The sequence below is a fragment of the Cavia porcellus genome, unplaced genomic scaffold (genome assembly GCF_034190915.1).
Source record: "Cavia porcellus strain 051 isolate PalLab524CR breed Dunkin Hartley unplaced genomic scaffold, mCavPor4.1 scaffold_6, whole genome shotgun sequence".
Classification (NCBI taxonomy): domain Eukaryota; kingdom Metazoa; phylum Chordata; class Mammalia; order Rodentia; family Caviidae; genus Cavia; species Cavia porcellus.
This window is the reverse complement of record NW_026947489.1, coordinates 11,363,334-11,501,177: the sequence shown is the minus strand read 5'-3', so window position 1 is coordinate 11,501,177 and position 137,844 is coordinate 11,363,334. Positions and strand designations below refer to the sequence as shown.

The 137,844-nt window shown below is 40.7% G+C and overlaps 1 long non-coding RNA gene across 2 annotated transcripts; it reads right to left on the bottom strand.

Moving 5' to 3' along the window:
* Positions 1 to 34,396: 34,396 nt before the first annotated feature.
* LOC134476237 (uncharacterized) lies at positions 34,397 to 108,856 on the bottom strand. Of its 2 annotated transcripts, XR_010047810.1 has the most exons (4): positions 108,762 to 108,856; positions 104,273 to 104,383; positions 62,193 to 62,288; positions 34,397 to 35,666 (listed from the first exon to the last, which is right to left on the bottom strand). It is a non-coding gene; the product is annotated as an uncharacterized LOC134476237 (long non-coding RNA). The 2 variants fall into 2 exon arrangements; XR_010047809.1 differs by lacking the exon at positions 62,193 to 62,288.
* Between the last annotated feature and the right edge of the window lie 28,988 nt (positions 108,857 to 137,844).

Below are 137,844 nucleotides of genomic sequence, written 5' to 3'. Positions count from 1 at the left end.
CTTCACTCGTGTATGAATGACAGTGGTCATTCCAAGTTCTCCTAAGTCTTAGTGATTGGCTCAGTAGAGTCTTCTCAGGACTGAGACAGCAGGTCTGCTGGGCTGTTAAGGTCTTTCACTGGGAAGCGCTGACCCATGTAACCCTCCCTGTGCTATGTAAATAGTGGTGGTTACCAGCACGATATTATGTACAAAGAAGACATTATGGTAAATCATCCAAATCCTGAAAAGTCATAACCTTCACTACGTGTTCTCAACAGCTCCATTAGTTTGCTTTCCAGTTGTTTTTAATATACGACCTAGTGTTATGTAACAAATAGTTTCTTTTTGCATATACCTACCTACATTTGTACTCAACATGCATTTGAATATTTATAATAAATACCAAGGCACAACTTAGAGGTTTGCCACTAAATGTTCTGCAGTTTGTATTGGAAAGGTGTGGATTCTAAATTGTAGAAGTAGGCCAAACACTAGGAAGAAATTAGAATAAAGTTCTCACTTTACCCGGGAGGATACCAAAGCCCAGGGAGTTGTAACCTGAGATCTTGGCCCACAAGCTCTGTGAGGTCCCTGCTTGCTCTAAAATGTCCTGATTCTGCAGCTTTCCAGCAGAAATGAAAACACTCATTGCTTCCAATTACACAGCTTAGGCGTTGCAAACCTGGATACCAAGGGCATGCTAAATGGAGTCCTCGGTGCTTACATCTAAAATCCCTGCCCCCAGAAAAGACAGCAGTCTTGCACTAAATTGCTTCCTAAGTACGTTTAATTAGTAACTGAAATCCTTTCTTCAACAGATCTAAGATCTTTATATTTTGAAATAATTATAGGCTCACAAGAAGTTGCAAAAATTGAACGCAAAGTCCCGTACTCACCCCACAGAGGCCTTACCCTCCGTCTCCTCTGTGGCTGTATCTTACGTAAGTGCAGTATACTGGAAAACCAGGACTTCTCATATACAGACTCCTGTGGTTGCAGGCGCTCATTTCTCTTGCATGTGTGTGTGTAGACCTGTGACGTCGTCACGTATAGATTCATATAATTACCCCAGGCCAGTCACAGAACTCCTCCATTAGCCCAGAGAAAACCCCTGGGGAGGTTCCTTTGCAGTGGCATCCCTTCCTCCCTCTCTCCCCTCGCACTAATCTGTTTACCATCTATCTCTATAATTTTGTCATCTCCCGAATGCCAGATAAGTGCAATCATTTGGTCTGCACTTTTTGAGGTTGGAATTTTTTTTACTCCACATAACAGATTAAGATCCATGCAAGCTGCTGTATGTATCAATGTTTTGTTTCATTATATTTCAACTGAGGCTTCTTAAAAGAAACAGATTACTACTTAAAAAACTTCATCCTGCCCTTTGCAAAGAAAATATATGATAATTTTACGCACACCATGCCTGCCTGAAGATTTTGGTTTTCACTTTGAAAACTACCTTTTATGTAGAAAACGCATAAATGCAGATTTATAAACTTTCAGAGGTGCATTTTCAGCTCATCAGAGTCCTGGAAATATTTTGCCTCTAAATAGCAATGTATCACATTATAAATAAACGACAAACCTCAGTGATGAAAACTGCAGACAGAGAAACTATATTGGGCTCTTTGCTTCTGCATAACATTAATTACGCAGGAAAAAAGATGTGTTTGCCTTACGTGTGTACATTACATTTTATGAGTTTTGAGGGTTTTTTCCCTGTCTCTTTAATTTCCTTCATTCACAGCCCCACTTCTTAGTACCCAGTAAAATAAAAAAAGAAATCCACTTGCAAAGAAAATTTTCAACTATGCAATATATTCTTATTCTTAAGAAAGTGTTATAAAATATGGGCTTCCTATAAGACTATTATTCCTTTCTAACAGATTTTTCATCTCATAGACAACACTCATAGACTCATAGACGACCTCATAGACTAAGGTACTTTTCTCTAAAATCAGACCTGAGTTCACTGAGGATGAAACCCCTCACCTCACACTGATGAAGGTGAGGGGTAAGTAAAAGCATTGGCTACGTGCCTGTTTCCAGAATGTCACAATGACTGAACTCATGATCCACTGTGTCTTTGGGGGAGCTATTTTTGCATTCATTAGTGGAGATTTTACACCCGCACAGTTTTTCAGAGAACCAAGAAATCTTGCATGGTCAGGAAGAGAACTGCTTTAGGCACTGTGGCCCACTTGAAACAAATAAAACAGGTGTTTTCCTCATGCTTGTAAAATTCCCCATACATACACACACACCCATGCATGTACCACATACACTGAGATGCGTCTGTACATATACAGACCCACATTCACACACACACACGCATTCACAGTTTTGTCCTTTCACCTGCAGCCTTTACCTCTAGGTCTTGGTTTATATCAGGTAAGAATATAAACTTGTTACAAAAGAAGAAACGGTCTCTCACTGCCATAGGAACCCGTGGAGTATTTTCCATCAGCTTTTTTTTTTTTTTTTTTTTTTTTGACCAATCGACCTCCAGCCAGCAAAACACTAGTAAACAGACATCAGTGATTTACAAAATGCGTAAACCCAGGGCAGCTGACAACAGCAATTTCTCCTTTTTTTTTTTTTTTTTTTTTTGAAAAAAATTACTGCGTCAGATCTCTTCACAAGCCAAGCTCCGTATCTTCCATGACAAATGGACCTAAGAGTTCAGACCAAAATAATAACCACACTTTGTAGTGCCTATCACTGTAAGCTTTACATATGTGAACAATTTCACCTTAACATGAAGAGTTCCTTTATTACAATTTGTCTTTAAAATAAATAAATACATTTGTCTTTTCATTTTGTTTTCCAGACTCCATCTAATTGTTCATATTTTAAGTGACTTACACGTGAGCAATATCTTTCTTAGCTATCACTGCAGATATTTAGACTTCCACGATCTGGTTTATTGAGTTGATTCAATAAAGTATAAAGGCAGTAGTTACCTTTGAAACACAGCACATGTGAATGTGCCCGTACATTCACACATGCAGACATGTACAGATATACACTCAGATGTTTTGTTCCTTGGCTACAGATTTCTCCCTCAAGGAAAGACAGCTCATCAAAGGGGTCATTGTTTCTGTATCTGGACTCTAAAGGGAACATTTTAACATCAGTTGAACCCACTACTAGAATAACACACAGCACAGACTTTTTTCATAGCTAGGATGTTGCTGGTGGGCAGTAACAGGTAAGGGGTATAGACTTGTTCAGCAATGTGATTTCATATTTCACTCACAACCTAGATCACTGCAGTACAGGAAGCCAAAATCAAAATCATGATGGCCCAAGGCATAGCTGAGACAGGTAAAGGAGCACATTGCCAAAAACTACACTGAGTGTTCACTATTGGAGGCTTTGCTATGGACACACTTCAGGGAAACAGCTCAGCAAAAGCAGTTTAGGAACCAAGCACTGTTATAATTTTTTTCTTTCATCTAAATTAAAATAAGCTGAGACATATGTGGTTATATATATGCATACCAAAGTCTTCCTTTATCCTCCTTGGAAGAGGATAAAGCCAGTCTTGTAAACCTCTTAAGAAAACCTACGTCTACAGAGGTGATTTAAAAGCAAATCTCAATGGTCGGGATTTCATCCACAATTCCACCATCTGGCTCTCTTACATAAAGGCAGGATGCTGGGTACCAGGGAAAAACACAGCAGCAAATACAGACTTTTATCTGATATAACAAGTACAAGTATCAATCTTGATGTCAAAATGTAATGTACCACCAATGTTCATGGACGTGAACACCAATAGCTAAGTCTCTAAGACTGGTAGGACTGTATCACATAGTAGCATGTTTCTCAGAAGATTACTTTCACTGGATTGAAGCTTTTAAAAAAATAACCAGCCTCACAATCGACCTCCCCCAGCACAAAACAAATGTAATTCTCTCTGCCAGTGGAAAGATATTTTATACAGTGTCTACACAGCATAGGAGGTTTCTGAGAGTCTCAGACCTGTTCCCAAGCACAACCTAGAAGGAAAGAACTGGGTGGGTGGGAGCCAGGAAGTTTACATGTCAACCTTCTCCGTCCACCCTCTGTCAACTGGAAACATCAGCTCTTTGAACCTTCATCCTCAGCCTGACTGGTTCCAAGACAAAACAGTGGCTCTGAAGGCTGTGAGACGGTTGCTAGGGAGAGCGGGGAGCATCTGCTGCCTAAGTTGGGCCTTGGCCTGAGCACCTGAACACAGGCCTCCCTCAACCATCACCTCACAGCGGCTGTGAGAAGTTCTGGGCACACCAAGCGGTAAAGCTCCTCCTCAGACAGCAGCCTGCTTACTCCACACCCAGGACCACAAGGCCAACACCAGGAAACCCAGGGAGAAGAAAGTACAAGAAATTCCTTAAGCCATGGAATGAATCAAAAATGGCTGTCAGCAGAGTTCTGTATATCAGAAAACTCCACTCAGAGTATGCTGTTTTCTTTGTAGGTTTGGGGGGGGTATGTATGTATGTACTTTGTTTTTGTTTTCAATTTGCTCCTGCCTTTTATAAAGGAAGTCTTTAGGACCTAAAGGATCCCAGTTTGGAGTCTCTCAATTCCCTGCTCATTCTCAGGGGACTACCTTGTCCCAGTTTGCCTCCTTTTTGCCTCATCTGGGCACTGAAAGTCTCAAGGATTCCCTAAATTCAGACAAAGTGACACACCTGGTCTCTCATCACACGTCTCCCATCAGGGACAATGCTGTTCCCCACATCCACAGCAACCAGCTGTGGTTTTCATAGAGAAGCTATCACCTCCCTCTGAGACTTTACTACTAAATTCCTCCTGTCACCCAACAAGCCGGAGTGAAATGTCTGCCTGGAAATGAACAGAAACACTTAGAAACTGAATGTTCAGACCCTTTTGGTCATTTGCTTTGGACTGTGACCTTACAAAGGCCAGCTCTACTACTGATTCAGTCTCTACCTCCTCCCTCCAGTGCCTCCCCTGTCCCACTGAGTCATAAAAAGCCTGATTCTGGTCATAGATCACACGTGTGCATACATTTCCTTCCAAGATTTGAATACTATGACATATGTACTTAGTCAGAAACCATAGAAATGCTTTCTCTTTGTGTGTGTATGGGTGTTTTCTCTCTCTCCTCTCCCTCTTGTCCACAATGAAGAACAAATTTCCCAAGTGTTGCTACAGTTAGGCTCCAACATGTCCCTGAAAACTTCAATATGTTGAAGGTATGGTTGCCAGTTTATAGATCATGAGACTTGAACTTTATCCAGTGGAGTAATCTATTGATGATTCCATTGCTTATTGGAAGATGAGGCCTGAGTGGGTCACTGCAGTCCTGCCTTTGAAGGGTACTCTTTGTCCCTGGCCCTTTTCCCTTTGCCTCACCTTTGCTCTGCCTACTTCCTGGCTGCCATGAGATGACCAGCATTCCTGTGCCACACCCTTCTGCCATGACGACTCTCCCACAACATGAGCCTAAACAATGGAACTTGCTAACCATTGAATGAAGCATGTGAAACTCCCAGCAAAATAAATCAGTTCTCCTCTGTGTTGCTCATGTTAGGTATTTTGTCCCAACAACAGAAACCTGGTTAATATATGTCGGTTCCCTTTCTTCCTCTTGAAGCTCTTTGCATCACAACTGGGGTCCAGTCAGAGCTAGAATCCAATCAGATCTCCTCTCCCTGCATAATCACTATCCTGGGTCATTACCAGGACCACGTAAGACGCCCATGTGCCCGAAGAGGATGGTGACCCAGCAATGAACAAAGGAGAACTAGAGTTCTCATTTCTGTCTTTTGTGTGCCAGGGATAGAACCTAAGGCCCCATTGCGTGCTCTACCACTGAGCTACAGCCCAGCCTTGCACTGCTTCTCTTCACGGCATCCTCAGAATCTGCAGCTTGGTCTTCTTAGTATCGTTCCTGGTGAAAAGTCTTTACCCCTTGAGAGTGAAACTGATCCTGTGATAATGCCTCAAGTTCCTTTAGAAAGAAGCCTGAGGAGTGAAGCACGATGCTGGACTGAAGGTGGCCCTGGTGTAATCAGAAAGGTGGCCATAAAGAACAGCGGCGAGGTGAACAGGATGTTAGGATATAAAGAAAATTTCTGCGTTGCTGATATGTGATGCTTATTCATACTATAGCCTTCCTTGGGTGTTCCATCACCAGTCTGCAGCCTAAGAGCACTTGCTTAACAAGAGCAAATCCTTCGGCTCCACCCCCAGCCCTGGAAGTAAATAAATAAATAGCTAGCAATAATATTCCCAAGTTGCAGATTTTTACCCCAACTTATTTTTCAAAAATCTCAGCTTCTTACCAATTTCCTCTTCTATTCCCAAAAACTTCCTGGCAGGCCCAGGAATGCCCAAGAATCAGACCCCACTTGTGCTGGCATCACTACTAATGCCCTGTCTCAGCAAAATCAGGCTGCTACTGATTTTGTTTATTCTTTCAACGTAGAGAAAAAAGGATTCCTTTCTGTAGCTGGCTTTTGGGGAGGTCACCGCTCTCCCAGTGAGCTCTCTGAGAGACTGGACAGAGCAGCGCCCCAGGCTATCAAGGTGTTTCCACACCAGAACCTGTGGGCTTGGGACAGAAGGCTGCTGTGTCATGCTGAATAGGAGAAAACCATCTTAGATGAGAGTCACATCTTAGCAGCTTGTCCACGAGAAGTCATAATGGGGCCCTAAATCATCAAGGGAAAGCCATGGGCTTCTTACCTGGATGCCTACAGGAAGGAACTGGACACGGATATTCCCACCATGCTGATTTTGAACTTGACGCTGCTCCTAGCTGCCCGTTCCCTAGCTATCTGTACTCAATTGGGAAGCATCCATTCACAGCCCATCCCTCCTCCCCACCTTGTCCAGGGCAGGGTTAGAAGTATAGCAAGCACATGTACAGCTTTTGGAGAGATGGAAGTTTTGCTGTGCTGACCAGAGAGGTCTAGAAGTCCTGTGCTTTCACCCTTCTCTTGCTTCAGCTTTCTGAGTAGCTAAGACTACATGTGTGGGCTGTAGCATCCAGATGATAAAGAGTTACCTTTTCCTTTTTCACCTCTCTGGCAGAAGTGGAGGGACTCAGTCTCTCAGAATGAGCTTTTCCTGTAAAAAGCTCCATGTGTGCTCAGCATAGAGATCCCAAAGCTCAGGGATTTTTTTTATATTTATTATAGAGCGGGAGAAATGTGTGCATCTATTCTGTGTGGGTCCATTAACACAGAGTGGCAATTAATGCTTTTGGTTCAAAAGCCTTCAAACATTTGTACATCCATTTACACATTTAAATGGCTCTGTATAACAGTCAAGCAGGTGGTTAACTATATGTATATTAAATTCATAGAGAAACTGGTAATTTTCAATTATAATTGTCAGTTCACAGTTTACATGATAAGAATTTTTTGAATAGACTCATTAGCTGATTTAGTTAGCCAGGGTTTTTATAAATCATGGTTTATTTGCTTATTCTACTTATAAAAGAGGAATTTTTAGTATTCTCACATGAATCAATAAATATTTACTTTAGTCTTTATTCTGCTCAAATGCCAAATTTGACAATGGATGAAATATCATTGACTTTTCTTAAACAGCTGTTTGAATGCGGCTGCTTTATTAGTTGTTTTGTTTAGTATTATTACTCAGATAATGGTTTTAAAGTTTTATTCATTTGCTATTAATTTGTTTTTTTATAAATAAAGTCAAAATAGGGCTGAAGCATCATTCCTGGTAATTTTACAATGTATCATACTTTCCTGGTAATATTTTCTGACAATAGAAACTTTTAAACCAATCAAAAACTATCCCATTTTTCTAAATGATGCTCTTTAAAGCAAAACTCTGAAGTATATAGCACTAACTTGTGCCTAATAAAATTTGATGATTTTGTTACTGTGGATAATATTTCTCTTTTGTAGGCAGCAGAGATAATTTAAAAGCCTCCCATTTGGCTTTTACAGCACACAAGGCAATGCAAGGCCCTAGATCTGAGGAGGAGAATATTGAGCTGGTGCTCAGAGCAGCATTGCTGTTTTGAGAACTGTCCTTGGGTGTGGGAAACCCTGTAATTGGCTGCCACCTTATATCTGCAGGCCGCACCACCTTAACTCCCTCTAGGAGTTAAGTTTGGTAGTTAAGCAGCACCTTGCCTACCTAGCTTGTTTGATCTATTTAGGGATTATGTTAATCAGCCCCCCTTATGAGCCCATGGGAGAAATTTGAATTGACCTATAACCCTTGGTCTTGCCACTGTCGCTAAGTTACCTGCTGAGCATCTCAGAACCCAAATCTCTCCTCCTCAATACCCTATATATTTGATACTCCTTCCTTGAATAAACAAGACTAGATTGGACTTCGTCTTGTTTCTGTCCTTTGTGTCTCTTGTTTCCTTTTCATCCCCACTCTCCCTCTAGGGTCTCTGTGGACTTACCCTCAGGCCAAGACACTTGGGATTCTCCTTTTAAAAAATGATCAAGCAGGAACTTTCCATCACCAAGGCATGCAAATTCCGGCAAGTGGAGGAAGTTGCAGGTAGTTTCCACAAGCTGGGAGCCCCAAGTAATCTCCTTTAGTCCACTATATCTGTAACTGAACATTCCGTAGTGATACGTCTCTGTGCCGGTCACCGGGATGTGAAGTCTTTAACCAACATAACAAGTAGTGTAAGAAACAATTTTCTTTAGTCCTTCAATCTGTTTTCTGTGGGTCCAGTCAGATTTTTTTCCCACTAATTGGAAGGTTTATGTGAATGAATATGACCACCCTCAAAGGTGAGTACTGACACCCTTGAGATGGTCCCTCAAATGCCAGACTTGAAGAAGAATCTGAGTTCTCAGCTCCAGATAACAAGGGAAACCATTTACGTTAGGCAGTTTTTCATTGCTGTGACAAATATCTTAGATGAACAACTTACAAAAAGAAAGATTGATTTTAGCTCATGGTTTCAGAGCTCTCAGTTCATAGTTGTTGGTTCCTGTTGCTTTGGGGCCTATAAGTGTACAGTGCATCGTGGAAGGAATGCAAGAGAGAGAGAGAGGAGGCCTGTTCAGCACATGGCAGCTAGGAAGCAAGATAGAAGGGCAAGAGCTGGAGGTCCATAAACCCCTTCTAGGCCATGTCTGCTGTGGCCTGACCTCTTTCTACTAGGCCCCACCTCCTAAAGGTTCACCACATCCCATAGGACCACAAACACTGTGGCAATACCTGGTCCTGCTCCATAGGGTTCCAGCATCACTTGCTGCCTTGGTACCCAGGGACCTACAGCTGCAAGGAGGGAAGCAGGTGACCAAGCTTGAATATATGGTCCCTTTGAGGATACGCAATATTTGATACAACAATGTTAAAGTTAAGTGTTCTATGTCAGCTTTCTGAATACAACAAATCATTTTCCACTCCATAATGAATTGCTTCATATTTGGAAAAACAGAAACCTATTATCATTCTTAGAGATAATCTTAAAATGGTGCTCTCCTTCTAAGCCTTCAGTAAAACATTCATTGAGAATGACCTGAAGTTCCAAAGGTGGCTTTCGGTCCATTGCTGACCCCACTTGCAAAGGTCTATGAAGTGATCAGAATGGATTCTCTTTTCCTTTGAGTCCCCTGATGCTGTTAAATAGGGAATTTCAGGGGAAATCAGAGAGCTATTCTCAAAACATGTATTTAAAAGCAGCTAAAGAACTTTTCTTACAAAGAGAGGTAAATATTTATTCTTCACTTGAGCAAAACCAGTAACGCAGGCAATACAAACAGAAGGAGACTTCAGTGTACTTCCTAGCTAGCCAGTTAATCAGCCTCAACTATTCTGAGCTTCAGGTTCCAGGTCTAAAAACTGGAACTAATCTATTCTCAGTGGTTGAGCAGAAAAATAGTGGGGAAGCATCCACCAAGCCTAGATCCCCTCAAGCATGAAGCCAGAATGAGCATTTGAGAAATGGTAGATAAATGTTTTTACCCTTTACTTTTATTCATAATTCATTTTAATACTTATCTATGTAATTCTTTGTATATCCTGGATCCTTGTCCTCATCAGTTGTATGTGCTCCAATAACTTAATATCAGACTGAAATATCACACTGAAATATCACACTGAAAGTGTTATGCTTTAACCTGTATTGTTATGTTGTTATGCCTCCTTTTATCTCATCCTCTCCCTTATTCATTAAAAAATCATTTAATTTAAAAAAAATATCAACCAATAAAAAATGCTCCTGGTTCTGTAGGGAAAAAGAAACCCTTTACAACTGTTGGTTAGAGAGTAGATTAGTACAAACACTGTGGAAATCAGTGTGGAGATTCCTCAAAAAATTAGGATTAGAGGTCCCATTCAACCCAGGTATTCCCCTTCTGTGTATCTTCCCAGAAGGATTGAAAAACATCACACCACAGTGACATATGTGAAACCATAAGGTTCAAAGTATACAATAGTCACTGTGAAATGGAAGGAAACTGTTTAATAAAGAGAAGAAACTAAGATAGGGGAAAAGAGATAGGATAGAAGGGAAAAGAAAAAAATGCAAGTTAGTTATACCATTAGTGTCACTTAGTTCACTGAATAGGAAAGGTTGTGCTAATATTGATTGAAGTAATTTTTATGCCCATATTTTGTACTTGAGTGACTAAAGATAATGTTGTGTAATTTATCAACAATTGTTACTTTTTCATTATTTTGTTGTGAAAATTTGTTTTACCTTTTCTTCTTAATATTAACAAATAAAGTAATAAATTTTAAAAAAATATCAGACTATTTCCAATATTTATCAGCTAACATGCCCTTGGTATATGTAGACATTTCTATTACTAGCATATTTATTTATTACTTCATTGTATATTCTCTCACTAATTCATTTTGCAAGTTGTTTGTTTATTTATTTGTTGGGTACTATAGAACATGGACATTCAATTGGGAAATATAATAATATAGCTGCTTAAATACACAATAAACTGTAACGATGGTGGGCAAAGCAAGTCTCATGAAAGTCTAACTTTGAAAGTTAAGTACAAATTGGACATGCAAGAACAGGGTTAATGATATTCATCTAGAGGAAAGTTCATGAGTAAATACTTATTCTTTTGGGGGGCAAACTATGTCATTTGTCTCTTTAGACTTTATGATAATTCTGCAAATTATGTTATCATCTTTTGTATGTTGGGGAACTAAGAAACTTGAGAAAATTCTCAAAATTTGTTAACATTGGAATTTTGATAAAACATGTTTCACTAGCTTCTGAGTTCTGTGCTTAACGTCTCACAACATCTCTCTTTGGGGTTGAAGGCTGAGCCAGGAGACCACAGCAATACCTGGTCCTGCTCCATAGGGGTAGAGCATCACTTGCTACCTTGGTACCCAGGAGGGTAGAAAGTCAGAAGATGAGGAGTGCAAGGTTAGTCCAAAGTAGAGACCTCTTCTGGGGACATGGAGAGCTACTCTTCAGGCCTTTGCAAGAAACACGAACTGGCTGTTTGTAGGAGCAGTCATGGGCCATGAGAGTTTTAATAATCTGAGAAACTAGTGAGAAACTAAGCTGCATGTCTAGAATAAGTGTTTTTTGCTGAAGATGCAAGTGTAGCCACAAGAAAACATGAATACCAGATACATGATTGCAAACAAGACAGAGCCAGTTGAATTCTGTATCTGCTGAAAAAATATTTATTGAATGACTATGTGAATGCAGGAGAAAAAAATATTAATACATGTGCAACACTGGTAAGTTGCCCAGAAGATGCAGACACAAAAAGGCTGCTTTAAAGGTCCTTTCTTTCTCACGACTGTTTACCTTCCCATATCTGCACTGTGGAAAAAGTGAAAAAGGCCATGACCTACATTTCCTCTTCTTACACATGTGAGTGCTTTCCAAGTTATCTTCAGTGCACTGAGTAGAGGGACCATTTATTGTCTGTGAAGGTATGAACAGCTATTTTGAAGAAAACAAGACATCATAATAGCTAGTGCTGATTTAATATCATCTTGTTTGAATTCCCATCAAGCTTTTGTTCTTCTGTCTCCATTGGTTTTATCATATTGTATCTTATTGGATTTTATTATATGTGATAGTACAAACAAAATTTTTATAGACAAGGAGATAATATAGAAACCATTGTTCATTTTCTGTTAGTTGGTTCTAAATACCCTGTAATACTTTCACCCTCTTGAATGTTTTCACACTGTCTTGATATGTTTGATGCGATAGTATACGAAGTTATACTCAAATATTTCAAGGAAAGAGACACTATGATAACTACTATTATGTCAGGCTGTCTTGTGGTGAAACACTATGCTGCTTAAATTGTTCTGTTCTGACCTGTGTTGTTATGTTGCTATGTCCTCTTTCATCTTAATCTCCTTTATTTTATTTTTTTAATAAAGAAAAAACTCATTTACCTCCTGCAGAGGTCTCGCAGGCTGACCTAGAAGAGACTTAAGAGATGATAGAAACAGATTTACTCATATACAGGAAGAAACCAAAATCTAGGTGTGGAGGGATTTTCCAAGGTAACTCAGCATGGTTCTCTTCTCTGGCCATTTTCTCCTGTTCATTTTAGAGTTTCCTGTTAGCCTCTTAGAGAAGAGATTACTGACCATGCATATATTAAAAAGAACTAGCAAATACACACAAGTGTCAGAGCTGGGCCCTGCCTATTCCCAACAAAATGAAAAGCACTAAGAAGTCGTAGCTGTGACACACAAGGCACAAAATTGTACTTCTAAGTAGAGAAGAGATGCACCCTAATCCCTTCTGTCTACCCAGCCCTCGGGAAGCGGTACAGCCCCTCAAGCCCATTTTCCCAACCAGCTCTCAAATGTTGTGTGATTGGAGGATATCCCCCCTTACAGATGCCCTACAGATAAGTAGTGCTCTTCAGAGAGAAAATAATCTTTACCGAAAATAAATATCCAGCCAAAATTATCATCCAGCTCTTGTGATCTCAGTTAAGGGAGAGGAGAGGAAAGGATGTGTCTTTCCCCCCTCCCTGAATCCAATGTTCATTCATCCATTTATTCATTAAATTGTTTTATTGAGCTCTTACTATAAGCCAGGCATCTACCGAATAAGTAAAGGTCTCTATCCTCATAAATATCTCAGTGCACTCCAGACTGTGTTTTTATGTAAACCTTGACCACCAAAAGCCTCTTCGCTATCTTTCAAGGTAACTAAATTGACACCATGGAAAATGTATCCTCCTTGCTCTAAGAGCACCAATGGGTGTTTTATAAGACCTAATTAAATCTGGGTGGGGTTATGGAAGGTTTCAATGCCCATGCGCAGCAATTTACAACACTCTGAAGGCCATGACCTTACCAGACAAACTATGAAGAACCAATCTTTCAGCAATATTGTCACTCTGCTATAAGAGAATGCAAATTTACAAGACTATAATTCTAGCAAATTTTACCACTCCAATGCAGGAACTTTCGTTACTTCTCTAACTGGTTTGATCATGAGAATCCCCTGGGATGTATGCTAAGAGTAGCAATTCATGGAAACTACATTACTCTTCTGATTCAGACCTGTCAGAGCATCTGGGAAGTCAGAAATTCTGAGATTCTCTGCCTAGACATCTCTGCCACTGTGGAACGCAGAAAGAATTCTCCAGGTGTCGAATTCAGTCTTCTCAGTTCTAAGGGATACTTGAAATTAGGAAACATAAACAGATGTTTAAAGTATACAGGCAGAAGGATGGGCTTTGAAGAGTCATTAAGGAAAGGCTGGATGGGAGTTGAGAACCAGTAATCAACAAAGGGCCGGGAGTAGGAAGGATGAGGAAGCTCCCAGAGGAGGATGCAGGGAACAGGAAAGTCAACATCTCTGGGGACAGGCAGCACAGCTTGGCCCTCAGCCAGCCTTGCCCACACATCCGTGTTTACCGGCATTCTGCAGAGCCAGTTAGACAAAGCCTGCCTGGCTTTGGGCAGCTCATAAACAGAAGGACTTGCTTCATGCCCACTGTGGGCACCACCAGGAACTGAGTCAGCTCCGTGGTACTCAGGACACTGTTCAGAAACTGTAGAGAAACTTAGACTGCTCTGTGATTCTTACCAGGTGGCTCCTGCTGTGACGGCGAGAACAAAACTGATCAGCCGTGTTCACAAAAGCTCCTGTCAACAACCCTGAGGCTCGCTTGCGTGCTCCCAGCACCAATGAACTTATCAAAAATCCCAATTGTCTCGATATGGGAGCAGCCTTTCAGGTGAGAGGAACGTGCAGTGCTTTCTAAAGTCCGAGAGCCACAAGCGATTCTACAGTCCCCGAGCTTTATAACCTTGAAGCATCACTGATAATGGGACATGTCTCATTTTAGAAATAAAAAGAGAAAAAGGGAATATGTCTAATCCAAAAAACAAAAGCAGGCACCAAATTTAATTGGCCAACTTTTTAAAAAATGTACATGCATTTGAGTGAGTTGCTGAGTAAAATCTGGGAAGCTGGACGGAAGAGAGAAATCTGTTCATGGAGCCCCAAAACAAATCCAATGTATTCATTATCCTGTTCATTAAATCATCTGAAAATTACATTTCTATGAGGAATAGCAATCCTGGGAATGACATGGTGCTGTACAAGTGATATTTGATTTACCAGAGAGAAAACAGAATTTTAGAATTGTAGTGTGCCTCAAATAGGCAAGAAAGATTTGTAATTTAGTTCATGAATGAATGGTTTTAATGATTTTTGTTCCTGGTCAATCTCTAGGAATTATTTCTTTACTTTAAGGTTTTTGTTTGCTCCATCTAGAATATCTATTCTCAAAGCTGCATTTCTTCCAAATCATTGACATCAGGCTGTGACCCTGAGCCCTCACCTCCCGCTGTGACTCTCCAGCTCAGCAGCAGCCAATCTCTGAAGTTTTGCATCTCATGGACCTGTTCCTTCAGACTACAGCAGATGCCTTGCTCGAGTCACCAGAGTCTTCTAATGCTGTGGCCCCCAAAGCTACTCAATTAGATGAGTCACTGGGTGACCAGGAGGTGTCTGGCCTCCTGTCAGAGCACCAGATCTTGAGTGGGTGGCAGTTACGTATGGTTGAAACACAGCTACAAGGTAATGCCTCAGATCTTCTGCAAGGAATCCCTTCCTGCAAAACAGGTCCACAAAGATGCTTCTACCCATGAAAGCCAGGAGGGAGAGCTGCTCGGCTCAGGCCTCACAGAGACCCTGGGTGGAGACAGGAGGCAGGCTGCTCCTGAGAAGCTGGCCCTCTTGAGGAGCATTTGCACAGCCCGAAGGGACGCCTGGACTCACTCCTGCCAGTTTTCAGCTTTATCTCTTTTGGCAAGTAGTGACATTTTCCTGAGCCTCAGTTTTCCACATTGATTTAAAAAGAAAAGAGGCGCTAAGGGGCTTATAATGTTGCTTCTTCCATTGGGTTTTCATGAAATTTAAAGGAAATGTTCCACCAGGAAAGGTTTATGGCCCAGTGCCTGAAACATTTCACACTTTTGACAAATGTCAGTTGTTATCATTATGGTATTTTTCAGATTTGAAACTTTGTTTTAATTATTAGATGATCCATTATACATCAGCAGTTTATTATTTATGCCCCATCTAACAGTGTTTGCAAGACATTTTTGTTATTCACAGGTTCTTAAAAATCTAGGCTCCAGGGATGCTGCCCCAGATAAACCTCCAGATAAAACATCTCTCTTTAGATAATAGGATGTAGAAGACCAGAGACTTGGCACAGTCCAATATCACATGGGAGGATTTGAACTCAGATCTCCTTGTGCCTCATCCCTGCTTGTCCTATAATGGCACTGTCTCCTCTCATGGTCACATGTTCTCTTTAGTGTCTGAATAAATATCCCTTGCAAATCTTAAACTTTATTGGTAGCCGTAGGGACTGTCAAAGTGTCATTTACGTGGCTCTTCAATCTTTTCATTTAAAAATGTTCTTTCTCGTGTCAATCTAGGATGTAAACTCTAGAAATCTCAGCATAAATCTCTGACAGACAAAGTATGAGAAATCACACACAAGGAGCCGCTTCATTAATGTCTGCAGAGAATCTTCACGTCTCCTCTTTCCATGGAGAGATTTTGTTTGCTGAGATCTCTGTTCAGTATTTTGGATGAGAGAGGTTTCATGAATGATGACAGTATCAGTCATCAGGTCAGGAGAGATTCCTCTGTATCGATTTTTCACTGAGTGTTAAAAATTTTGGATGCTTTGATTTCTTCTGTCTTGTTGCATTTTGCTACTGCATTTCCACAGCTGGAAGCAGGCTGGTGAAATCCAGCAAGCCATCTCCTGTTTTCCTATGTGAAGTCCAGTTCAGCAATACCTGATTTCTCAGCCCGTCTTATGACGCATCCCTGAGGCATGTCCCCGAGCGTGAGCAGACAGCTAAGTCAAGCCACCAGAATGTTCTGATGCCGTGGCACTGACAGGTAGACAATTAGATGAGGTCAGCTTCAGTTTGGAAGTCTATTGGTAGGTGACCAAATGCAGCTGCTACTGCTACAGGAAAACAAAGCATAGAATGAAGCCTATATTCAAGTTTTTATCACTTGTAGAATTTAACAGGTCAGCAGGAACAGGGACAGCAATCACAAAACAAACTAAATATGTGACCACCCCAGGGTAGTTTCTGTCCTCTGTCCAAGGCTGGACATGTCACTGCATTTGTTTTTCTGCCTGTTGCAATGTCTATATCGTCATTGTTTGGGGGAGCCCTTCCAGCCCATTTCTCAGTGCCGCTTTATCTTCTAGGAATTCACATAATAAGCAGGTTTTGGAAGAACGCCAGCTTGTTTTTAGACTTCCTTCTGTCCTGTTGATATTCAGAATTCAGGTCAGCTCCTATCTCCAGATCTTCGTATCAGTGGTTACGGGATTTCAGCTTTGGTGTTTTTCTCTAGGACAGAACACAAACATTGTAACTGGGTCACTCTCTGATTCAATGCCTTCTCGTCTCATCACGGAAGGTGACAGCCTGATTTTCATAAGAGAAGGCATCAGTATCAAGTCAGGAAGCCTGAGAGAAGTCCCCCTTGCAAAAACGTTGAAAAGTTTTTTATCAAGGCAAAAACCCACACACACACCCAAGGCTGGCGATAACGTTGTGCTTATGTGAGACGGGGCTTCCAGTTTTTAAAACACTGTTGCTTCCACCGGGATTTTGTCTGTCTGTTCACAGAGAAGGTGGATTCCGCGATCAAGATGTTTGAGAGAAGTCTCAGATTCAGACCTCAGGATGGGAGTCAAGGGGGAGAAATGAGTAAAGGGGTGACCTCGTGTCCAAACTTCTGACAATGATGCTTTGTTCCATCATCTCTCATCTCACTGCCCAAACCCACCCCTTTCGGGTAGTATGTGTTGGAACAAACTTATCTCAGGGCTTCCGAGGCCAGTTCCGCATTCTTGTATATTTACTGTGTGCTTTATGCATGCCAGGTTCTGTTCTAGTTCCTACAAAGGTCTAAGCAATGTCCGCAGGAATTAGGGTTTGTGGAAGAAGGAAGACTATCCACAAATGAACAAATATGTAATAAGATAATCAGGAGTGTTGGCTGAGAAAATGGAAAAATACATAGAATAAAAGAAGAATGTATTTGCTTGGGGATGGCCTTTAGATGGGGTGTAGGAAACCCCATCACCCAAGGGCAGCTCTCGAGCTGTAGAGGGAGGGATGAACCCAGCCCAAGTGAGCCAGCCCACTGAGCTGTGCCCTCAGTAAAGAGCAGGGAGAAAGTTTTGAGAGAAGAGTTTGAAAGAGTGCACTGGGCAAAAGGAAATGAGGAGCTCAGAGGAACACAGAGAGAAACAAGACGCCATCCATCAACAGCTATGCCTTGGCAAGGAAGGTGTTCTAATTTCAGATCAGCTCACAGAATTTCTCTATGAAGGTGATCACTGATATGCTATAAAACATGAATGGCAGACTTTCTTACTGGTATTTGGTTGTCTGTGAAAATTTTAAAAATTTTAAACCAAGAATGGCAATAACCCACCCTAGATCTGAAGGATCTAAAAATTCTGAAGAGTTCCTGAGTCTAGATGTATTATTAAAGCTAAGGAAATACAACACTAGGTCTGCAATGAAAGAACTTGACTTCTTGTGTGTGTGTGATACTGGAGATTGACTCCTTTCTATTTTATTTTTTATTTTGAGACAGAGCTGTGTTGAGTTGCCCATGCTGGGCTGAATTTGAAGTCTTCCTGCCTAAGCTTCCCAGAGTGTTGGGGTGACAGCTGTGCACCATGACACCCAGCTGAACTTGACCTCTTCTTTCTTCTTTGCAGGAAAGCATCTTAGGAAAAGCATGGACTCATTCATACTCTGCCTCTCTGGCTTTAACTAAGTTATCCAGCCTGCTACACTTTGGATAACAAATATCCCCTGAAGGTTCATGTGTTAAAGTAGTAGTCCCCAGAATGGGGACTTTGGAAGAGGAGAGAAGCAGGAGGAGGTGGGGCCGCTGGACAGGTCTTTAGATCACTGGGGCCAAGCCCTTGAAGACGTGTGGGAACACAGTCTCTTCCTCCTTCACTTCTGCTTCCTGGCAATGCTGTAAGCAGTTTTTTGTCAGTCACAAGGTAGCCTTCCCTGCCATCTGGTGCCACCTCCAGGGCCCTGAAACCCAGTCTGATAATTTACTGGAAGCCCTAAACTGGGAGCCAAAATAAACCTTTCATCTCTCTAAGTTACTAACTCAAATCTGTGGATAGCGAGGGAAAGCTTCCTAACATCCTCTAATCTGGTCTCTTTTTTTGTGCCATCTCCGCACAGTGACTGGGATTCTGTGAGGTAAAGTGGAGCCCAGCTCACTCCTTCCACTTCTGCCCTTTAAGCAGTGAGAGAAGGAACTTGCTATACAGCACAGAGAAGACAAGGTAAGCATGAGGGCAGAGATTTTGTCTGTGCACAAATCTGTGCCTGGAATACAGTGTTTGCTCAGTACAGATTCCTTGAGTGAATAAGTTCTTGCTTGAACCCTCTACAGGAAGGGCTCTGACATCATAAACGGGCCGTAGACAACTTCAGTGTTGGTGTGTGTTCTTATTCTCTGTTGACGTGGTTCTGGACTTGTAGCTCTTCCTGTGGTTTAATGTCTGGTCAGGGAGCAATGAGAGGACAGCGGGGGAGGAGGAAAGACCCAAAAGGGACCAGAAATGATCAAACTATGTTATATGTATGTATCAGTCCTTCAAAATGAGCATAGCTGTTATGTATTAGGAATGGACACTTCTTTTAAATATACCAATCTTTGCTCTATAGGGCACAAAAATGATCAGCAAAGTCAGACAACCAGTGGATGCTAGGGTTGGTGGAACTGTCATTTTTTTAAATAACTAAACATTTTTTGTTGCTCATATAGAAATTCAGAAAACACACAAGAATTTAAACTCAGTACCCTTCCCTCGGAAAGAAATTGACAGTTCATATTTTGTTTGTTTCAACAACATATTCAGACATCATTGAGATCTAATGCAGCCTCAGGCATAAAGCCTGCCTTTTGCCATCATGATCCTGAAAGGGTGCCCCATCAACATCACTATGGTATGATAACAATCCAGAGTAGAGTACACAGTGATTTATTTAGCCAGCTCCCTCCTGTTGGACATTCAGATTTTTCATACCATATACCTTGTTCTTCACTTTGTGTGATGACCCTGATGACAAAATATGGACCAAAGCAGATGTACATGTTATGGGATATATGTTTTAAGTTACCTAAAAGGCACAGAATCTGCCTTACCAATTGGCACATAGAAGCCATCTCGCCACCTTGAAAGCTGCCTTCATAGAGACCTTCTTTGAGGCCAAGTGTATGGCCATTGTCCGACTAGCGCTGAAATTCCTACACTCCTCATGAGATGTAAGCCAGTGCGGTAACAGGGAGCCCAATGGGACACCTTTGGCTCAAAGCCTGCACAGACCGAGTTATGCAACCTGATTGGGGAAGACTGGGATGTGCAAAAAACTCTGTCTGCATATTTGGACTTGCAGTACTGGACAGTTCTCCCTCTTTTGACATCAGAATGTACTCCTTATATTTGGACATGGTTTGAGTGTGGTCCTGGAGAATTCCTGGACTGGAAGCTTGGTCTCCAGTGTTGTGGGTTGGGAGGTGGTGAGGTTCTTAATACATGAGGCAGAGTGGAAGACCATAAAGGAAACTGCCACTGGAAGAGACTGATGTACTTTTCATGGGACACTATCTAGTTCCCAAAGAAGGATTATTACAGCAAAGCAAGACTGGCTTTCTCCCATTTGGCTTCCTACTTCACTACCTGACCTCTCCATCACCTGGATGTTCCATCTGTTATGAAGCTCTCAACAAAGCCCACACCATGCCATTTGGACTCTTCAAATCTGTGAATTAATAAACATTTTCTTTCATTGATAATATACCAAGCTTCAGATATTTGGTTAAAGCACTGCAAACCAGACTAAGACAGAACTCAAACTTAATTCTACAAACTTGGAGTTTCACAAGAGCAAAAAGTAAATTCTGTCTAATTCTGAAATGGCTGTTGTTGAGATTGGACAGGTGGTTGAATTGTTGGGTAACAAATTCTCTTCCCTTGCATCTTCTCCTGACTCTTTGTGCACTCCAGGAGAAGAAAGCAGAACTATAGGCTCCCTTCTCTCCCTCTTAGCTCCAGTCCAGAGACCTAGATAATACTGTTTGCCCTGTACACATGGGTCTATGGTTTGGAGGACTGATACATACATATAACATAGTTTGATCATTTCTGGTCCCTTTTGTAACTAGTACATAGAAACTAGGACATGTATATTCTTCTTCTCTTCTCTAGTGTCTATCAGATTTCCAGACCCAGAACATGTAGTCAGAAAATGTTTATTTACTAGAAGAAATGGAATTAAGGCCAACTTTTAAAAACTGACCACCACATAAACATACTGAGTGCTGTGACCTTCAGAGATCATGCAATTTCTTCAGGCCAATTGTTCAGAAGCTCTTTTGCAAACCATCTCTTGGAATTATCTTCTGAAGCAGATTCCAAACTGTGCATGTAAATAAACATGATGACTCTCTCAGAAGAGCCCCCTTTTGTAGATTGCAGTACCACTTGGTTTGATTCCTCATTATTCATCTGATTTGGCTCTACACAGCAACTGGAGGTTTCTAAAAGCTAAAGTTTGAGACTAGGCTGGCAGGGAAATTATTCTGCTGCAGGGCTTTCTGGGAATTCCCAAAGTGATCTGAGCACTGGCAGCAGGGCTGGATTAATGAGAAATTTCCCATCCAATCTGCTGGGAAGGAGTCCAGGGCCATATGCTTGGAACAGGTTGGAAGGCTTGGTGATCACGTCAGCCCCCAGTCACACACAATTTGCCTGCAACTTAAAAACCAATTTCTACCATCCCCAAAATAATTTGCCACTGATTTCCACCTAACCTATTCACTCTAGGATGCATAATACAATTTAATGTGAAACTTGTCTGTCATTGTTGGACTAAACAAGACAGCATAGTTACATTCAACCCCAGGCCATATTGTGAAAAGTAGAGACACAGAATTGATTGCATTTAATGAAATCCCGAGGGATGTGTTAGAAAATTCCCTTAGGTAAAAGTAATTTCAGCAGGATCTAAATTCTTGGTATTATATAGCAAAGAATGTCTCTCTAATTTAAATCTTCTTTCCTTTCATTAAAAAAAAAAACAGTCTTTAACAAAACCATAGGAGAAAGATTTTAAGAACTACCAGTTGGTATGGTCTGAGTTTGTCTCCCCCCAACCTTCAAATTCTTATGTTAAAATCTTCACTCCCAGGACATCAGACTGTGACTGTATTTGGAAATAGAATCTGTAAAGAGTTAAAGGTAAAATGAGGTCACAAGGGAGGGTCCTAATGCAGTGTGACAGGGATATTTATAAGAAAAGATTTGGACCCAGACACTTGCAGGAAGAAGATTGCAATTTATGAGCCAGAGAGGTGACAGGGTCCCTGCCAGCACCTTGATCTCAGCCCCTGCCTCCACAGCCCAGACACCTAGATGTCTGTAGTTTAAGCCAGCCACTCAGTGGGACTTTGTTATGTCAACTCAAGAAAGCAATACCCCAGCTATAGTAAATGGAATATTTGGTGATAAAAATTCAGAAGTTCTTCCTTCCTCGGTGGAGTTCTAATGGAAGAAAGCCACATTTTCCAGGTTGAGTCCAATTTGCTCTCCCAATATGAAGGGCACATCATGTTGTGGCCACACGACACACATCATGTGTATCAGGCACAGAGCAAGGCCGTGGGCACCCACCCATGTGTGGGTGTGGCTGAACTGGTTCAAGAGTTGCATGCATATTGGATTGTGAACTCTGAAAGCTAAGCTGGGTCCAGTCCACTCCTGAGTACAGGTGGGCCAGCAGCATGTTCCTTTGGCCACTTCCTGGAGAATCCACATTAACAAGAAGAGCCTCTCAAGACAAATGGTCCAAACAAGTACTAAACACCCTCCTATGCTACAGCAGAAGGTTATCAACTAGTACTCCTGGAACTCAACCAAGTGATAAATCCAGTAAGCAGCTTCCCTCCTGCTGGAATGTCAACTTCCTCATCTCCTCTCATTCTGTGATTTCAGCTTCTACCTCTACTCAAAGCAAAAACAAATAAACAAACAAAAAACTTTGATAGTGTCCAACCACATACACAAAAGCCAATCCCAGTTGTTCCAGACTTATGACAGGTTCCACATCTCCCTGACCTATAGCAAAAGTATAGACGGAAATAATTTTGCTTATGTAAGAGGCCAGACATGGGAAAGCATCCTAAGCCCCCCATCATTTGTCCCTAGGACAAGTCCTGACTTGGTAGTTGTGTTGCAAAAGACGTAAAAATGTGTGTGGCTTGTGTGCCTGCGGTGCGTGCACCAGCAGGGGTGAGGGATATTGCTCATACCCAGGGCTTCCCACTGAATCCTTCTCACCAGAGCTGCACACCTGGTGCTCTGGGCAGCTCTCAGGTGCCCTGCTGTCCCCACGCTCCCCATTAGAAGGAAGCAGAAGATAGAAGGGGTGGGGGGAGGTGAAGCAGATCAGAGGAACACAGGGTCTTCCCGGCCTGTCCCTTTCTCAAGTGCCATCTCTGGACGTTCATATGGCTCGCACTAGCAGGCCATTTGCCAAGGGTTGGTGGAGCCTCCGAAAGTCCCTGAGTATGCAGTAGCCAGCTCGTATCAAGTGTCAGGGACAGGCACAAGGCACAAGATACCACACAGCATGGGAAGAGGGCAGCAGACGCCATCTGTTAACCTGGACACACGTGGAGGAAACCATTCAAAGGTTTTGCTCATGCCTTCACAGGCCAAGGGGTCAGTGTCTCTCAGCAGAGCTCAGGACTGGCTCTGCCAGGAGGCTGTCAGTCACTCTGAGCCCCAGCACCAGACCTTGCCCACTCAGCCTCAGGAGAAGGTCCAGGACTGTGCAAGCGGAAAGAACAGACTTGTTGACTTAGATCTCATCACACTGCATCACCATGAAAACCAACAAGCCTATCAGTGTCTACTCTGTGCCAGGCACTGTGTTAGGTACTGGGTGCTCAGAAACAAACAGCAAGGACCTTGCCAAAGGGGCTATCATGGATTCCTCTGCAAGAGGAGCACATAATCTTGAGTTAAGTGTTAATGAAGAACAGTGCCCAGGGCTCCCACAGAATCACCCAGAAATCTAAGTGAAACTTCCTGGAGAGATTTGCAGCTGAGTCCATACCTCAAAGATGACTAATAACATTCCTGGTAATGACAGGTCAAAGGAGTATTCCAAGCAGGATTATAAATAAAGCTTCAATCACAGCGCTGTGACATGGAGATACCATCCAGAAACACGATGGACAGGTCAGAGCAGGGAGAAGTGTGGTCACATTTGTAATTACTGAGAGCAAACTGGGGCAGGGAAGAAGGCCAGCTAGAGAACTCCGGGAACAGTCTAGATGACACAGATACATAGCAAATCTACTCAGTGTCCCACAGACAATGAAGCTTCTGACTACAAAAATTGTGTATTGGTTTGGATGTTTCTGGAACAAAGGATCCAGTGAGTGATTGTCCCCCTCTACCTTGGGGAAGAAATCCCTTGAGCAGTGTGATGGGTGCCATCCCATAACCCATGACTATACAGAATCCAGATACCACCACCGTCACTGCAAAGGTGGTCCCATGAGTGTGCAGGAGAGAAAGCTCTGCCCAATGCTGGTGTAATTAGTCAAGAGAGGCCTTGTTCACATTCAGCACAGACAGGAAGGAGAGCTGCTTTCATACCCAGAGCGAGGTTGGCCCAGGCAGAGCAAAGAGGAGACTCACATGCATAATAGCATCTATGTAAGGTGAGAAAGAGTCTAAGAACTCCCGGAGAGGATAATTCCTAGTCATTGCAAGCATCCTGCCGGAAAACCTAAACTGGAGGTTTTCTCTCCTCTTTCTCCATGGCTCTACCCTCCCCTCAATGCCAGATGCCTGAGCAGAGACCTTGATGTGTACTGAGTGGTAGACAATGAAACTTCTCATGAGCCCACGCAGTGTGGTTGCTCGGATCACTTCTCTTTGACGGGCTTTTTTCTTTTTTCATGTTCCTGCATCTGCTTTGGAATCTCCTGTCATGGCTCCCTGTAGCCCAGGGCATACTGATCATCTTGCCCATCTTTATTTCCACCACTCTTGGTGACCAATTTTTCTGCTTTTCACTTGGTTTTCAGACTGTTCCGGTTAGAAATGAGAGTGTTTGCAGCCATGTCAGCCAGGTCAGCAGAGTGAAGACACAGAGAGGGGTCCACAGCACTTTACCAAGGCACCCCCTTCACACAGTATCACGACAGCACCTCAACTGTCTACTTGAACCAAAAAGTGGTTTAGGAACAGGCATAGCTTAATCAGCCAGTGCCACCTACATGTGGTCTAAACCGCCCTCTCTTAGTAAGAATATTTCTCTTTGTCATTGGACTCCTTAGTGACATCAAAAGAAAACTGAGAGACCTTGACTCTGGAAGACAAGAAGAAGAGAAATGAACAGTACCAGGAATTAAATCCTTGGCACAGTAGGGAAGAACCAGATTAGTCACAGAGCTGTCTTTCTAAATCCTCAGGGAGCTCCATGGCATCTTGGCGAGACTGTCATTCCTGTTTGCCAGCAACCTCCCTCCAGGGAGGGACCTAGAAGACGGGCTTTGCTGTCCACCATCCAGCTATCAGTGCTGTGGACTCGTAAGGAGGAACAGTGTTTCCCTGTCACATCTTGGATTTACAGCCTCTCCTAATTTTATAAAGAAACATAGAATTAGAAAAATCAATCAGATTTGCTCAGGTTTTTTTGGTAGCGTGACATGTAACATGGAAAAGACTGAGCAGTGCAGACTCCGTGAAGTCTCAATCATGACAGTAACATTTGGACGTGGACAGTGAAGGTTTGGGGGTTCCTGCATAGGCCACACCTGAATACTGTGACTCAATGAAACTTCATCACAGCTCTGCCACCAGGACACAACCAGTTTCCCATTTTATAGACAGGGAAGCTGTGCAGGAGGGTCAGGCACTGGCTCAGGCCACTCCCAGAGTCAGTAGTGGAACAGGAACTCATCACTGTGTGCCAGGCCTGGTTTGTCAGATCCATGCCATTCTCCAGGAGACTGTGGGGAAAGCGTGCCATTGCTCAGGGTCTATCTGGGGTGATGGGGACCTCTAGTTTCTCAACGATCAGTTGTCAGGGTTGCAGGAACTCACAGCACCTCCTTGCTAAGCATATAAGCTATTATTGTTGCTGGTTCTACCCAGCGTTCGCAGTGCACTCACTGGGGAATCACTGATTTCAACATTCTGTGAGTCAGTAAGTCAGTGATGAGTCCCTGCCCAGGTGCATCGCTGAGCGGATCATCCTGACCTCTGCGTGGCAGAATTGGCCCTGAGACCTCCCATCATTCCATTCCACGCACCATGTGGTACTCATTTGGGGGCTCATTAAAACATCTAAAAGACGTTTTCATTCAGTTCCAAAAGGTATAATTTAAGACGATTGTTTCAAAACGGAACCTCCAAGTTTAATAATCCTTGTCTTGAGTTCCAGCCGCTCTGAAATGACTCCCATGCCTCCTGATGTGATTTCTAGTGCGCTGGGTAGCCTACCATACAAGTAAATCTAGACCCCAAATATGTGCCAAATTTCCTGAAAACCCATCCAGTCATTTTAATATGTGATGAAATATTTATTTACATAAATAAGTTATTTTTATAGTACAGCTTTTCTCAAGAGGATTTACAGGAGGACCAGAGAGAGTTTGTGGCAGTGCTTTGAATAACATCCTACAATGATGCTTACAAAGATCTGACATTAGTTCCTTCAAATACAATAATTTAAAATTCACTTTTCCTCCCTCTGGGTATATTTCCTTTCCCCTTTTGCTTCATTATCATTACTGAATTACCTGTACTATGCTTTTGTTTTTCTTTTGAGAAAAGGTCTTGTCCTGTAGTTCAACCAGATCTTGAACTAACATTGTAGCCTAAACTCTCATCAAACCTTAGGCAATTCTCCTGTCTCAGCCTCCTGAGGGCTGTGATTACAGGCATGCACCACCATACTTGGCGATGCTGTCTTTAAAAACAGTGGCTGTCTTGTTGGTGGACTCCAGGGCCTTTAAGAAACATCAGGTACGGGTGTACAATGGACTTGGGACATGAGAATGGACGTGAGAAATTCATATGAAAGGGGTCAAGTACCTGCATGTAAAAATTACATGAAAATTAAACCCAGAGAGAAACAGCAATCTGGCTTGCTTGTTGAAAATAGTCTCATTTTGAATAAAATAGCTCCTTTTCCTTCAGTATTTTAAAAAATAAAAATATGAGATATACACCAATTCAAAGAAGCAAAATAATCTCCATTTCTACCTCCTATTTTGTATATCACCCTATTTTAAGTTTCTTCCACTCATTTTCAAAAATTGTAAGGAAAAGTTATTCTCTTTTATTTAAATTCATACATACTATTAAAAGCTGAGATGTTAACAGAGGGTTCCTTTTTCTGGAGTAATGGTTGGGAGAGAGGTAACAGCACAGAGCAGGAGGAGGCAGGACCAGCTGCCTCCCGACCCCACCTGGTTCATCTGTGCCTGCCCTTGGGCTGGTACCACCGCACTTCAGTCTCCCCAGGGGCGGTGGAGAGGTGGTGACAGGACCCGCCATGCAGGGCTGAGCATGCCTGCAGGAACCCAGGTACAACACATGCGATGTGCTTCCCGAACAGTGAATGTTAACCGTCATTTCTGCTATCATTGTTACTTTCCATGCATTCACACAGATGAAAGGACAAATAGTTGATTATAATAAATGGAAGAAGCAGTTGCCATCATAAACACTGGACCACTCTTACTCCGTGTTTATTAAAATTATTGGAATATCTATTTGAACTTGAAAATGAACGAACTAAGAAAACACTTCACCCCAAGTGAAGCGATACACCCTAAAAAGAGCTATTTTCAGCAAGGAGAGGTCATGGTACCCACCTGCCATCTCAGTACACTGGGAGGCTGAGGCAGAAGGATTCTGGGCAACTTAGAGACTTAGCAAACCTTGTCTCGAAAACATAATGAAAAGGGATTGGGAGGTAATTCTGGGTGAAGACTCAGGGTTCAAGCCCCAGAAACAAAAGAAGAAAAAATAAGATACTATTCCTAAAAACATCTCTCTAAAGCATAAAGTGGGTAGTAAGGGGGGAAAAGAGCCATTCAAAGAATAAAAATCTTTATTCCTCATTTTACACAGAATTATTAGCTCTTCAAAATCTTCCCTGCTACTTAGAAATTGTTATTTTAGAAACTAGTTTTTGTTTTGTTGTTTGTTTGTTGGTCTTGTTTTTTGTTTTGTTTTATTTTGTTTTGCGAGCACTGAGATTGAGCCCAGGGCTTCTGCACGAAGCTAAATCCCCAGCCTTTTTATTTCTCATGCTGAGACACAGTCTCGCTAAGTCTCCCAGGCTGCTTCAACTTTCAGTCCTCCTGCCCCAGTTTGCCAGTGCTGGGATTACAGATGCGCACCACCACACTTGTCTTGTTTTAGAATATTTTAAGTGGCTCTCTCAGATATTTGCAATAAGATCAGTAACCACAGTTTTTAGAATTAGTAATCAAAACTTTCTTATATAAATTAATCCGGTGCTCTCCATGGGATCACTGTATTTTTCTTTAATTCTGTTTTCTTTACTTATTTTAACACATTAGATGGATGTCACTGCTTAAGTTGTTTATTTTCTAATTTATGAAGCTGTTCACAGTCCCTCAATCCTTTCATGGTTGACAGTGTCAGCTATGGGTAACATTTGGGGGTAACTCTTTCTTGCTTTAGGACCATGTATTTTTTTGGTACAGAATAGCACTATAGGAAATCTGAGGCCAGCTGACATTCTTCCTTTGTAGAAGGAACTTTCGCATTTCTGCCTGGATTCATGAAAAAACAATGTTGATAAAACTCAGTAGCTGAATATCACTGTATGAGTCCTGGAACAGTATTTTGAAACATGGTACCTTTTCAAGAAAAATTTTCTTATGAAGCATTAAAAGCAGTTTTCCCAGTTGTAGGTGGTTTTTCCTTTGTTTCAGAGACACAGTTAAAACCATGATGAAGTGTTTGCATGCAAATATATCAGTTGCTTTCTTATTTTAATCTTTTTTGCCATTATCATTTACCTTTTCTTGTGATTAGTTTTTTCTCTGCACATTGCTAATTGGATTTCAAAATCTTCTCTGTTCTTTGACATTTCTAGTTTATGTTTTTGTTTTTTGTTTTTTGTCTTTTTTGTTTTTATCGGTACCAGGGATCGAACTCACGACTGCCTGCTTGCAAGGCAGGCGCTTATGCCACTGAGCTAAATCCCCAGCCACCTAGTTTATGTTTTTAAAAAATCTTTTCCATTTTCTCCTTAAGGTATTGCCAACACGCCATGATTCAGCCAGTTAGGGTAGGGCTCTACAGACAGATTATCAGTCACATGGACACCACCAGAGTAAAGAATAGTCCATCAGATCCAAAATAGTCACTGTGCAGATTGCCCTGCACAAGCGGGTTCAGGCAACTACTCACCTGTCTTATGTATCTATAGCCTTGCTTTTTCCAGAATGTTATACAAGTGGAATCTACAGTGTGTAGATTATCACTCCTTCCACCGAGTGCAGCACACTTGAAATTAATTAATGTTGTCACTTCGTCCTTTGTATTGCTGAAGACAAGTGTATTTCAGAGTACTATGGGGGGTATGCATTTCCCACTTGAAGGATGGATTCTAGGTGACTACAGATTGGGGAGATTACAAATAAAGCTTTTATAGCTGTACAGTTTTGTGTAAATCCAGGTCTCATTTCATCTTGACCTATTTAAATTAGGATTGTTGGTTATCTTATTGAATTTTCTGTATTCTTTACACATTTTAGGCATGAATTCCTTATTGAATACATTATTCTATAAATTCGATCTCCAAATATGTAGTGCATGTTTTCATTATTAAAATCTAACTTATAGTTGAGTTCTTAATGACTACTTTAGCTTATGTCTTGAGATCTGGAAATTCTATTTTTAATTTAAAGGTCTTTAATCACATCCTCATCAGCTAACTAGAATTACTTTTCTTACTAAATTACTCTATCACACCTAATTACTGTTTTACTCTGTTGTATACGGCAATTGCTACCAATTTTCCCCCACCCCCTGCTTAGTCCCAGTTGGCCCTCTTATTTTCAAGCCCTGTTCTTTTAGCACCCACCCTGTGAACCTGAAGCAGGTGACTCAGTCACGTTGCCTTTCCATCTGGCTCATGTTTGCCCAGCTCTGATCAAGCATTCTGTTTGCTCTGATAAAAATCTGGGCTGCTGTTTTCCCAGCCATGATTTTCCGATGAACGGGCAACTCATATTCCGTCCACCTCCCTCCACCCTGAGCTAGTGCTAGAGGCTGACACAATGCCTGCTGGATGCTTTTTGTTTTGTTGTGTTTTCCTCTTTGTTTCTAACAGAATGGCTGCGCACTCTGCCTTTTCTGTATCGTTTGTTAGAGTGAGACTTGTGTAATCCGACTAGGGAGAGAATACGGATGACTTTCACCCAGGTGAGAAAGTTCCGTCCTATCCCTGTGAGCACTCCAAAGCAAAGAGCCCTAACCCTGGCTTACAGCCAAGACAGACACCTGCTCTGGCCTCTCCGAAAACGGACAACTAAAACAGCTTTCTCATCACCTTTCCATTGATTACTTAGGTAAGCTCTCCTCTTCCCCGTGGCCTCCCAACATCTAAGAGTGAATTATTTGTGAATGGGTCAGAGATTCCTTGCTGTTCCCATCTGCAGGTAGGGTTAACCTCTTCCTTCCAGCATGGCTGCACATTAATCTCTGTTCCTGTGTTGCCTCTGTGACCACAAAGGACCATGATACGACTGTTTTGCATCCTTTGCTAAAATCAGCTATGTCTTCTAACAAAGTATATTAGAGCTCTAACTAGATAAAAGCTGACATATGTTTCATTTTGCTTTTTTTGTTTTGTTCGTTTGCTTTCTGGTACTAAGGATTTCACCCAGCTCATATCGCCAGATCTTTTTATTCTTTACTTTGAGGCAAGGGAGTCACTAAGTCACTAAATTGTCCAGGGTCTGCTTGAACTCATCATCACTTTCTGCTGCTTTTTAATAACTACATGGTATTTCTTTGTCTGGCTACACCATAATTTGTTACATCAGTCTCTACTCTAATGATTTGCTATTGCACACAATCCTTAAATGAATATTCGTGAATAAGCACCATTTCACATATCTAGGAGTGTATTTACAGGAAAAATATCTTTCATAGAATTTCTAGGAAAAGTCATACGCTTTTTTAATTTAGAAAGACGCTATCAGATATCTCCTGCAGCCTCCAATTTATAATGCCTGTCTGTTTCTTCCCTACGAATGTTAGTCTTTCTATTATTTTTAAAAGCTATCGTTTTTTGAGATTAGCAATTTATTGATCTTATGAGTTACATACAACTATTTCTTTCCATGTGTTTTTTTTCCCAACATTTTGGTCATTTTCAGCTATGTGGAATTTTGTATGTATGAGAATGAATTTATCAACATTTTTGTTATGGAGTACTTATTTTTGATTGTCATACTATAAAAGATCTTCCTTTCTTTAAGATCATTTTTAATTTTAATTTTTCTGTAGTTTCTTTTTAATGCCTTTATAATTTTACTTTTTAGCACTTAAAATGTATTATTCTTTGAATCCATTGCAATGTGAAGCACAAAGCATGAATCCAACATTTTTCTACCCTAATTACCCCAAGATTTTGTACATTTATAAGCCACTCTACCAGCCCCTCCACATCCTGGAGCTCTCCAATGGGACATTCTTAGTCTACCCATCACTCATCCTGAGTCTATGCAGGACCCACATGGGTGCCCAGCATGGTCTGCAGTATCTCATTGCATGTCCTTCTCTGCAGAAGAGATCCATCAGCAGACAACACAGAGAATACCACCCATTAAAATGGGCAGATCTAAAATAACCAGGTACTTCTCTATCTCCTCACATTTATAATGAGATTCCTTATAAGAACCACCCACACTTTCAGTCTTCAGTTTCTCTCCTCCAATTCGGTCTCCTCACTACTCCAAACCTGTGCTTGTCCAAGTCATCAGTGACCTTCACATTGACCTTTATCCATCAACCTCACTTGGCCCATTGATTAGCAGCATCTTCGCCTCTAGCGGGACTGCTTCTTTGCTTGACTCTGGGGCTGAGTCCTTCTTGCTCTCTTCTTCTCGCCTAGGAGCCTGCCTCGCTCTCTTTTCTCAGAGTCTCCTTGTCACCCATGGTCATCACAGCTTAGCTGTACACAGGGCACAGTCCTCAGGCCTCGTCCCTCTATCTGTGCTCTCTCCCACACCCAGCCTCCTGAGATAAGTGGCGATAACCCTTAGGGTTCTCTCTCCATCCTAGACCTCAACACACAACACCACATTTACATTGCTCAGCAGCTCCACTTGGCTATTTAGCTGGACATTGGAAACTAACAAATCCAGAAATAAATATTCCCTCTAGCTGCCAGGTCTGCACTTTCATCCTTTCCTCACGCCAATAAATGCCAAATTCATTCTCACAGTTGTTTAGCAAAAAATATCAATGCGTCTTGATTTTTGTCTTTGTCTTGCATCATGCACTCAGTCAGCAAGCCTGCCATGTCTTCTGAACCTGATTCCTTCTTACCATGCTGGTTGTCGAGTCCTCCTGCAGCCTCCAACCTAGTCTCTAAACCCTGCTCTTCCCCCACAGCCAGGATGGGATCCTGTAAAAGCCAGGTCATGCACCTACTTAGTCTGCAAAGAGCTCCCTCCAGCGGCCCCTTTGAACTTGCGGGAAAGCCTCTGCAGGACCTGCTGGCCCATTTCTCTGCTCTCACATCTCCCGTTCTCTCTTTGCTTCCCATGCTTACACAATGCTGGCCTCTGCAGACCCTTGTAGAAGGAAAGGACCCTTCCTAGAGCAGTGCGTTTCCACTCGCAGTTCCCTTCACCTGGCATCCTGTGCTCAGGTACCCACATGGCTGGCTCCTCTGTGTCCTTCATGTGAACATCCTGATTCTCTATCCAACATCCTATCCAAGTGGCCCTCCTTCACGGCTGTCATACACCCAACATTGTCACCCTCGCTGCTTCACCTCCCTCCGCAGCACCTGGCTGCATCTTTCTGATTCTTAGGTCATGGTTGTCACAGACCACGCTCCAAAGCCAAGCCTCATGACATCAGGGCTTCCACCGCCAAATTCCCAGTGCCTAAGGGACAGCTGATCCAGGGTAGGCTCCAGAAATATGAGATGAGGAAGTGAAGAAATTTACCCTGAAGTGTATTTGGTACTGAAGCTGCTTTCTGTAGCATAAGTAGATGTAGAATCAAGGGGTCATGACTGACAGCTCAGTTCAAGGAACAGATAAGACTTGGTCCTTCTCTCAATCAGGCATTAACCAGGGATAAAACGTGGAGAAGTCCATTCAATGTGAGTGTCTAGGATCTTCGCCAGAAGATAAATTTGTCTGTATTACTATGTCTGCTTCACTGCAATTTGGTTAGAAAGTATGAAAGACTTTATATTTTACAGATCAGTACTATCAATCCTCCATGACCCTTATCATCCTCCAGGTTTTCTCTGCCTGGTAGATAGCAATTCTGCCTACGCAGGCATCAAAACCAGCACTCAGGACACCTTCTGCACCTCTCCAGTACCCAGCAAGTCACAGTACAGCACACTTCCTTAACTTTTATCAGTGTCACTCACCTCTCTCTCCTCATAGAATCTGTATTTTAGAGTAAGTTTCCTTCCTTATATTACTGAGAATTACTGGCTTCTCGAATGTCACATCCTCAAACTAATTCTTCACTCTGCAATGCAGATATGTTGAAGTTTTCCCTTTGCCTCGAATTTATCAAATATTCTTCCTGACTTCGAGTTAGGGTCAGGCCCCAAGGTCAAGCACAAGAGATGTTCCATGTGGATGTACTTCACTATACCCACATACTGCCCTTCATTACTAATGTTCCTCAGAAATATGCAGGTACTTATGTCTGGGCCCTTGCATATGCCATTCACTCTTCCCAAAGCACCCAGCTGTCCCTTGTCGCTCCTAACTCCTGACTTGTGTCCTTCCCCAGTCCTCCGTGGCACTTGCCAGGGTGTATTGTTGGTTTAAGTGTCTGCATCTCCAAATTAGACTCTAACAGGAAATGGTTCTTGCTAATCCCAGCCTTGGGACTAGTAATTGTGGATGCTCAATGGGTGTAAATATGTTTCTAAATGGACAGAGAAGCACTTTGAATGTTTACCAAGCACTAAACAAGTGCTATTAAGCCAGTGTCACTGCAGGGTGGGAAACCGCTCAGAGGAGAGGTGTCTGGGGAAGGTCGGGGCTCTTGCTTTTCCTGCTGTGTCCTGTTTTGTGCTTTTCCAGTCAGAGTCACATTGCACATTTAGCATTAATCACCTGTTCACTGCATATCTGCCCCTCTGCCAACGCAGCCCCAGATTGCTGTGTACAAATGAGAAGGCTGATTATTCAGCTTATTTTGGGATGCCAAACAGAGGCCCACTTTGACTCACCATTCAAATAAACATCCTACCTACAGGACTTTGATTCCAGCTGGAAATGAACCAGGCAGCTATGCATTCTCTCATATTTACAGGAGAGGAACTCTTGGCCTTGAAATTCATCCCTTTAGGTTGGCCCAGGGCCAGCAAGTGAAAGCAGCAGGGCAAATGTCCGCTGCACATTGAGTGCATATCTAGAAAAAACAAATATCAAGGGGCACACGCTGTGAGCCCAAGAGCCATCAAAAGCACAGAGCCCTGAACAGCGCCTCACAATTTGGTTTTCTTCCAACACATTAAATTGGGCCATTAACGTAAATGAAAGGTTTCAGATTTATTTCATTGACAGATGGAAATTAATTCACAGGAACCCAACCAGCACAGGCTAGAGGATATTTAATTTCATTTATTTTTAATTACACAAGTAGCACATGAATCTATTGTGATGATAAAAAATTCAAACAATACAGATAAGTTTACAATCCCTCTTGACCACTCACCATTCGTGATTTCCTCTCCTTAGGAGACAGGGCTGAGGTCAGCTGGAAGTGTCACAGGGCATGCACACGAGTACACGTGCACACACGCTAACATATCAGAATGAAATAAGATTACAGACCCTGCATTCCACAGTGAGACCAAAGACCCTCACCAAGGAGACATCACGGAAAGCGACTGAAGAATTCATGACTCTTTTCTGATTTCCAAATGGAATGAAATACATTCCATTTTTCTTTTAATACTTTTAGGAAGTTTTAATTGTGTAGGCATTTAGTTTGTCTAGAATTTTGCTTTCACAGTATGAGGGACTAAATTCGATTTACTTTTTCTCCAATAGATAATAGGTTATTTTAACACCCTTCACTGAGTAGTTACCAAACTCTGGTGTGAAAGGTCGCTTTATACTAACACTCTAAATAACCCCTGGTCACTTGCTGAGTTGTTTTCTGAATCGTCAGTCTATTTGTAGATTTATCTATGGACGTATTTATTAGAATTTAATTGTACCTTCTTTTCTAGAAGTTGAGGACATTACATGAGGAATATGCTTCCTAGGATTGTAGATTTTCCAGGATCACAATGATGGTATTAGCAGCACCAGGTGCCTAACTCAAGCCCCACTTGCTAAGGCAGGCTCTAGTCTTACCCTCACTCCAGGTCCTTCTGCTCAGAGCTCCAGCATCTCTGGAATGCTCTTGCCTTCTGCCTCTGAGCATCTTCTAGGCTAAGAAAGACCCCTTCTGCTTTCCACTCCCCCATTACCACCCCTAGAGGAGGCCTTGTGAAGGGCCCCAACTCCTGCACCACTGCCCGACCCTCCATGGTACACGGCTGCTTATCCCGAGGGCTCCTCCTCACTGTCTTCTGCAAGGCACAGGGACCTTGCCTTTTCCACTGATTCCCACTTCTTTCTGTAGCACTGTCCTTGGAATCCGGCCTAAGGTAGCGGGATGCCATTATCCTCTTAGAGGGAGGATTAGGAACAATGTGATGGTCCTGTAACACTGGCCCACCGTCCAGAAGACAGGTGCTCCAGGGCCTGTGCACCCCACTGTCCAGAAGGACCGGGGATCTGAGTCAGCTTCTCCTTAGTTCTCCCAGCAGAGGCCTCTGCTCTGGTCCACAACCTTAGGTGGATGTCAGCATCCTTCGACTCATCTCTGCAACAGGGAGAATGGGGATTTTATGAGGCTTTTGTGAGAATTTATGAGATTATATTTGTTTAGTTCATTGCAAGTGAGCCACTTACCTGCCACTTACCTTTCCACCTTCCTTAAATTAAGGAATCAGAGGAAGCATCACACCCCTCTAAAGCTCCACAACTGCAGTTACTTTTGTGCTCAAAAAGTGCTCCATATTTCTGGGCATGTAGCTCAGTGGTTTAGCATTTGCCTAGCAAGCAGGAGGCCCTGGATTCAATCCCCAGCACCGTGAAGAAAAAAAAAACATAGCAAAGGATGTCTCCATATTGACTTACTGGTGTCAAGCTTTTTATTTTTCCTTTAGGAAAACATTTGTATTTTCAGAAGATAGATATTTAAATGCTTGTATCCGGATTCTGGCTTAGCTAGCTCCATCATCTTTTGATTGGTTTGTTGAAACAAATCAGGAGTGCCCAGGGGACTGGCCCAGAGTATAAGGCACAGCTTCATTTAATTATAATCATCAAAGTTAATGAGGGCCATAAACTGTCTCATAACATACCGACAGGCAGAATGAGCGGAGGTCAACCTAGATACAGTGCTATCAAAGCTGGCCCATCAGAAACGGCCCATCTGAACAACATCCTCTTCATACATCGGAAAAGATAATGGGAACTTAGGCTGTTTATTCGTGATCATTCTGTTTTCCTGATATGCGAATTCACTCCTATATATTTCCCACTTAGGACCACTTTCATTGTGTCCCACAGGTTCAGGTATGTTGTATCTGTATTTTCATTTAATTATAAATATTGTTTCACTTCTTCTGTAATTTCATCTCTTACCCATGGGTTGTTCAGGAGAGTTTTGTTTAATTTCCAGTGTTTATGTATTTTTTGCAGTTTCTTTTGCATTAATGTCCAATGTCAGTGCACTATAGTCAGATAATATGCATGGGATAATTTGAATTACTTTGCATTTAGTTAAGCATGCTCTATGGGCTAATATATAGTCTATTTTAGAGAACATTCTACATGCAGTTGAAAAGAATGTATACTCAGATGTTGGGTGGAATACTCTGTGTCTTAAGTCCATTTGTTCATAGGTTTGCTTCAGTTCTGGGTTTTTTTGCTGACTTTTTTCTAATTAGTTTATCTCTTTTTGACAGGTATTTCCCAGAAGATCTGAAAGCATCATGAGACAGTGATACATGTGCACCCATGTTTAGAACACCACAATTTTTAATAACTAAACCTTGGAACCAACTCAAATGCCCATCAACCATGAAACAGATTTTTAAAAATGTGGTATGTTATATAATGAAGTATTACTCAACTATAAAGAATAAACATGAGGGAGGCTTCTATATGTAAATGGTTGCAACTTGAGACCACTCTCATACACGAAATAAATCAGGTTCACATATGTAAATATTGTATTCTCTCCCTAGTGTAAAAAACTGAAAGAGTAGATAAGAGCCAAACTGTACAATAAATATTGTGAAAATGAAAGGGAAAGAAAGTGCTCAAAAGGAAAGAACAACTGGGACAGAGGAAAGGAGAAAAGAAAGAAGGGAAAATATAGATAGATAAATATAGTACTAATTTCTGTTAGTTTATCAAAAAGAATAGTTTTCCCTTTTATTGTTTGATTGATCATTATTATGCCTAAATCTTGTAATCTGAACAACTACTTTGAAGATAACAATATATAACATATTAATTAGTGTTAATTTCCTATTATTTTGTTTTGAACCTCTGTATCATCAATTTTATTTTTTTTAATTTGTTATTTTGTTTTTAAAATAAAAAAGGTAATGAAACCATGGGTAATTTTGTGAAATTTGGAGAAAGTCAATTGTAGGTTAAAACAACAACAGAGTTTCAGTTTTATATTCTGGTAAATTTTTGATCCCATATCAGGCAAGTGATTTTGTCTGTCAGTGAGTTTAAAGAGAAATTGTAGTATTTTTAGTCAAAACTTTATCTCACTAACTTCAAAATAACATGGAAACTTTTGGGAACAGAGCCATATATGAAAAGGTAAAAAAAAAAAAAAAGTAAGATTTTCCTGTATCTATCTGAATGGGCCTATTTGTGTGTGTGTGTGTGTGTGTGTGTGTGTGTGTGCGCGTGTGTGAGTGTGTACAGTACTCAATAAATGTATTTATTTTACCTGCTTCTAAAGTTTTACACTTGAGTTCTTGTAATACTATCACAGATTTTTTAAATGAGGTCATATTCCTATAATAAAAAATTAACAATTGTAAACTATGCAATTTAGTGGCATTTAGTACATTCACAATGCTGTGTGGCAATCACATCTTCCTAACTCCAGAACATCATCATCACCCCGAGAGTAAACCTCGTATCCATGAGGTCAGCCCCCACGCCCACCCTGCCTAGCCCCTGCCAATCACTACACTTTCTTCCTCTATGGAGATGCCTGCTCTATACGCTTCCTATAAAAGACACCACAACTCTGTGACCTTTGCATCTAGCTTCTAGCTTCTTCCATTTAGCATGTTTTCCAAGTTCATTCATTTCTCAGGGTTGGTATCAGGACTTCATTCCACTTTAACAATGCATAATATTCTACTGTATTTATATATCACATTGTTATGCACATACCCATGAAGCCTTTGGTTTGTTTCCGCCCTCGTCTATTGTTAATAATCCTGCTATGATCATGAGTCTACAAGTACCTGTTTGAGATTTTGTTTTCAATTTCCAGGGGTGTATATCGAGGAGTGGAATTCCTAGATGAAATGATAATTCTATGTGTGACTTTTTAAGAAAATAGTGAGGCAAGCATTCATGAAGCAAATGCACAGAAAAAGGGGAAGACATAAGTCAGCTTACACACACACAGACCCACACAGAGGCACACAGTGTGTCACCCTCCATTCTGATCGCCTATTGTGATGATGAGGGCACCTGGTGAAAGAAAAGTTCTACAGCGATTCTGTTGATCCCTTTCTCCTCTCCCAAGCACATGATGTCTAATTTGAGATTCTCCTGACAGAGGTCTAGTGCAGCACCGACTTGCCCTGCTCCCTGAGGTTCTGCCAAGAGCAGATGACAACACCTTTCCTTGCTTTTTATGGGGTACAACTGTGTAACATGCCAGTATGAGACAGATAGGGTTTTCTGGCACCATTCTGAACAGCAGCCTTCGACCTCTGCAGAAACAGGATGGCAGAGGTCAGAGGCTGTAGACTATCAGCACAAAGCTAAGTTTCCTGTTCCGGCTGCGCTCCAGGAGTCAGACAGAGTTCACAATGAAACAAGAAGAGGAGCATGTTGGGGAGTCCCAGAAAGTCTGCAGCAGCCCAGACAATCAGGACTCTGACTTTGCTGAGTCAAGGAGAATCTCACTCTCAATAAGCATGCTTTCAGTTAATACATTTCAGGCAGCTTCTTTCAGCAAACCTGTTAGAGACAAAATGGAAATCACACCGAGAATAGTACTGGTTGTACACAAAATGTTACTCCTCATTCTTAAGTTGCCAGAACAGAGTTGGAGAAAGTTTCATAGGCTGCATGGGCCATGATACAGCTACTGAGTGTCAGAAACCACTAGCACATCCCTACCCGTAGCTCCCCTCTCTATTTCTTATACAACATCTTAAAATCCCTGCCCTACAGGCATCGTAGAAAACACTTTAAAAGATTAGTCATCCTTCACTGAGAAAGGCCAAGGGAAGTTGAGTCATCTTAGATCTCATTAGAATAGGCAATGTTGTAAAAAAAAAAAAGTGAAAAACATTAACCTTAGTTCCACAAATATTTTTAGAAGGTAAATTTACCCTGCTGTTTTTAAAAAATAAGTGCATGGATGCATGCATGTTCTCAAAAAATCCAGAACAATATATCTGACCTTAGCATATAACACCCTAGAGAAACAGTAAGAATTAGAACTCATGAATAAAGAGCTATCTGAATATCAGGTACTAAGTACAGTGAAGAAGCTGGTTTTATAGCAGTTACAACATCAACCAGCTCCCTTCACAAGAAGTGGCCTAGTATTTAAAAAGAGCAATGCAGATAAATGATACTGCCCAGCAGGCAAAGCCCCACTGCTCTCTCTGCTGTTGGGCAAATCCCTGCAGCGCAGTTTAACAGTGTGCAAAGTGAAATTTGTGAGTCATTGCTTCATTAAATCCAGGAAATAAAGATGCCGTCATTCTTTGTTGTAAACATGTACTAGCGCGCCACATATCAGGAAGCTGGGACTTTGCTGATAAATGTAACTGATATCTAAACCCCATGATAAGGACGCACAATGCAGAAGGAGAAGCTATTCAGTAAATGCAGGGTAGCAGACATGCGCTAGTATTGGTCCCTCGTGACCTCAGAGATACCCCTCAGGGAACAGAGGATGGAGAATCTAACCAGGGTGCCCGAGTTATCACACAGAGAGGTAACTTCATCTCGGGTCTCTAGTCACGCAACCCAGACTTCCTGCTTCGCCACATTTACCTCTGCATGCGGTGCTGATGCTGGGGTGAGTGGGTAAAGGGCCTTGTGCATTGCTGTCTGCATTCTTTCCCTCTTCCCACAGCCCAGTGAAACCTCGCAGTGAAAGCCTCCAATGCAGAGCGCTAGCATTTCAATGTGGAGGTCTACCCCAAAAGCATATTAGAGAAGAGAACACTAATAACAACAACCCGATCTATTGGGAACTTACTATGTGCCAATCTAAATGTTAACGATGCATTCTATACCAGACAAACACAAAGTCAGGTAAGAACCAAATAATTAAATTAATTTAATTAATCGTACAAAACTATACCACTGAAAATCTCTTCATGAACCACGGGCTCACTGCACATTGGAATATTTGAATGCAGTTGAGGCCTCCCATTCATGGGTTACCGTGTTTTCCAGGAATGTTGTGTTGAATCTAGCAATGTGGGGAATGCTTTAAGGATTGAATGTTAAAAAATAAAATCATTTTTGCAATTCTCAAAGGAGATTCGGAAACTTATTTCAGTGAGTCTGACAGCATCTTCATCTGGCTGGTGATACCAGTAGCATCTTTTGCATATGTTGGATACACTCCACTTATTTAATTTAATCTTCAAAACACAATATTTTTCAGAGGCTCCAATAGACTAAGCCATCCCAGATTGCATCGATAATAGATGGAGTCAGCCTTTGAGTGCACATACTCAGGAGTGCTGTCTTTGTCCTAAGAATGGTTGAGTGTTCATTCTCAGTAAAGTTGGGTCCAACTCTCTGTGACTCACCCAGTCAGCCCTGAAGCTATCCCTTCACAGCCTACTGGAAATAAAACCCTGAGGTTGAGCAAACTTTGACACTGGAGTCCTGCTGAAGTTTGACCTGCAAAAGAGAGCTCTCAGCTTTCTGAACCAACGGCATCTCATTTTCCAAAGTTACCTATTTATGCTAGGTTGCAAAGAACAGGTAGGACTAAAACAAAGCAACACATACCTCACTATCAAATATGGTTAGATTGTTCAGGAAACTTGCCAAATAAGGAAAGGTCTTAATGTGTAACAGTTAGCAGTAGCCTCGGGGGAACTTTGGAGGATTTCCTAATACCTCCAATAAAAAATTGGTGACTCATGACATGAGGAGAAATAGCATCTTTCTTGGAAAAGTATTTCAGGCTTTGTTTTTAAAATGCTTTTACTCCAATACCAGCACTCTGGGAGGCTGAGGCAGTACTGTAAGTTTGAGCCCAGTCTGGCAATTTAGCCACTTAGCAAAACCTTGTCGCAAAATAAAATATATAAAAATAGATGGAGATGGAGATCATTTTGAAATTGAAAAAGAAGAAGGAGAAGGAGGTGGGAGGAAGAGGAGAAGGAAGCAGAAGAGGAGAAAAAGCAGAAACAGAAGTGCTCTAAATAACATAACTCAAATAACTTGCAAATATAAAGATCAGCCTTTGGCTCTGTAATAGATACTTCACACAGCACAGGAATTAGACTGCTGCTTTCTTTTTAAGGTCCTGAGAAAACTTTCTGTGTTAGTTACTTTTCCTCATTGCTGAGACAAAATCCAAAGTAAAAGAAGAACGGTTTATTTTGCTCAGCGTTTATAGAGGTTTCAATCCATAAGTGACTGACTCTATGGCAAGAAGACATGGCAGAGGGACTCACAGAGGAGAAATTGTTCATGGCAATTAGAAGGTAGCAAGCAGCAAGGGATAAACAAGGTCAAGGAACAAGCAGCAATAATAGCTTTTTCTGTACTTTTGTGTTCTATTTGAGCTGCTCATCCTAAAGGTAAGGTAGCACTCATACCCAGAACTAAACCAAATCAGTCAGTGGACTAATTTAATAATCACACACCCTTAATCACAAAGATCATGCACTTTTACAAACAAAGATAATATGAATATTCCTATGTATATCTTTTCAGACTTACTGTGTGAGATTTTCCTCTAGAACATATTTTTTAGAAGACTCGTGTCAAGCGGGGATGCTCCTTTTCATCCTTATAATATATCATGTGGCTAAATGTTTAAAGTAGTTGTACAAATTTTCCTTTCCAACCAAACGTTGTAAGATCTTGTGTTTCTATTTCCTCACCAACATTAAGCATTTTTGGAATTTTCAATTTCTACCAACATGACGAGTATTCAATATATCATTTTTTTTTCCTTTTCCTTTGCCTGATAATAATGAATCTGAGTATTCTATTCATATCTTGATGGAACATTTAGGTATTTTCTTCTATAGATAACCTGGTTATGAAATTTGGCCATTTTTCTAGTGGAATTATTTATCTTTCTATTAACAATTTTAAATGTACTTTATACAGTACAAAGAACTATATTAGTTATCTGTAAATATGCAAATATTTTATCCAAGGGTTTTTATCTCTTTTCCTCTACTGTTTTAAAGTACTATATTTTTTTTAAAAAAAATGTTTTGATCAAGTTGAATTTCTCATATCCTTTGTGTTTGTTCTGAGTCTTTACAAATCTAAAATATCCTATTCCAGTATTACAAAGATATCTCCTTATATGTTTTTTATAGAAGAATGCAAGTTTATACATTTTAGTTCCTTGTTCTATGCAGGGGTGATTGTTGTATAGAATGTGAAAAAAGAATACATTTCATTTTTGTATGATAGATAACCAAATGTTCCGAAGCAATTGATTAAGCAGACCGTACTTTTGACAGCAACTTACAATATAACCTGTTCATACTTCAAGTGTCTGTGTAACCATGAGCACATTTCTGGTGTCACATACTTATTCCATTGGTTTGTATCCCTGGCATGTGACAATGTCACACTGGCCACATTGCTCTACTTTTAAAATAATTCTTGATTTCTGGTTTCACTTACCCTATGTCCTTCAAAAAAAAAAGCTCCAATGATCTGTTTTTTATGATTTAGAATCACTTAATCAATTTCCACCCAATCTGCCAATATATTAGTATTTGATCTCTAGATTAACAAGAATCAAAACTTTTGTCATTTTTAAGTCCTCCTATCCATAAGTTCAGATTATCTGTCTTACCAGTGTTGATGTGTTAAAGTAAATTTCAGTGACAGTTTATATATTTTCCATAAATATGAAAGACAACTCTTATTAAATTTATTTGTAGAAATCACGTGTATTTTCTTGCTAGGATAGTCTTTTCTAAGTAGCCTTCATATTTGTTACTGGTGACTACCAATACGATTGATAATGCTAAAAAATAATCTTATCTCCATAAAATTTCTAAACCCTCATTAATAAGACTAGTTTTTCTGGGTGTTACAAGATAACCACTATTTCCATTATTTAATCCCTCACACTATTAGCAAAGACATATGCTCAGGATGGAGGGATAAGTTCAAAACTCATGTCATGAACTAGGTCGACAATGGGTCAACAAACTAATTATTAAAGGGCTTAGAGTTTGGAACCCACCTCTACTTTATAGGTCCAAAGATTTTTGTAGTAACTGGTTTCAGAGAACACATAGAGCTTGAAGTACATAAAATACACTTACTTTATATCACAAAAATAGCAATGTTTAGTATCTACAATATTTATATCCGTGTTTTATCCTACAGAGAGACCTATAAAGGAAGCTAAATCTCTACCTGAGGGTACTTTAATGCATAATAAAGTCACACAAGGATATTATATTAAGGTAGGCTGAAGGACACATTGCAGAATAGCTACTGGATCTGAATCTCATCACTATAGGGTAAGATGTGACAGTTATGGCTGGAGATCATACAAACAGCTGATGTTGTGGTAAAAGTCTTTTTACACCTAGGTTTAGCTCTGTTTTTATATTACTTCACTACAGGGTATTTAAAGACCAATTAAAACAAGACCTAAGTTAATGTATCTCTCTGATTACATATCTATTTGTGTGTTCATTAAGGTCAGTTAAGGTTATTCAGGGATTATTTTGGGGTCTCTATGAGGAGAGGTCTTTTCACTCCGCTAGTTTTCTCCTCTACCAGTTGTGTCAACTTCCAGAATGGGTCACAGTCTTGTCTAACTGTATCTAACTGTATCTGCCTTCAAAAGGACATTCTCTTCTTCAGTGATCCTCCTTTTTGCCAAATGAATATTGCTTGCTACCTTCTTATTATAGACAGCTAAGTTAGGTAGAAATATTTTAGGCAGTCAGACAGGGCTGGACCCTCAGAGAGCCAGTGTAGAAGATGGGATACCTTGCAACTGTCGGGGAGACAGACACATCCACTGAGGGCCAGACCTCAGGCAAAAGATGAAATGAAGGAACCCACATACTTCCCCCAGAGATAAACAACAGTGATTGATAATCTAAATAGATATCCATCACTCTGGGAAATTTAGGAAGAGGCACTGACCTACCTCTCCAGGGAAAGCGTCCATTCTGTTTCTTATCTCCTCATGTGATTTGATTCCCCATCTGGTCCCCATTTAATCAGTATTACCTGAGCAATTACGCTCACAATATTATTGGTTGACCATAGTTTTGTCTCACTTCATGCTCATCTTGGAATTTCCCATTTTTCCCTACCTTGGACCTAACTCACCTCAAGGTTTTGATCTATAAAAATCCCTTGCAAACCACTCAGGACACCTTCTATGTCTTTCAGACAAAGAAGCTTTTTTTTTTTTCAATAAGTATATTCTTCTCCTTATCCCTATTGTTCATAAAATTCATTCTTCAGTTTTAGAGAACATGAACTCATACCAGACACCTAGCAGGTGGGCAGGTTTTTCCTGTGTATCATTTGGAGGTCTTCCATGAAGATCATTGGACGGGGTAAGAGTTCGGATTTGTTTCATAGATTCTAGATCATGACTCATATAGGTAACCAAAACTTACCATGCTTCAAATTTGGTTATGTCTTTGCCTATTGCTTATATTTGTTTATGATTTGTCTCTTTTATAGTTTTGTTAAAATGATGATAAATGTAACTTAAAAACATGGCAGGGTTATAAGGTTACAATACATCTTTAATGGGACATTTTTTATTCCAGTTTTGTTTTGGCACATGCTTAGTTTGAACTAGATGCTGAATTTACTGGTATTCCTTGCTTGATTTTACACAACAGCACTAGAAAGAGTAACGCTAGAATGCCCCCTAGTGGATTTTAATATAAAATTCTGTAAAATGGGTCTCTTAAAAATGAAATCTAGCTCTCATACTTAGAAAGTACACACACCTATTAATAAATCACAGGACTCCTATCAGTTAAAAGATGCTCGATCCAGGGACATTCTTAAGACTTGAAGGACAGGTTTCACTGAGACAGACTGGCTCTGTTCCTCCTCTGCACTCTTGAGGAAATGTCAAGTCTGTTCTGCCTTGGTTTCTTTTCTGATGTGACCTTCTGTGAGAAGACAATGTGAGCTCTTGAGATCCCCCATTTCTCCTTTCCAGGCTGAGAATGATAACTCACAGCCGTGTTGCCTCAATAACTCACTGTGACCATAAGAAAGACTTCCTTTCTCTGATCTGAGTTTGCTCTTTTCCAGATACTTTGTACTTTCCTTTTTAGAAGCATGTAAGGTTAGACAAAATAGAACTCTAAAGTATTCCAACATTTCCCCCTTATCCAATAACTAAGTTAAGATGATCGAAAATGAGTGTTTGCTAATGCCAAAGACAAGGGGGTCCTTTTAGATGAGGGACCCATACACATCTCCGGGTCAGATGAGACATCAGAATCTTGCCCACCCAGGAGAACACACAAAGCTCTGCCCCAGCTGAGTGTTCTGGGCAGTAGGCTTCCTCAGGAGACTGAACCTGAGACACTGAAGGAAGAACTGACTTGGGTTAAACCAGAAGGAGCAATTTTTCCAAAGTACCACATTTAAGGGACCAAAATACATTTAACTTAAGGAAGGATGTCCTATGTTTTCTCTCTCCTCCTAGGTCCAATTATCAGGTATGTGTATAGGAGAAAAATACCTTGATAATAAGTCATGGACCTTAAAATCTTTGCTTTAAATTTATAAACTGCTAAGTAACAATTTTGCTTAGGCTTTTACCTATCCCATAGAGAACTTTGAAAATAGTGGCTAATTCAACATTCTTAGAGAAGCGGATGGAAAGATTTCCCCAGAACCTTCTAGGGAATCCCCATTGAAGCTAATGGCCAATGGAATGTTAACCAGAGAAACAGCTAGATTCCTTTCTGGAGACAGATCTCTGATGGCACAGACCATTAAAACTGACAGCAACTGAGTGCCATCGCCAGGGGTATTCTCTAATGAACACCCAAAAGTTCCTTAGTGGAAACCAGCTCTCAATTACAAAAGGTCCCCACTTATCTATCATACTTATTTCTCTCTTCTAGTAAACTAGAAATTCCTTTTATAGCGGCTATCAGGAGATTGATTTACGTGTGTGCCTTACACATGCTAAGAGTTAAAGAGATTTTAGTCAGTGTTTTCCTCTCATGTGTGCAGAAAAGACTAATAATTAAATATGCCTTTACTAACATGTAAAATGTGATTGCTAGGTAATATATATAGATAGATATATAACCTGTAAGCTTCAAAGATATAAACATTTAAATAAAGCCTAACCTCTTACTGCTAGGAAAGTTGCCTAGATGACTAATTAGATAGATCACACAAGTGTCATGGGAACTTCTTTGTCTTGGAGTCCAGGACAGAATTCCTCAAGTCCATTGTTGATTCTATCTGTCTCTACAGGTGATTTCCATACAGGCTGAGAAGCTCTCCAACTCTCTTTAGCTTACTTTTTGGTATGTGCCCTCTTTCATAGAACAAAAACAATAATTTAATAGAAAGTAATGCTGTCTTCTCTACACATTACTGTCACAGTTGAGACCAATTGTAACGTGCTTATAAAAGCAACCACAGGAGTAAGTACATGAGCTCCCCAGGGAGATGAGATTGTGCACCAATGGAAAGGTGGGTAAACTGATCAGATTTTGTCTTCTGGTCTCTTTACAGATAACATCCACCTGCCTTGGAGTGGAACAAACTTAAGGAACATCATGAGGGTATAGAAATCAAATAGAAATGAATGGAGGTGCCCATATTTTCTTTTTGAATTTCAGACATGAGGAATTCAATGTCAGAATCACTTACTCCTTTGAATGTATTCATGAGCACTGCTGAAGGTCTGACCCTCACATATTACACATCACGGTTTACCCTCTAGAGCCAAAACTAAATGAAAAGGGAAGTATTAATTAGGATGCTGAATCATACTGTAGGAAAGAAGGAAAATAACCACAATTTTCTGACGTTCAAATGTTTTTTATAGTAAGAACATTTGTTATTTATGCTCAAAGTATAATTATAATCCATAAGAGACTACCCACATTCACATCTTTTTCTCTCAGGGTGATCTAAAACAGATCAAGTTAGTTCTAAAAAAAATTTCAGACCACTTTGATAAGTACATTGAGGTCTTTAGAGGCCTTACTCAGACCACTAAGTTAGACTAGAAAGATGTAATGTTAATCTTCAGTGAAACTTTGACTTCTAATAAGAGACAAGCAGCATTACAAGCTGCTATTACATTTAGGAGTGAATATCAAATTGTTAATTTTAACCGGCCAGAAGACTAGCAGCCAGAAGAACAAGCAGTTCCTGCTGGAGTCCAATCAGTTTCTACTCAAGACCCCCCTTACACCCAGATGTCATATTGGATTCCTGAAGGTCTAAAAGGACAAAAAACAGGCTTTCTAACTATTTTAATTGTCAACTGTTTATCAAGCAAAAGATGAAAGCCCCGAGCCTTCCTTGATCATTTATAAGACATTCATTAAACATATGTCCATAGTGTCTGATGTGATAGAAAGACAGATTATCCTTAAAGACAAATTTATTACCCAGGCAACCCCAGATATTAAGAAAAAATTACAAAGAGTAGCTCCAGAAAGCTCTCTTGACGCTCTAGTAAAAACTGCCTCCTTAGTATTCTATAACTGAGACTGGGAAGAAGCCAAGGAAAGAAAATAAAGAAACCAAACCTCAGTTACCTTTGTTGCAGCCTTAAAAAGAACAGACCCTAAATCTGCTACTGGGAGCTCCAAAAAGAACTCAGCACCTGCCACTCCTGTGGAAAGCCAGGCCACCTTCAGCGGGATTGCTTTAGAGGCTCAGTGACCTGACTGAGAAGGTGGCCCCTGGAGGCAAGACTGCACTCCTGCACCCAGAGGCAGAGGCTCCAGCTCTCAGATTCATCCTCCCAGCTGGTCTAGCAAGACTGAAGAACCACAGGGCGCTCTTTCTCCCTCTGGCCAGACTGTCATCTTCACAGAGAAGCCCCAGGTAATCACGGTTATTGAGGGCAAATAAATCAGCCCATTGTGGACACCGCAGTCCTTCTCTCTAATCCTGGCCTTCCTTCCAGCCACTGTACCTCAGTTGAAGGAGTTACTGGAGAAGAGATAACTCGCTATTTTTTCATAACCCTTAGGATGCAACTGGGATGGTTTTCTTTTTACATATTCCTTTTCGATTATGCCTGGAAGTTCAGTTTCCCTCCTGGGGAGAGATTTCTTGTTTAATACTGTAATCTACACGAATCCAGGACAGGTATGCTGCCTTCCTCTCATGGAGACAGAAATAAATCCTGAATAATGGAAACGAAAGGTAGAGGAAACAAGAGCTGTACTAGCACAGACACATCTCAAAGGTCCTGTTTCTCCTCACCAGAGACAACATCCTTTAAGATCTGAAGTTACGAGAGGTTTATTGCATAGAATCAATAACCTAAGGGCTCAAGGTTGACTTGTAATATTCTGATCTTTGGAATTCAAAAACCCAATGGGGAATGGAGGTTGGTACAGGACCTATGATTTGCTAAATGAAGCAGAAATATCAATTCACCCAGGAGTGCCTGAGCTGCACACTCTCCTTTCTCAGGTCTCAGAAGATGCCAGTTGGGTTTTCAGTGTTAAATTTAAAAGAGTCTAAAGCACAACTTTGCAGCCTTGAGGTGAAATATTTATGCCTCATCATATTCAAGGGACTCCAAAGGCTAGGGGAAGAAAGAATTAAATGTGATCTTTTATTACCTGCCTAGATGCCCTTCAAAGTGGTGGTAATTCACTGAAGAGAATCCAAAAGGGAGTTGATAAAGGATCTCAAGGTAATCAGCTGGCTCATGCAGTGGCAAAAAGGCTGCTCATGGGTCCCACCCTTCAGGCTCCCCTGACCTATGAAAGGTCCTGTGATCATGTGTGCCCCAAATATTCTAAATCAGAAATTGAATGGGCTCTCCATGGGTGTCAGTTCCTCCCATCAGGATGGTTATAGTCAGACAATGGTAAATCACTCCTCCTTAGTGATAGTCAACAGAAAATTATTAAGTATTTATATTAGACCTTTCACTTGGGGAGAGACAAACCCAATAGATGGCCTCAAAGTTATTCATAGGAAAGGGGCTTTAAAATATAGGTAAGGTCATTAAAACAAGTGAACTCTCTCTCCATGAGTTTTTTGTTTGTTTGTTTGTTTGTTTGTATATAGGAATGCTATTGATTTTTGGGCGTTGACTTTGTATCCAGCTACACTGCTGAATATGTTTATTACCTCTAGTTGTCTTTTAATGGAGTTTTTGGGTCTTCTATAGAGAGTATCATATCATCTGAAAATAGTGATAATTTAACTTCTTCCTCTCCTATCTTTATTTCTTTCATTTCTCTCTTTTGTCTTATTGCCCTGGCTAGTATTTCTAGAACTATATTGAATAGAAGTGGTGATAGTGAACATCTTTGTCTTGTTCCTGATTTTAAAGTGAAAGCTTTCAGTTTTTGTCCATTTAGTATAAGGTTGGCTGTTGGTTTGTCATACATGGCCTTTATAAGATTGAGGTAGACACCGTGTATTCCAAGTTTTTGAAGGTTTTTTTTCATGAACATGTGTTGGACTTTATCAAAAGCTTTTTCTGCACCTATTGAGATGACCATGTGGTTTTTGTTTTTGACTCTGTTGATGTGGTGTATTACATTTATTGATTTGCATATGTTAAACCACCCCTGCATTCCTGGAATGAATCCCACTTGGTCATGATATATAATCTTCTCGATGACATGCTGCATTTTATTTGCCAGTATTTTATTGAGAATCTTTGCATGAATTTTCATTAGTGAGATTGTCCTATAGTTTTCCTTTTTGGTTGAGTCTTTCTCTGATTTTGGTATGAGAGTAATACTTGCCTCCAGGAATGATTTAGGGAAGATTGCTTCTTTTTCAATTTCATTGAAGAGTTTAAGTAGTATTGGCATTAAATCTTCTCTAAATTTCTTGTGGAATTCAGCCATGAATCCATCAGGACCTGGGCTTTTCTTTGTTGGTAAGTTTCTAATTATGTTTTCAATTTCAATAGCTGATATAGGGTTATTCAAAATTAATATATCTTCTTGGGTGAGCTTTGGTAGTTCATATGTTTCCAGAAATCTGTCCATTTCCTATGTTTTCCACCCTATGTGAGTAGAGATTTTCAAAGTAGCATTCATGATCTTTTGAATTTTCATGGAATCTGTAGAAATTTCCCCCTTTTCAGTCCTTATTATGTGAATTTGAATTTTTTCTCTTCTTCTTTATACTGTTAGCTAGAGGTTTGTCAATTTTGTTCATCTCTCAAAAAACCAGCTTTTTGATTCATTAATTCTTTGTATTTTTTTAGTTTCAGTTGCACTGATTTCTACTCTAATCATTCCTCTCTTCTATGAGCTTTGGGTTTAACTTGCTCTTCTTTTTCTAGAAGCTTGAGGTGAAGCATTAGGTTATTTGTGCTTATTCTTTTGATATGACAATTTATTACTATATATTTCCCTCTTAAAACCCCTTTCATTGCATCCCATAGGCTACAGTATGTTATTTCTGCATTTTCAATGAATTGTAGGTATTGCTTTATTTTTTCTTTAATTTCATCTGTAGCCCACTGGTTGTTCAAAAGGTTGTTATTTAATCTTTCCATGTATTTATGCAGGTTTTCTAATTTCCTTTGCCATTAATTTCCAATTTCAGTGCACTATGGTCAGATATTACCCATGGGATAATTTCAGTACCTTTGCAGTTACTTAAGAATGTTTTATGGGATAATATATGGTCTATTTTGGAGAATGTCCCATGTGCAGCTAAGAAGGATGTTTATTCTGATGTGGTTGGGGGAACACTCTGTAAACATCCACTAAGTCCAATTGCTCACAGGTATGATTCAGTTCTATTATTTCTTTGCTGACTTTTTGTGTAGTTGATCTATCTCTTTGTGACAATGGGCTATTAAGGTCCCCATTATAATTGTGTTCTTGTGTATTTGGTTTTTCATATCCATCAGTATTTGTCTTATATAGTTGGGTACTCCTGTATTTGGTGCATATATATTTATAATTGTTAGTTCTTCCTCTTGAATTTTTCTGCAAACAAGTATGCAATGACCTTCTTTATCTCTTTTAATCATTTTAGGTTTGAAGTTCACATTATCTGCAAATAGGATAGCTACCCTGCTTTTTCCTGGGTTCCTGTAGCATGGAATACTGTTTTCCATCATTTGACTTTTAATCTTGAGTTTCCTTTTGGGTCAGATGTGTTTCTTGTATACAACATACTGTGGGATCTCTTTCTTGATCCATGCTGTCAACCTATTTCTTTTAATAAGTGAGTTGAAGCTATTTACATTCATGGATAAATTTGATATGTACTGGATCAATTTTCCCATGTGTTGTTTGCCTTCTGCTTTACCTCTTGTTTAATTGCTTGTCCTACCTGGTGGTTTCTTTCTGTTGTCGTACTGAGGATTCTGGTCATTTTTATCTCTGTCAAGTATGTTTTTCCATACTCTTTCTAGGGTTGGTTTGGTAGAAGTGAATTTCTTCAGTTGTTCATATCATGGAAGTATCTTGTTTCTCCATTGAATTTGAAGGAAAGTTTTTCTGGGTATATCAGTCTGGGTTGAAAGTTGTTTTCTTTCAGTGTTTGAAATAGCTCACTCCAACCTCATCTTGAATTGAGGGTTTGTGCTGAAAAGTGTGCTATTATTCTAAGAGGCTTTCCTTGACAGGTGAGTTGTATCCTTTCTCTAACAGCTTTTAGTATTCTGTTTTATTCTGTATGTCTGAGATCTTAATTATTATATGTCTGGATGTAGACTTATGTTGGCTGTGACTATTTGGCATTCTATTTGCCTCACTTATCTGCATATCAGATTTTCCCCCATGTTTGGGAAATTTTCTTCTATTACTTCTGTGGATATTTTACATATATCATTTGCATTAACTCCTGCATCTTCACTGATGCCTATTAATCTTATATTGTTGCTCTTGGCAATAGAATTTTTTTGTTTCTTGGATGTCTCTCTGAGTTTGTTTTATGAATTCTGTTTGTTTTCTATATTGTTCATTTAAGGTTTCAGTCAATTTCCCATGCTCCTGTACTTTATTCTCTCTTTCTTCTATAGCCGCGCTTAGCAACTCCTTTACTAATGTTGTTACTTCTATCTTTACATGGGAGAATACTTCTAATTTAATTTCCTCTATAGCTTCATGGAGTTGTTGTTTTTTTGGTTTTTTTTTTTTATTTCATTCACTATCTTTTCAGAGCTTTCCCGTGCTGCTTTTGAAGTCCTCTATTTTAATGACTCCTGTACTTCCTCCAGGTGGACTCGATGTTTAAGATTGCATTTTGCTTTTTCATTTTGCCATTTTCCCCTTTTGAATTAATATTTGATCCTTCAACCCAACTAGTGTCAACTGTTGGTAGTATGTATCTTGGGATCCTAATATAAAGTTGATATTTGTCCAATTGCTGGGTCCCTCAAAGGTGGGCCAGTCACCTGATTTCCCACAGCAGGGCCTGTTGGGTGAGTCCCATATTCTTCCTGGGCTGACAAGCCTAGTAGTACTGATGTAGGTCAACTTTTAATTCTTGCTATTACTTTATCTTCAGGATATTCAAGGTCACCAAATCTACCTGTCTATAGTGTTTGTGTTGGCTGAGGCCCTGCTGTGTCCCTATTGTTGTCCTGTGTGTCTCATAAGCCTTTTTGATATTCTCCAAGTTGGGGGAGTCCTTATCGGCATACTCCTCATCATGCCTGATGTTTTCTGTGTTTAGAAAGGGGTCATCCACGCTCTTGTCAGACTCACCAATGTCTTACAGTTAGCTGGAGGGAGCTTCTGGCCTTATTTACCCACTGTACAGCTCTATTTTAGGGGCATACTCACCACACTGACTGGAGTCTGCTGAGATCTTCTTTTTGGGTGAGGCAGTTACTGAATCTCCCTTCAAATAGCACAGTTAATCTGCTGTACTCCAAGGTTCTGGCAGAAAGGGTGGGAGCTGAAGATCAACATCAGTATTAGGTCCAGGAGGTAGGGAGTGTCTCTGAGGGACCAGCAGATATCCTGTGTCTGGGCGTCTTCTGGGGCGTGGGACATGATCCCAGGGCAGCATGGCATTCCTCAGTGCTGGCTAGAGTCACACCTATTTTTACATTTTGAGTGATGTTTCAAAGCTTCCTTGGTATACTGGGAATCACCTGTCCCACTTTTGGCTCCCAGGGCAGACTGGTGGCAACTGTTTGCCACTTGGAGCTCACTAGGTGTGGGTCAATTGGGCCAGCAGGGACTCTGTGTGTCCTCTGGCAATTTCAGATGCAGAGTGCATTCTTACTGTCTGGGAGCGAAGTTCTAAGGCTTCCCCGTACACTGAAATTCAACCTGTGCACAGTCAGGGCCTAGTCTCTCTTTTCTAAATTAAGAAGTAAAATTAATGGGACAAGGCATTCTCCAAATTGTATGGCATTAGACATTCTAACAGAAGCACAAGGGCACTTGTGCAGTTGTAAAAGCTGAATGTTGTGTGTACATTCATGATCCTTTTACTAATATTTCAACAACTGTTCAAGATGTCAGACAACAAATTAATAACATGTCACACTCTGAAATTCCCTAGACCTTATCCTTACCCTCTTTATGGGAAGCTATTACTGGCTCCTCCTGGTAGAAACCTTTGTTAACTGTCTTCATATTTATCCTGCTGGTATTATTTGGTCCATGTGTACTTTACTGTTTCTTAGGCTTTTTCTCTCTAGATTTAAAGCTATAGGCTTACCCAAGATGAGAATGCCTGGCATCTATCAAGAGCTGTTGGATAGACTCTCTGAGAAGTATCTCTGACTGCCAGTCATAACTATGACCCCTTTCAGCCTGAGAAAGCCAGATTGGCCATCATCCATTGCTGCCTCACAGTAGTTTGAGGTACTCCTTCAGGGGCAAGAATATTACAGACAGCTAAGTTAGGTAGAAATATCAAAGACAGCCAGGCAGGGCTACATTCTCAAAGGAGCCAGTACAGGGGGACAGACACATTTGCTGAGGGCCAGACTTCAAGACACAAGATGAAATCAGTGGACCCACATGCTTCCCCTAAGGATAAAAAACAGTGATTGATATTCCAAATGAGTGTCCATCACCTTGGGAAAGTCAGAAAGAGTCACCCACTCAACCCCCTCCAGGAAAAGCCCGTTATGTTTCATGCCTACTTGTTATGTGACTTGCTTCTTCATTGACCCCCATTTAATCAATGATACCTGAGCAGTTATGCTCACAATATTATTGGTTGACCATAGTTTTGTCTCATATCATGTAAGTTCCCATTTTTCCCCACCTTGGACCCACCTCACCTCTAGGTTTTGTGATTACAAAAATCTTTTGAAAAGGCAGAGTTCTTGGAAATCCACTTCGAACTCCTTCTGTCCATTTCAGACAGAGGTTTTCTTTCCTCAATAAATATATTCTGCTCTTAATCTCCACATTGTTCCTAAAATTCATCCTTCGATTTTAGAGAACATGAACTCGTACTGGACATCTAGAAGGTTGGGAGTTTCTTTCCCCTATGTCAATAGACTTGATGTTTTATGTACTTCCTGCCAGTGGTCTCCAAATAAACTGTCACTACACAGGGTCCAAGGAGGTCTCCAAGGTAGAGGGGGAACCTTGATTCACCACGCCCACGGGGCAGGTTGCAATTTCACTGACTTCCATCACAGGAAAAAAAATTTCAGGATTCATGAGAAAAGGTATAAGGGATTAATTAGGAAGAGTTTTACAAATACACACTCAAGAGGTAGATAGAGTACATGCATTCAAGAAGAAGAGAGAAACCTTATGGCTTCCAGCTGAGTGTGCTCATGGGAATTTGTGAGTGGCCCTAAAATAAGTGATCTAAGGTGCTTAATCTGGCATCAGTACTGTTTTGCCCATTTGGTGGGCTATTTTAAAATGTAAACTGTGAGGTGTATTTGAAGCTGAGTTAATCCATTCTCTTAGTAGTTATTTGTCCGAGGAGGGGGTTGGTAGAGGGCAGAAATTTACAGGTGAAATGCTCAGGTCCAAGGTCCAATTGACACACATAGTTTTTAAGGCCCTTAGGAATTTTTCCTCAAAGGGGGAAAAAACAGCTTGAATAACTTTTGTGTTTTGAAGCTGCAGTTTTTCTTCTTAAGTGCAATTTTAAGATTATAATTGTCCTTGTCTCTTTTTATCCATCTTTATTTCTTTTTATTCATCTTTATTTCTCAATATGATTTTTACTAATTTTACATACATTTTTCATTTTCATATCATATATCATTTTTATGCATGCTTTATTTCCTTTTAATTTCAAGGCTGTTTGTCTCCCTACTGTTTTGCCTTTCTAGGAAATTCTTTGTGATTTTAGTCTCTAACTAAATGACTTTAGTGTCGCTTGGGCAACTGTTCTGAAAAGGCGAGGAATTCATTATCATGCATAGAAATCAAACCAAAAACTCTGAGGAGATTGAACTCCAAGCTCAAAACTCTCATGGATCACTCTGTGTGGACAGAGCCTACATCCCATTAACCTCCTTCTGGGTCATGAGCAGTGGGCTCTCTCCAGTCTGTAAGAATGGCAAGGCACTTTGAAAGCAAGTTTTCCAGCCATCTTACAAGGGAACAGGAAAGTGAGTTCTCCATCAGGCCTCCGCCAGGTAATGAAGAAGAACCTATAGTCTAAATCACATGGCTTAACTCGATAGGGGAGAAAGCCAGGTAATCACATGGGAATGAGGAGATCCACTAAGTGAATTTTATAGTGAAAAAGTAACCTACTTTGAATCTACTTTGAAGTAACCTTTTACTTTCAAATGTAAAAACTTTCAAGAGCAACTCTTTAACTTTTTAAGAATCATTTTATATCCTCACATCTTGGTAAAATTTATTTTGGTAGTGAATTTATTTTGGTGAATGTGAATGCTAGTATTTTGTTGCCTTAAATGAGACTAAAGCAGTGTACTATGCATCTAAAACATCTTTCTGTCAGCAGACAAAGTCCAGGGACATCCTCAAAGCAGAAACTGGGAAGCTAAACCCACCTTATCTGCAGAATAAGTTTGCTGACTTCTGTAGTGGAAAAGGAATTTTCAGGACTAGTCAGTCTTGTAATCCACCAACAAGCCCCTAAACTCGAGTTCAAAAAATGAGACAAAAACATATTTTAAAAAGCAGCAGTGATTTATTTTATTCTGGGCCCCGCGGCATAGTGAAGTTGCAAAAGCTGTGTGTCGCTCCTCCATACTTGCAGCCTTTATGTACATATCACAGTTTACAAAGTAAGAGGTTATGGGCCTGGATCAGGAAATCTGCTAATGAGGAAGATCTTTGTTTTCCTTAGCAGAGAACAGAGAAGTCTAGCAGTAAGTAACAATCTTTTGTTAGCTTATTTTAGTACCACATCTATTATTTGTAGAGAGCAATACTGGGTAACATATCAATTAGGTTAGGTTCCCAGGGATTTACAATTCTTTACAGAGGAGAGCATTGATTAACATATCAATTAGGTCATCCCAAGGAGGGAAAAACGCATAGAGAACAGTATGGCCATGTTACAGGTATTTTGGATTAATACAAATATAACGAAGCTCTTTTTGCTAGTGTACCGAAGTCAGTAAGAGGCACAAGAGAGATTTATTTAGGAAGGAAAAGTATGTGCTCAAGAGTGGGCATTCAGAAGATAACATTATCTTGTGGAACTGAGCACATTTGTGCTTCTTTGAGGGGGTGGAAATCTAAGGCATGTTAGAGTATATGAGAAGATCGATCTTGGTCTTAGATAACGGAAAAAGAGGAAGAATGGCTCGTCATGCTGAGGGGTAACGGCCTGTTTTACAGATAAAAGGTTCATACCCAGTTCTGTTTTGTTTTTTCAGATCAATGATCTAAGCATTTTTTACATTCTTTCAAATGTTTCCTTTATTTTAAGATCAAGTTTCTGCTTTTTTACTTTATGAACTAAGTTAGATTACACATTTATTTACCTTATCCTTAAGCAGTTTTGGGTGTGGCCTGGAAGCAAAGAAGCATAAATTAACCCAGGGAACACAGAGACGGGTCCCCGTGGTAAATCTGCATCCATCAGCCACGATCTTCTATAAAGTGCAATTTATTCACTGATTTTCTTCATATCTTTCCTGCTTGTCTTTATTTCTTGTATCTGACTTTATTACCATTTGCCATCATTTTCCACATCTTTCTTCCTGTCTTAGTTTAGGCTGCTAAATAACAAGATCCCTGGACTGGCTGCTTTAAAGAACATTTTTCTTACAGTTGAATGAAAACAAGTGTCCACAGCGAAGGTGCTGACAGATCTAGGGTTTGATGAGGGCCCCTTTCCTGGTCTATAGAGGGCCCTGCTCTAACTTAACATGGTGAAAAAGCCAGCTCTGCCAAACTCTTCTTACATGGAGGGTGTTACAGAATCTAATCCCATCCTGGGACCAGCCCTGTCGCCTCCTTTAAACGGAGTCACCTCCCACGGCCCCTGGACTCCTAACACAGCCCATAGGAGTTAAGGCTGCCACATGATGTGGGGAAATCACAGATGCACTGAGCACAGCACAGTCCATTCGGAAGGAAGGTTTTAATTTTTTGCCTGCTTGAACATTCTCCTGATTGTATCTTGATTATGACAAGACAGGTACAACTCATCAATATGAATTTTAAAATATAAGCAAATAAGTTCCAGCCAAACTCTGAACAGTTTTGTCATTGTTGTTTCTCATGGGATTTGAATCTATATTTTCAAATTAATCAGACCATAATTTCTTTTTTACTATTTTTGGCCATTCTTTGAATACTCTAAAGTATGAAAGGAATAACTGCCAAATATGAAGCTTCTATTTATCTTTTAAAGATAATGTTAAAATCTCAATTTTTATTATTGTTTTGCTTTTTAAATATTTCAGGAAAAATATATATTTTCCAATGGGAAAAATTATACCGCATATTTCTTACCCTCTATGATTCTGTACCCAGATAGATCCTTGATAAACCTAGAATAATTGGAGATTTATAGAAATACAAGGCTTTTATCAGCTATAGAAGCTAATGTGAAACCATGAAATGATAAATGAAAGATATCAAAGTGCATTATAGTACAAAAAATACAATTACTATGAAAAACTATAATAACTAAAACAGTCTTAAGATATTTTGTTTGGAAAGTCGGTACATATTCAGTGGTAAATTTATAAATTTTACTTCTAAAATATGCCATTAGGAGTTTAAAGAGCTACAAAGAATATAGGTTTAATTTTACTATGTGGCAAATGTTGACCTTTAAAAATCTAACTAATCCTATTTTTAAGGTGTATAACAGAATCTGGATTCCATGATGATTAGAGATTTCCAACACCTATTTTACAAATGCACAAACCAACTCTTCTTAGCATTCAGCAAAGTTAGATCACTCCTTTATATTTTTGAAATTATATTTATACCCCACTCATCTGACAGAATTTTATTTCTTCTGGGTGGACCCAGCATTGTAGTTATTGATGGTTGCTATAGTTTAAATATGGGTTTTCCCTCAAAGATTAAAATTTTGGTCTTCAGAAGAGAGTGCTGTGGAATTTTAATAGGTGTGGTCCAGGAGTGGTCTTATGTCATAAAGGTCACAAAGGGTGTGGTCTTATAAAGGGGATTGGGGGACCTGGGTTAAGTGATTTGCTCTGCTACACGCTCCTACCATGATGTGCCATCTTCTTTAAAAGCCCAAAGCAAGCTGGGGATTTAGCTCAGTGGCATAAGTGCCTGCCTTACAAGCAGGCAGTCATGAGTTCGATCCCCAGTACCAATAAAAAAGAAAAAGACAAAAAAAAAAAAAAAAAGCCCAAAGCAAAGCTAGCACTAATGTTGGGTTGAAAAGTCTAGAACTACAAACTACAATGAAATTTTTTTCTAAATAACTGCCTCAAGCATTTTATTATAGTAACAAACTAACTAAAGCAATAGTACATAGTTGATAGTCTTCATAAGATTTTATTGGAGATGCATATTTAATGAGATGGATGGTGGTTTCTCAATTTTTTCATCACTTTGTGAATTGCTATTACATAATTGTGAAATAAGAGGTTACCGGAGCTTCACTGTTTGGTGGCGCTGAGTCTGAAGGGTAGAGGAGAGACTTCAGGCCACAGCGCGAGGAGTCCCTTTCCTGCAGCTGACTCTGCTTTGAGCCAAGAGGAAGAACAGCTGCAGTTTTACTGGTCTTCAGCTCCTCTGCATGAGCTCATTGGCATTTTCTGTGAAACATTTTTGCATATCTAATTGTTTATTTCTTCCTGTAATTTGCCTCTTCCTAGAATTTGCTGGTGCATTTATTTTATCCTGCTGTACTCTGTGTATTTGGTGAGGCTGCTTGAATTCTTCTGGAACAAGGTAGGGCATAAATAAATAAAAGTACTGCCTCCAGAGCTGCCTCTTCCCCTAGCAGACTTCCGGCCCGGAGCCTATGGGGATGCTACTTAATAAATTACTGATTGCATGTATCCTAAAGGTAATGGAGCTCCAAAGGTGCAGAATAAACCACCAGAGAGTTGTTTAAGCCCTAGGAAAATCTGGCCCGATACATTATTCCAGATCTATATTTATGTTCATGGCTTACAAACCACCCCAGGGCCTTTTGGGATAAGAAAACCAGCATGAATCTAAGAAAATATTATTAAATAGATTTATTTTGGGTTTCAAAAGAGTGTATGATCCTCTGGAGAAGCACTGGAGGAGAATGAATTATCTTCTGCAATCTCCAACACTTGTCTTTTTAAGAGTCTCTCATTGAACCCCTGGTGCCCACCCTAACAGTTCCAACTACTCCTGTTGCTATAGTTACAACAATTAATTATATGCTTAACTAGCCTTACTAGTACATTGCAGCTATTCAATTAAAATCTGATTTTATTCTTCCCATACTGTCAGGGCTTTTTTCAGCCTCCAGCTCTGAAAACTGCCCATAATGTGAATTGAAACAGTACCAGAAGTTGTTCAGTGCATGTCCCGATGGCACATTTGTCTAAAACTTGATGGGACGGGGCACCATTGCCTTGACACAGACTTTAATACAAGAGCCAGAACAATTGGGAGACTGAATTTAACAGCTGAGCAAATGACTGCAGGATGATATGAAGAGTTTTTTCCCCCTTCTTATTTTAATAATATACTTAAATTGGACTGGGCAGATACAGAATTCCTAAATTAATGCCTATGGCTGACCACTGTTTTAACATCTAGAGACCCTCAGTGTCCCCTGCAGCTCTGACAGGATAAGAAGCCCCTGGAGGTCAGGTGGGCATGTCAAAGTTCAGAGAATTTTGGTCTCTCGCTAAGTGCTGGAAACGTTTTAGTTGGAAATATTTCTTTATTACCTCTTCTGGTGGCTATCAGTGTCAGTGTGAAAACCCAACACTTTCACTCACTCAGATGGATGCAAAGCTTGCAAGACATCCTGTCAACTCTGCATCAGTTTTGAGGACAGAGTTGTTTGATAAAACCCATTCCAATAAAGTTGAAAAGTTACCAAAGACATCCTATCAATGTGACTAACACTATGCTTTTCTGATCTGCATTCTTATCTTTAATCATTCTACCTCTTGTGACAGTCAAAACTGAAAAATTTCCACCCCGAGGTACTGTACTGAGTGATCACCACCTTACTTGACTTTTGCAGCTGTGGAAACTGAGGCTCTTAACACTAAAAAACTCCTCCAAGAGTACTAAGTTAATGGCAAAACCAGCACTGCAACATTACTGCCTCTTTCCCCTGCCTTGAGCTTTTCCTCTTTTGATTCCTTTTAACACCTTTTAACCTGATCTTCTTTCTTGAGTGATCTCATGAACACTCAAGCTTCAGTCTCCGCTTCTCTGAGGGACTTTCCAGTCCCAGGCCTGACTTCTCTGCATCTGTCTGTAATACTTGTCCTCACTTCAACCCTGTTATAGGATGTGTTCAAAGCAGAGCCGTCACCTCCTCTTCCTGTGTATGCTCTATGAATCCATCTGTCTGACCACTCTCTCTATGCAACCCACTTTTCTTCCTGTCACAGAGCCCTGAAATCTCAGAAGCCTCTTTGATCTTCAACTTTCATCTTCCTCAAATTCCTATAAGCAATCACTCACTAAAGTTTAGCCCTTACGTTGGTTTATTCTCACAGCTTCTGTTGGTCATCTCCTCACTGTGTACTACACAGGCTGCTGGATCCAGCACTGAATGCAATGGAAAAACCAGTCCTTTTCTTTGACAAGAAACTGCAGTGCATAAAGCTTCCTGGACAGCTTGCCACCCTGATCCTATCATCGTCTGTCCCTTCTCATCCCTTCCGGTCATGCAGAGATTCTGTGCCACCTTCAGTAGGCTCCACATCTTCTGTTCACTAGAACTGGACCTCATTCTCTGACCTATTCTTGCATTCCATTTCCCCAGTGAACGAATCTTTCTATCGAGGGCATCTACAACGTCCTTCAGAGATACATCCTTTTTCTTATACAAAGTCAGTACATTATAGACACTTAATATATTTAATCTGAAAATTAAAATAGGTTTTTAAATGAGCTATTTTTTAGATATTCCTCAACTGAATTTCCCAAAATGTGTGTGTGTGTGTGTGTGTGTGTGTGTGTGTGTGTGTAAAGTTAGATGAGAGAGGGCAACAAGACATACAAACACACGCTGAAGCAGACTGACTGTGTTTTATGCTGTATTTGCATTTTCCCAATAGTTGACAAAATATTCATTGTCTTGTATCTACAAGGCATTGCATTAGGTATAAAGTATTACTTACCCTCTAAACAAATATTCATCAAGTGAGTCAATGAATGGATAAGAGAATTAATTAATCCTCTTGTTTATTTACTCATCTTGGGGATCATGGTAGGATCTGAGAAGAAAGTGATATTTTTATTATTCATGTGTCCCATAAATATTAAGTGACTATTTCTTATGTGCTGGGCACCATGATGGATGCTGAGGACATACACGTGAAGAGTACAACGGACAATGATTCTCTTCTAAAGGACCTCAGCCTCTGATGGTGAGGGCAGGAGGTGTTGGGCATGAAAAGTCCATGAGCTACTCAGTCCCACCGAGCCTGGAGCTTTTGCAGAGTGTTGGTGGCTCTGCCAGAGGCAGGAAGAGCCCCAACATGAAGGATCTATGAGATGCTTCTCTCTGGGTCCTCCTGGAGCCTGCTGACTCCACAGTGGCCTTCCCTTCACTCATTTCTGACATTGTGACTTTCTGATTCCCTAAAAGGATGACCGCCCTTCCCCTTGTGCCTTAGCAATGAGGCACTTCTAGCACTCAGTGGAGCGCCCTCATGTATCAAACTCTATCCAGAGAGGAGACAAGAGCAGTTTATTCCATCCCGTGTTTGCTCAGGATCTAAAGGGCCATCTTTAGGAAAGACAAATATTTGCCCAGGAAAAATCTGTGACACTGGTGACATTCCTGGTATGGTCCTCTGGTATTGCAGGTTTCAGAGAGACTCCAGAATCCCATATTCAATTTGCAGTAGTTGATGAGTTTATGAGAAGAGGTTTAATCTCACCAACTCCCCTAGGAAAAAATAAAATGTGAAAAAAATATTCCAGTGATTTCTTATGCATCACTGTTAGTGCTGCTGCTGTCTCGAGGCTGTTTATCTAGGTCAAAATTGCTCAGACAGGAGGATGTCTGAGGTAAATTTGTGCTCTTATCTCCGAGGACAGCAACTGGGGAACATGCATAGGATCACACACAACCTATAGTGCCTCTCACCTCTACCTTGCTGCTTTGGAGAAATTGTCTCCCTGGGACCCTGGCAGTATCTCAGTGGGGGCACACATCCTAAAACTGCTTTAGGCTCAGGTCTGAAGGGGAGCTACTCCTGGAAATTCCTGAAGATCCTGCAGGGCAGACAGGGATGTCCTCTTATAGCAGGCCCAACTAGTGTCTCTAGTGGCCCGGAATGCCCCTGGAGCTAAACAATGAGCTTAAATTTGAAAACCCCTGTTCCCCAGTTATTCTCTGTTCTCTAGGGTATACAGCACAATCCAAGCTCTTCTTTATTCCCAGGACCTCAGACATCAAGTCCCTTTGCCTGTCACAGACCCCAGAAGCAGGAATGACCTCCAGCTCGAGTCCCTTTTCCTGAGCTGTCTTGAGTCAGGTGTCACTGAGCCCAGCTACCCGCCTCCTCCCCTCTCTCGCTCTCTGAATCATGATTTCTTTCTCAGGAGGCTTCCTGGCTCCGCATGTAATTAAACTCTGAGTGTTCCACCTCCTCTTTCACCACTTTTGTTGAATCTCTGGATAAACACATTTCTATGATTACAAGCAGTTTAAGCAAAACACTGCAGTGTGATGATTTCAGGGAATTTGTTTATTCATCTTTGTTGGGAAAGAGCTACTTCTATGAGTTTTGCTGCTATGAGTTTCACATTCAGCTTGGCTTTTTCTCAAAGATGTGGGCCAGAGATAGGCACTAAAATTAAAGGTAAAAATTTAGCTCACTTAAAGGATATTCAGTATAAGGGGTTAAAACTGTCATATGTCTTCTTCAAAGAACTTGCTATGAAAGAATATGGAAATATACTAGAAAAAATATATTGCTATGGAAATATACTAGGAAAAAATATTTGCTTTGTCATAAATTGTTCTAAGTCTCAAATCACCAAGAACAGTGTACTTAACAGAAGATGCCTGTGATACAGGCTGAGTGTCTCCCATCAAAATCTGTATGTTGAATTCCTCAGCTGTGTTGTGATGGTGTCAGAAAGCGGAGACTCTGGGAAGTATTAGGTCATAAGAGTACAGGCTTCAACATTAGGATCATTGTCCTTATAAAAAAGGCCCAAGGGCATGGCCTTGTTCCTTTTGCCCTGGAAGGACACAGGATAGCATCCACGAACTGGGAAAGGAGCATCCTGCTTCCAACCAATAAGAAATAAAGTTTTATTATTTTTATTCATCACCCAATCTATAATATTTTTGTAGCACAGCACAAATGGAGTAAGACATCATGTGAAATTTGTATCTCAATCTTTATTTCAAAAATTACATCCCAGATGCATTTCATCTGGAGTTAAAAGAATAGTATCTGCCATCCTTCACCCAGTACTAACTGCTTCTTAAACCTCATCAGGGGTGGCGATAATGCTTCCCCAACAGGAATGAATCTGATGCTAATCATATATATCAGTGGCTCTTATAGCTGCTTCACAGAAGCAAGGAGAGCTTTGCAAATTAGTTGCTTCCCATTTGGGAAAGGTATGGGATGGGCTGGCATCACAGACATCACTGAAACTCACACAGTGTTTTTAGGATTGTTAATTAACCTAGCAGTCCTGTTTTATCATTTCATCAGAGGATGGTTTGGGGCTAGAGCCATCCTGAGGTGAGGACTTCTGACTCAGCTGATTAAAACTGGGCTTGTCAGATAATTACAAAGGTCAAATAAAAACAGTGTCTAATGTTACTCCTAAAGGTAAAATTGTCACAAAAGTTTCTAAGAGATATTCCAGTCCTTGGAGATAAGAGCTAGGAATTGATAGAATTTAGGTTCTTGGAAGAGCTTGTCATTGTAGATGAAAATTTCTTTCTTTATGAAAATAGAAATAAAAATACTTCTCTCAAAGCAAGGGAAAAACTAATGTATGTAAAGGATAATGCCCAACTGATTGTAGGTGTATAATAAACTTTCATTTACTCAAATCTGTACATTTACTAGAAAATTGCTTCTTTGGGAGGGCCAAGAATCAACTTCTAAACTGACTCTGCATTTTTCACTCTGCAGATAATGCTAAGTAGGCTGCTTTCAGCTAAAGTGGGGCTCACATGTGTGAGTGTAGCAGACGGAATGCGGCAGATACAATAGTGATCCAGATTCATGTAGGTCACAAAACCTGAAGGGAGTCCAGTAAGGACATGTGAAATGTTAGCTGTATTCATTTATGGCACTAACATTTATTTAGCACCTATGTATGGGCAGAGTTCAATACAAACAATATATAGAGAGTGACACAAATCTCCTTTCTCTGTTCTTCAGATAGCTTACACGGCAGTAGAGCAAACAGATATGGAGACTAAATAGATGGCCAGGACTGTGATGCTGAGTGATCTGGCTGCTATGGTGACACAGGTGTCCTTGCTCCTAACTCTAGGAAATCCTCAATCAGCGAACCCACTTCTCACTAAGGTAAACCACCCAGAGGCAGAGCAAAAGGTGACTGGACAGGGCACCAGCAGTATGGCATTTGCAGGAAACACTAGATATTTTATTCTGTCATAATCCCAGTCTTCAGGGAAATAGTGGCTCCCTTCCTCAAGTCCAAGTAGGCATCATGGAAGTGTATAACTCTAATCAATCACCCAACATTACTAATTATAGAGATTGCTAGAAAGAAACAGCACACAACCTCTTCCCTGGGAAGGCTAAACTATTCCTTTGTCAGACAGAGCATCTCCCTGATTATGTCTTCTCTTCGCTCCTGGTCATCACCCTTCAACTCCAATATGACCTAGTTTGGCCACTGACTTGAGCACTCCTGAGTGGTCAGGAACCACTAAAGATCATAGACAATTGAAGAATCAGTGTGCAGTTCTTCCTGAGATGACAGGCCACACACAGCAGAAAGGAGTGGCAGCCTGGGATTTGAGCACTGCTGAAGGTCTTGTTAGTCTTTGAATGGAAAGATGAGTGACCTTCTCAAGCCCCCTCTTACGCACTCCATAAATACTTGGTGAGATTACTACACACCAAGCATACACAGTACTAGGTGCTGAGTTACACTGGTGAGTTAAAGCAGACCAGGAACCTGGCTCACTGAGTTTATAGATCTGAAAAAAATTGAACCAGAAATCAAGTGAAACAAGAAAGACTGGTTCTGCATAGGGAAGACACAGAATGCCATAAGATGGAGATTCCACTTGGCTGGTGGAGAGGAGGAGTGTCCCTTACCTAAGCTAATGAAGACAGCAAGAAAACAGGAAGAAAAGAAGGCTTGGATGGAGAAAGCGTGGTTTATGCAAGAAGTAGAAAGGACCCAGCAGAACTTTAGTACAGATAACAGCAGGGAAGGAGAGATGGTGCCAGCTGAGGCTGCACAGGTCAGGAAATCTGTGGTGGGACCTTCAAGGACTTCACACCAAGCCAAACACAATTTGAGAATTCAACTCACTGGTTTTAGAAATACTAATCATTGTGCCTCAGGCTTCTTATAAACTTTTTATTTTGTTATAACGAAGATCCAAATATATCTCTAAGTATTTAGAGACATGTGAACATGTATTTCTTTAAAAGTTCATTTGTTTATGTACAACTTGTAGATTAACAAATGTTTTTTATGGCTTAGATAACTGCACATATCTCAATATAATTATATTATGTAAAACCCATATTTTTCTTTTGTGTTGAAGTCAATATTATGATTTACATAAAATTTTGATTTCTTACCATCAACATTTTATTTTCATGCTTATATTGTTATAATTTTTAATTTGGTGGTAATTTTACTATAATTTATATCAAAAATATACCATATTGCTGTGAGCTTCTGATTGTGACATATCAGATGGACTATGCCTTGTCTAATAAAGGATATCATGAACTATAAAGTAAATATGTATACATATGAATACAGATACACATATACATATATACAGGTATATATACAGATATATATATAAGAAAAAATATATATATGTGTGTGTGAAATAACAAAAACCGATCTTCTCTAACATTTCTCCTATTTCTCCCAATGGCAACATGTTGTAAAAGTATAATAGGTGATCAGAACCCAGGTATGACAGTGATATAATCAAGATACACAGCATTTGTACCAGACAGGGGTCTCCTATGCTGCCCTTTCATAACCATATCCACTTTTGTCCAGACCCAAACCTCCTTTAACCCACAAGGCAGTGTCTCCATTTCTGCCATTTTATTTAACAATTATAGAAATGGAATCACACAGCTCATAATCCTTCACTCAGCATAGCTCTTTGGAGTGTCATTAAGCAGTTGTACATATCTGTAGTTTGTTTCTCTTTTTTTCTAAGTAATGTTCTGTGGTGTGGACTTGGCACCAAGATTTTTTAATCGTTTATGCACTGAAGGATAACTGAGATGGTTCCAGTTTTCAACTACAACAAATAGAAGTACTATAAACATTCATGGGCGCATTTCTGTGCAAACAAAAATCTTCCTTTCTTTAGGACAAATGCTAAGGAATATGACTACTGAGTCATATGCTAATTATATATTTTTAATTTACTAAAATGCTTCCCAGAGTTTCTGCATCTCCATTAGTAATATAAGACAGATTTAGTTTTTCACATCTTCTCCAGTATTTGATATCTTCACTATGTCTTATTTTAGTCATTTAACAGTATAATGATAGATTCTTGTAATTTGGGTTCACATTCTCCTGATAGTTAACTATGGAATATCTTTTCATATGGTCATTTATTATCTGTATATCTACTAGGTAGATATAGTGCTAAATATATTGCTTAACCTAATACTATTAATAGAATATTAAGAATTTAGAGGTCTAAACTCATGCAGGATATTAGATTTCAGGTTTTAATTGTGGTTTCTTGTTGCCCCCAAGAGCTTTTGTGCTATTGGTTTTCTTTTCTTTTTTTATTCGTACTTTGTATAGTTTTAGTACCAAGTGATACTACTTTTATAAAATGGATTAGGATGTGTCCCTTGTTTTCTGTCTTCCAGAAGAGATTTCTGTGGAACTTGTGTTAATTCTTCTGGAAACATTTGCAAACTTTGGTAGACCCCAGTGAACTGAGCCAGAAATTGGAGGGATTAAATTAATTACTGAAAAAATATTTACAGAGTGACTCGAATTCTCTATTTAATATTGGATGAATTGTGGTAGGTTGTGATCTTCAAGGAGTTGCAGTCCATTTCACCTAAAATGTTAAATAGATGTGGAAAAGTTGTTTAGATCCTCTCTCATTTTGACCTTCCCAGGAGCTGTAGTAATGAGACAAGAGACAGCTAAGGAAAAGACTGGAGAAAAGAGGGGGAGCCAGCCTGCCTTGGGCCCCCTTTCTATGCTGGATCTGAGCATAAGGAAAGTAAGAAAAAGCTGGGAAAGGAAGAGAGAGCCCATCTTCCAGCCTCCTTTCTGAGACCAGAGTGGTCTTTTGAGTTAAACATTAGCTTAACCAAGCATAACCCAGGTCTCATTCCTTTGTATACAAAAGTCCCCAAGTATACTGCACCCTTGACCAATTCTCAACCCTAGTCACCATGTCACTGGCTATGCAGATCTTTCCCACCCTCCCTGACTCTTGTGGGCTTTGGACACTATGACAGCTCATCGAAGGGCCATAAAAGATAAAACATTCCACCACCCAATAGAGGGTCTTAGATAAACCCTTCATTAGGACATTTTATACATCAGAGCAAACCCTCAATTCCCCCCAAAACCTATGATTAAAATCCTCAAAAAACACCCCAGCTTGGTACTGTCATACTCATCATCGGCCCACTCCCACCCTGTGGAGTAGATCTGATCTTTTCTTTTTCATATAAATCATTGATCACACTGCCACACTTAGGTGCCTGCTCAATTCTTCATTTAGAACATCAAGAATCTGGAAGAGACCTCAATCCAGTGACAGCAATAGCCTCTATTTTATTTCTGATAAATTTCCCTTTCTGTATTTCACTTTCTGTACTTATTTTTCATCAGTGTTGTTTGAAATTTATCAGTTTTAGTGAAACTTTCAAAGAACTATGCAGCTTTTGGTTTTATTGAATTTACTACTTTTCTGTTTTCCGTTTCATTGATTATATTCACATGATTGTTAAATATAAAAAGCCTTTGAATTGTTTATAAGTGGATATATTTTGCTCTTGCTTCTGTAAATTCTTGAGTTGGTAGGAAAGATCTATGACTTGAAACTTTTCTAATAAATGAGTTCAGTGCTATAAATTTACGTTTCATCTTTGCTTATCTGGGTCCCTCAAACTTTGATACGCTGTACTGTCATTTTCCCTCCTTTCAATGTATTTCCTTATTTCCTTTCAGATTTTTCTGTATGCCCCATGGATGGCATAAAAATATAATGTTTCAAATAAAATTGTTTTTGATATTTTCCCATCAGTTTTCTACTACTGATTTCTAATTTGATTCTACAGTGGTCAGAAAACAAAAATCATGTAATTTCATCTTTTTAAAATTTCTTGAGACTTTATGGACCGGACATGTTCTGTGGAATCTTGAAAATGATATGTTTGGTTCTTCATTACCTTTTTTTAAATCAAAATTTCCAGCTCCAATGTTTGATGTAGGATTGTTGCCTGTTTATTGGCCTGACCTTTTTAGTGTCCTATAATGTCTCTTTATAGTTTCATTGATTTCTCTTCTCTGAGGGATATACTATTCGATGCTATTAGGCCCAATTCTTCCTTCTATTAATATTGCATGATATATCTCTTTCATCTTTTTTACTTTGAATTTATTTATGTTATTTGAAGTCAGTTTCTTGTAGACAGCATGTAGCTATCAAATTTATTCCATCAACCTTTGTCTTTTAGTTGATGTATTTATACCAAATACATTTAATGTAAGAAACACTGTGAAGGGTAGAAGTTCACTACAAATAGGGATGAAAGTCTCGGCTCTTGATCTGGCCATTTTTGATACTACCATGCTGGGACCCTTGAGTTATCTCATTACAGCCTAGTGAAAATGAAAGTCTAAACTTCTCACCCAGTTTTCCTAGTTTGACTGAGAGAATCCATAGTTTATTATGTGGGATTTGGGCAGAGTACAATTGTTTTCTAACATTTTTCAGAGTATCTTGATCTGGTAATTGTCTTTTCACTATAAGCAGAAGGTTTTTCTTGGAGCTGTTTATCTCTCTGCCCATTGACATTGTCAAGTTACCAACTTCTTTGCCTCTAAGTAGAGGACACACCATATAATGCAAATTTAAAAATCCAAGAAACTTGCTACCATGTCACCCCTCAGATCCTGAAGCTTTTGGTTACTCTATTTTTTCTTTATCTTCTAGAGTCTCATGGATGATAAATTATGTTGTTTCACATATAATTTCCAAGGTATTTGAGTGTACCTACTGGTATTTAGCGTATACAAGGTATTTAGTGGAGAATAGTAAAAGGTCATTTACCCTACTTTTTCCTATACTGTGTTCTTTTTCCTAGAAAAAAAACAATAATATAAAGTGAAGCCTGAGAAGTATTTGTCATCTGTATGGATTTTCTCTGTTTTGCATTAAGAAATGGGCCAAAGAGGTCAAAATCTATCTCTGATACACAGCTCTCCATTGCTACATCCCATTCAGGTGATCTAATGTCTAGCCATGACTGTATCACACTAAATACCACGTGAGGAGCCTCTTCACCCCTGGACATGTCTGTGAGGTGACCCAGACCTCAATGGTAGTCTCAGCAACACCTATGAGATCACAGCAATGTGATCTGGTTCTCTGATGGTACACTGTGAGCAGACAGGCAGCAGCCAGCCTGTATGCACACTATCTGAAGAGATACTGGGAGAAGTCTTTGGTTGGAAGAAATTTAGACACAAAATAAGGAACCATTGGTTTATTTCTATGGAACAAAGATAAGTATCTTCAAGTTGTCTCCACCAAGTTAAATGGCAGTCATTTAGTGATTCCTTTATGTGGTCAGAGATGGAAAGGACAGAAAGAGATGGTGCAGAGATTAGGTAAACATTTTCTCATTTAATTTCTGGTCTTTCTCATGTGATCAGAGTTTTCACTATTCTGGTGAAATCTTTCTGGTATTTTTTTTTTAAGCTAACCACAAGCAGAAGTTGTGGGAAATGTTGCAAGCCTGTATTTCCCAATAGCCCTTTCTAAAATCATCAAGTCATCTTGCTAAAGTAAGCATTTAAAGTTCTTTGTGCACTGATCTAAACAAAGCATTGAGCCAAAACTTTCAAAGAGACAAAGGTGTTGTATTCCAAAGTGAGGGTTTCAGAAGGCCAAAGTAGGACAAAAAGATCACTTGATTCACCTTCATAAACCCAGAGAATCACAAAACTGAGGTCAGAGGGATCTTTAACTTCCAGATAAAAGGACATACAAGCAATGACTCTGCCCAGTTCCAGTAAATGTTCATTTCTGCCTGCTTTTCCAATGCCTCCCTAGCCTGCTTGATAAGCAGCCCATGCACACAGCTTCAGGACGGAAAAGAGCCAGGCAAAGGTAGACCCTCCTCTGGTGCTTCCTGGAATTTGCTCCCCAGAGCGGACCTAGGTGAAATTCAAAATTAGCAGTGTCTTGACCAGAGACATTAAGAAGAGGATTCCCATGAATCTGGGCCAGAGACAGAGAGGTGAGCACAGGAGCAGAACCTTTACTCATCTGAACAGCACAAATAAGAGAAACAATGACTGAGGGCTAGTCCAGGAACACAGAGCCTCCTCAGCACCTTGGAAAATCTCCATTTTCCAGGGATGATTTGGAATAACAAGGCCACTGAGCCAGAAGGGGATTTGCAGAGCCCTATGATGGTGAACTTCATGTTATTTGCTGATATCAGAAATTTCATGTGATTTTGGAACAGATCACTCTAAAAAGTATGACTGGCTGAGGGTCTATCCTAGAAATTACTATTTTTAGAAAGTGCAGAATTACTGGTTACTTCTCCCCTAGGCAGGTGACCAGTGTTTCATACCCCTGGGGACTTAGTGTGCACCCACTGACCCCAACTGTATCCTATGAGGAAGAAAGTCAGATTCTCAGGGGCTGGGGATTTAGCTTAGCGGCATAAGCGCCTGCCTTGTAAAGCAGGCAGTCGTGAGTTCGATCCCTGGTACCGATAAAAAGGAAAAAGACAAAAAAAAAAAAAAAAAAAAAAAGAAAGTCAGATTCTCAGAATCTACGTGACTCTGCTAAGGTCTAGCAGCTAGCAGGCTAAACAGTAGTGTTACAAGCAGCTGAGTTAGTTAGAAATATTATAGGCAGTGACACAGGGCTAGGTCCTCAAAGGGGTCAGTGCAAAAGCCCAGATACCTTGCAACTATGAGGGAGACAGATACCTCCTGCTGTGGGTCAGGCCTTACAGAAAAGCAAACAAAGGCACCCATGTCCTAATGACTGACATTCTAAATAGTTTCCTATCACCCTGAAGAAGCTACTGGAAGAGTCACTGCTCCCTAAGATTGTCCCCTTCTCTACGTGGCTCACTTCCCCATTTGTCTCCAAATTAATCAATTTTACCTGAGCAATTAATCTTACTGGTTAACCACAGTTCTGTCCCACCTTATGCCCATCTGCCTGATGAGTTCCCAATTTTCCCCACCTTGAACCCTCCCCATGGTTTTATTCTATGAAAGTCCCTAAAAAAGACAGTCTTTGGCAACTTGCTCAGGACCCCTTCTGTCTCTCTCAGATGGAAGCTTTCTTTCTCTCAATAAATATTCTGCTCTTAACTGCCATTGTTCCTAAAGTTCATTATTTGATTTTAGAGAACATGAACTTGTACTGGATATCTAGCAGGTCAGGAGTTTCATTCCCCTATATCAGTAGGGTGTGCAGCCAAATCAAACTCCAGATCTGCACATTTCCCTCCACCACTGTGGCTTGTCCCAATTTTCTGAATCATTACTAAATGACTAATAAATTAGTTAATTAATAATGAATCAGCAATAAAATTTTTTTTTGGAAAGCACCATGAAGGCAAAAATATGATCAAGGCAGTGAGGTTTCTGTCTTTCCCACTTATTTGCAAGCTCCTGCTCAGATACCAGAAGAGAAAGGCAGTGTGTCTTAACAGTCCGATTGGTGCCTCCACTCATTTCTACTCTTATAAATTGGCACGTGAAAATTACCTCCCACAGCTCCCAAACTGATGTTTGCATGTGTAAGGAGAGAAGCCTCTTTTTTTTCCTTTGAAGCATAAGAAGACATCGCTATAAAAAACAACTATCATTTCCATTCCAGTGGCCACCCTGTGATCTAGTACACCTCACGCATCAGAGCATGTCAACAAGAGACTGCACACCCCAGCAAGCATTCATTGTATTTCAAGCATGGGCTCTACAAGAGAAGGGGTATTGCCTATTTCTGACTTAGTTTGATTTTAAAAACCCTGCAACTTAATTTCTCCTGTTTTTGTTTTGCCTTCTTGTGTTTTGGTGTATATCACTTTCTGATATTAGCTGTAATTTTATTTCATAGTTTACAGAACCATTCTGTAGACAGTGGAATTCTTTTCTTTCTCTGTGGCCTGAGATAAGAATATAGGTCCAAGGTGCAGCAATGAGTCGGCTGAAGTGAGTAACACAGTGGTCTGCGGGCTTGAGCAGCTGTGAAGAGCTATTTCCACACAGTACTCAGAACAGAGCAATCATCCAGGAGAAGCCCTGCGAGGCCCTGCAGAATCTTCAGAGGTCTCATCGCCTCCCCAGCAAGATCCCAGGCTCTGTGCTTTGCCTGAACTACATCCGGAAACTTCGCCTCCCTGCTGTGTCTCCTCCGTTACCTGCAGCTTCCTTTCTGAGGGCTGCTCTCACAGATGGCTTTCTGGACCCATCAGCACTGCGGACTTCACTCAGATGGACGGAAAGACAAGGGCTAGGTTGCTAGCACTGCCCACCTCGGGTGAAAATTACAGGGACGCCGAGTCAGTCGTGCCAACAGTGTGCTCATTTTGCAGTTTACAAAAATGACTCTCCACTTCCTCAGCTCCAATTTTCAAATTTAATTCTAACACACAAGCTGGGTCTACATAGTCAACTTTGTTTGAAATGTGGGAAACTAAGGCCGCAAGAGATTCTCAAGATTCAGTCAGTATGAAGACAGTTTTGGCAAAGCCTCCTGGGATTATGCCTTTGGGGCCAAGAAGGGTGTGTTCATGCATGTGTTCTTCTCACCCCACATCATCCCTATGAAGACTCAGGGTTCAGCAAAGGCCCAAATCCATCATTCATTCTACCCAAATCTCAAAGTTGCAGGGCACCATGAAAGGAAAACGGCTACCTCTTCCCATAGAGATAGCATCACAGCTAAACATGTTAACACGATAGTTTATTAGAGCACGCTCAGATTCAACACTTCTCTACTTTCTAAACTCCTTCCTTGACCAAACAGAAGAGACTGGAAGCCAAAGCCACAAAAGGTCTTTGTCTGGAACAAGGCTGTCAGCATCCAAACCATGCAGCCAGCAGCCCCTGACCACATTAACTGCAGTTCTGTATTTAGTATAACATTGATATGGAGCTGAAAAACTCTAACCATGTAGCAATATGGTCATGCTAATGTCACAACACATATGTTTGCAGGGGATGCTAATGAATAGGAACCTACTACAGTGCCAGTCAAATAAAAGTATTATATAGTATATAATACTTGGTAATGATAATAGATTATGTTACTGACTTATGCATTTACTGCACTGCAACTTTATCATTGTTTAACAATGTGCTTTTCCACTTCTTAAAAAATAGTTTACTGTAGAGCAGTATGATGTGTAAGATGGCAGAATCTCTTGTTGACTATACCTCTTGAGTATAATCAGATGACGGGTCTAGACCATGTAGACTTGTGTAAGTGCACTCTGTAATGTCCACACAACAATAAAATATCCTGACAATGCATCTCTTTGAACACATTTCCACCATTAAGTGGTGCACAACTGTAATTAACAGAAAGGTAATCCCAGAACTCTGGGGTGCTCCATAAACAAGTCATAAACTATGGGGAGCTGCTGAAGCAGATCAATCACCTGTGATCACCTGCAGGCCAGAGCAAGCCCAGGCTCAAGAACACAGAGTACCTGAGGCAAATCACATGAATCAGCTCTCTAGTCTCAGGAACACAGAATGCCTATGACCAGTCACATGAATAAAGTGCTCTAGTCTCAAGAACACCGGGTCCTTGTCCTAGGTGAGGTGGATAAGCTCTTAGGAGGAGATGTTTCATGTGATACTCAACCTCTCCAGTGTGTAAATGAACGCTGTGCAGACATTGGCTCTCTTGCTCCTTCTCCTTATCCTCATCCTCCTCCTCCTGCCTTCCATCCCATCAGGAGAGAGGGCTCCATATGGCCTCAGTTTTCAGCATTAAAATTCTTGTCCTTGTTCTTTACCATCTCTTGTCCTCATTCTGGGAACATCAAGAACTGTGCAGGACTTGGCAAAAACTTAACCAATCAAAAACTGGGAAAAGCTTCTAACTAGGGCCTTTCAGTGAGATGATCCCCATAGGGCTAATGTTCCATGTTAACAATCAAACATTTTATTTGCCTTGCATCTGCATTTAACCTCTGCACATCTTCCCACCCATGTTCCTGCAGCAGAGCTCCAAACTGCTTGCAATCTGGTGCTGACTTAATCATGAATCATTGCTTGTTCAAATAAATACTTTAAATTGTATTGCCTTGATTTACCTTTCAACAGTCACTAAGAGGAACTTGGAAAGAATCAAGGCCAGGAGAAGCAACATTCTCTTCAACAAACATCAGAATGTTTGAGCATCTTTCAGCGCAATGCACTGTAAGCTGTGTAGAATTCTGGAAATTAACAGCCACACAGAAAGCTAAGGACTCTGTGGACTTTCCTAGGAGAATTCCCACAGGTGGAGCTTTTTGTACTCTAATAACACCTCTGAGACTTTTGTTGAGCACACATGATTACCCCCAATTAGTACAAGAAAAAGATTAAGGCTTGAGATTTTATATATCTATAAGCAGGCAGATATTATTCACTGTGTAGTTCCTGACAGGCTAGCCATCATGCCGTGTCCATCTTCATCTTCTGGCTAATCTTTTAACCCTTACAGGACTGGTACTAATGGTAACGTCAAAGAGGAAAAACTCGGAGGTCTAGAACAGTCATGTGATACACCCAAGGTCACTATCCAGCATTGCTAGGATTGGGCTCACGGTCCAGGTTCCAGTGTTAACTCCAGAGCTGTGTCTGCTGTTCACCAATGTCAGCACCTTACACCAAACCTCCTAGAGACCCCAAGTAACCATCAGCACAAGTAAACCCTTTAAACACTTGGCAGATCCCACAGCAGACATCGTGACATAGTATATTAAATGAGGTCTTTCAAAAAAGGAAAATGTAACTCTGGCTCTGAGTCTGGGGAAATCTAATCCCAGTAAATGCATTTAGGGCCTGCATGGAAAGCATTCAAAAATGAATAATCACTGGAAATACGGAGGGCACAGCAGTCAGATTTCTCACTGAACTGAAGTTTTTCTTGGAGTTTTTAATCCAATTTATGCTAAGCTCTGTTTTACAGAGTGGTCTCTGAAAACCATTTTTATCTCTCACAATCTATAGGTAAAACCTGCAGCGTCAACTGCCTTACAAACTGCAATGGAAGTGGAAAGTTACAGCTGTAGCACAACTGTTTCAGGCCCCATAGTAGGAAATGAAAGAGAAATGGGTGATTGGAGCAGATACAGCACAGCAAAAGCATCCAGCTTTATTCACACTCTTCAAGTGATCAAAATTACATGCACCTAATGTACGAGCACAATGGTCCCTGAAACAGTAATCTCTGAATGTGAAACTGTGGGGAAGTCACATGGTTCATATGATTCCCTGCACATCATGAGCGGTACCCGAGGTGTCTCTTAGAAGATGCATCACTGGCTGGTGCGTGGTGGCTGGCGGTGTATAGATTCCTTGACCCATCGGATGCTTGAATCTGCCATGAGTTGTTATTGGAACAGTCAAACAAAAAAGAGCTGACTCTGTCACAACTACACCCTTGGGCTTTGTGTTGAAGACCTGAGACATACCTTGTAACGAACATCAAGGGAAAATATTTTTGTATTTAAAAAAGTTAACTCACTCAAGAAGTAGGATGGAACTTTTTAGGGTTTAGAGGAAAGAAGCTTGAAGCAGCAGGTCCTGGGGAAAGAGCTGTTCCAAGCTGCAAGCAGCCTGGCATGTAGGTTTCAGTCCTTGGAAGATGGGATTGCTTGTGAGGCTTTATATGATTTGTGTATGAGGAAGGGGCCTGTGCTCCCACAGCTAAATCTCAGATTGGAATCCAATGAGAAGACAGAAAAGAAACAGGAAGCTGCCTCCCTGCCACCACAAGGGCCACACTGCCTTGGAAACTGAGTCTATCAGTTTGATCCAGAGATCTAAGGGGTCTCCACAAGGGGTCTGATGTGTCTAGATTTCTTGCAGCCTTATCATGGTGAGTGGGTGCAGGACAATGCCCTTGCATCATTGTGTTTAAATTTCTTCCCCCTCTTGTGCATGAAATTTTGCAGTAAGATTTCATTTGATTTGAGGAGACAGAGTAGTAAGACTTTTTGTGCCCTTGAGTCTCACAGTGAGTGCAAACGCAGACCACACCCAGGAATGACACTCACAAACATTCTGCAGATCTTGTTTTCTAAAACAGTGCCTAGTGGGAAGTGTTTTGAGGCTCAGTTTCATCCTCTTGCCAACTCCTTTCTTTCCTTTGCTTTCAATTACTAATAAATTAATGAAGATATGGTTCTAGTAACAAAATATAATCACTCACGTGAGCCAAGTATCAGCAGCCTGCCACACACCTGCGTAAAAAGTGAAGACTTCATTTGGCTGCTTCTGTTTCGCAGTCTGAGAAATCTGGATGTTTGACCTCACACAGGAAGCCAGATTTGTGCTCATTAAGGTTTTCGCTACCTTGAAGTCAAAATTTTAAATTCACTCACCCCAGCTGTATATAGCAAATTAATGCATGAATGGAGTTTTAGAAAATAATCTTGGGATTGTCTCACACGCTAGGAAAATGCTGGCAACACATGAGTAAGTAAAATGTGAGTCACCCAACAGACTATTTTCCATCCACACTAAGGGCTCACTGTGCACGGTGTTTAGTAAGTCACTGCGCACAATAAATTAGTGGATCCTGAACCATTGCTTCAAGGCAAAAGGAAGCTTAGGCTCCTGTGAGCCACTGGTCACAATACTTTTTAATCAAACAGTAATTATAACATGCTTTATGCATGTTTCTGCCTAAAGATGCTTCATTTAATACCAACTGTCGACTTGTTAACATTGAACTGAAGGTAGCTTGTCTAATATACCGATTTTCTCCCCACAGATTTGGGATTAGGGACACAAGAGAGCAGCCCTAGCTGGAAAGTAATTTTAAGCACCAAGATCAACAATCAAATCCACTCAATATAAGAAACATGACACTGAACAACCACAAAGGAGGTACTTCTCTACTGTACACATTAGATAACTCAAATTCTCTTGCTAATCTGCACATTTATGAATGATCAAGCAATATCACAAATATTAATTTGGGGTTTACAATTAAATTTTAGGAAATATATGAATTTCTAAGTATAGAATATATTAATAATGAAAATCTAGGGTATTATTTTTAAGAGCCTAAAAATATAATTGTGGTAAGAATTATACAGTGACCGTGTACTAAGTACTCTGAACTAAGGTAAGTATAATTGCATAATTTCACTAGCTATAAGTAAAAAACACACTTGGATTTTCCTTCGAATCCTCCTTGTCCCCATAGACTTTATAGAGCTATGAGAAAAAAAAATTGGCCTTTTCCTTTACCATACATTTCTGAATAAGAAGATTCTCTCCCAGGGCAAAAATTTAATATAAAATTCTTAATGAATGCAAATAAACCTGTAATATATTTGGTTAAATACTCACACAATTTAGTCATACATGGACAATACAAATTTACATGTAGTAAATTTTTTTGAGGGTGTAAAGGATTGAACCCAGAGCCTCACACATGTGAATTATGTGCTGTACGATTCAGCTACACCCCAGACACAAGATTGTTTTCAGTGTATTGCTCTCTATTTCACAACAGAAATTTATTCACTGCATGGGCATTACTCAATATCTATTTCTTAAGCATCCCTGGTGCCAGGATTTTAGCATCACAGGCTGCTTTCCAGAGATACCAACTTCCCTTCTATCTATGTTAAATAAACAGTTTTAACATCTGTAAATGTGATCACTCCAACTTTTATCACCACCCACCAATATGCATTGCCACATCTGGAAAGGGCCTTTCTTCCATGATGATCTGACAAAACATTTATTTTAAGATGGCTTTCAAGCTAAAAATTGAGTAAAATCAGTTCAGGACAATGAGCCTTCCCTATACAACACTCCTTGTTTAAAATAAAATAGCTGAGACATTTGCATAATATAATTTGTGAAGGTTTGAATATGAAGCAATTCTCTCCATGGTGAAGGATAATTTGAAAGATGAGCAGAGAACATTTTCTTCACATGGGCACAAATATTATAACAAAATTCCAAGAAATTTTTTCCATGTGCTTTTAGAACCCATGTGGGCTATTTAGAAAATCTGACTCCTGTTTCCTGAAGTTTGAAGAACTACACTTTCACTTTCATTTGAAAGAAGGGCAGAGAATATTTCTTTATCTTAGGGAACATATTACTATAAGAGTCCAAGAAATTGTGCCCATGTCCTTTTACAGGTTGTGCTGCCTCTCTAGAAAATCTAACATTTTGTTCCCCAAAGTTGGGTGAGCCACACCTTCACCCATATTTGATGGTAAGAAAAACAATTAATAAGCAGCACCAGAGGACAGGCTTTTTGCCACTTTTTAGGGACAATAGGGGGTACAAGTTGATGGGAGGCCATGCTCACTAATTCAAGGCTTATGAAATCTTCTTCAGAGCCTGAGTCCCATGTAGAACCAAACCGGCTGCAGCCAGAGAAAGCAAATTGAACATAAGTAATAAGATTTGATGACTGAGTCCAGGAACATGAGGACAACTTTCTATAAGCTACCTGTAAGAAGGCAGTTCCTAAAAAGGATCTGAACTCTGAATTTCTTCCTTGGTTCTCCTCTCCAAGTGCACCTTGCTTCTCTGCCGGACAGAGTCCTCCCCATCATGCTGAGCAACTTTGCTCCCAATGAGGTTTGTCCTGGTCCTGATGTTCAGATTCTGGCGCCCTCTCGGCCCTGATGCTTGCCTTTCTCTCTAAGGCTTTTTATATTGGGCTACTATTGCCACTTTGATTGCTACTTGGGGGCAGGTTTTGGGTGTTTGTGCCTCTCCTGCAGTGACTTTCTCAGTGCCTCTTGCCTTGCTTGGACCCAGCCAAGAGTTCTCAAGTGCTTCAGTAAGAACACACCATAGATGAGATTCCCCTGCACCAAACACGTCCATGTCACCAACTGCAAGCCCAGGGGATGAGCGTGCTGGATTCTGTTCTCCACCCACTTTCCTCCCTTGCAGGGACACATGGTCCTGGCAGGAAATCACTCTATCTGTGATCTATAATCAAACTTTTGTTGAGTGAATCACCCACACATACTATAAATTCTCTTTTTTTGATAATAAATGGGTAGTGACATCTGCTCAACAGTTGGAGACAACAGTGTGACACGAACTTTGCCTGTGACTGCTTTATCACGTTTGCACCTTTCAACCAAGATGGTGAACTAAACAAATGAAAATTTCCATCAAAAAAATCTGTATAAGTTACAAAAAACTCAACTCTGAAAACATTTTTCAGTTCATAATATAAAGTGCTAATTTCCTTAATCTACAAAGACTGCTAAATAAATAAGGAAAAGAGCTAAAACTTTAATCTGAGTAAAAGACATAATAAGTAGCTCAAAACCAAGGAACTACAACAGGTATGATACTTCATCTATTATAAAGGAACATTTTAAGTTTAACAATAAGATTGAAAATTACTTAAACATGTTTGAAAGGATGTAGAGAAGCAGGAGTTCTTATGTGTCACTGGGTTCAATACCTATAAAGGAAATTAAGCAACAACTTCCAACATTAAATGCCAATTCCAGACGCAGCTTGAGCCCATACTCATAAGTGAAATAAATCAAACTCATGTGTATAGATACCGTATAGTCTCCCTAGTATGAGAAATGGTAAGAATCCATAAAAATATATGGTAATCATGATTCCCCATTATATTTCTTTGAAGTCTTAAAATGTTTCCATTAATTAGTTGGAAAGGTTTTATTCTGGATTATTTGATTTTATTGTCTGTGAGGGTATGAACAGCTATTCTGAAGAAAACAAGACATTATAATAGCTAGTGCTGATTTAATATCATCTTGTTTTTAAGTCCTACCAGGCTTTGGTTCTTCTGTCTCCATCGGTTTTATTATGTTGTGTCTTAATGGGTTTTATTATGTGTGATAGTATAAACAAAAATTTTTATGGACAAGGAGATAATATAGTAACCATTGTTCATTTTCTGTTAGTTGGTTCTGAATACCTTCTAATACTTTCATTCTCTTTAATGGTTTTATACTATTTTGTTATGTTTGATACTATAGTGTATGAAGGTATACTCAAATATTTCAAGGAAGGAGACACTATGGTAACTTACTGTTATGTCGGATTATCCTGGGGTGAAACACTATGTTGCTGAAATTGTTCTGTTTTGATCTGTTCTGTTATTCCTCTTTTATCTTAATCTTTTTAAAATAAAATTTTAAAACACCAACTCTATATAACTTAATTCCAGTGTGAGCTGTTACCATACAAAGATAGCTATTGCTCCATTATTTGTAATAAGAAAAGACTAGCAAAATCAGTAGAAGGCAAAAGCGCATAAATTATGGCATACACACACAATAGAATGCTATCAAGCAATTAAAAAGAATTACTAGACACCCCTATTGCAATGATGTGGTAATATAGCTGCAGTGAACTGTTGAGTGAAAACAGCAAGACTCACGGCCATGCTCATAATTCATCATCACGCACCGAGGCAAAAAGAGTACGTGAGCTCATTTTTTTGTATTTCCACAAAAATATTTTTTAGAGAATGTTTTGTTCCTTGTCCTTCCTCCAAACAACCTGCTAATACTGATGGCTTTTGGGATGAGGAACTGGGTTACTAGGATTCATAAAAAGATTATTATTCACTGTATTTTCTATCAAACCCTTCAAATGATAGGCACATACTAGGTTATAAAAAAAATTGAAGTAAGTTTAAAATACATCAAGAAAGGAACAGACAAGGAGAAAATATATGCATAAATGTGTGGTAAAGCACCTAGATTCAAAATACATAAAATCCTCTCAAAACTCAGTAATAGGAAAACAAAATACATTTTAAAATGCCCAAAAATGTACCATATCAACAGATCTTCCATAAGAACAGATGAAAGAAGAGATACATTGATCAAACAAGCATATAAAAAGATGCTCAAAATCACCAAACCAGGTACGTGCAAATTAAAACCACAATGAGATATCACTATCCACTTATTAGAATGGATTTTTTTAAAAGCAGTAATAATTGGACCTAGTAAGAACATAAAATAACTACAATTCTTTCCTTGACAGTAATGAACTGGCTTTAGAAACTGGCACAGTGCCTTCACAGAAAGTTAAACCTCTACCTAGCACATGATTTAGTAATTCCATGCTAGGTGTTTAGAGAAATGAAGGCACAAACTTACAAAGACTCGATACTAGGGTTCTCAGAAGAATGATTAGGAACTGCTGAAAACCAAGAAGCAATTCCAATGCCTCTGAACTGGAGAATTCTTAGACAAACTTTGGTAAACCCAAACTATAAATGTGTACTTTAAAAACTCAGAAGAAAAAAGTGCTGATACAACATGGGAGAATTTCAAAAACATCCTTGAAAAAAGGTAATCCCCTGAGGCCACTTGTATAATCATAACCATGCATACATAGTGACAAGGATATGTTCTGAGAAGCAGATTTTTATTGTGCTAACACCCTAAAGGGTATTTGGACAGGCTAAAGTGGCTACAATGTCACTGGGCAGTATAATCTTGTAAGCCCACTATCATACATGGGGTCTGTCTTTGGCCAAAGCATTGCTATGCAGCATGTGACTGCAAAACTAATTATAAAATGAAAAACAAGGACAAAAAGAGATCAGTGTTAACCAGAGACAGAGGGGCAAAAAAGGAGATTAACTACAAAGAAATAAGAGACAAAATTTTAGGGCCATGTTGTGGTTGTTGTGTATGTTAGGTAGCTTTTAGTTGCTATGACAAAAGGTATAAGATAAATACATTCAGAAGAAGACGTATTTTTTTGTTTATGATTTCAGAGGTCTCGGTTCATGGTCACTTGCTTCAAGTGTTCCCAGGCCTGTGGCAGGGTAGATATATAATGGTGGAAGGACTTGACACAGGAGAGCTGTTGGCCTCATGGTGGCCGGGAAGAAGAGAAAACACAAGAGACCTCGTGCTACTGAGCTTCCCCTTCCTTCTGTTTTGTTCCCTCTGGGCCCCACTCTATTGGATGGTGCCACCCACATTGGGTTGCACCCCTCAGTTTGCTGGCTCACATGCAAATCATCAATGGAAACACCCTCAATGATACACGCAGAAGGGGACTTTCCTAATTGCCCTGGAAATCCAATCAAATGGACAAGATTAACGATCACATCACACAACTATATACATTTGTCAAAATGCACAGAATCAAAAAAGAGTAAATGTTATTGTATATAAATTATTCTTCAATAAGCTCAAGATTTCAGATTTATTGTATCAAGGATGATTGGCTGTCAAATCTCTCTTCTGAGGAGAAGAGAAAGGATCACAAAAAAATTCAGATTCAGACTACTGTTGCTTCCCTGGGAACATGCCGGTCCAACCCTGCTTTAAAGATGAAGTCTGTAAATTCAGAGGAATGCAGACCTGCCTATAGGAAAAAGCATTTCTTACCATTATCTACCCCAAATGCTGAGTGACAATGTTATCTATTCCTACTGGGAAGAGAGTTCAAGGATCACCATGATCTTAATTAGATGATTCTCCTTCCTTACCAGTTAGAGGAGGTCAGAGGAGATAGGAAAATTTGATTAAAGTCAGTCACCAGGAAAATAGCATTAACATAGACATGGAAGCGAAACTGTAGTATTCTCGTTCATGACTTTGACAGTTGGGCTCTTAATGGGCACTTCTATTTTGACTTTCCAGTATATTACAAAAGCAATCCATTTGAATGATGATTAATTTTAAGACATGAGCTTGGAATGCACACACACAAACCTATTCAGACACACTGCTAAGGTGCTGTGTCTCCAACCATCCAGAGTTGCTAGCACCGCTTAGTTGCTGGTTTCATTACTCGGACGGCTGAAATAATATGCTCATGGCTGGCATCTGTCTTGACTGTTCAGGGTTAAAAACTAACAGGCAGCCTATGCATTGTATTTCATAAATTAACTAGCATACTGCCTACGAGGCTGAAGCCTTACACTTGGTATCTGGGGGAAATGCCAGGCACAAGCCCAAGCTTCCACTTGACAGTCATTGTCATGACAAGCCAAGTGTCACTCGGAGATGCAAAAAAAAAAAAAAAAAAAGAAAGAAAGAAATAAATCCAATCTTTGTAAGACAGATTAAATGAATTCATCCTACCCTGAAAGAGAGAAATTAGTACATAAAGTATAAAAAGTAACCCATTTGATAAGCATGATATATCTGTCTCATGACTGGGAAACCCAAGAGACAATTTAACACTGAGTATTAGCAATGTAAATTTTAAAATTATAAAATATAAGAAGCTTGTGGCAGTGGTGGCAAAAATCATGATGCCATGGCTATTTTAGAAGCACGTCCTCTGAGTCTATCAGTCTTCTAGGGACAGCAAAGGGAGGTATTATACTGCTAGAAAGAGCAACAGACTGAGAGCTCTTGTTTCATGCTCTCTTAATAAAGCACCACAGCCTGAATCCCACTGCCTAAATGATCCAGCTGACTGGTATGTATTTTTTTTCTTTATTCCATGTATTGTAAAAGAAACAGTGAAATTTCAATAGAAAACCAATTTATTCTGTGGTTGTGGGTTGAACTCGGACTCCTGACTTCCCAAAATGGAATTGAAATGATAGAAAATGAAGTTTTCAAAAAAGAGTGACTGAAACAACCAAAATGAGACAGAGGAACAGTGAACAGGGAGTCACAAACCATTGGAAGGCGGATCAAGGGGACAACCAGCCAGCAGACCTCTGGAACTTGGGCTGAAGCGCAGGGTCCAGTGCAGGAGCACTGGTGCCCCGTGGGGGATGCAGAAGCCCAGTTCTTCTCTTTGACCTCTCCCAAGGCTCAGAAAAGTGCTATAATCTTATAGTCAGCCCCCAAAGACTCTTACAAGTGTAAGAGGACCAGAAAACAGGAATCTTGCACTTTACATCAGAGATGGAGGGGTCATGGATCCCAGGATCCTATCCAAACCCAGCCAGAGACTGTTGCTCTCCCTAGCTGGGGAGCCTGAGAGATCATTCTAGAAAACAGAAACAAAGAAAATGTGGGGCATGATGGATGTGGACCTGCCATGGAAAGGCCGGAAATCAGGGAATGGGAGAAGGAACTTACTGCCTTTGTAAGTCGTTCCTCACCTACAAGTCATTTGCAAGTGCACTGAGGCAGGGGAATACCGACAGGTGGGATTCTTTCCTCTAGAAAGGTGTTTGTAATATTTAACCTTATCATTCTAACTGTGTTAGTATTTATGAAAAATGTCGTCAGTGTCTGGGTGGGGCTGCACGGAGAATATGGCTGTGTAGATTATGCAATGCCTTATAAAAGTGATAGAGTAAAATACATAAAAATAGTAGAATAGAATCAGTGTAGGTCAGGGGTAGCACTGACCTCATCACCTAATTTGAGGAAAGATCATGGCAGTATGGGTAGAATCAACCATGGTGCCCCTGACCACCTGCTCAGTCTGTCCCAGAGGAAGCCACTTGTACTAATGTAGTTGTCGTCGTCTTCTGCTTCTTCTTGTTCTTCTTCTTGTTCTTCTTCTTGTTCTTCTTCTTGTTCTTCTTCTTCTTCTTCTTCTTCTTCTCCTTCTTCTTCTTCTTCTTCTTCTTCTTCTTCTTCTTCTTCTTCTTCTTCTTCTTCTTTTCTATGATTTCTTCAAAGAAAACTTTGTTTTCCTTAAGAAAACACTTTGTCAGATGAGCTGACTATTGCTGAACAATATTCCATTTACTTTGCTTTTCAGTTTGAGAAAAGTGCTTCCATCTTATAGTAAAGACTGAATTTCTGAGATTCATTTGCTCATCACTATATTTTCATAGATAGCTTTATGACATTTGTCTTCATGTCTGTATGACATATCTGTATGATACAACTGAGTGGACATATTCCACTTTTCTAAACATCCATTTTTCTAGGGAAAGACATTCAGGTTAATCCTTTGGTTACAACACACGATGTAAAGATTCTCTCGTCATGTGTTTGTTTTTTAGTCCTATGAGCAGGAATTTTTCTGGCGTATATGGAGAATCAATGGGTCAAATTATTTATTCAAGTTCCAGTTTATAATGTGATGTTTTACTGAGTGCTTACATGATTTTATTATAGACAGTTACACTAGTCATAAATATTATAGGCAGCCAGATAAGGCTAGTTCCTCAAGAGAGCCAGGACTAAGGTGATACACATCTCAACTGTGCCCCAAGAACATCTGTTGGAGACCAGGCCCCAAAACAAAGATGAAATGATCAAGGGGCTGGGGATTTAGCTCAGCGGCATAAGCACCTACTTGTAAGCATGCAGTCATAAGTTCGATCCCTGGTATTGATAAAAAATAAAAATAAAAAAAGATGAACTGATCAGGCCTGTATACTTCCTGCAAAGACAGACAGCAGGCCTAATAAAACCTAAATTGACATCAGTCACCCAGTGGGTGACCAAGACCTCCAGACCCACCATTTCCTAAAAAAGTCTTTGCTATTTCCAGGACCCGTGTTACATCACTTATTTCTCCATTGGACCATTATTAACTAAGTAACTATACTTGTATCCATATTGCTTAATCATAGCTGTAACCCACATCACACACATGTAGGTATTGCTCTAAAAAATTTCCCTATAAAGTAGGGTCCTTGGGCCACCCATTTGTGATCCCCCTCCCCTGTCCCTTTGACAGTAGCTTTCTAGCTCTCCGTCAATATTTCCTACTTTTAGCCTCCATTGTGCCTAGAATTCATTCTTCAATTTTTAAAGAACACAAACTTAGCACATCAGACATCTAGCAGGTTGGGAGTTACAATGTTATAGAAAAACCAATGTTAAGCCAAATGGAAGACTCTTTGTACTGAGAAATCCACAAAGCAGTGTTTATAATATTACATGATCAGGTTAAGAGAATCAAGTTTAAATCACTAGCACTGAGGTAGTTTTGGGTTGAGTTGAAATATAGTTTGCAAGCAGGACGTACACGGCCTCTCATGGATTGAATTAAGTCATATACTGGCAGGTAAATTAACCCTAAATACATTTTCTCAAAAGGAATTGTTTATCACAACATAGGAACATCCTGGAGATGAAGAAGGGGGTTCACACAGAGCAAGCAGAGTTAAAAGTATCTATGACTCGGTTCCATTGCCCCAACCAAAGCCCTTGAGGCCAGTCAGAAGCAATATATTTTCTTAATTAAGGGAAACATAAGCTGACAATAGTGTAATTGGCCCAGCAGAGTATCAGAAGAAAACCAGCTGGACCCAGACAGTCAAGGCTGACTGAATTCAGCAGGGTGTTTACACGACAGACAGCAGGAACATAGGCAGAGGCTACTCTTTGATTTTTAAGTTGTTAAAACATGTCTATAAGTGTCTTAGTTACTTTATGCTCGTCGCTGAGACAAAATACCTGAAGCCCAAAGTTGGGAAAGGAAAGGTTTATTTCTCATAGTTTTTGGAGGTTTCAGTCCACACTCAGCTCCAAGACAGGCGGACATGGCTGGGCCGCAGTTCATGGCGGCTGCAAACAGCAAACAGGAACCAGCAAAGAGCAAGACACATCTTCTTCCTGCCATTGCATCACATCCTGCCCCACCCCTACGTGGGTGGAGCACTAGACAATAAACCAATCACAAATACACAATGCAAACTCATGAGGCCTGGGGGACATAGACATAAACCATGACAATAAGTTTGTTATTTTATAGCTGTGCCTTACTATTCATGTAATTGTGCTCTTACATACCCCTCAACCCTCCTGTAGAGGAAAAACTTCTTCCTCGGTTTCCTCAGTCTCTTCAATACTAAGGAGCTAGTGAGGGGAAGTTGCAAAAAGAGTTGGTGGTACATAGCTTCCCCATGCAATCAGACAGGAAGTGTGTCAGGATATAGATGACACAATGGCCTAAAACAAGAAACTCCAAGACAGCTCTCAATGGTCCCAGAATGACTTTTGTCCAGGGGAGGAGGAAGTCAAAAGATCCCCACCAGGAAGAGCCTCCCATCAGATTCGGAATTCTTACGTTTGAGGTGTTCCCATAACTGACAGAAGTTTTATTATTCCTGATTTATTAGAATAATAACAGCATCCCTCCTCTAGAAGTAGGCAGGTACCTCCCTATTAGTCTATCAGGAGTGTAAGGCCCTTTGATTCTGGAGAATGACTGCAGCCAAAGAATCTGGTCCTGCAGTGTGGCTATTGAGGTCTCTATGTTGGCAAAATCTCCAGCTATCTGAGCACTTAACTGTGAGTTCTGCTATTGCCTTACACCCCTAGCTGTAGCACTGTGTCAAACTCCAAAATATACGGACATCATCAATGGATCGTGTTTTGGACCACACTGATGGGTATGCGTAGATCATTATTGTCCTGAATAAAATAGAGGTCAGGAAATTCAGTGCCATTAGACTCATCTTGGTGCTATGAAACACTTGATGTAACCTGTCAGCACAAAGAAAGAAAGTTCTGGGTGGGGGGACTTCCAGAGAACCTCCAGTGACAGTTCACACACCTATATGGTCAGCAGGAGCATTCTGACCGTAATTACTGGAACCAAAACACAGGAAGTGTTTCCCCATATCACCATTTAATGGGGCGACTAGGAGTACTGGTTTGCATTAAGTTTAGAATTATTGTGAGTGAGACCTAAAGCTCCATGGAAAAGGACTGAATGAGGCACACAGAGCCAACAGTCTGTCTAAATCTGGGTTTACAGCTGGAAGGACCTGATGGGCACAGTTAACCAAATATAAGACTTCAGGAGTCAGGGAGTCCTTATAATTTCTAACAGGTTCGGGGGCTAATGGAGACACTGGTGGCGTTGGGGAAAGAATCTTAATATGGAACAGGGATGTAGAGGATATCTTGATCTTTCTAAATCCTAAAGCAAGCCATGGGCCCAGTCCCTGTCCATCTACCTGGACTCTTATCTGGTAGCCTCTCATTCAGTTTCAATAGGAGACATCTGGAATAATGTATTGGCAAGGCTTGTGAGTTCCCTTTTGGCAGGTTGGACTAGAGGGAAGCTGAGCTAACAGACCATTTTTGGATCCACCCAGGTGGCCCACTGGCTTAAGCTGCTTGTTTTGGTTCCAAAAATCAGAGTACTTCTTTACAGACCTGGACAGCAACTGCTGTCCCACGCAGGGTTGGGTCATGGCCAGATCCATCAGCATATCCAGCATTAGCCAGGGATCCCTCTTGGGGACTAGGGTCCAAGTCCTGCAGTCCTTTCTCTCAGATGAGCTCTTGGATTGTGTACAATACAGGTCTCAAACTGTTGCCAGTTCAGCAGCCAACAGGCTAGCTGAGAAAGAGGCCCACTGTTAGATGTGGCCCACACGTGAGAGTGGGTGCGTAGGCCACTTCCTTCTTGGAATGGGTGTCCACATGTCTGTCTTGTGATTTTCCACAGGTATGCAGTGTAGTGTACACCGCTGCTACTTTTTTAAATCAGGAAATATCAGCTCTTGGCTCCCTTTCATAACTGTGACCAAAACTTAACAGGGTATTTCTGTTTTCCCTGCTTTTGTCATAGGTCTCAGGCAAATCTATCATCATCCATACTGATGGTTAGGATAAATGGAGGTTAGGGTCTGACTCATAGGTCTTACATCTGTGCAACAGTGCTCTTTGAGTCCAGCAAGCAGCTTCTGCTGCATCTGTCCAGCTCTGTGTTGTGCGCCCTTTGATTATCTGGTATAAAGGACACAGCAGGATAGCTAGGTATGGTATACCTGCCAAAAACCTAGCAAGGCCATGTACATTTATAACTGGCGGACTGTCCTGGGTCTGGTCTTACACAACCATAGAGCACCCAAGAATTTGACAGACAGGCCAGTTTCCTTATCTTTGTCTATGGTTCATTCTTATGTCATCAAGGCTTTCTTCAGATTGTGCATGGTGGCTTTTCAATCTGCAAGACAATCAGGTTAACATAAACAATACGAAACAGTGACACAGAGTGTGGCTTGGTCCAGGTGTCTAGATCCTGACCACTAGACCATGGTATAAAAATTGAACTATGCAAATAGCCTTGTGGCAAATAGCCTTATAGCCATCGCCTGTGCTCCTGGGTGAATGCAAATTGGTCCTGACTGCCAGCATCAGCGTAAGACTTCACAGTCATCCTCATGACCCATCTGGCTTCAGCACAGGCCACACTGAAGGACTCTGTGCAGGGAATATCACTCATACTTTTTAATTTCAAAACAGTCTGCCCATCTCCTCATGGCCTCCAAGCAGCTGGTACTGCTTCACACACATAACCCATGTGGCCTGCAGGAGTCATTGGTGCATGGCGTGGATGGCCTCAGAATGATTTTTATCATGCAAATTTGCAACTGGAATTTCCATGTGGTATCCAGCCAAGCATGAGTCAGAATGTACACTCCCTGTAGGTGTGTATTCAGCAACCCAGAAAACAAACATCACACAGGTGTGGAGGTAAGCAAAGTCTCCTGGGTCATCTGGACCATAATATAATAATCTCTATATCCTTTTATGTATGCAGCAGGTCCTATAAAACAGTCTGGGTTGTCATACATTAGTGTTTACTCAGCTCTGGTATCCAATAACACTAGTACGTATTGCATGGTAAATAGTCCAGTATATTTTAGGGGACCAGTAAATAGTCAATTCCACATGTGGGCTCCAGCCCCATGGAACACCCAAGATCTGAGTAGCTGCCTCCTAATCAAGGTAAAAGGAGGCCAGTGTCACTTCTTCTAGCTTTACTAGTGCTGCTTTGGCCTTCTGGCCCCTGGCTTATCAGTCAGTATTGTTGTTCAGGGCATAACTGCCTCCACAGAGTCAGCAACAAGGCAGTCTGTCCAACTTACCTGTGGCTAGGCCAGCGGCCAGCAGGTCCATTCAGAACTGGCATGACTCACCTTCAATTGCCTCCTGGCCTGTCCAGGGGGGTCAGCCCCATGGGCGTCCCCCTGGGGCTATAGTTCTTTTTCTCCTTTGTCAGTACCATTTTTATAGATCTCTTCTTACCTTGGCATTTCGTTTTCATAACTCGCATTTGGCCAATACATTCATTGCATCATGAGTTAGGTGATTGATAAAGGGAGCCACTCACCTGAACATTCCAGTTGGTCTGCTCACCAGGGACATGTCCCTCAAGCATGCCATCAGCAGTAGCTGGGCTACGATACTGCAGTGCGAACAACAACCACCCTATGCTCAGTTCACATGGCAGTTATCAAACCTAGATAGACGTGCTCCAGCAGATCATCTGGATTTTCCCAAGCCAAGTGAGCTGCTGCCACCAACCAAATTATCATAGCCTGATTACCTGCTCCTGGGGCTGTTCTCTACACATCCTGCTGAACCCCTCTCAGCAGAGTGCATACTGGCTATGCTGGCCATTTGCAGTATCTGCTGTGGGCTTAACTGCATGCTATTAGCCCACAGCTGCAAGGAACCACATAGGTACTGTTTCATTTCCTTTTTTTAAAGTTATTTTTAAAGTTTGCAAGACATCGTCAGGCTCCAAACAGACTGTTTTCCAGTCCTTTAGGGCCTTCCAAGCTGCCACGAAGGGAGCTACAGTTAGCCATAAGGAGGCCAGGGATTGCTTATCAGTCATTGTTTGGAGTCTTTCCCTGTCTTTGCAGGCTGTTTCCACAGCTGCCATGGGACCATTCATCTCAGTGTCCCAAAGTCAAATTGTTTGCCTCCTTAAGAGGGTGCTATAAGAACCACAAACAGGGAGGCCACTTTCTTGACATGAAGTCCAATGTTTTAGACAGGTAGGCAACTGGCATACATCACAGACTAACAGTCTGATCACTGTGTCCTGCCACATGGAAGCCAGGACAATCCAAAGGGTGAGGGCAAACACAGTGACACTGACAGCTCAAGGATCTTAAACCAGCTTTACAGCCAGCAGAGGTACATTTTAGCAATTACTATACTTCTACCACAGTTACCATAGTGACCAACTGTATATCATAGACACTGACCATTTTTAAGAGACAAACACAACCAGATATAGAACAGAAACTATTACCTGGACAACTAACAAAGTGAAATATCCCAAGCAGGAGCATTTTCCTCTCAGCCCAGTCACTTTTTTAGTTTTGGCCTAAAACTTCAGTTGTTGAACACCAAGAAGAGATGATCAGAGGCATTAATATTGTAGTAGGTTGGGTTATTATAATCTTATCTAAATATCAAGCATTTTGAAATATAAACTGTGTCCTTATTTTCTGTCAACCATGACTGTCCTAGAAGTTGAATACCCCAGAATGTTAACAGACAACAGTTATCGTTTCATAAAGGAAACCTGAGATCAAATGTTACATGTAAGATTTCAGGATGCCAATCATAGGTTTTTAAAAGGCTGCTCTTTGACAAGAGATGTCCTTTGGCCATTTTCCTTGTGGGGGTTTTTAGAAGGAACAACCTGAACTCCACCAAATTAGCAAGTGACCATACATACATTTTCTTTTAATAAACTACTTTCACAAGCTTTCCTTGACATACATAAGCTTCCTAGGCTTGTCATTATCACTCTCTTTAGTTCTTTAGCAGAACAAGACTTTCATCGCACAGAAACCTCTCATACTAAAAGTATATCTCTTACATTTACAGTCTTCTTAATATTTTTTTCCTCTCCCACTTTCTATAACCTTCTGTGACAACCTTGACTGTAGCCACTTCAATTTTACGGTGTCCCCTTTTTCCTCCCCAAATAGTAAACTTGATCAACTGCCAATAGACCTCTGAGTAACCTGGAGTTTGTGTTTCTATTTTAAAATGACAGATTGTAGAAAAGAGCAGGTTGACCCCATTAATTCCAGTGTACAGGAAATGCGTTATGCGCGTCAACTCAAACTGAGAACTAAAAGTATAATTACCAGTTAGTTAAAATTTATAATTTGATTTCTCCTATAAAACTCTCTTAGGCTTGACAGGACTTTGGCTGTTCATTTCAGGCTATAGCTATAGTTTTTAGCTGCCTGCAGACAGATCCAGGATGGTCATGTCAAATAAGGGGTGTCCTTGGGGCTCCTGAAGCCAGGAGGAGAGTTTGGGTCCTGTCTTGTTTCCTTGCTCTCTTAGAAATGAAAAGACAATTTCTGTTTGCGCATAGCCATCAGGCCAGCTGGATTTTCAGTGTACAGTTTTTCTTTCTCTTTTTGTTAGCCTTTCTGTACCACCCCACCAGAGAATTCTGGTGTTTTAAAGCTAGGCAGCTTTTTCATGTTTTTACTGATTACCATGAAAATAATTTCTTCAATTACTTTTTTTTTCACACTGATTAAGCTATTTTTCAGTTTCCAGCTGAGTCTGGGAGATCTTGGACTTTTATTTTGTACACAAATATACACACATTCACACACAGCACATAGAAGTTAATACATTCCCATCCCCAAGCCCATGGGCAAATCTGACCAGAACAGCAGCTGCAGTTGATTACTCTGACTAAATCAAGAACTGGATCCAGAACAGGTATCAGGCATAGACATCAGAGAGTGATCAGATCCTCCTTCATCCACGTGAGGATGCTAACAAGCAGGGAAACAATCAGGTAGCCAAAAGTAAGCAATCACACTGCAGGAACACATTCCCTCCCCACCCCTGGGCAGTAGCTGCTAATCATCAGGACCTGGAACCAGAACAGGAGGCTGTCTTGAGGAGTGACCAGGGTTTGCTTTGCACATAATAGAGGTGGCAACAAGCCGGTTACCTAGGTCAACTGTGGGATGAACTCCGGGGTGTACCTATCTTATGTGAGGGTCTGATCTGCTTTGCATTTCTGACTCCTTCCAGGGTCCAATGAGGTCTCTGCTGTCATGCAGGAGCTCCTTCCCTTGACTGCCAAGGGGAGTCCAAAACAGGTCCAGAGGGAATACTTTCCCATCTGCAGATGAGGGAGGAGCCCAGGCAGTGATCAGCAGGCATACACCAGTGACTAGAAGTGGTCAGCATAGTGTCTTCCTCACTAATGCACCAGAATGCTACAGGAAAACCAATAGCAAGCCAAGTAGAAGGCTCTTCACACCAAGGAATCTACAAGGCAGCATTATCACTAGCAGGCGAGGGAGACCAAGTTCAAATCACTAGCACTGAGGCAGTTTGGGGCTCAATTTAAATGCATTTTGCAAACAGGAAATATAAGGCATTACATAATAGTTACATGGATTGAATTAAGTCATATATTGGCAGGTAAACTAACTCTAAATATATTTTCTTAAAAGGAATTGTTTATCATAACATAGGAACATCCTGGAGATGAGGAAGGGGGTTCACACAGAGCAAGCAGAGTTAAAAGTATCTCTGACTCAGTTCTTTTGCTTCAGCCATAGCCCTTGAGACCAATCAAATGCTGTATATTTTCTTAATTAAGGGAAACATAACCTGAGAATAGTCTAATTGGCCCAGCAAAGTATCAGAAGAAAAGCAGTTGGACCCAGACAGTCAAGGCTGACTGAATTCAGCAGGGTGCTCACACGACAGACAGCAGGAGCACAGGCAGAGGCTGCTACTTGATTTTAAATTGCTAAAACATGTCTGTAAGTTTATTTTTATAACTGTGCCTTTACTAATCATATAAGTATGCTTTTACAATATTTCCATTATATCATCTTTAGATGTTCTGATATCACCCCTCTAACACACGTGGAGGCCCCACCAAGATAAGAAATAATTAACTGAAGGTAAGAGTTTGCTTTGATTTTTTGATTGCTGAGTTATATTAGGTAATTATAATTTCATTCTCATTTGGCCTTGCTTGGTCTTTTTGTAAATCACTTTATGCCGCGAGTTTATATCCTTTTGTTAAGATGATTGTGCTGTTTCATTAAAGGCTGTTTTACTTTTGGGGACAAGGTCTTGTGTTCCTATTTTCTGTATGCTACATTTAGTTCTGTTTGACTTGTGACTGCTGTGGTTTTTAATTTTATTTTAGACCATGCTAAGGAGATGTAATGTTAGATTACCATCAAGTGGCCGCCATATAAAATTCTGTAAAATGGATCTTTTTATGAATCTCAGTTACGTTCAGCTCTGGCTTTTATCTGTCCTTTAAGGAGCACTAATACCAAATGGTTATATTCTGCCAGCTAGGAACCACCTCTAGGGCAGCCACCACTTTCAAAGCAGGGATAGGTTTCTTCAATCCCCTGAGTAATCTTCATGATCAGTCAAACCAATAGCCAATGGAATGTTGAACAAACAGTAGTTAGATCCCTTTCTGGATACAAATATCTCTGATTGTGCGAAACTAGTGAAAACTGATGGGTCATGGTTGGGACGACTCTCCTGCAGATACCCAGAGGTCCCTCAGTGTAGGCTAGCCCTGACAGCCCAGAATAGGTTATCAGCAGAGACTCTCCACTTAGGTATCAGATCCTACACTCCTCAGTGAGGTGAACAGTAACTCTTTCAGTGATCATCAAGTATCCTCTGTCTCAGAGTGACCTGAAAAACGCTATTAGAGCCCTTTCTTAAGCATCCATTAAGCACTGAGCTACAGTCCTGGACTCTTCTTTTTCATCTAATAAGTTAGAAGCCCCAGTTTTTCTTCTGCTTGCTAGGAATTACCTTTAAACTCCTTGATTAGAGACCTCCCTTCTCTCTGGGAGGCTAAGTCCATGTAACTTACACCTGTTTGCCTTTCATGCAAAAACAGCTATCAGAAAAAGTAATTTACATTCATACTTTACATGTACTGAGAGCAAACAGCAGCTTTTTAGTCAGCCTTTTTCTTCTTTCATGTACATGAAAAACTGATGAATGTGCCTTTACTGATTTGTAAATTGTGGTTCCTAGGTGACAAACATAATCTTAAACAGTAAGCTTCAGACAGTAAAATAGACTTTAAATACTGTACAGCCATCTCTTGTTGCTAGGAAAGCTTGCCTGGATGATTAATAGATAACACAATTGTCTTGGAGACTTCTTTGCCACAGGACCCAGGGCAAAATTCCTCAAGTCAATTGTTGCTTCTGACTATCTGTAAAGGTGATCTCTTTATACAGGATAAAAAGTGGTGCTTTGTGATCTGTCTCTCTTTCTAAAAAACAATCATTTAATACTAAGCAATGCATCCTTCTTTAAATATAGCTATTACCACTGGGATCAATTATATATTGTGCTTGTAAAAGACACCTGCTGGAGTAAAAGTTGAGTTGCCAAAAGATATAAAATTATGCACCAGAACAAAGGTGGACAGGCTGGCCAAATTTTATCTTCTGGTCTTTCTTCAGGTGGCAGCCACCTGCCATCAAGTGGAATCAACTCCAGAGATAATAACTCCTAAAGTTCTAAGAAATCAAGTATAAATTGCAGGAACAGCTAATTTTCACTTGCATTTCAGAAACAAGGACTTCAGTGTCAAACTCTCTTACTCCTTTGGAATGTATTCTTAAGCATGGAAGATGTTAGACACTTACATGCTGAAAGAGTCGTTTTATATTTTTCTGCACCCACACATGGCCTCCTACCTTCTAGAGTCAAAAGGGAATGAAGAGGGAAGTATTAATTATGATGCTATTTTACAAATAGAATTGCACTGTGAGAAAGAGGAAAACTGGCTAGAATTACCTCATATTCTAATTTTCTTTACATTAAGAAATATTTATTTGTGCTCAAAGTATAATTACAAGCTATAATAGACTTCCGAGGTTCATATGTCCTTTCCTTTTAGTGCTTTACAGCAGATCAAATAAGATCTAAGAAAGTTTTCAGATGCCCTGATAACTGGGGCCTTTGAGGACTTATTTAGACCTGCAGAGTAAACTGGGGAGATGTAATGTACTCTTAAATTAAACATTAACTTCTACTGAGAAACAAGCAGCATTACCTGCTGCTAATATATTGGGAGATGAATGTGATTTTAATTTTAGACAGCCAGAAAATAGGCACCCAAGGGAACAGCCAGTTACCACTAGAGCAGAAGTGGCCTCTACCCAAGAGCCCTGCTGGCTTAATATCCAGATGGGAGATGGGTGTAAAAGACAATTTCAGGTATGTATTCCTGGAGGTCTAAAAAAGACAAAAACCAAGCCATATCATTGTTTTAAATTGTCAAATGTTTATTAGGAAAAAGACAAAAAACCCTCTGCCTCTTAGATTGTTTTAGAGAGGCAATGATGAAACATAAGTCTATACCTCCTGAGGCAGTAGAAACACAGATTATTCTTAAAGATGAGTTTATGAGCCAGTCAACCCCGGATATTAAGAAAAAGTTACACAAGAAAGCTGTTGCTACAGATAGCTTACTTGATACTTGAGTGAAAACTGCCTTCTCAGAATTCTTTAATGGACACTGAGAGGAAGCCAAGGAGCAGAAACAAAAAGACCAAAAAGAAACTGCTGCTTTTGTTAAAAAGAAGAGACCCTAAGTCTGATTCTCAGAGCTCCTAGGAGAGTTCCATGACTAAACTCACCTGCCACTGCTGTGAAAGGCCAGGCCATCTGAAGAGGCACTGCCTTAAGAGGCCCCTTACACCATGCCCTGACCACAAAGGCAGCCACTGGAAGCAGGTCTCCCCTCTGAGGTGAAGGCTCCAGAGCTCAGACTCCTCTTCCTAGCTCACCTAACAAGACTAAAGGGTCCAGGGAGCACTCCCTGCCTGTTCCCTCTGGCCCAAGTCTCATCTCCATGGAGGATCCCCAATAATCATGACTACAGAGAAAAATAAAACCAACCCATTTCTGGACACTGGCACATGTCTCTTGTTCCTCTTCAACCCTGACCTTCCTGTCAGCCATCAGACCTCAGTAAAAAGGGTCACTGGGGAAAAGGTGACTCATTTTTCAATCAAGTCATAACTGGAAAGGCTTTTTCTTCACTCATTCATGTTTAATTTTATCTGAAAGCCCCCTTCCTCTCCTGGGGAGAGATATTTTATCTTGTTTAAAATATAGATGCATCCTACTCAGTTCTACTAGTCCGTGTAGAGACAAAATAAACCCTAAATCATAGACAGCTGAAGATAAAGTAGAAAGAAAAATACGAGCTGCCTTGGGGCTGCCCCTTGCAGGGGGAGGTCCCACGAATGCTGCTAGAAGAAAAAGGTCTGACAGAAGATGTAGAAGTGACTGAGCCAAAGGCCAAACCAAGGACAGGGGCACAGAGTTACCAAAATTCTTAAGGCAAAAAAAAATACAGAAAAAATATTGATTACAAGTAAAAGCATTTTATTCCTTCTAATTCTTATTGCAGGAGATCTCTGTTAATTGACAAAAGTTCTGAGTAGTCTTCCAGAAAAGCTATTGTAATTCAGCTTGGCCTAATACATCTAAGAGCACTGCAGTTTTAGAGAGAAAATGTCTTATGTCTGTTTGTCCATCCATTGATCCAACTTGTGAATGATTACCATACTTACAGCTGCTTTGTTAGAGTTCAACATTTTTTGGTTTTAGTTTTGCCTTTTGGATTTTAAAAACACATATCTATAATTTAAATTTTTACAGATAAATGTCATTAGAATGTAGGACCTGCTTCCACCCAGGTTACCAGCTGATCAAGATGTTGCTGAGACTGGTTTTACAAATACAGAACGTATTCTTGTCTGTAAACAATAACTTGAGAGTCATTGGTCAAAATAATGTGCTGATTGTTATAATCTGGTTCTCAGAGGTCATATAACTTTACTAAGACAAAATGAGGCCCTCTTGAGCTTGAAAAAATTACTGGACAGGATTCTCCTATTTGGAAATATCTCATTTTGGTCTTTGTTCATTAATGGGATTCCAGATAGTTTCCATAGCCTTATGTGAGACACACCCCAATGGATGTAGCTAATCATATTATTGTGATGTGTCTACATTGTTAATCATGAAAATGTTAAGTTTTCTGTAAAAAAAATAAGGTTTTATTAAAAATACTGTTGGTACAAAACTAAATTAAGAGACAAAGGTGTTTACATAGCTATGATACTCATTACTAATTTCTACTAAATACATTCATGCCTTCTGGGGATACAGGTCTTCTAAAGGATTGTTTATGGTGCTGATTTTTTTCTAGACTGAGATATTTGCTTTTCTCTTGCATTCCATTTGCTTGTGATAAGAGAAATATGTCAAATCAACATAAGATTACATATGTTGTGTATGTGTCACTAGCCTTAGAGATGCTCAGACATTAAAAAGTCCAGAAAACGCTTCTTCAATGACATCCTATTAAAGGCTAACAAATTGGGTTTAGATTTAGGGTTAATGTTAGGTTTAGGGTTAGGGCTAAGGATAGGGATAGGGTTAGGGTTAGTTTACGTCCATTCAAAATCCCTACTTGTTTTCAAGGTAAATGAACTTAGAATTTACTTTCTCATTTGAGTCAAAGATTATTTTGTGTATGTTGAGTCTGTAATGGAATAAGCAGCCTTCTGCACTCCTGACCTAAAGGAAGGTGCATGGACTTAAGATCCAGATGGATGCAGATTTGAGTCTGATCCTAGGTCTAGTTTCGCACTTGGGCAAAGGGCTTCACAAAGCGTCCATTTTCCTTCTTCTTTTTGGTATGGAAATAACAATCCCTAACTACAGCTTTGATAAACATGGTAACATACACAGCACTTTATCTCTTCAGAGTCACTGCTGTACAATAGGCACTCAATAAATGAGGACTTCCTTCCCCTCCACCCTTCCTTTTCTTCCCTGGCCTCCCCTAGACACTGAGCCACAAGGACTTCCTGAACCTAATGGCCCGCCCCCTATTAGAAAAGAGGTTTCCAGAGGCTCATCATGGGCTGCATGCCCTGCAGGTTTCCTGGAGGTGTGGGCAGCAGACACCTGCAAGATTCAGCCATCTGGACTTGGAGGAGGTATGTGGGGGGCGCCAAGGATCTTACGCCACTTTGATACAATCCAAAACCACAGATAATAGTAACAACAGTAATGATAACAATGAGTTGAGTAGCAAGGTTGTCTTCTGTAAAAGCACTTAGCACAGTCAAAATAACCCCAGGGTATAATTAGTATAAACACTATTGTTGCTGTACTCCAACTGGGTAGCTCACATTAATCCTCATCACCACTCTGTGTCAGTACTGTCATTCCATTCCTCTGACATGAGGTAAAGGATCAGAGAAGCCAAAAGAGTACCAAGCATTTTGTCTCCACAGGAGCTCCACCTCCCACTGTTGTCCCCAGTGCTGAGACACTACTGTTTTTATGCTGGTCTTATTGCCAATAGCTGCCTTTTTTCCAAGTTGTAGAGATTCTTGCCCATGGGACACTGTCCACTAACCTCAAAATCCTCCTTTCTGACCAGATACCCATGAAGCTTTGCTTCCTATTTATACCTTCCCCCTTAGGGTGGGCACACTCTGACCTGGTCCTCTTTTAGAGCTCCTGACAAGCAATGACCCCATTTCCTCCTCCTGGCTAGGAAGCCCTATGACCATTCCACCCACCAGCTGTCTTCCAACCCACTCCCCTCATGACCCATCCAGGATGTGAGTGACCCATATCAGTTGAGGCCTTTGAAGCGGAACCCTCTCAAATGCAAACATGGCCAACTGGGGCCTTTCTGGCAATAGGGTGCCATATTTCAGCTTAGGAAACTGTCTCTTATAGGCTAGAGAACATAGCTGCAATGACTAACAGATGCAGGTGCATTAAAGAATTCAGCATAACATTTTACCGTAAATCTACAGGGTATGGTACCTACTCTCCACTACTCTCTAAACCTCTGCCCTTCTGTTCACTCTGTGCAACAATTTACACTAATTTGTGATGTAATTTTAATCATTAGTGTGCATTGAAGGCAGTGTGCTACTTTACTTTGGCTGTGGGCTTCATCTCTGTCATTCACTGCCACCTTCAGCCAGGCTTTTCTACTAAAAAAATGAGTGATCAGTGAACAAGTTCCTTTCTTAAACAAACACATCTCCTCCTGTCACCTCTCCAAGCACTCATCCAGATGAGTTCATGAGTGTTGGTTACATGATATTTCAGGCTTAGCAAAGGCAGGCACGTGTTTCATCTTTGAGCTGAGACATGAATGAAATTGATCATATGGAATGAAAACTACAGACCAATAAGGAAATAGACAAAAGACCCTGCTCTTCATCCCTTTTGTCCATGATGCCAAGTAGAGCAGACCCTTTCCTGAGCACAGAGCAGAGCTACCAAGAGGCTGGTGACACTTATGCCTCAGGGCGTCTCTCTCCCAGAAACCACTCCTCGGACCTTGACTGTAAGTGCACATGGTCAACTGTGTGATGTTTTCAAAGATAACATATTATAACTTCAATCAGTTAAACCTCTGCTTCCTTTTCTCCAACATCTGTGACCTCAGTCTCTCACTGTGACAGGTGGCACCTGAATCTTTCTGGTTTCCAGCTAAGAGCAAGTTGAGTTGTGGGGAAGTCAGTTTGACTTAACTAGAACAGATTTCTCTCAGTGACTTCCTCATGGAGTTGAGGTCCTGATGAGGTCACAGTGTAGGAACAGCTTTCAGGGATACATGTTTATTCACTATTGGGGTTACTCAGCATCCTGACACCAAGATGCAAGGTCAGAGACCATGTCCTAATATGGCCATTCGCCACTGTCCCCAACACCAGAGCCTATAATTAGTGTAGGAAAAAATGTGTAGAACCAGAAGCTGGTGTTTGCAATATTCTTCCAAACTCATTACTCATAGATGATTCATGAAAGAAATTTGACTTATTTGGCCATAATCCAAAGCATTGATCTGTCATAGCCAGCGATTGTATCTGTGTCCTAAATATAGCTGGTTGGTAAGTTAAAAGACACTTCTCGAATTACCAATATAAAAAATTTAATTAACCACAGAAAAGACTAAATTATCTTACTATTCTGTCTATAGCAAGCAATACCACAAAATTGCTAGCAAATAAAAGGCAGCCAAAAGATTGAGAAAAATATTGCAGAATATGCCAGGTGGACAATAAAAATTACTGTTAACTTGTGATGTTTGTAATATTTGTACACTTCAATATCGTGTGGATTTCTGACTTTTTTCCATTGTACAGATTTGTTGCCCGTATTCATTGTACTACTTTATAACTTTGTATTCATTTCTTTAAAGAGGATCCTCCTCTAGCCTAAGGTCAAGGCCCCACAAAACCAGGATCTGGCCCCTGCTGCTACTTAAATGTTCAAATCTTTAGTTTGTAATTGGCCTTGTGCCCCAAGGTGGACGTCACACACAGGACATTAGAGAGGACCATTGAAGAGGTATTAGAGTTTATATCTGGATGTCTAGATGTACCCCCAAAACCTGATGTCCTCCTAGGTGGGGATTTGGGAGGTGATTGGGCCTTGGGGTATGATACTCATCAGTGTGGACTAGTCCCTCTGATGAGATTAGCTAAATCTGATTTGGGAGGTAAAGACGGGAAGAGCTAGTCACTGGGGTTGTGGCCTGGAAAGTTTTTATTTCTCTCCCTCTGTCCTTAATCTCTCCCTGTTCCCTGTTTGCCATGTTTCTCCTCTGCCATGCCCCTCTACTATGCTGTTTCTCCTGATAGCCAGATGATCATAGATGAAAACCTCTACAAACTGTGATCTAAAATAAGCCTTTCCTCCTCTAAATTGTGAGTGTTGCGTACTGTGTCCTAGTGATGAAGCAGTGATCAAAACAGGAGGCCATCACATAGTCAGTCCTAGGAGACGCGAGCAAGCCGAGCCTGGGGTGGAGTGTGCCTGATCTGACTATAATGCTTTCATCAGGGCAGGTAGAGTGGGCTCAGGAGACACCTGGTCTGTGGTCCTTGCTCTCTTGCCCTTTTAGAGCAATAGATACAAAACATGTGTGTGTCCCCCAAAAGCACACATGTGCATACTCACATACCCCAAACCAGCACGCAGCAGTGCCCATCTGAAAAGCCTTGCTTGGGCAGGACCTCCAAAGAGAGGTTCCCTGCCCCTTTGCAGCTCACCTCAGGAGGAGCCCAGATACTTCCAGTTTCTGTGCTTATAAATGTCCCAGGAGAGTCTGGGGATTCCTTCCGCTTCCCATGAAAAACAAAACTCTCAAATAAAACAAGGAACACGCCCCTACTGTGGAATCAGGAGGACAGCGTGACGCAGAACAAGAGGGAGCAGGGTTTCCAGAGTGCTGTGAACAGCACTAACAGAATCTACACAAGCAGCCGCAAAATCTAGGCCCAGGTGATGAATTTTATTTAACCAGTGCCACTTTATCCTCTCATTTATGCAAGCTCCTAAATGTCATTTCTGTATATTTCTGACCCAGGGACACTTGGAATATTGACATTACCATTCAAGGCTTAGAAAATACAGTCAGGTACCACCTAACAGCCTATCAATCAACTAGGGACTGTGCATATCACAGTGGTACCATAAGGTCCTGAGGGAGACAAAAAAATCCCCGTTGCCTGCTAGCATCAAGCTGTCCTAACATCACAGCACAATGGATTGTCCACATGTTTACAGCGACGCTGGCCTGAACAAACCACCCGTGCTGCAGCTTGCAGAATGAGGGATAGTACATAATGCTTGATAATGATAGCAAACAAGTATGTCACAGGCTTACATATCCACCGTATCAGCCTTTCCACCACTGCCACTTGCTTTGGTTTCCGGGGCCTGTGCCCTAAAGGTGGTCCTGCCAGGCTGCCCAGCTGGCCTTGTGGAAGTTGACCTGAAAACTGCAGCACTGGCTGCACAAAGGGCTCGTGACAGGCACAGCTGGAAAAGGTACTCACCAGTCCCTGCTGGGATTCACCAAGGTGACATGCATGCCGCAGGCTGGAGTGGAGGGGGACTCACAAGATGGAGCCCCAGCTCATTAGGCAGCTCCCTGCTGGACCATACACCTGCCAGGAAGGATCAACAACTCAGTAAAGGCTGTCTGTCAGCTCCAGCGTGCAAGGGAAACAATCATCAAGAGCTCCCTCCTGATAAAATAGTAATTTCAGGGCTTCACTATTCACAGGCAACTTCTCCCTCATTCTTAGCCCCACCACTTCAGTGCTTTTTACAGACATGACTATGGAGAAAGGGACAGTGAGGTGAGAACTTCCCTGTCATCGCTCAAACACCAGTGCACTTTCCCTCCATGCATGCAGAGTGAGCTCTGCCCTCTCTGGGCTACACTGAAGCATGAAAGGGTCTGCCTCCATTGGTTGCCAAATCCCTCCACATTCAGGCCCTTATTCTCATCTTAGAGAATTCTGGGCACTATTAAAAGAAAATTCAATGTAAGTCAGGTATGGGGCCACATGCCTGTACTTCCAGTACTCTGGGAGCCTGACGTAGGAAGGACACAAGTTCAAGCCCAGTCTGAGCACTTTAGCAAGACCCTGAATGGATCGATAGATAAGGACAGACAGACAGTGCTGGAGACACAGCTCAGTACAAAGACTCTGGGTTAAACCCTCAAGGACTTCCCTCAGATCCACATCAAAGGCACCAGCTAACAGGCAAAGCCCAGATCCAATACAAATAATAAATAATTAACACCACATCTCAGTTCCTGGTTCCTCTCATCTTTTCTGATTCTTAGAAAAGTTACAAAGCTGACATAGACAAAAAGTTTCTTTGGTGCTTCTACTGAAAAGATGTGAGTTAAATACAGGTTTTTAAAAATCTTTTCTTCTCCTACACGCACTGATCACTTAACAGGTGCCATATTATTCGTTAAACATTTTGTGTATATTATTTTTTAAATGTTGTGATAATTTTTAAATTAATAGCAAGAGTATAAGCAGAATTGTCCAAGGACTGCTTTCCTGGATCCCAACTATTGAATTTGTATTAGTGCATGACTTTAAGAATACTGGGGATCCCCCTACAAGAACCTACCCAGGGCTTTGGGGACCGGAAAGGACTAAATGGGGGCAGAGACAGCAGCCAGCCTTCAGAATGAATGGACAGGGACTATTTGATAATCCCCTCACATTTTGGCAAGGACAACAAAACACTTAGAAAATTTCTATAGAAGCTTGTATACATTCAGGCTAATTACAGAGACCAAAATACAAAGTGTACTAATGTAAGTCATAAGATACAATGTGTAACAATCTAGGATGATTAGCTCACACTTGTGTCTCACAAAATCTAGCTAAATATCTCCTGGGAAAAGCATTCTATTTATTTAAAATAGACATACAAAAACAAAAAGTAAAGAACATGATATGATAAGCACCCTCCAAAAATAAATATTATTTCCACCTTTAAAAACAGGTTGACTAGCTTTTAATAAATTAGAGAAAAGGAGGATCCAGGAAATGTTTTTGATAGTGCCACCTGGTGGAAGCATGCTGTAAGTGCTGTCTCTTCTTACAACCACATCAGAGAGGACAAACTCCAGTAAGCCATGAGACAGCCCACTGCTTCCCCGTGGCTTTCCGATATTTTCTCTCTGGGCAAGCTCAGCCTCCCTCTCATTCCACTATAATCAGCTGATTCTTGAAGTTTCCCGTTTCATTCCACAGGATTTCTGCTGCATTAGAGCAATTTTACAGGAAGATTTACAACAATGTTAGGACTAAAGCAAACTATGGCAAAAATAGCCGTGGCCAACATGATAAGCTGGCAATAAAACCAGCCATCGGGCACAGCTGGCACTTATGGAGGCCACCTGCTCCATTTTCAGCTGATCCGGATCAACTGCTTTCACCCTATTCACTGTGCTTTCATTTTTCACCTTCTCTGAAAAAATCTTCGAGTCTCATAATTAAAACCCAAACGTGCTGAGCACCCACACCAGGCAAAGCATGCTGATCTATGGATCCACAGCCAGGTCCCTCGGTCCACGGTGGGCAGCTCTGGCTTTGAGTTTTGCAAAAATTCAGAACAAAATCTCACCTTATTTCTTCTGCAGGAATAAAATACATCTGAATCCAAGTATACATGCTCACCTAAAATTTTTTGAATAAAAATATTAGAGGAAGTTTCTATCATCCACTCATTACAGAGAAGAGAGCCACAACTTGTGGGAACAATTCCCCTTCAAGAGCAGCTATTGGTCACAAGGTGATGATTTGCATACATTCTCACTGCGCTCTGTAACAACTCATGAGTAGAGTCAATCACTTGTTACCTCTGGGAGTTCAGTAATAATTCTACCAACTCAGTGTGGAAGTTGACCTGTCACCTAGGCAGGACTGTACTGAGATCTCAGTGTAGACTGCATATTTTGGGCTAAGCATCCTCATGCGACTTCTTCACATACTAATTCATCTTACTAATCATGACCAACTTAGGAGAAATTGTTAACATTCCCAGTTTATAAAAGAAAATTTCTGCCAGAGAATTTAAGTAACATGCCAAGGGCTACAAAAGAGTAAGTAGAATATCCAAAACTTAAATCCCAGAAATCATATTCCAGAAGAGCTATGATCATTTGACAACTATGTATTTAGATTGCTTATTTATAAAATGAAATTAGTACTCATGGGAGAGTAAGGACTGCTGAAAAGTCTACAAAAAACTGTAGAAAAGTTGGTGAAAACTGTTAGAATCCACTTTGCTCAGAACTCTTAATCAAAGTCTTTCAGCTATTCAGGAAACATGCATGAAGGGCATCAGTGGAATCCCAGTAAGAGCGGTGAGCTTTGTGACTTTTAGCTTGCGTTAGCTTCATTCCCAATCTCCCAGTTCTGCAGTAGCCTTAAAAATAGCAACCTACATTTCTGATGCAGCCTGGGGTCATCAGGAATACAAGCTTCCCTCTAGAAGCACAGGCCTTAAACATTCTAGGAAAATGAATACAAATCATTCATTTTAAATGTTTTCTGAGAAGTAAAGGAAATCATGTTTTAAAAACTAAAGAAAAATACAAAAATAATGCCTCAACAAACATAGAATATTCACACAGGATTGGAAATGACATAGTTTAACCGAAGCTCTAAATCTGAATAGTACAATAGAAAGCAGAATTCACTATAGAGGCTCAGCAGCAAATTCGAATAAGCACAGGAAAGCAATAGCAAGCATAAAGATTGGTCAGTGACGTCCCATCTGAAGGGCAGAAGGAAGCAGGAAAAAAATAATGAACACCATCCCTAAAGCTTTTGAGATACCGGCAAGCAAACCAACATATACGTAAGGAGAATCTTAGAAGGAAAGGGGAGAATGAATCAGAATATTTGAAGAAATAATGACTGAAAATTTCTTAAATGTGATGGAAGACATTCATTTACATATCCAAGGAGCTCAAAAAAATTTTTGTAGCTAAGACAAGCACAAACAGCTATACAACCAGACACATCACAGTAAAACAGCTGAAAAACAGAACCTTGAGAGCACAAAAATAAGCAAGTTATGTGTAAAGATCCCCGGGAAGACTAATGGCTAATTTCTCTCAGAAACCATGGAGCCCAAAAGATACATGAAAGAGTCAAATTGCTAACAGAAAAGAAGAAAAAGGAATTCTCTATGCAACACTATTGTCTTTCAAAATGAAAAGGAAATTAATACTTTCTTAAAGACAAAATCTGAAAGAACCCATTGCTAGACCTTCCTTATGAGAAGTCTTTTGGACTGAAATGAAAAAGCAGTACTTTAAATCCAGATGAAGAAATAAAGAACACCTGTAGAGGTAACTACACAGTTCAGTAAAAAAACAGAGTTCAAATGTAATTTTCCTTATAGCTTTTTGTATCCCCTATTTGATTTATAGAGAAATCTACATCAGGAAACAATTACAAATATGTGCTGAGGGGTACAAGATATTCAAGGTGCAATTTGTGTAACAGCACAAAGGAGAAATGGAGGAGTGTAATTTCACATTACAAAAGTTTTTGTATAATATTGTAATGAAGCTCATGCTAATACAAACTAGATTGTAATAAGCTACTGGGTTATTTCAGCCCCTAGGGTCATTACTAAAAAATTTAAAAATATGTAGTAAAAGAAATACTCAAGAATTAAAAATTATAGCACCCAAATATATCTATTTTTTTGTTTTAAAGAGATTAAGAGAAAAAAAACAATAAAATGATATAGGATTTCAAAACAAGCTGATAGGAAATTAATAGTCACTATGTTGCATATTATCTTCAAAATAGGTGCTCAAATTACTAGACATGGGTATGCAAAACAGATCAAACAATATTAACAATCACAGTTTCTTTCTCTGAACTAATAAGATCAGTAGTAAAATTATCTTAGTTTCTTAGTTACTTTTTACTCATTGCTGAGACAAAATACCTGAAGCCCAAGTTGGGAAAGGAAAGATTTATTTCTTACAGTTTTTGGAAGTTTCAGTCCACACTCAGTTGGCTCCAAGACAGGCGGGCATGACTGGACCACAGTTCATGGCGGCTGCCAACAGCAAGTAGGAACCAGCAAAGAGCAAGACACACCTTCTTCCTGCCATTACATCACATCCTGGCTCCACCCCTATGTGGGTGGAGCACTGACACCATCAATCCAAGCACTATACAATGAACCATCACAAATGCACAATGCAAACTCATGAGGCCTGGGGGTCACTGACATAAACCATGAAACTTAGCTATCTTGTGTGTGTGTATATTTGTATATATATACATATACATACATACATACATATATGTGTGTGTGTGTGTGTTTCCCTTCCTTTTCTTTTTCGCCATCCTAGTTGTTCTTTCCTTTTGAGTGCTTTCATTCCCTTTTACAGTATCTATTTTACCTTATGGATCTTATTTAATCTTTCAGTTTCTTATACAAGGGAGATGATACAGTGTTTACACATGCAAATCTGATTTATTTCACTTATGAGTATGGTCTCTAGTTGTATCCATTTACCTATACAACCTAGAATTTATCTTTCTTTATAGCTGAATAGTAGTCCATTGTATAGAAATACCACATCTTTTTTTATTCATCTCTCAGTTGATGGACATTTGGATTGTTTCCAAAATTTAGCTCTTACAAATTTTGCTGCAATAAACATAGGTGCACTTACATCACTGTGGTATGATATTTTTAATTCTTCTGGGAGGATACTCAGAATGGCCAGAGCTGGGTCAAATGGGACCTTGAATCTCAGATTTTTGAGCAGTCACCACACTGATTTCCACAGTGCTTGCACCAGTCTATACTCCCACCAACTTTTTCCCCTCAGCCCTGCCAGCATTTGCTATTGGTTGATTTCTTAATGATAGCTACTCTTTTCTGAAGTGAGATGGAATCTCAATGTTGTTTAAATTTGAATTTCTCAAATGGCCACTGAACAAATGTTGTTGAACATTTTTCATACATTTGTTTGATATTTGTATTCTTCATCTGAGAAGTGTGTATTCATCTCAGATAAATTAAGTTGGGTCTTTGAATTTGGGGTTGGTCTGATTTTTTTTCAATTCTTTATACACTCTAGATAAAAGTCATTTGTTTGAAGGACAGTTGGATAAGATTTTTTACTAATTCATGGGTTTTCTTTTTATCCATTGGTGATTTCTTTTGGCATACAAAAACTTTATTAAGATGAGAACTCAGTTGTTGATTCTGGGAAGTATTTCCCAGCCCTGGGGTGGAGATGCAGCTTGATTTTTGTTCACAAACTCTCTACCTATCCCAGTATCTTCAAGATTTCTATCTATTTCATTTGCCAGCAGATTTAGTGTTTCTGTTTTAGTATTTAGATATTTGGTCTAGTTTGACTATAGTTTAGTGCTGGTGATAGACATGGGTTTAGTTTGAGTCTCTGGCATTGGGAAAGCCAGTTTTTCCAGCACCATTTATTAAACAGGCTGTCTTTATTCCAGTGAACATGTTGGGTTCCTTTGTCAAATGTGACTGTGTGTGATTGTAGTTATGACTGTATCTTCTAATCTGTTCCACTGATGGTTGTCTGTTTTTTTTTCTTTGCAAGTACCATGCTGATTTTATCACTCTAGCTTTGTACTATAATTTAAGTCTGTGATTGTGAAGCCTCCTGCCTTAAAGAACAAGGAAGACCAGGATGTCTGCTCTTATCATCTCTAGTTAACATCGAGCTGCTAACAAGCTCTGCTCAGGAAAGAAAAAGAAATAAAAGGAATCTAGATGGGAAAAGGAAGATGTACAGCTATTTTTTAACAAGTGGCAGAATTTTGAATATAGAAAATCTTTAAAAATCTGTAAAAATATACTCCAAGGAAAACACATGCTACAAGTGAAAGGGTTTTGGCCCATGCCGGAAACTGTAGCCAGTAAAGCCAGGAAGCTCCTATCTCCCCTACCCTTAGGAATTGCATCTGGCACCAAACTAAGACCAATGGGCTACCTGTGCATCCCTAATGCCCCTTAGGTTCCACCCCAAGCAGAGGCTACTTATGTGCCTCACTCCACGTGTTCCACGGAGAGATCCCAGCCCTGGGGTGGAGATGCCATGCCCAGGGGGTCGAGGGTGTCTCTCCGTGCATTCCCAAAATAAAGGTTATTTATATTTCATACTTCTTATCTTTTCAGCTGCCGCCAGTCCTCCTCCTCCCCCCACAGTTCTATCAACAAGTTTGAAAGATACAATATTAAAATGCAAAATTATTATATTCTATGTGACAGCAATACACATTCTTAACACAACTAAGAAAATGATTCTTTAATAAAAAATTTAATAATAAAATCTTTAAAGAATTTAAAGCTTTGTACACTGAAAAATACACAACCTTGTTAAAATAGAGAGGACCTAACAAATGTAGAGAAATATCATATACGGTAACTGGGAAAATTGTTATTAGGATGGCAATTGCTCTTCAAATTGATTGACAGATTATATTCAATGTTTCTCAAAATACCAACTGATATTTTTTGGAGAAACTGCAAGATGACCTTAAAATTCATATGGAAATGGAAGATAAGTAGAATAACCAAGAAAGCTTTGCAAAAGAACAACAAAGTTAAAGGATTCATATGCTCCAATTTCAAAATACACTACAAAGCTGTAAACAAGAATTTTTTGTGGTGATAGACATAAAGATTATAGCAATAGAATTGAGAACCTAGAAATCAATCTATGCTTAACATTCATTGACAATTGATTTTGACAAGGATTCCAAGACTTTTCAATGAGAAGAAAACAAAGTTTCTTAGCACAACTTGGATCTCTACTTCACATCATATACAGAAAGCAATCAAAATAATCAAAACTCTGAAAATAACAGCTATAAATTGTCGGGGTCGCTCCCGGCCGGCAGGAAAGACACACAACAAAGTCTGGCGGTGTGCAATCTTGCCTTTATTTATCTCCGCGTGGGCCCCTCGAGGCCTCCGCTCTGTCACCAGCCCTTTCTCGCCGGTGGACTTTCTCTATCTCTCTCTGTGCTTCTCTCTGTGCTTCTCCCTCGTGGCGGGAGAGGCATTTACTTTTATAGGGTAACAGTGGCCAATCAGTTCAAAGCGCGCGATGCGGGCTGATTGGCTAACATCAGTTGTTGCTAGGCAGACTATTCTATTGCGCGGGCTGCTTACGTCGCCAGGGCAATCAGGGGGCAGGAAGCAGGCGCCAACTTGGCTCACTCGATGGGAGGGGCAATCTAGCTCAGGCTCCGCTCCCACCCACAGGCCCTACGTCCGCCAAGTAAGGCGACCGGTGTCGGCCGCGGCTCCCAACAATAAATATAAAGGGCTTAGGAGAAAATTGTATACACCTTTGTGACCTTGAGTTACGCAATACATAAATTGGACTTCACTGAAATTTAAAATGTTCTGATACAAAAGACACCATCAAGAAAACAATAGCTGGGCGTGGTGACATGCCTGGATTCCTCTGAAAGGCTGATGCAGGAGGGTGACAGCAAGTTTAAGGCCAATTTGGGCTATGTAAGGAGTTCAAAGCTAGCCTGACCTACACAGTGGGACCCTGTGTCCAAAACAGAGAGGGAAGGAGGGATGGAGGCAAGGAGGAAGAAAGAGAGACAGATACAGAGAGACAGAGAGAGAAAATCTACCAGTGGGAGAAAATATTCATAAAGTATATATCTGAGGAGGATCTAGAATACACACACACACATACACACACACACACACACACACACACACACGTATATATATCACATACATCTGTACCACTCATACCTCATCAGTGTTAACACATACATTTAAAAGTGGCAAAGGATTGAACAGACATTTCTCCAAAGAGTATATGCCAGTTACTAATAGGCATACAATAGCTGTCAATGTCATTTATAATTGTAATAAAGAAAATCAAAACCACAAGGAGGTAATACTTTACACCTTTTAGTATGTATACAATAAATTGATTTCTAAATGAAATGGGCAAAGGCTAGCATTGCTAAGGATGTGGGAAGTGTGCTCCCTTGGTCCTTTCTGTGGGAATGGAAAATGTTGCATCTACTTTAGGAAACACTCTGGTAATTCTTCAAAATGCTAAATATAGAGTTAGTCATGTGACCTAGTGACACCTCTTCTAGGAATATACTCAAAAGAATGAAAATAACATTTGTGAAAGCATAATATAAAAATATAACTTGTGTCATAAAAGTCTAATTTCAAAAATGTGTATATCACTGTTCATAACATCATTCATAATACCTAAAATGACTTCAAATTCATTAGCTGTTAAATGGACAAACAAAATGTGATATATTCACATGATAAAATTTTATTCTACCCTAAAAATAAATGACATACTATAGACACATGCCACAACATGAGGAAACCATTTTGATAAGTGAAGCAAATTAGATATACAAAGTTGTGTATTATATGATTTTATTTAGATGAGAAACTCAGAATATACAAGCCCACAGAGGAAAAAAGTATAGACTATTGCTTTGCAGGAGCTTGAGAGAAAAGCAAGTTTTTCTCTCAGGGTTTAATTTTGGGGGTGACTAATGTTTTTGTATTTAGACAGAAAGTTCTGTATCTAGCATGCAAAAGAAACATTTGTACTACAGTTAAGCTGTTTTGGTTTAGGGCTTTATTCTGCAGTGTGCTAACAAACTTTGTTTACACTAATGATTGATCTTTGCCTCCTGTAGAATGTTTTGCCATGTACAAATCCTCTTTAACACCCACACCCACGGCCTTGGCCGATCTCCATAACAACCTGGAGAGATATACAGGGAAAATAGTTTTTAACAGTACAAGGAAAGTGTGTAAGACCTGAAGCTGGCAGGAGGCCAATGAGAGATTGTGACAAATAGAACTCCTGGCCTGAAGCCCAGAGCCAGTCCCTAAATCCAGTGCATCTCATGGTCCTGAGTCAGGAAGGCCTGGCCATGACACCATTGCTTCTAACCCTGAGACCTCCCCCATCTCAACCAAACAGCGCTGGTTTATTCATGAGAGTACACATTACAGAAGTGTGTAAAATATTAAATGAAGCACTATGCATACACACACAACGCACACAAATCCTGCTTAGTCATAGTAAAAGCCATTAGTGTTTATATAAATCAATGCTTTCCGCTTTCACTGAAAGAGAAAACTAGGAAAGTGCAAGGTGCAGGTTTTGCATGATGTGTTGTCTTTTGTTTTTTAACCACTTTCTTAACAGCAAAGCTGTGACAACAGCTGTGTTTTGCTGTCTGGCCTGGCCAACATCGTTCCTGCAGGAATGTTTCAGGATGTGTGTGAGTGCGGCTGTTTCCTGGTCCAGGACTGGACTGGCCCAGCGATTGTGCACCTTGGGCAGAGTTCTGCCCACCTCCATGCTCTCTCAAGCCTAGCAAGAAGCTGCCTTCAGCATGTTCATGGCTTAGCCTGATGAGACAATGGCGGGTTTGCAGCTAGTTAGGCAAGACTGGAGTCCAGGGGTATCTTTCAAAATGAAAGAGCTTCTCCTTGGTACAGATAAATATAAGACTTGGAAGCAAAACCAAACTCCAGGGGTCAGAGCTGTAACAGGCGTGTGAGCAGCACAGCGGTGAAAATACCTTGGGTCACGGAGGACAGTGCTTGCTTGCTAGGGAGCCTCTGGATATGACTTAAAAAGCTGGAATGAATTAGCAGCCTATGCAGGGGCCAGGAATTAATCCTTCTAATGGGCTCCACATTGTTCCCCTCCTCATTAGCGTTCTTTACCTGGTTTGTGCCCTCTACATTTTAAGAGAAACGTCAAGACCTGGAGATGGTCCAAAGAAAAGCAATAAAAATGATAAAACAGCAAGGAAATGGGTCTTAGAAAAGGTGAGTGGAGAGTTAAAGCCTGGAGAACACAGAGCTCTATGCTGTCCCACCCATGGCCTTTGCTGAAACAGAAACACAGAAGTACCAGAAGCTCCAAAATTTTACTCCACATCTTGGTTTCATTCATCCAGTGAAGCCAAATGTCTACTACTGGGAAACGCATCTTTTAAAGCTTATCTCTCATTTTCATCAAGCGAGTGTTATGGTAACCTAGCCTGAGTTTAAATCAAGCACAGAATTTGCTTCGGGAAGGGCTATCTCTGCTATGTGTGGCCCCCTGGTTTGGAGGTTCAGTGAGTAGAATTAATGAAGAGACTCACTGAGTCTAAAACTTTGAATAAAATGGCAAAAGAGACATTACAAATCCCAGAAAGTTCAGAGAGCAGGTTTCAGTGAAGAGTAAAGAAAGAAGAAGTGAAGAAAGGCAAAGGAATTAGGCAGTTTGTGGGTCACAGAGGAGGTACTACAGGCCTGGTAGGCACGACCACCATGGGAGAGTAAGACATGGCAGCTGCTGTGGTTTGGATCTAGACTGCCCTCAAAAAAGCATACATTAAAGGTTTGGTTCCCTACAGTGGCACCATTGGGAAGTGTCAGCACTTTTGAGAGGTGGGACCTAAGGGAGGTCTTTGGGTCACCTGAAGCCCATTTTTGAAAGAGGTGGTGAGATCCTGCCATTTCCTCACTGTCTCTTGATTCCTGGCCATGCGATGAGTCACTCTGCTCCACCATGATGTGCTGCATCGCCACAGGCCCAAACCAACAGAACCAACCCACCAGGGACCAAAGCTCCGAAACCATAAGCCAAAATAAAACATTTCTTCTTAGAGGTTGATGACCCCAGCCTGCCATCATAATGATGGAACACAGACTAACACAGTTCCAGTCTTCAAGTCATTCCAAGTGAACTCAACAACGCAGAGTGTCAGGGTGGCTCCAGGGCATGGCATCAAGGGTGTGAGACTGAGCAGCACCAACTCCTGCGTAAAGAGACTCTGCTGTGGTACCATGAGGTATTTTCCTCCTGACCCTGAGTTCTTCAAGACTGAGTTCATTTCCCAGGTCACAGAGTCAGTGATGTGGGAGTGAAATCCAAGTTTCAGGGCCATCCACTGTAACAGCACTGCTAAGGAAAGTTTGAGAAAGCAGTTTTTAAGTTGTTCCATGTTATTTGAAGTGTTGCCTCCTTTTATCTGCATAAAGAGAAACTGATGCCATGGTAATCCATCAATGAGTACTTGCTGAGGATCAATGGCATGTCAAACTGTGTTAATCCTCCTAGGGAAACTGAGTCATGCAACTCCAAATGATTAGCATCCATTTGAGGAGAACCAAGGTCCTAAACACTCCTGGTTCTGAGGTATCCCAGTCATTTCACTGTGCTCACATTCTCACCTTTACTTTGATTTTTAGGGACCCATCTAGGACCCAAGGAGATGAAAGAACTTGATTCAAAAGAACAAACCAAGGGGAGTCCTGCGTTCCAGCAATTGTCTTTTTATTCCAATTTCAGTGTTCACTGTGGCAGCCAGCATAGCAAGGTACAGATGGAGGAGACCCAATAAGGGCATCAGCCATGAAGATGCCAAGCAGGATACAAGGAAGTGTGCTTATATCTGGAGACCGCTTATATCTGGAGAAAGTAAGTGGATCTGAGGAGAAGAAAAACCAGAGATGGAAAGGGAGAAATATTATACCAACCAAGGGGAAAATCACAGGTAAGTAGGGCAATCTTATCCGTAATAATCTCCCTGTCCATCCAACACATGTGAGAGTTAATCAATAAAAGCATCAATAAATGCCATGAGTAATTAGCCATGATGAAAACAGCAATGAAATTGATAAACCACTAACATGCATATGCACACCCAGCTGCAAGCTCTCAGACTTCCTGTTACTATAAAAGATGATAAGAACCCAATAGTGCAATGATCACTATTATGTTATTAAGACAAAGAGGCAAGTGTGGATAATGTGGTATTGACTTTGGAAGTGGTGTAAGGAAGGTCATAAGTCTCATCCATTCCTAGAGCCTCTGCAGTGGATGCGGGGGTTTGAATGCCCAGCAAGCATCCTCCTTCGTCCTTCTAGCAGAGCCATAACCCTGTGTTGGGCTCATACACTCTTCTCAGGGGATGAGTTAAGACTGCAATTTGATTGCCCCTTATCAGATGACTAATCTCCCAATCTTCCTTGTAATTAAATAATGAATGATCCACTTGTTATCAATGAGACTAACAGTAAAATCCTCTAAGGTGGAGATCATTCCCAAATGCACTACTCAAGACTTGCCTGCTGGATGGATGTTCTTCACCACTGTTTCTCAAAGTCAGCTTTGAGTGCAGCATAATATAGCAGCGGTCCATGTTTCACCCTTCACCCACATGGCGAGAGGAGCATTAGCATTCTGCCTCTTTTGATGGTTTGTCCTGAGGATTCCACACACAACCTCAGGAATGGGTTTAAGGAGATTCAGAATTTTCACAGTGAGAGATGACACACAAGCCTGACCACCTGCTTGTGTGGCTTCTTATTCCATCTGAGTTTTCATGCACCCAACCCCAGGTGTATCATTTCCATCATAAAAGTCAGTGGGTCAGGAAGAATCCAGATCATTGTAGGAAGTTCTGGCCACTTGGTGACTTGATGTCCAATGATGGGTGCTCCATGTCTGCTAGGGCCAATGGAAGGTCAGGAGATATTTTCAAATGTTGGATAATTCTCTGATGAAGATGTCCTTGTCCTAGGACATCTTTTTCGTCTACATTATGATTCTCATTCTGGGGCTTCCATTGACTCTATATAGTATCTCTCCCCACATTGTTATGGGGATGGGGAGAGCAAGGGTGTAAAGAGGCTGTAGTTAAGACCTCAGCTTACTGCAGCCCTGTTCTTCTCTGTATCCAATCAAAGCTGAAAGCCTTCCAGTCACTTGGTAAATGGGTTAGTATGGGATATGCTGCTTCCAGGACCCACAATGACCAACCAGTATTCTTCTTTCTTGGTGATAGGATATACAAGATGAAATAATCTGTCCTTTACTGCGCAGGGGATACCACAGTATGCACAGAAGCACCAGACCCTACAAGCTCTACCAGTGTGGCAGATTACTAAGTTTGCATAGGGTATTTGTATTAGTGTTCACCTGCCCCCTGGAGTTTATGGGTCTTGGCTGTCTTCAAAGTACATTTGGTCCAATCAATAAGATACCATTGGTGTTGTTACCAGTGTGGTTCAGGTCCTTTTATAATACATCAAGACAGAGTATAGAAGAGAGAGTTAAGATGCTCTGGGCAATACTGCTGTTTTGGGCTGCTTCTTGCCCTTCTTCTTATTCACCAGGTCAGCAACATAATAAACCTGGGGCCATGTTAATCTGCTTTATCAAAGATACATGTATGGCATAGCAGGGGCAATGGAAGGTACCCTTTGACTGAGTTTGTGATCATGAACAGGATTGTAAGGACCAAAATGCTAGTCCTTGTTATAAGCAAGCACTCTACAACCAGTAAGCCATTCTTTATCCAACTTTATGTTCTGCCACCACCTCCCTCAACCCGGAATCTGAGGATCTACTCTCCCACATACTAACTTGAGTCTCGTCCATGCAACCAGACCAGATCCTGCAGCTTCTCCATGTAGAGAAACTTTCCTCATTTCGCAGGTGTAGCCTTTAGCTGGCCAGCTTAGCTTTGTATCTAATTCCTACTTTTGGTCTGAAGGCTAAGAAGAGGCAGTGTAGATTCCAAGGGGTGCAGAGTGAGGAAACATTTTGTATTGCAAGACAGAAGCCACTGCACCCTCTTTAAGAAAGGGAAGAGTGCTAGACTTTAACAGGGCAGACCATATCCATGTCACAGGCTGAGGGATTCAGGGCAATCTGGAAATCTGGGATATTTGCGTGCGTCAATGTAGAATGCTCATCAACCTCGGTGACCCACACCTACCATAATGAGAACCCTGATATTTGCATGCCTATCTCCAAACTGGAGCCCTACTCTCATAATTAAGCCCAAAGTCTAATTTGGGGCTTTTTCTGTATTCTTTCTGCAGCAAATATGCATTTTTTAAAGTTGTCAGGCTGGGGATGGCGCTTAGTGGTAGTGTGTTGCCTGGCATACCAGAGGCTTCGGATTGGATCATTCAGACTTTAAAAATAAAAATAAAATAAAGTTGCTAAGGCAAGGAGGCCCCATTTTCACACTTTTCCATAAACTGGTGATGAGACACCCTCAGCCCTTCATTGTCTTTCTCCAGTGCATTCATAGCCCCATCAACACCCATCCAATCTATAGTCCTTTGTTCAATAACTTTTAACTTTGCCAGATTTTAAATGCTTCAGATGCTGCACCCTTCATGTATTCCCTTTCTCTGGCTCCCCAGGCAAGCTCCTCTGTGATGTTTAACAGTACAACATTGGCATAGTCAGAAATTACCCATCCCCAGAGATGGGGTTCCAGTGGGTCTCCATATCTAAAACCCCATTTTAGAGCCTGCCTTGTCAGCCCACTGCTGATGCCAATCATTACTGGTCAGTTCTCCCAGGAAGCACACTTAGAGATGCAGAATCAGGTACAGAGCCACTGGCAAGCAATGTGGTGGACAGGTGCAAGAGTCCTCAGAGAATCTCCCAAGGACCTCAGAGCCTCAGTAGTCCTGAACAAAGGTAAAGTTGCCAGACATTTGTACCCTTTATCAAACATTCTCTGGGGAATGAACTGGTCTGCCTTTGATGAGACAGGAAAAGACAGGATGACTCCTAGAGAGGGTCACCTCTGAGTCGCCAGCAGGGAGCACCCGTGGCCTGTGGGAAGTAAGCATCTTGTTCTGGAATGGAGATTTGGGCACACAACCTCCAAGACTGCACCTTAGTCTAAAGAAATCTGATGGAGCCTTGAAAATCCCAACAAGGAAGGAACACACAGAGTCAGATGAGAGCTACGGGGAGATAAAAGAAAAAGGAATAAAACAAAATCACAGCACACAAAATTTATACCCAAACTATGACACATCTGAGGTTCCCAGTGACAAGAAGGAAATACAGTACTTACCAAGAGTCTGAGAATACATAGGAAAAATATCCTAACTCTCAAGATGATGTCTGTTTTCTGTTGATGTTGAGGTCTGAAAGGTGTTGTTCCTTTGCATCTTGATAGAGTGTGGGATTTGTGTGGTAGACAAGAACACCAGCATCTTCGGACGGTCAGTACAGAAATAAACATTTCAGGGCAATTTTAGAGCCCACCAAACACCTCACCTCAGGCCTAGCTCCAAAGGGCAGCAACTAACCAAGTTAAATAGTTCATATCTTTCTCTAAACAGATTACCTCTATGAAACTGCTGATTAAATCAAAGGTTCTATCTCCAGAGACACATGTATAAAAACATTTTCAGAATATCTGTGTCTTCATGAAAAAATTCTTTGAAAGTGGGTAAAAAAATTGCAATAATCTACTAAATTTTTTGAAACATTTGTTCAGCAGTCTTTGAAAAAAAGCAAATCATTTTCATTTGGTGAAAAGGCTAGTGATAAATTAAGCCTTTCATGCCCAAAGAATAATTTTTTTTTTATTTCTAAATCTCTCCCTGTCGACTTTCAGAGAGACATATTTATGAAGAAAGCAAAACAGATGATCTGGCTGCATTGCTGAAGGAAGGCCACATCTGTCTCTAAGTACCACAAGCCATTTACCCATGATAAATCTTCCAGGTCCACAAACATTAGGATGCTGGGATTGTCAGCCTCCTCACCAAATAGCCGGTTTCCAGCTTGCTTTGCATCATAGAGACATTCTGCTTGGGCCAGATCGCACCACTGACTCCCAGCATCCCTGCCTCTGTTTCTCTTTCTCCTGGAAAATCTCCAGGGTTCAGTTGCTTGCATTTACTCTTGGCTCAGGATATCAGTATGTCTGTAGCCCTTCCTACATGGAAAAGGTCAAGTCCCTTTCCCTTGCTGGGGATATAGCTCAGTGGTACAGCACCTACCTGGGAAATGAGAGGTTGTAAGAAGTCAATTCCCAGTACGAAAGAAAGAAAGAAAGAAAGAAAGAAAGAAAGAAAGAAAGAAAGAAAGAAAGAAAGAAAATAAAGAAAAGGCTCCTTTTCCTGGGTGTACTTTCCCAATATTTTGTTGCTTTCCAAACTTGAATACTTTGTTCTCTTTTGAAGGACTATGACACCAGCCAAGAGTAGAAGCATAAATGGTGGAATTTAAAACCTCTTCTGCTCACCTGTCTCTTCATCTTCAATTTTTGTCTGTCACAAGGTGATCTGAGGCACTGCCACCCCAAGCATGCCCTCTCTGGAAGGCAAAACCATGGCCTACCTGCTCCACATAGAAGTCATCAAAGAGCCATCCCCAGGCCAAAGTTCTGCATCTGGGTTGTGAATGAGACTGAACAGTCATCTTCAGGCTTCATAATGAGGCTGGGTAGAAAAGAGCATGGATCTCTGATGTAGACAGAACCAACTGCAAAGCTTCCCTCACCTCTATCTTTCTGGGCTTTACCTTTTTATATGTTAACAAAGATAAGAAAGTCTGGTGTTTAAAGTTGTGAGGATTAAAGGAATCTCCGTCTTCTTGCTGTGGTTCCTATTTAAAAAGACTTCAAGACAAAGAATCAAGAGAAAGTCATTTATTGGGAAACTAACTTGTATTTTTTTCCTTACATTGCCACAAATTGGGTAGTTCACATAGAGAAATGTATTGTCTCACAGTTCCAGAGGCGGGAAGCCCAAGGTTAACGTGTTGGAAGGATTGGTTTCTTCTGAGGTCCCTCTCCTGTGTTTCTAGACAGCTGGTTTCCCCCTGTGTCTTGATATGGTATTTCTTCTAGTGTATCTATGTCCAAATTCATGCAAAAGTAGAATCTACACTAATGACTTCATTTTATCTCCATTACCTCTGCAGTGACAACTTCTCCAAACATATGACTTTTAGAATAACACACAATTCACCCTACTGCAGCCTCCCAAAACCTTCTACCCTAGAAGTCATAGGGAGTGTCAAAATAAGACAGAAAAGGAAAGGAATCATGGAAGGCTGTACCTATCATGTCAGTTACTGCTCTTGACACCTGGAACTCAGTACCACTGGGGAATTCTAGGAGACAGTAAGTCAACAAAATGCGTAAGAATCATCCCAAATTTAGAACAAAGCACATTAACATTTATGCATTGAATCCTGTTCATCACTGATGGCTGGAAGTATTTTCATGTGGCAATTCCTTCTAAGAAACTTTGAAGAAATTTATATATCTTACATCAAATTAAAAGAAAGGTCATTTGAAAATTCAGGAAAATGAAGGAAAGACTGATGCCAAGAATGAATGTAAAGGTATCACTGAGTGAGGCCAAAAGCAACAGTAGACAAGGCTGGTACTCAAAGTCAAAAGATGAGGGAGCAGGTCAGAGATGTGTAGCAGAGAACCAATACAACCTCAACAGCCTATCTGGCTGGCTGCATAGCCATGTGACAAGGCCATTGTCATGGTTTACCTTGGTGGCCCCCAGGCCTCATGCATTTGAATGTGCATTTGTGATTGGTTCATTGTCTAGCGCTTAAATTGATGGTGTCAGTGCTACACCCACCTAGGGGTGGAGCCAGCATGTAATATAATGGCAGGAAGAAGGTGTGTGTCTCTCTCTTGACAGTTTCTGCCTTGCAGTTCAGCCACCATGAACTGCAGCCCCTCCATGCCACCCTGCCTTGGAGCCAACTGAGTATAGACTGAAACCTCCAAAAATTGTAAGAAATAAACCTTTCCTTTCCCAACTTTGGGCATCATGTATTTTATCTCAGCAACCAGTAAAAAGTAGCTAGGACAGCCATGCTTCTGGTCTTGTCTATTCCAAGTGCCATTCTTGCAAGTGTAATAATGAATAATCAGCTCATGTGTGGGGTAGACCAATTGTACCCATGTTTCTCCAGGCAAACTGAAACAGCATATGACCCGAGATTATAAAGTCCCACAGTGGCTGTCTGTGGTATGGAGATCCAGGAAAGTTGATAGCCACTAAATCCAAGAAGCCTCACAATGAGCACAAAGCCAATGATGCTGCCCTGGACTAGTGCCAAAGCCCTAAAGGCTCGCTGAAGAGCCATAGGTGCAAGTGTACACTCTAAGGCTAAGGAGCCTGCAGCCTGGTGTCCCCAGGTGACAGCAGCAGAAAACGGTACCTGCTCAGAAGAGCCAAGCTGGAGTTGAGTGAGGAGCAAGCTTTGCCCCCCACTGTTTTGTTCCATTGGACCCTGGATTGTTGGTCAGTCCTGCTCACATTCAGAGCAGATCCTTCCCACCCATTCGTTGATCTGCATGCCAGTCTTTTCTAGAAACGCCATCACAGACTTTCCCAGAAGTATATTTTCTGTTTGCTAAAAGGAACCATCACAACACCTTGTACAAATCTTGAGTCCATTGGTGTGTCACGAAATAACAAGTTTAGGAACTTATTAACTAGGTCTTTAACCATTTCTGCATGAGCCTGTGTAATACTGCTTTTGTGTGATTTTTTGGAGGCAACAGGGTTGGTTTTTTTGTGGCATGTCTTGCTATGTATTTCAGGCTATCCTTGAATTCACTATGTAGCTGAGGTTTACCTTGAATTTGCAGTGATCCTCCAGCCTTAAGCCAGGAGTCCCAGGATTACAGGCATGAGCTCCATCCCCAGCTCTGTGTACTATTATTAACCCTGGCAGGATGCCGCATGTTATGGTATACAAATGCTACTCCATAATTTGTTTTGCATCACTATAGCTATATGCTGTAATTCTGGGTAAATACTCCCAAAGTGCTTTTTAAGACTACTACTAAGGGGGGCTGGGGATTTAGCTCAGCGGCATAAGCACCTGCCTTGCAAGCAGGCAGTCGTGAGTTCGGTCCCTGGTACCGATAAAAAAAAAAAAAAAAAAAAAAAGACTACTACTAAGATAGTAAGTACTAATTTCCATTTGTAAGTATAACTATAAAACAGAATATTTTATGATTTTAGGAATTTCCACAAATTCATCAAGAAAATTCTGAGTTCTCATCCCAAATCACCATGACAAACATCCATCAGATATTTGAAAATGCTGTTCAAAAGTCCATCCTGAGCCATTGGCTTCTGGTCCGCAGCTCTCCCTTGGACAAATCCAGGCCTGCTCCAGATCACAGATGGAAACATCCTGGTAGGGCCTGGGGCATTTTCAGGGTGGCACCTTGGTGGGCAGAGAAACACTGCTGAGCGCTAACAAGATCAACTACAAGTGCCTGCCTGGACAGTGCCAGCCTAATCAACTCTAAAAAGAACTCTAACATAGTCAGGTTTCACAGGTGATCATATCCCATTGGTTTCCCCATATTTTTCTTTAGCCTATGCCTGTTCTAATGGGTTCACACTTTACTATATCTATGGCACTGGCACCATACAATCTACCAACCTGATTCAGCAACATATTTCTCTCAGTACCAGCCACCGCATTCTCAAATCTCCTACAAACGTCCTTTTCTTTAGCTTGCTCCAGAGAACTTGTATAGATCCAGCCAGAAATGAGCCTTTGCTCCTTATTTTTTTCTTCCCAAATAAATCCTTCTTCACTCAGTATCTTAATCATCTTCACAGCAGTGTCTTTAATCACTAATACAGGAACTCCCATCCCTCCTTATAAAACCATATCCCTAAGGCTCTGGCCCGGACTGGGGAAGTAGGGGCATATGACATTTCAAAGCTTTCTCCAGCTGCTGTCTGATCCTTTGCAAGGACCGTCAGCAGGAGATATTCCCCAAAGTAGATGGGTTGCTTGCTTTTCGTGTGTTTAAGGAACCTCTTAGAAGAGTATTTACAGGAAGATTTCTAGGGAACATCCCCAATGATAATGATTTAGGCTTGAAGCATTTTTAGCATTTTATCCAGCTATATTGGTGAGATCCAGGGAACTGGGAAGGAAATCACACTTAGAGAAACAGCCCTGTATGGTTCCAATCCTTGGCATTACCTTCATTAAGCCTTGAAGAAACTGGCAGCAATTGCCCTCTCTGAGTACCCCAGGGCTCTTGCATTTCACTCTCCCACCACTAGCTCTATGAATGCAACTACAAATATTCTTTGCCTTCTTTGAAGGGGCTTTGCCAATAAGTGACAAACTTTTCCCCATCATGTGACTAATCACGTTAATGTTCATCATCAAAGTCTTATTGGGCTGTGACCCTAAGAGGGAAATTTGCCAGCAGAATTACAATGATCCGAATGAACAACCCATCCATGAATCTGGGTTGGTTTTTGAGAAATTTAGGAACACTGGGCTTTTGAGCTCTGTATTAGGAAGCCTGGCCTCTAATGATCCAGGGCATTTGTGATAGGTACCCCCCAAATGCTGAGCAAATTCTTGCACTCTGTTCATTCACAAAAAGCTCAAGACAAAGAACCTTCACTGAAAATCTGTTCAAGATCCCTTCTGTTAGGGGGAGCATTTCTTTTCCCTACTTTATCAATAAACTTCTTTATTTGCAACTACTTGCCTTCTGTCTGTGTTTTTATTCTTTGACTTCAGGAGACACCAACTTGGTGTTTTGGTACCACTAAATGTATTAACTCTGCAATTCAATGCATCACTCTGGATCTAATCAGGAAGCAGAAACAAATGAGGAACAGGAAGACAGTGAGGAGGTTAACTGAACCAAGAACAAGATGAAAAGAAATTTAAAATAGGAATTGTGAAGCTACGATACAAGAGTAACCATAAAAATGTAATGGGAACTCTAAGAGGACTCAAGGAAGGATTGAGGTTCAGGACACAAATGATGTGGTTGAAACCAACTAGATAATAGCTTTCTCAGATGCTCAAGCTAGAGCTAGTCCACAGTCACTGGGCAAGTGGGAAGCAGTGCTCCAGATACAGGCTGATATGTGACCACAAAGGGCACCAGAGTGCCTGGAGTCCATTCCCAGGGAAGTGATGTAATATCTTGCTGTAGGGGAGGACATCTCTGTTGCTAGGGCTCCAGAAGATTGGTAAATAGGCCAGGCCAGATGCAAGGCAGCCAAGGATCTGTGTATTCTTGGTACAACCCTGGGGTGAAAAACCACAAGATAGCCTCCCACACCCACATTCCTGATGGATAGTCCATGGGAACCAGGGAAAAAGCAACATTGCAGCAGTAGAACCAGAAAGAGACACTCCCCTTCTTCCTCAATAGCTTCCTGATACCCTCTAATAACCAAGCTTAAATGATGTTCACTTCAAGCACTGCTCAGTATGGCACACGAGGGACTGAAGTCCAGAATTGCAGGTGAGAAGATACAGGTCTGTGATCATGAAAGTTAGAAAGCATTGAGACAATTGTGTCATAGTACATTGAAAGCTGACTGGCCTTTTAATAGTTGGATTTTAAAATCCTAAGACCACAGAAGAATCCTAACACCACAGAAGAATCCTAAGACCATCACATAAATCTATACTGCTGGGAAAATAAGGCACCATCATAGATGTCTCTTCAAAGAGAGCCCTGGATTAGGATGGGTCCCTTGAAGCTTTGCCAAGTTTAGAGGACTATTGTTTATGCTTCAATGTCTAAGGAAAAAGCAGAGAATATGATTTCGCCCCACTGTCTCTCACATACAGAGTTATTTTAGCCAAAATATCTCCCTTTTTCTTTTCTAATCTCTCTTCTCTCTCTCTCTGCTTCTTTGTCTCTCTCTCTCTTTCTATTTCTCTCTCTGTCTTTCTCTCTCTCTGTCTCTCTGTCTCTGTCTCCTTGTCTCTCTCTACACACACACACACACACACACACACACACACAGCCTAAGTAAACCAGCAAAGGAGTCCTTACTTTAGAATTAGGAAATACTACTCTCTCAGTGGAAAATCCATGAAGATCTAAGCCAAGTTCTTTTTTTAAAAATTTAAGGCAGGCTTCAAATGCTGAATTGCTGAACCCAGTTTTGCAACATACATGCTAGTTACTTTCTGCTTCAAGTAATAAAATACTCGACTACCACTAGCTTAAAAATCAGAAGTCTGAAGGCAAACAGTATCAGATCTCATTCTGTAGCTCAACAAAGGCAATTCTTTAGGGCAAGGGACCCTTTCCTCCCCATGGTTTCAAGATGGCTGCGTAAACTCAAAGCATCAGATTCTCACATAATATTTTTCAAAACACACGGGTTGGAAGCAGTGTCTTCTTTTTTGAGCTGCTTTATTTCTTTATTTATTCTAAGAATTTTACCAAGAATACTCCAGCTGACTTCCTATGACACTTCAATGAAGAAGACTAGGAAGATTTGTGCTCTACCCTAAGCCCTGGCCAAGACCATAATGTGGTCATGATTGGTTAACACTGATCGTGGTTCATACCTAGAGTGGAGCCACATTAATTCCAAACAAAAACAGGTCTGCTAGTACAAAAAGGAGGGATTGGCTGAGAGGAGGAAGCCTCTAAAACATAGCACACATTTTATTACGCCCTCTCTTCTCTAGGTCACAGAAGTATTAAAAGAGCAATCATTTGTTGGAAGTAAGACAAACATCCTAAAAGCAGAGTGTTTCATTGGATAAAAATACTGCACTTGGAAATTAGAAAGGAAGCACCATTCTTGATTCCAGATTGTAACCCCTAGCAAGTTATAAAGAGTGGCTCAAAAAAGATGCATGAATTGAATGCTTTAGTCAGACTTTTAAAAATAATATTCAGTTCTCCAATAAATTCCCATAAATGTTCCCTAAAGGTAGAAAGCAAAAGAACCCAAAATAAATGAGCTCCTAAGGTGATATCCTGCTTCTGTGGATTCCTTCATTCTGCTAGACTACAGTGCTGTTGACCACCAGTCTGGTTGATAAGGCAAACGTTCTGGAGAACAAAGTCTTTGCTTCCCTCTTGCTGGAGGAAAAGCTTGTGCATTGTCTTCATCCTCCTGACCAAAATGGAGGGAAAGATTTGGCCCCTCCATCTCACCATATTCCACTATAGTTTTCCACTTATTCCACTATATTTTTACTTTACAAATTGGCTGTCTCTCTCTCCTTGCTTCCTCTTTCTCACTAGCATTGTCATTAGCATTTTCCATTATGTTCTGAAACACTGCTCTCCTCTCAGGCTCCAGATCTCCTGCAGCAGGAGTGATGACACTGGTGTTCCTTTTACTCAGCAGGACATTGGCACTCACTGTTCTCATTGTCCCACCCTGGCACATCATGGGAGGCATCTCATAACCTTCTTGCAAGTGCCCATTTACATGATGACCTAGGTCCTGCTCATGATGAGAAACCCTACGGCCATTACACACAGGATGCTGACAAAGGTGAAGTAATTGAGGGAAAAAGTAAGGATTTTCATTCTAAACTCCAAGTCCTCATTCTGCTTCTTATTGTATCTGAGTGTTATGGGTTTTGTCTAGATACCTCAAAAACCACATACAGCCATAGGGATTTTTCAGAGGTAACAGAATCTAGAGAGTGTGATGTGGGGATTAAGAGTGTATGATTAGTAAATCAGTTCACTGAGTGGCTTGGCATAGCTCTGGCTAGGATTATGATTGTGCGGGCTATACACACTCTAGGACAGGTAGCCCGCATACAACATAAGGGACAAAAGGACTCATGTTTTCCTGCTTTGTTTGCTTTTGCATGGTCTTCTGCCACTATGAATTGTTGCCCCCTCTGCTATGTGCCACCCTGCACTGGAGCCAAGTGATTATGGACTGAAACCTCCACAAACTGTGACCAAATAAACCTTTACCCTTTTAACTTTGGGTGTCAGATAGTTTGTCTCAGCAAAGAGAGAAAGGTAACTAAGATTCTGGATATCATAGATTGAAGATGATTGAAATTCTTGGCTACCCTTCCAAATGAAAGATGGAAATTCATTTCCTCCCCTTCAAATGTAGGCTAGTCTGAGTGATTTAATGAATAGAAGATAGCAAACATGAGACTAACTCACAAAATGTCTTTCAGACTTTCACAACCTCCATCCTGGGGGATGTGTACTCCGTGTAGAACGTCTGATTACTCTGAAACCACCACACTATGAAGTAGCAGAAGATGTAACAACAGAGAGTGAGGCAAGTGAGTCCCATTACATGTATGCGAAGAATGTGAATATGGCCAGGTGTCATGGTAAAGCCTGTAATTCCAGCTTTCTAGAAAGTTGAGGCAGAAGCATTGCAGAGCCCAGCCTATGTATTCTAGCAATTTAGTGAGATCTTACTTCAAAATAAAAAGGATTGGGGATATAGCTCAGTGTGAAAGTGCAGAGTTTAATCACTAGTACAAAAAAAGTGTGAATTTAGACATTCCAGCTTAGCAAACAAGATACGAGGATGTTACAGTTTGTATCTGGATGTCCCCCCAAAGCCCCATGCCATCATAGGGGTTTTTCACAGGTAGCTGAATCCAGAGTGCGTGATTGATTGGTAGTGCAATGCTGGAATTAAGAGCTCTGGGATTAAGGGTGGGTGATTGCTCCATCAGTCCACTGATTGGATTGGTACCACACAAATTCTGGTAGACTGGATGCAATGTAAGGGGCAGAAAGAGGCTTGAATTCTCTCTCTTGTTGCTTTTTCTGTCTTCTGCCACTAAGAACTGTTGCTCTCTGCCATGTGCCACCCTGCTTTGGAACCACTCAGTGATGGACTAAACCTTCTGTAAACTGTGAGTTAAATAAACCTTTCCTCCCTTAACGTTTAGATGTTGGGTATTTTGTCTCAGTGACAAGAAAAGTAACTAAGACAAAGGAAGAAACAAGGGATCTTGTGAACCACCAGAACCAAGGACTAGACCAGTTAGCTCAGCCACCTCCAGTCTTTTGAGCAGCCAAACTAACTGAGACTTCAGTCACTGTGGACCAAACAGTAGCCATCATATTTTTCATTGTCTGAATCCTGACACACAAACTCTGGAGCGTCACAGAATGGTTTATACAGATAAGCTTGAGGGTGCAAATTGTGCTGCAGGAGATAACAAAAAATGCTAGACAAATTCTCATCTTTTCTCACTTGGTCATATACAAAATGGGGCTGTAGATAGCATCTATAAGGTGTGATCATAATGTATGGTGAATGTTTAAATTTTTAAAGATTATTACACTAAAAAAAATGTTGCCATTACCTCCAAGTCCTGAAACTTCTCAAAGTCCTTTTTATGTGAGTATCTTTAGTTGCACAGATGTGGTCACATCAGTGTCCTGAATCAATTTGCAATGTTTATTTTTCATGGCTGGGGAAAAGCCAGAAATCCTATGATGGAAAATTCAGTTAATAAAATGAATGAGACATACCATAATGATGTTAAGCACCTACCTTCTTTGTCGGTGGCACTTGGAAGTAGCATTAACTGTATTTTTTTATCACACTTTGCAAAGATTCTCATGGAAGATGACTTCCAGCAATACTTCAGAAAGTGTCAAAAATAATGCCTTCAAAGGGATGGGAAATACTTTGAGAGGGAGTAATATCTATGTGTCTTTTACTATTTTTATTTAAACATACACTACAGTTTTTAGTGTACTTGTATATTGTCTACATTACCTTTTTAACATGGGTTAGATAAAATGATAACATGAAATAAATTAAAGAGTAGTCCAGTCCTTAGCACAGGATAGGCAATGTTTTAACATGCAGCTTTTAACACTAGATAAAAATATATTGTAGGCATCCACATGTAAAGTCCTAAGAAACTCCTTATATTCTTAAGCACTGAGTTAACATCCCAAGAGCCACTTGTGAGCATCTCCTGAAATGCAGAATCCAAATGTCAAGTTAACATCCTTCACTGGGAATAGCTACTGACAATCATAGATCACAGTTGGAGAATCAGCACCCCAACTTTCTCACCGATTGGGTGCAACAATTCTAAGGCATATTCTATACTGTCTTTCAGAAAACTACAATAGGATGAGCTACAGTTACCCACAGGGCTAATTTATTTACTAAGGCACCCTGCATTGGCCTCCTTCCTTTCCCTGTCTTATAGTTAGGGAAAGGCTTAGCATTCTTGTCCCAAGGAATATCTTGTGCTGTCTGCAATATCTTCCCAATTAAAGAATGTACTTTCAAATAACTGTCTCAAGGCCTTCTTCTGAGGTAACTCAAATAAAGACAAAAGCATTTGAAAAATTTTTCACTGATTTGAGATCATTTCCGGCCCTACTCATTTTGACTCCTTAGTATCTTGTGAATGCATCCCCTTCTTCAACAATCAGAGTTCAGAGCCTCATGTCTTCCACTTTGACACAGCAGTGGCTTTTTACTCATCTTCTCCTCTTCCATGGTCCCTTTCCATTTATCTATTACACTACTGCTATAATGACTTCTATAAATTTCAGTTCTTTTCATTTCACTGATTAAATCAGCCAAAAATTCCCCATCAGTTATGAGATGACTTTCAGCCTCTAACCTCCATAAGTCTCTTTGAATTGATTACACATCTTCTGAAGTTTAGGTCATCTATACTCTGCAGAGTCCTTTATTTTTCCCTATTGATGCTTTCTCATGATCCCACAGGTCATCATTATCCCCTAAGACCCACCTGGGAACATGTTGCCTTCCTACATTGTTCTAGAAAGCTTTGGTTTTACCCTAATGGCATGTACGCTTTATGGAATGCTGAACATTTGCTTGATTTTTTAGTGTAAAACCTAGGGGAGTGTTCAGCTCCAAAATATCCAGCTGAACGATACAAGATGCTGAAAATATACACGGAGAATATCTGCAGGGAATCACAAGACAAGCATTTGTCAACAGGAGGCAGAGGTGACAGTGGCAGGCTGTCAAGCCTCCCCTGATAACTTCCCAGGAGGTCGCACTACTAGGAGAAAGCTGACCTTGGAAGACAGTTGTGAAATGCTTCAGGGAGTGAAGGGTTTTTTCTTATGATTCATTCAAAAACATGGTAGCAAAGGTCTATTTTTTGCTATTAGACTCAACAAATAGAAGCAGAACTACTTCAAGAGTTTGTGATCAGGAAAACCTTGTGCTTTTTTGTTAATGCTAATCTAAAGAGTCCTAGTTCTGATCAGGGAGTACTGATATCACATTGTACATATGTATGCGCGCGCACACACACACACAAACACACACACACATACAATCACAATACTTCATTGAGGTACTTGCTTCATTTCCTTGTCTCCAAAATTGTGGGTGTGAGGAGCAATAGTTACATATTTCATTAGGGCATTTTGAAAATTAAATTAATTACTACACATAAAGCACTTAGAACCCTACTATGTATATATAGACAGCTGCTTATCTTTTTTATATTTATCATTTTCATCAACGACCACATCCCAAACTTAAAAGAGAAGACTGCTGTATAGTGAATTAAATAACTTGCCCTAAGTCACACAGGTGATGGGTGTCACAGTAAGAGGTGAGATCATGCTCGTTACTGTCTGCTCCCTCTCCCCCTAACCACTTCTGAGCCTGAATCTCCTGCAAGGCCTGTGGCCTGCCAAGCCTCTGTACCTGTGCATGTCTTACTCTTTCTGTCAGGAAAACTTGTACTAAACCTCTAAGACAGGTTTTCCATGCTCCCATAGAATTATGCTGTCTGATTGATTACTAGAATGTAAATTCCCTTGGAACCCTTCCCTGTTTTGTCTTAATTATCTTTCTATTCCAGGCACACAGAGAAGTACCTGGCATATGGTTAATCTCTAAATACACATTGAACAGATATGTATATGAATATATAAATACGTGAGATGCTAATTTCATCCAAGCAAACAAGATGAAAGTTTGCTTCACTTGCAAACAGTGTTGGATACTTCTAAAAGTCTCAGGATTAAATTGCTGCAACTTCTGCCACTGACCTCATGACTGAACTACAGCACATGCAGAGCCAGGAGTGATGTGGGTTGGTGACCATGGGAGGAGTTTAGAGCCGCTTCTTTAGCACATGATCAAAAGTGGTTAATATGATCAGATCTTAGTGTTTGGCCAGTTTCAACTTGTTTGATGCACTCAGTTGTGAGCTGTGGTTGAGAGACGATATGTTTTAAAGTATCTACAGATCATAAATATTAAGGGGAAATTTTGTCACTCATTGGAATTATACAATCCTGTCACTTCAGATTCAAAGTTTTTAGAAAAAAATTATCATAGGAGATAAAATTTGGATCTATATGAGCCCAAGACCAAGGTTCATAGATCTTGGTGGAATTCACTTAGTTCTCCTGTGAAAAAAGCGACTTCATCAAAGTCCAACATCAAGGTGAGGCTGATTGTGTTTTGACCTCAGTGGAATTGTCTGAGCTGAATTTCTACCCAAGAACACTACTGTGAATGCTGAATACTATAAGGGTTTATTAGAACATGTAAGAAATGATCTGCATCATAGTAAGTAGCCTGGAAAATGGGCAAACAGCTTCATCCTCCATTGTGATGATAATATTCCCTGTCTCATATTGCTTCTGCTATGGTAATTTCTGTCAAATAAAAACATGGCAGTGCATCTTCATCTACCTTATTTACCAGATCTGGCACTGAATGACTGCTGGCTTTCCCCACAGTCAAAAGCATCATGAAAGGTAAACGTTTTGAATTGTTCGGGACATCAAGACAGCCACAACTCTGGGGTAGCACAACAAGATACAAAAGAAAAAAAGAAAGAAAGAAAGAAAAAAGACTTCCAGAACTGCTTTGGAAATTGGCAAAAACAATGGGATAAGCATGTTCAAAGCGAGCAGGAGTATTTTGAAAGAGTTTAATGACAACGTGTCATTTACTATAATTTTTCTAATTTAAATGTTCACCATATGTTTTGGGCACACCTTGTATGAATTCTATAAAAGAAAAGCAGCTGTATATTACATTCATTTATTCGCACACCTATTTATGTGTTTTATTCAACAATATTTGTATTTCCTGATACAGTTAAATAACTCCCCTTCCAGAAATGTTCTGCCCTTTCTAGTAGCAGAAAAGTATTGGGGAGGAAATGAGAGTTGAACATTGGGATCATTTAAGATGGGGATCTAGTTCTTGGATAGATTAAGCCTCAGCTTCTGATTAACAGGCTCCATCAGGACCTATATGATGGTGCTGGGGTTTCTGCACACAACTCCAATCCTCACAAGCCTTTGAGGTCTAGTCATCTCTCAAAGGATCTTGGATTGAGGATCAAGATAATAAACCTCAGGCAACCAGACCCCAAACTGGTAGGTAAGAAGAACTGATCTCCTATAATTCAGAAGGGAGTTCATCAGTAAACACGCTGCCTTTTGTGCCCACACTCACCTGCACCCTGGAGCCAAGCTGAGCCACACAGCTCTGAGACCCAAACCTCTGGAGAGCAGACACCCCAACCATCAGGAGTCAGGACACACTGGTCCACAGGGCACTCTCAGCCTCTACACTGCCAGACAGTACCGCTGCTGGGCCTTGGCACATTTCATTAAAATCCCCAGTCCTCCTCAACTCAGGCTAAGAATTGGATTTCAACATTCCAAAAGGAAAGGCTGCTTGAAGTCACAGCCCAGTGGGGACACCCAATGGGAGTTTCAGTGGATTATCAAGAGGAGATTCCAGGCAGAAGAAAGTCGGTGAAGTCAAGGTGGGCAATGGCTGGATAAAAGAGAACAAGGTAGGAACTGAAGGCATGGGGCCCTGGCCCAGGCCTGCCTCTTGCCTACAAAGTCTAAGAGGTTCAGGGAGAGAGAGCAGAGAACAAGAGTGAGAGTGACACATACACAGGAGACATCGATTCAATGCACCACATGGAAAAGCAACTAACCTCTGAGTACTGTGTGATCCAGGAACATTGTGATGGGGAACACCTGTATTATGTTTCAGAATTTATCATTTTCTGTGAAGGATTCTAGAGTTCATAGAAGTGAGGAACTTGCCTAAATCTCACAACTAGTAAGTGACCGTGCTCATAGTGAAAGTCAAGTCTGTTTGACCCCACAGCACACGTTTCCCACTGCATCAAGTGGTCTCTGAGACAGGTGGGTTAGCATTTGGAAAAAGACTTCATTGCAAACAGGGCATTTGTTATTGTCAATTGAAACATGGTGGGCATGCAAAAAATAAAAGCTATCATGACCACTATCATTTTAGAATAATAATAATAATAACAACAATCCCCATGAACTATCTTCCAAGACCCCTCAGAGGTACTTGAAACCATACATAGTATGGAAACATACATAAATAGATAAATTTTTTCATATATATGATAGTTTAATTTATAAGTTAAATATAAAGAATAACAACACCTGACAGGAAAATAAAATGCTTATAACAATGTTCTGTACCAAAAGTTATGCAAACATGGTCACTGGCTCTTTCTCTCTCAAAATAAAGTATTACACTCACCCACCTCCTTGTTGTTGGAAAATGGAATCGTTGCAGGGCTGGGAGTGAAGGAGTAAGGGACTGCTATACAATTACAATTCCCCTTGTAGACTTATGTACATATACTAAAACTTCTACATTAAAATTCATTTTTCACCCATGAAGACTCAGATAAGATGAATGCACCTCAAGGAGCTGCCCTAGGGACAATCCTTGCTCAGATAGCTTTCCTACAAAGATCACACAAGATGGTATTTCATGGGTGAAACAGCGAGTTCTGGCCCCTGTAGTGGACCTTGTGGTGGATCTGAACTTCAGTTAGAATTCTACAAGTTATACAGTGTTACAGGTCACACTGCTCTCTAACCTCCCTTGAGTGCAGACCACGCACGGGCTCCCTACATGAAGACAATTTCCTAGAGAGCATCCAGAGCCTGCCCTGATTTCCTTGAGGTTGGCATGAACTAGAATATGCTCAGGAAACCTTGTCAGATATCTGATGCTTGGTTTCTTCAAGGAAGCATCCACTTCTATGAGAACATGAGATATAAGCACACTTTGCCATCTTCTTGACTTTTCTGCTCCTGCAATCCAATGTGAGGTCTGGGCTATGGTGGGCACTCAGCTAATAATATTAATAACCCTAAATAATAATGGGTGATAGGTTCACTGCAACTACTTGGGCATCAGGTAGCCCAATGTCCTGAGGTACATGATCTACACATCAGAGTGAGGACCACCTAAGCATCTTCTCCCAGAGTGCATAGTAATGAGATTGAGGGAACCAGAAACATTTCTATTCCTGGCATCTCACTTTATAACAAATCAGCCCAGGGGACAGTTTTAAATGAACAGAGAAAGGATGCCCACAGATGCAAAAGGTCAAAGCAGCTCCTGGAGAAAATAAGGGCCATTTTGGGAGTTAGCATATGTCTGTCTGGCCAAGAACCCTGAAAAAACATGTGAGGGAAGAGCCAAGAAACAATAGGTCAAGCAGGGTTCAGAAGTCCAAGCATCTCACATAGGCTGGAACATAATGTGTGGGAGGGAGAGGCCAAAGATGTGACAAGAAATAGATGACTAAGGGCCTTATATGTCTCACAGAGGGAGTTATTTTTACTGACACTGCGTTCTCTGGAAGAGTATTGTTTTTAAGATGCCTGCCAAAAATAGGAGCATGGAGGCCAAGAAATTGGAAAGGCAGTGGGCTCTGAGGTCACTCCCACGGTGCTTGTTACCACTCAGAGGTCCTGAGGGGCCAGCAGTGAAGAACCTCTCAGCTAATAGAGTCCCTACTGGCCGTCTGGACTGTCAGCAGGAAGGCATCTGACCACACACCCTTTATAGAGAAGGCAAGAATGTTGTTGGGAAACATTCCCCACAGGCATTGGGAATAACTGAAATGCTTGGATTAAATGAGTGTACTGATTTGTCATTATTTGCAATTTAGAAGTGATCCTAGGCAATAACTGAGAAGAGTGAATTAAAGGGCATTGCTTCATGGTAGTACTAGACCGTGTGATCCTACTCACACCTCTGAAAATAAATAGAACTGGGCAAAATAAAATAACAAGATATCTTTTTGACAGTTCTAGAAAACTAAGAAGGTGTAGAAAGAGTTATGGGCCAAGATAGAAACCCAGAGAGGTGAGTTATCATTTAGAAGTGTCCAAATTTCAGTGTAGGCCAGAAGACTGAAAATTAGATATTAATGGGAGATGGGAAATTTGACCCCTACTTCATCATATATACAAACTTTCACATGAATTATGGGTCTAAATGTGAAAAATAACACAGCAATTAATCTTAATGACTTCAGGGTAGGGAAATGTTTCTCTAAAAGGCATTAACCATTAAGGAGAAAGTTGTTATTTAACTGCATTAAAATCAAGAACTTATGCTCATGGGGAGACTTCATAAAGACAGTGAAAACAGAACAGAGAGGAAATATATTTACAAGACATAAGGTTTGTATCCAGAATAAAGAATTTTTCCAAATTGAACAAGATGATAGTCAACAGAAAAAATGCACAGCAAAAAAACACAATCATTTTGTAAGTGAAAATGTGCCCAATTTCACAAGGCATCAAGGAATTACAGATTAAAACTTCAGTGGGTTAGCCCTTCCCCTGCACCTTGGCAGCCCCTGGATCCTTGGCTGCTCTTCCCCCACACTTGGATGACTTCAGAGGCCTAAGGGAGCCTCAGAGCCTCTTTCCCTGCACCTGAAGGACTTCAGCAGTAGCACCTGAAGGACCCCTTCCATCACCTGCAGTACCTTGGTGGGCTGGTGGGAGACTCGGCAGTCCCTCCCCTTACACAGAGGACCTTGGAGTGTTCCAGACAGTGTGATGAGTTTCGCCCCAGTAGAGGACCTCAGAGAGTCAACAGGAGGCTGTGAACCCTCCTCCCGACTGTAGGACTTTGGTGAGTCAGCAAGAGCGTAGGTGAGTCCCTTTTCCATACAGGTGGATTGAGAACACAGATGAGGCCTCCCCCTACTCAGTGGAACCAGAAATGGACTAAGAGATCCCCCAGTGATTTAGAAGTGTCCCAGCTAGGATGCACCCTAGAGACAGGTAAATCTGGAACAGCCTGAAGCTGCAGTAATAGGAGATAAGGGTTGGCTTTCATCAATACTCCTAAATTAGCCAGCCTAGGAAGAATATGGGCCTTACCTCCAGGCCCTGCCAGAGGAATTCAGGTGAATGGCCCCTCCCCCACACTGCAGGACCCAGCAATTGGACAAATGTCAGCCACATGCTAGAACTCTAAGAAACACACAATTGATAGTTGAGACTAGTGGGACTGGAAAGATCAAAATATTAACTCAATGGGTGAAAATGACAAAATGAAAAGGCAAAATGCAATCCCAAATGACCAATCCATCAGGAACAAGTACAGAGACTTTGAAATAGAGGATTCTGGAAGTTACACAGCT